This window comes from Dromiciops gliroides, chromosome 1 (genome assembly GCF_019393635.1).
Source record: "Dromiciops gliroides isolate mDroGli1 chromosome 1, mDroGli1.pri, whole genome shotgun sequence".
NCBI lineage: Eukaryota > Metazoa > Chordata > Mammalia > Microbiotheria > Microbiotheriidae > Dromiciops > Dromiciops gliroides.
This window is the reverse complement of record NC_057861.1, coordinates 109765584-109909762: the sequence shown is the minus strand read 5'-3', so window position 1 is coordinate 109909762 and position 144179 is coordinate 109765584. Positions and strand designations below refer to the sequence as shown.

Sequence of the window (144179 nt, the reverse complement as noted above, 5' to 3'; positions counted from 1 at the left end):
TGTTCACATCTAATTCTTCTCTAGGCTAAATACTCCTTCGAGAGAATAAGCATATATTCCACTATGGTGCCTCAGAGCCAGTGGGTGGTTCAGGAGACAGAGCTATAGGCCTAGAATCAGAAAGATGAGTTCAAACTTGACCAGACATTTAGCAGTTGTGTGACCCTGGACAAGGCTCAAACAAGATAACAATATTTGTAAAAGCATTTACCACACTGCCTGACACATTAGTAGGCACTATATAGATGCTTATTCCTCCTCCCCTCATCAGACAACAGTCATACCATATCTGGGCACTGGAAGCCTTTCCAATGTGTTAGGACCTCAGGGGAGGGAGGCATCAGGTGATAACGATAGTTTAAATTCATCAGTTTTATAAATGTAGCACCTGTGCCTTCCTGTCCTTCCACTGTGCACGTATGTGAACAATGACTGAGGACTGTGTCTCCAGAGATGCATTAGCCTGGATTGAGAGCTCGCCCATGTGGCTGCTGTTGGATTGGTGAAGGTGCAGAATTTGAAGGTGAAAGAGGAAGGAGGGACTTCATGGTGCCCAAAGAGATTACATTTCCCCAATTCTGGGGATGCCAGATTCATGACTGTCAGGTTGTGCCATTTGAGTACTAGTGTTTGCCCCCTTGTTTCATCAGGGGATGGGGTGCAGAGACAGATGGGAAGTTCACATCCTGAGGGAGAAGTTCCACCGGTGAGCCAGACCTAGGCGATGTACTGTTAGGTGTTGTGGGACCAAATGGAGGAGAAGCAGACCAATCTAATGAAATTTCATAGCAGTGTGAGGAGTTCAATTAGTGTAGTACTTAGGGATTCTATTGATAGATTTTTAATAACTGCTAGTAAAACTTGTCTCTAAGTAAGATGAATGGACTTATGGGCTGGCTTAATTCATGCTTTTGTTGTTGTTATTCGGTCATGTCTAACTCTTCATGACCCCATTTGGGGGTTTTCTTGGCAAAGATACTGAAATTATTTGCTATTTCCTTCTCCAACTCAGATGAGAAACTGAGGCAAACAGTGTTAAGTGACTTGCTTGGGGTCACATAGCTAGTAAATGTCTAAGGCTGGGTTTGAACTCATGAAGGATTCTTCCTGATTTCAGGTTGGGTACTCTATTCAATGCATCACCTAACTAATGCTTTAGATAAGGCTATTTTTCACTGAAAAAACGAAGATGAGATTTCTTTAACAAAATACCAACTAGTGGCCCATCTCTAATTTATGATGTGCAACAGGCAGGTAGGTGGTACAGTGGATTGAGACCCGTGCCTGGTGTCATGAAGACCTGAGTTCAAATTCAGCCTCAGATATTTAGTGTGACCTTGGACAAGTCATTTAACTTCTGTCTGCCCCAGTTTCCTCAAGTGTAAAATGGGGGTGATAATAATAGCATCTACCTCCCAGGGTTGTTTTGAGGATTATATTTAAAGCATTTTAACATAGGGCCTGGTACACAGTAAACACTATATAAACTCAAACTGTTTTTATCATTACCTCAACATTTCAGTCTTTCTGGCAGGTATGATGCCTACAATGCTTAGTATCATCTTCTCACACTCCCTAAACAATTATTTGATTTATAATTTTGTCAGTTATGACCAACAATGTGTTGATAAATATTTTACAGCTGGCTCTCCGGGGAGGTGGGGTGTATCTTCAGCACACTTTTAAGTTTAAACTTTTCACTACCACTTTCTTAAATCACTCTAGACTGTTAACAAAACAGTAAATCAAACCCTGATTTGTAGCATTTGTAGATTTCTAGGGTGTAAGTGCTCACACTGAAAAATTGAACAATATGCTCTACCAAGCTGGCTTCAGAACACTTGGAAAAGTCATATGCAAATGAGCCAATGGACCATAATTCCCTGAGGCCATTTCTCTGCCTTCCAACCAGTCCTCTCCATACATCTATCTGAGGGGCAGTTTTATTTAGGTGGTCAGTCTGTATCTCTCCTCAACCTTTTATCTGAGAGGTTGTATTTCTTTTCAAACTGATTTTTACCAGATTTCCTCATGCGAATATCCTTTTTCTGCCCCTTTCAACAATCAAAATGCCCATATTCAAGAGGGTGCAAAATAAAGAAGTATAAAATGCAGTGAGATTAAAAGAGAGGCTTTGGGGAGGCTGCTTCTAGCAAGAAGGGACTAGGATTAACTTCATGGGGGAGTTGGGATATCAGGCATCAGAGGGTAGCAGGAAGGCACATGGGGTGGGTAGGATCTGAGGGTCCTCAGGGGTCAGTCTTTATCATGCCTGTTTGTTAAGATAGCCCTAAGCAGGGCCTGAAGCCTGCCTTTGGATTTAAGCATTCAGGGTAAATTCTTTCCACTCCCTATTCTGTGGCTTATTAATAGAATCCGAAGATAATTTGGGAGCCAAACCTGGTGACATTATTATGACTCTTTGCTTTAAAGATAACCTTGGCCGTCATCCCAGAAGGAGATCTGAGAAGCTGGCTTCCCAGTGGAATCTGCTTTGGAACGGATGATCGGAGGCACTGCTTGCTGCAAAGGGGCTGGAGCTGAGGATTGAACTCAGTTGAGGAGAAGGTGTTGGTAGCAGCATCCAAGGGTTGGTTGTGAGTCTTCTCAGAGACTCCATGTGGCAGTTTGGTCCAGTGACCTTTATTGCTTAAGGTTAATGATGACCACAGTGTGGCATCCCTTTAAGTGATACTCTCCTCCCCTCCCCCCATTCCCCTACCTAGGGCATGCTTAGCTAGCATTCCAGGCAAGCACATGGAAGCTTGGAGGATGGTGCTTCCAGGCACGAATGACAGAGGGACACACTGCCTCCCAACTTAGAGAATCCATAGTTATCCTCTGACTGCTTCCTGTAGGTCTTATGATTCAGAGGCTTGTACTATGTGGTGACCAGAAGAAGCCTCATAATTGACTGCTGAGCAATAGAACTCCATGGAGAGTTCAAAGGAGTGATCCCCACCCCTAGACCTCCTTTTCTTAGCAGATTTGAAGTGCAAGAACTGCTCCCTGAGATATCAGGAGAGTTGGGTCATTACCCAGGGACAAACCAAGAGTTCATGACTTCCTAGGCTATCCTATGCCTGTGATAGAGCCCACCTTCCTCCTTGTATCTTCCTTTGTTTGGTACAGGGCCTTGTGAATTGCTTGAGTTCTTGTGGGTTGGGAGTGGGAATGGAGGGGGGAAGAGAAATTAGAACACAAAGTTTTAAAAAAATTAATGTTAAAATTTTGTTTTACATATATTTTGGAAAATAAAATCCTATTCAGAAAAAAATAATAAAAAAAAAGAAATTTCCGAGTAAATACAAGATTAAAATAAAAATGTTCATGTTGGCTAAGGTATCTTAGAATCTATACTTATACAGACATATACAGACTTATACAGACATAATTACAAATGCCCTGTAAAAAATAAAGTTTAACTTTAAAAACAAACAAAAAAGAGGCAGTCTTCTCTTGGAGTTCCCCTTTCTGAGAACCTTGAATGGTGAATAGTGGCCACCAGAAGAGTTGTGGTGGTGACAGTAACAGAAGCAGATAGAACAAAAAGGAAAGAGCGGCCAGTAGAGAGGGAAAAAATGGGAAGGATCCTATTTGGTGTTGGTCAAACTGTGCTCAATGGAGGTAAGATGCAAATGGTGAATCAGCAGCCCTCACAAAGAAAAAAAAGAGCCTTGGCTATTAGCCCTTCAATTAATTGTACTAGTAGTGATGAGTTCCTAGAGTCTGCTCTAATAATTCTATGATTCTTTATTGCTTAGCATTCCCTTTTTTGTGTGGGAACAAAACTATCCATTCCATATTTAATTATTGTTGCTAGTATTAATTTCTTTCCTTCCTTTCTTCCTATCTCCTTCCCTTCCCATCTCCCTCCCTTCCTATCTCCATTCCTTCCTTTCTTCCTTCCTATCTCCATTCCTTCCTTCCTTCCTTCCTTCCTTCCTTCCTTCCTTCCTTCCTTCCTTCCTTCCTTCCTTCCTTCCTTCCTTCCTTCCTTCCTTCTCCCTTCCTTCCTTCCTATCTCCCTCCCTTCCTTCCTTCTTATCTTCCTTCCTTCCTTCCTATCTCCCTTCCTTCTTTCCTACCTTTCTTCCTTCCTACCTTCCTTCCTTCCTATCTCCCTCCCTCCCTTCCTCCCTTCCTCCCTCCCTCCCTTCCTTCCTTCCTTCCTTCCTTCCTCCCTCCCTTCCTTCCTTCCTTCCTATCTCCTGTCCTTCCTATCCTTCCTTCCTTCCTTCCTTCCTTCCTTCCTTCCTTCCTTCCTTCCTTCCTTCCTTCCTTCCTTCCTTCCTTCCTTCCTCCCTCCCTCCCTCCCTCCCTCCCTCCCTTCCTTCCTTCCTTCCTTCCTTCCTTCCTTCCTTCCTTCCTTCCTTCCTTCCTTCCTTCCTTCCTATCTTCCTTCCTTCCTATCTCCTGTCCTTCCTATCCTCCCTCTCTTCCTTCCTTCCTCCCTCCCTCCCTTCCTTCCTTCCTCCCTTCCTTCCTATCTCCTGTCCTTCCTATCCTTCCTTCCTTCCTTCCTTCCTTCCTTCCTTCCTTCCTTCCTTCCTTCCTTCCTTCCTTCCTTCCTTCCTTCCTTCCTTCCTTCCTTCCTTCTTGCTTTCCTGCCTTCCTGCCTTCCTGCCTTCCTTCCTCCCTCCATACTTCCCTCCCTCCTTCTTTTCCTCTTTCTCTCTTTCTTTCCTCTTTCTCTCCCCCTCCCTCCTTTCTTTCCCCCCTTCCTTCCTTCCTTGTTATACTCATTTTAAAAATGGGGAAATTGGAGTTAAAGAAGGAAAGCAACTTGCTCAAGGTCATATGTAACTGGCAGAGCTGGGACTTGAACCAAAGTCATTTGAGTCAAAGTCCTGAATTATTTTCTATTATCAATGCTGATATCTTTCATTCTAATGAAACATAAATGCCCACTTTTCTATAGTTCTTTAAATTTTATAAAACATGGTACAGTTATCTTAAGTGGTTCTACTATGGTAATGCCATTGTATAGATAGAGAAACTGAGGCTCAGGGAGGTTAAGAGACTTGCCTATGATCATACGGTTAGTAAGTGAAGTGGAGACTTGAACACCAGATCTTCTAACTCAAGTCCAATGTTCTTTTTTTTTTTTTGAAGTCCAATGTTCTTTGTCTTTTTTTAGAGGCAATAAGGATCAAGTGACTTGCCCAGGGTCATGAAGCTAGTAAGTGTCTGAAGCTGGATTTAAACTCAGATCCTCTTGACTATGGGGCCAGTGCTCTACCCACTGTACCAACTAGCTGCTCCAGTGTTCTTTGTCTTATACCATCCTGATTGGATCAGAATCTTTTCTGGCAATGCACACTTCAGTAATTTCTTAGTCTCTGTCAAAGAGACTTAGAGTGAGAAGGTATTTTAAAGATGATCTAATGCCATTACTCTATAGATTAGAAAATTGAGGCCAGATAAAGGGAGGAAGTTGTTTAAGGTTACATATGGAGCCACAAAATTGGAAAGAACTTCAAAAATCATTTACTTTCAGAGGTTCAACTCCTTCATTTTATATGTAATAACCTCTGGCAAAGGGCTAGCTAGCCACAACTTCCCCCCTATGCTCAACCCTGGAATTTGTAGTTCTTCCCAGTTGGGGAAGAGAATAAGCTAATGCAAAATCAGCTCTAGGTAATGTTGAAGGTCTGAGATTTCCCCCCTCATGCATTGGGATGGCAGGAGTTTCTGAGGAGAAGGAGAGAAAAAGCAAGTGGTCATTCCAGAGCAGTGGCAGGAGACCCCAGCAGCAGCTGGTGCTTGTCCCATCTGCAGATCACCTCCATCTGAATGGACAAGCTAGGAGGGGTGTGTGTGTGTGTGTGAACATGTGTGTTTTAGCTCAGAAGAAGCATAGAGAGAAAAAGCCCATGGAGGAATGGTGATTGGGTCCTTCCCTGTTGCCCCTTCTGTTTGCATTTTCTTAAATGTATTCTGTTAAAGGATACATTTGCCAGATTTAATAGTATTTCTTATAAACACTCATGGTCAGCCCTGTTCTTATGTTCTTATGTGGCTCAGTGCCTTTTTGTTAGGGACATGAGGGCACAGTAGAATCACAAAGGGGAGAAAATTGTTTCCTGGTGGGAGATCCACCCTCAGCCCATTGTTAGGGAGGTCTGATCTCTCCTGGGGGGCATGAGCAGGAGCCATCTCATAACTACCCTTTTAAGTGCCCAATCACTATTCATTTGAGCCCTATCTTATAAATATACCTCATAACCGGGAGTCAAGGTTACATACCTATTAGGAAACGAATCTCAGAGAAGTTAAGGAAATGGTTCAAGGTCACTCAACTAGTCAGTATCAGAGCTGGGAGTAGAACCCAAGTCCACTGCTCTTGTAGGTCTGCGTGTTGTCTCTCCTATTAGATTGTGAGCTTCTTGAGGGCAGGGACTATCTTTTATCTTCTTTGTTTCCCCAGAGTTTAGCACAGTGACTGGCATACAGTAGGCTCTTAATATATGCTTGTTGTCTTGCTGATTCCCAGTCCCATGCTCTTTCTGGTGTATATGCTACCCACATATTTGAGGAGCTTAAGGTTCAAAAGAGCTAGAGTCTAAGAGGAGAGAATGAAGGTAGATTGACTATAAATGTATTGAACTTGGCCCTTGAGGGCACACAAAAGAAATCCCACTTCATTTAAGTCCAAGATGGACCTTCCAAAGCCCTGATTCTTGAGAACAAGAGGTTTAATGATGGAGAAAAGAAGAACCCCAACTACCTTACTTCAATTCAATTTAAAAAACTATCTCTTGGGGCAGCTAGGTGGCACAGTGGATAAAGCACCAGCCCTGGATTCAAGAGGACCTGAATTCAAATCTGATCTCAGACACTTGACACTTACTAGCTGTGTGACCCTGGGCAAGTCACTTAACCCTCATTGCCCTGCCAAAAAACCAAAACCAAAACAAAACAAATTATCTTTTAAGCAACTACTATGTGCCAAGCACTCTCCTTAGTGTACTCACGTGGTACAACTGGAAGAGCGTTAGAGTGAGAAGTCCTGAATTCAAGTCCTATTCCACCAGCTATGTGACCTCAGGATCATTTCTCTGAGCCTCAATTTCCCACCTGTAATTTGGGGGATAGTAATGATACTCATACAACCTACTTCAGAGGATATTAGGAAGACCAAATGAGGTATTATCCGTAAATGGCTCTGTGATTATGAATCCTCATATAAATGTCATGCTATCATTACGTACATTTCCATTTTCTGGCTTTAAAAACCATCCATCCACTCTCCATGGATGAGAGATGCTACATAAACAAACACAAAATCAATAAATAATCTACCACTGACAGTAAAACCATCTTTCATTACCTCAAATGGGAAGAGGAGCAAAGATGACATCTGTCTGAAAAAGCCATTCTTAGACAGGGAATCTATTTAAGTACTGTACATCTGTGTAGGGCTGTATATTTTTTTTCCTTTTTTGGGGGGTGGGGCTATATATTTTTCAACATACTTTCACACATGTAGCAGAAATAATACTGTACTTGGGATCAATAGAACTGAATGTAAATCCCATCTCTGTCCGTTATAAACTGCATCATCTTGTCTGCTCCCCTTCCCTGTGCCAGGAGAATATATATTCCTTGAAGTCAGGGACCATCTTGTGAGTGCCTTTGAACCTCCAGGGCTGAGGCCAGGGCTTTATGCAAAGAAAGTGCGTCATAGACGATCATTGAATTAATGGATGAGTAACATCAGACATGTTGTCTTAACTTCCTCTGAGCCCCGGTTGCCTTATCTATAGAATGCAGAGAGTAATACATAGCTTTCAGAGTTATTGTAATGAAAGTAGTATATAAATATGAGCTATTATTATTGATCTGTCACTAAAATTCTTCTCGTGAGTCTTCCTTAGACACAGGTCTGACCATATCAATCAATCCCCTCTTCAGGACTCTTAAGGGCTTCCTGACCACTGCCAGGATAAAATGAAAACTTCTCAGCCTGACATTAAACAGAACCACTGAATCTGAAAGTTAGAAGGGACCTCAAGCAGTCATATAGTCCAACTCATACACGAAAGGAGCCCCCATGATGATATTCAGGATGAATTGTTGTACAGCCTCTGCTTGAAGACTTCCATGGTAATTGGGAAAAATAAATATTATTTATAAAAAATTTTATGAATTAAAAATATTCATAGCAGTTCTTTTTGCAGTCACAAAGAATTGGAAATTGGGGTGCCCATCATTTGGGGAATGTATGGGCAAGTTATGATATGTGAATGTTATGGAATACTATTATGTTATACAAAATATTGAAGGGGACAGTTTAAGAGAAACCTGAGAAGACATGTATGAATTGATTCAGAGTGAAGTGGGTAGAACCAGGACAATAACAATATTGTAAAGACAAACAACTTTAAAAGACTTAAGAACATTGATCAGCACCATAAATAGCAGGATTCCAGAGAATTCATGATCAAACATGCTACCCAACTCCTGACAGAGAAGTAATACACTCAGAGTACAGATTGAGACATTTTTTTTGATCTGACTGCAGGAATTTGTTTTCCTTGCCTATACATATTTGATAAAAATGTTTTTCCTTTCTTTTTCAATTGTTGGAGGGAGGGAGGAATGGAGAGGGGGGTAAGAAGGAAAGGAAAGGAAAGGAAAGGAAAGGAAAGGAAAGGAAAGGAAAGGAAAGGAAAGGAAAGGAAAGGAAAGGAAAGGAAAGGAAAGGAAAGGAAAGGAAAGGAAAGGAAAGGAAAGGAAAGGAAAGGGGAGAGAGAGAGAGAGAGAAGGTAGTTTTGGTTAATTGAAATATATTAATTTAAAGAAGAAAGACTTTGAATACAGTCAGTCAATAAACATTTATTAAGTACCCAGAAACCATATGCACATCTGCCTTCTGAGGCTCAACCTAGTTAAATATGGAGGGATTGGCTTATTACCAGGAGATTAGATACCAGATGGTCAGCTCTATCAGTCATAGTGACTCATGACATTGTACTGAGGTGTTGAGGGTCTGTGGCTGGTGATGAAGAGTGGGCTCTTTCTTAAGAAGTTACAGATCCTTGAAGTAATAAAAACATTACTGTTCTTTGAGTTAGGAAGACACAGGCTCAAACCTGATCCTGACATTTAGCTGTGGGTTCATGGACAAGTCATTAAAAGTCTGTCTTCTTGTCAGATAAATGTTGATAATAATACCTGTAATGTTTACCTTATAGAGTTAATTGAGATAATGTATGCAAAGTGCTTTACAAGCTTTCACATACTATATAAATGCCACTTATTATTATCCTGACACTATTACATGTGGTAGATAAGACAAGGCAGCTGGGCTGATAGAGTGCTGGGCCTAGAAAAAGGAAAACAAATCTTCCATGGGATACTTATTTGCTGTGTGGCCCTCAGCGAGTCATTTAGCTGCTGTTTGCCTCATTTTCCTCATCACTAAAGTGGGGATCATAATAGCACATACCTTCCAGGGTTGCTGTGAGAATAAAATAAAATCATATTGGGGGCAGCTAGGTGGTACAATGGATAAAGCACCAGCCCTGGATTCAGGAGGACCTGAGTTCAAATTTGGCCTCAGATACTTGACACATACCAGCTGTGTGACCTTGGGCAAGTCACTTAACCCTCATTGACCCACAAAACAAACAAAACAATGAAACAAAAAAAGATCATATTTGTAAAGCACTTTGCAAGTTTTAATATACTATGTAAATAAAAAAGTTTTAGTTAAGTATGATAATCTTCAATTTTATTCCAGATTAAGAAATTGAGGCACAAGAAAGTTTGTTACTTACCAATCATTAACATTTTTGTAATAAATGAAGGCCATAGGATAAACCAGTGGAGGAGCAGGAATCATGGGAGCATATATTTGAAACCAGAATGACCTTGAAGGTCATCTAGCACAATCCATTCATTTAACAGATGAAGATGCTGGCTAAGTGACTTACCCAAGGTCATACAGGTGATTACCGGTAAAGCTGAGTCCTTTGACCACACACTTAGGACTCTTTCCACTGTACCACATTGTCTTGCTTGAATTCAGTTTCCTTATTCCCAATCCAGGGCTTTGAGGCTACATCTTTATGCAAAGATATCTGGGTAATGGGTAGATCTGAGATGTTTCTCCATGGTAGCTTAGTCTAAGAACCATTATTTCTTGAAGAAGATGATGGCAGCAATAAGACTACCTTCTATCTATAGAGTTGGCCTCTGATGCTTACTCGCCATATGACTCTGGGAATGTCCCTAATCCCTAAATTTCCTCATCTATAAAATGAACTGGAGAAGGAAATGGAAAACCACTCCAGTATCTTTGCCAAGAAAACCCTGAATGGGGTCATGAAGAGGTGGACATGACTGAAATGTCTCAATACCACCCCTCTTCTTCTCAGCAGCAGCACAACATACAGTTACAAAGCACTTGTGAATGGAATATTTCCTTTGATCTTCACAAGCACCTGGTGATGACCCCTGGAGCTCAGATTCCCACATCACACACAAGAGACATCAAGGGGACAGAAAGAAGAAACAAAATGGAAGTTTACCTTTGCATAGTGCTATATTTATACTGATAAAATGCTTTGCATACATTATTTCACTAGATCTTGGTAATCCTATGGGAGTAGGCATCAAATTACTGAAAAAGATCATTTTACTGATAAAGAATCTGAGACTCAGGTCACGTAGCTAAGGCGTGACAAATCAAGGATTCCACCCCAAGGTTCCTTTCTCCACATCTGGTAGTCTTTCCATTACCTCACATGATAGGTAAAAACCCAGAAAGTCCAGATGACTCTGGGAGAAAGAGACATTAATTCACTCAGCAAATGAGTTATAGACTTTGAGCACTGAGAGCAAGAATGAAAAAACAGGAAAGTGAGTAAGGATGAAATGGAAAAGAGGTGAAAAAAGACAGGAACAAAACAGGGATGTAAGGATTGTATAGAAGGAAAAGACCTAAGAATTTCTCTAATTCAACCCCCAAGATGACTCAAATATTAATTAGGAGACCCAAGGGTCAAACCTAAGAATTCAGCTTCTAAGTCTATGCTGCTTCCACTACTCCATATTGTTAAGATGTGTTTAAAGTCCACAGAGAACTGAGAGAAGTGAATGAGGTTTTCTTTACTCTCCAGGGTACCATATAAGGATATAGTCAGATTCTGAAAATGGATAGAAATTTTCCTCTGGAGAAAAGTAGAAAGACGAGAGAAAATTGCCTCAGAATTTTATAGGCAGCGTGACATCAAATATTCTAATGCTCTACCGGATGCGATGCTTTTGAGGAGTTAGAAGACTGAATAAGGAAAAAAGGGAATTTTGAGCAGATGAATTCTCATCATTTCTGGAACCTGGAGAAGCAGTAGATCAGTATGTCTTTACTTATCTAGTCTCCTGGCAAAACCACGTGATCTAGGGCAAGTCTCAACTTGTGGACTCAGTTTCCTCATGTGTAAAATGAGAAAACTAAATACTTGCATTGTTTAATCCTGTATTTTTTTTGGGGGGGAGGTATTTTGAAAACTGCAAAGCTCTATATGTTTGGCAGTTATTATATAGTAATTAATAATGTATTTTATTTCTGTGGGAGATTGAGAGTCTCTGAGGACTAATACAAGAGAAAGTGAGTCAACAAGATTTTGAAAGTGAGAATTGGCTAAGTGAGGATTCCAAGCAGGGATGAACATAGAGGTAGGTGAGCAATCTGACCCCTTCCCCATTTAGCTTATTGTGGATTTTGTCCTTGGAAAGGACTTCTGACCCATGATTCCCCCCTTTTGGGTCGTCAACACACTATTCCTTTACATACCTTCCATGTTGGCAGTTAGGAGACATGGAGGATAGAATGATGGACTTGGAATTAGGAAGACTTGAGTTCAAATCTCACTTCAAATACTAATTGGGTGTGTGACTCTGGGCACTCTTTCAGTCTCGTATAAAATAAGGATACGGATAGCACCTAACTCACAGGGTTATAGTGAGGATCAAATGAAAGAACATATCTAAAATGCTATGTTAAGTGTTGCTATCTATCATCATCATCACCATTATTATTATATGACAGAGAGCAGAAAAGCAGGAACTGGGAACTCTCATGCAGCCAGGTGTCTAGTGGACCACCAAGATGTTCCATAATGAAGGCAGAGCTGGGGAAGATCCTGAAGAGCTCTGGTGGCAAAGGCAGAAATGGGACCAAAGAATTGGTGGCTAGAGGTAACTAGATGGTGCAGGGGTTAGAATGGCAGTCCTGGAATCAGGAAATACCTGAATTCAAATCTAGCCACAGACACTTATGGGCTGTGTGATCCCAAGCAAGTCAATTCAATTCTGTCTGCCTCAGTTTCCTCTGCTATAAAATGAGGATAATAATAGTACCTACCTCCTAGGGTTGTTATGAGATTCAAATGAGAAGATAAATGTAAAGCTTTTAGCTCAATACCTGGCTCATAGTAGGCAGTATATAAATTTTAATTATAATAATAATGATGTATAAGGAATTAGTTGTGATTTGGGGTTTCTGTGACCCCATCTTTGGCTGGGATTGGAGGACCTGGCACACCCACGCGTGCTGGCTCAAGCTAGACACCCATGCACCTGCATGGGCCTGGCTGAATTATAATGACAGGAAGACCAGTGAGGGCAGCCTGGTGATCTTAAGCATGCAGGAGCTGGGGGGCTGGCATTTGTAGAGCGGCTTCTTATTTTTGTCAATCAGGGCTTCCAGCCAATTAGCTTGGGGCTGTGTGTGTGGTAGGCCCTTTTTCCTGTGAGAGAGAAGGGAGAAGAGAACACTCTGGTGTGAGTGGGAGAAGGAGTAAGACACTAAAATGGTGTACAACTGGTCCTCTTTGAAAACTGCTTAATCTGGGTGGTAGTGAGTTTGCGGTTTGTATTTTTTTCCTTCCCCTATTCACTTTTTTTTATTGTCCCTAGTCCTCTTAACCTTACTGGTGTTTTAAATTTGTTCCCATTAATAAATCCTGTTTTGTTTTTTGAAAGAGGCTTCTTTCTTACCTCAATATTAAGGCAAGCCGCCCAATTAATTCTCCCATACCAATTTTGGCCCTTACAGATGTTAATAATAATTATTATTACTGTTTCAGAGAAGTTGCTGGGATGATTATGCCAGTATATCACAGCCTTGACCCAATCCTTTGCGTGCTGAGGATTCCCCAAACAGTATATAGCTAGACCATGGATTCCCCAGTACTCCTCTGGCTCTTCTATTGAGAGTCATGAAAAGCTTGCTCTCCCATAGCTGATTTGATCAATTCAATCTAGTTAGAGTTCCAGGATGAGGCAAGTTGATGAGAAGAAAGAGCCCTTCACTTGGAAACAGAAGACTTTGGTTCAAGTTCCTGCCACCAACTTGCTGCATGCCATTAGACAAACCATTTCCTTCCTCTTGGGATTAGTTCCCTCATTGGTAGAATTAGGAGGTCGGACTTGATGGGATCAAGGGACTAAGGTCCTTGTGAACTCTAACATTCTGTAATTATGTGAAGTTAATGTATTGCCCCTCTTAGATAACACTTGCATTTTTAAAGGGGATTCCTGGGGATGAGATGCCTGCTCAGTTCAACCGTTGTTATAAAAATGCCTTTTACATATGAAAAGTGACTCTCTAATGGTGAAATTCTTGGCACTGTGGCAGGTTGGTTGGGGAATCATTTGGAAGTAGTAGCAGTGAGCTATTGGTGGGCCTTAAGTCATACCATGTAGGTCACCACCTATGATCCTGACTTATAGATGTTTTTTAAGATTGTTTTTCAATGTATTATTATTCATTTTGATAGTGCATATTTATATGGCATTTACAGTTATTAAGTATTTTATAAATATAATCTCATTAGGGATCCCTAGATTTTGTATGTAAAGCATTTTGCAAACCTTAATATGTTATATAAATTCATGCTATTGTTTTGTAGAAAAGGTATTTATTTTATTTATTTGGAAACTGAGGCTGCAGGGAAGTTACTTAACTTGTCCAATGTCATGTAGCTGATAAATGGCAAGAGTAGGGCTTGAACCAGGTCTTGTGACTCAAAGTACAGAGTTCTTTCCATGACTCCCCAATTTTAGACTCTGTCTAACTGTAAAATCTTTTTTGAATACTGGGCATGTTCTTTCACTTCCTAACCAGCCATGTGACCTTGGGTTAGGTCTCTGAACCACATTCCCCTTATCTATAAAACCAGGGGGTTAGAATAGATGATCTTTAAAATCTCTTCCAGTTAGAAATGTATCATCCTTTGAAGATGAGATGTGTAATTTCCATGCAGGGATGTAGAATGCAGCCTTCTGTAGACATCTGGGCTTGGGAGTATTGTTTAAACTAGTCATTGTCTGGTTGTCTGGACCCCTGGGATGACCTCTGAAGTTCTAGGACCAACTTGGGATATGAGAGAGATAAAGAGAAGGAGGGAGGGAGGGAGGGAGAAGAGAGGAAGGGAGGGAGGGAGAAGAGAGGAAGGGAGGCAGGGGAAGAGAGAGAGAGAGAGAGAGAGAGAGAGAGAGAGAGAGAGAGAGAGAGAGAGAGAGAGAGAGAGAGAGAGAGAGAAACAGAGATAGACACAGACACAGAGAGACAGACACAGACACAGAGAGACAGAGACACATACATGCAGAGAGTGTGTGTGTGTGAGAGAGATAAACAGAGACAGAGAGACTGAGACAGACAGAGAGAAAGAGATAGAAACAGAGACACAGAGACAGATACACACAGAGACACAGAGAGACAGAGACAAAGACACACACATACAGAGAAAATGTGTGCTGAGACAGAGAGACAGAGACAGAGAAACAAGAGAGAAACACACATACACACATATAGAGAGACAGAGACACACAGTGGGGAGGAGGGAGAGAGAGAAAGAGAGAGAGAGAGAGAGAGAGAGAGAGAGAGAGAGAGAGAGAGAGAGAGATCTTTGTTTTTGGAGCCAGAGTTTGTCATTGTTGTTCAGTTGTTTCAGTCATGTCTGACTCTTCATGACCCCTATTTAGGGTCAAAGATACTGGAGTAGTTTGTCATTTCTTTCTTCAGTCATTTTACAAATGAGGAATTGAAGTAGATAGGGTTAAAGACTTGCACAGGACCACAAAGCTAATAAGTCTCTGGGTCTGGATTTGAACTCATGAAGAGAGGTCTTTCTGATTCCAAGCCCAGTGCTCTATCCACTGCACCACCTAGCTGTTCCTTGGAGTCAGAGGACTTGAGTTCAAATCCTAGTTCTGCTACTTGCTCCCTATATGAGCGACCTTGGGAAAGTCTCTCCATAATTTTTGATGTCTTCATTTGTCAAATGAGAATATTGGACAGATGGCATTTGGGGTCCCTTCTGGATCTATGTCTGATCCTATAAAACCTCCATGGACAACATGAAATGCCCCCTCCTCCATTAACTCCTTGAAGCTGCATTGTTCTTTTCCCTTTCCAACCTTCCCTGGATGCTCAATTTATCTTGATTTCACCTGGATAAAAGCAGAGAGAAAAACCATGAGGATTTGCCTCATACCTTGCTCCTTACCTAAGAATGGCTCTGGCAGGGAGGGGTTCTTCCAAAAGGGACTGGAGAAAAAGAAATTATACTTAGATTCTGTTAGAAAGAAAATGAGATTCAAATACTCAACAAGTCTTTGAAATCTTTCATATTCCCTAAAGACATTTTCTAGTTGTGGAAAAAATAGATGGAATAGCTTGCTGCAATGAATTCAGCTCTTCATGGGGAAGGAAGTGCTCTGATATTGCAGAATGATGTTTATTTATCATTATTTTTGGAAATTTATCAGACACTGAAAACAGCAGGAACATGAATTCTCCATCTTTTTAGGGAAGGCTGCTCTCTTATCAGATTGGTTATTTTCAGTACTTAATGCAACCATGCAAATTATCCCAAGACTGGGATGGAGTGGGGTCGGAGGTTGGGGTGACAGAAAATCTAGACTGGGTTAAAACAAATATCCAAAATGAAATTAGAAACACTTAATTCTCTCTTGGAGATAATTACCTCATAAGAGAAAAGTCAATAGGGGTGTAGGGATGTCAAATGCAGCCTTTTCCAGAACCTTTGGCTGGGAAGTGTTGTTTAAATCTGTTTCCTTGGGATGGCCTTTGAAGTTCTAGGACCAGCTTGGGATGTGTGTGTGTGTGTGTGTGTGTGTGTGTGTGTGTGTGTGTGTGTTTGTGTGTGTGGGGAGAGACAGAGAGAGACATACAGAGAGACAGGGACACACACAGAGAGACAGAGAGGGTTTTAAACTGAAGATGACTTCCCACTTGTATCATTCATTATACAATGATAATATCAGCAAGCAATACAAAAGATACATAATTGCATGAGAGCACGGTGTTACCTCCACCACCATAAATCATAATTCATCTACAATTTTGGACAAGAGTCCTAGGGATTTAGTCTCCTGAGGGACACAGAGATGACGTGACTTGGTCAGAGGGCATGGATAGTAAGTATCAGAGACGGGATTTCATCCTAGTTCTTGTCTCTGAGCCCAACTCTCTTGTTTATTAGGCCAGACTGCTCCTCATAAGTGTCACACAGGTCATGTGGTCACCTATACTCTGTAGGCATCATACGTCTTACATGGATATGTGGACACCTAGTTATTCTTTGAATTGACTTACTCACTCTGCCTTCACACCATCAGGTCTAGGTTCCCAAAGAGAGAACACCAAGTTAAGTGAAGTAAACATTCAATGTCTACTATGTACGACCATCAAATGATTATACCCAAAGTCTCTCAGAGTCCATAGAGGGAAACCCTATTGAGGGAGAGTATAATCTTCCCACTCACCACTTTAACTCTTGAGCCCTGACCAATGCATTTCTATTTGTATAAACCAGTCACTCATAATAATGGCACTTTCAGATCTTAAACATAATTATTTACTTAATGATAAGCCAAAAGAAACAACATCACAGGTGAACTTTTATATTAAAACCAGTACATGAATAACAAGATAAATCAAATCTATACTTAATCCTGGGCCACACTTTGCCACTAATGCAGTTAATATCTGTAGAGGAGAGTATGCACACTTAAGTACCTATCAGCAAAGCACATGAAAAAGGACAACACTTGTGCTTGGTAACTAACAACTCTGAACTGTAGGTTTTGCTGTCATTGGTCTATTCGGGAAGATCTGCATTATACAAAACCAATGTCTTATTAACTGCTTTTCTGTTCTTTTACTAATGTTTTTCTATTGGTCCTTTTCAACCTCCAGCTTGGCATATCCTCTTATCTTCTATACTCAAAAGTAGCATTTATAATCTTTTTGAATTTACAATCTCTGATAAAAGGTAATTTGAAAGTATTACCTCTTAATTAAACCTCAAAAAATAAAAAAATAAAAACAAAAACAAAGGTAGAAACAGTATGGTTTAATTTGCATTCAGAATCCACAGTTTTTTTTTCTGGATGTAGAGAATATTTTCCAACATGAGTTCTTTGAAATTGTCTTGGACCATTGTACTGCTGAGAAGAGCTAAATCTATCACAGCTGATCATCACACAATGTTGCGGTTATGTGTACAATGTTCTCCTAGTTCTGCTCACTTCACTCAGCATCAGTCCACTTAAGTCTTTCTAGGTTTTTCTGAAATCTGCCTGCTCATAATTTCTTACAGCACAAAAGTATTTCATTACATTCATATATCACAACTTGTTTAGCCATTCCCCAGTTGATGGGCATCCCCTCAATTTCCAATTCTTTACCACCACAAAAAGAGCAGCTATAAATATTTTTGTACATGTGAGTCTTTTTCCCTTTTTTATGATCTCTTTGTGATAAAGACCTAATAGTGGTATTGCTGGGTCAAAGGGTATACACAGTTTTTTTTTAATTATAAAAGTATTTTATTATTTCCCAGTTACATGTAGAGATAGTTTCAACATTTGTTTTTATAAGATTTCTAGTTTCAAATTTTTTCCCTCCCCCCCCTCCCCAAGACAGCAAGTAATCTGATATAGGTTATGTATGTATAATAACATTAAACATATTTCTGCATTAGTCATGTTATAAGAGAAGAATCAGAGCAAAAAAGAAAAACCTCAAAAAAGAAAAAAAATAGCACTCAAGACAAAATAAATTGTATGGTTCAATCTGCATCCATATTCCATAGTTCTTTTTTTCCCCTGGATTTGGAGATCCTTTTCCATCATGAGTCCTTTGGAACTATCTTGGACCATTGTATTTCTGAGAAGAATCAAGTCTATCACAGTTGATCAACACATAATGTTGATGATACCGGGTATATACAGTTTTATAGCCCTTTGGGCATGGTTCCATATTGCTCTCCAGAATAGTTGGATCAGTTCACAGTTCCACCAACAAGGCATTCGTGTTCCAATTTTTCCACAGCTTCTCCAACATTTATTATTTTTCTTTTTTGTCTTATTAGCCAATCTGATAGGTGTGAGGTGGTACCTCAGAGCTGTTTTAATTTGAATTTCTCTAATCAATAGTGATTTAGAGCATTTTTTCATATGTCAATAGATCTCTTCTATAATTCTTACCACTGTTGTCATTAATTGTCACAGTTAATATGAATACATGCATGGCTAGTTTGCATTATAATTTGCATAGCATTTTACATATATTATCTTATTTAATTCTCCAGCAACTCTATAAGGTAGATAGGGCAAATATTATTATTTCCATTTTACCAAAGAAAAAAACCAAATTTATGTGACCTTCTCAAGGTCATATAGATAGCTTGAGATTCCAAAAAGTTCTTTACCAGCTATGACAGTGGGTACAATCTAACATGATAAAATTGAATAGGAATAAATGTAAAGTCCTGAAAGTAGGCTAAAAAATGAACAATTCAAATATAGGTTGGGGGAAACAATACTAGAAAACAAGTTATATGAAAAAGATCTGTAAATTCACTATGAGTGAGCAATGACATTTTTTTATGCAAAAGTACATTTTCTGTTCTTTTTTAGCAGTTAAAAAAGCTAATATAATTTTAGGTTACATTAATGAACATAAGGATGAGTAAAGTGTAGTATTACTGGGTCAGATCACACGTGGAGTGTTTACTTCTGGAAGACTTGCTTTTATTTTTTATTTATTTATTTGTTTGTTTCTTTGTTTTTGCAGGTCAATGAGGGTTAAATGATTTGCTCAGGGTCACACAGCTAGTTAAGTGTCAAGTGTCTGAGGCCAGATTTGAACTCAAGTTCTCCTGAATCCAGGGCCACTGCTTTATCCACTACATCACCTAGCTGCCCTCTTGTTTTTGTTTTTAAACAACTTTATTTCTAGTTCCAAATTCTCTTCCTCCCACTCGCCTTTCCTATACCCATTGAGAAGGCAAGAAAACAATATCCATTATACATATGAAGTCATGAAAAACACATTGGAAGTACTGATTTTAGGACATTGACAAGTTGGATTACTTAAAGAAGAGAGTAACTCCTTGGTAAGAGAAGTAGGGAAAATGCCATTCGAAGATACATGGAAAGAAATGGCAATGTTTAGCTTAGAGAGGAGAAATAATTGATTGGCTATCACATAGAATAGAAGAGTTTTATTTATTCTGCTTAACCCAAGAGATAGAAATTAGGATCATGGAATAAAGGTGACACAGATATCCTTTCCCTGAGTCAAAAGTCTAGTCCTTCAGGAAGACAAGGAACACACTTACAAGACGGGGAGAGGAACATCCAGATGTTCCAGGCACTGTGATTTCTTTACCAGTCCCAAAGGGAATACTGGCTTTTTGTCATGCTCTAAGCAGCTCCAAGCTCATTGTCTGCTGAGATAGAAAGATGATGGTTAGTTTGAGCCCCAGCAGCATTTTAGCCAAGCCCAGACAAAATACCTTGATAGCACTCCTTAGAGTGGGGATGTTTACCAATGTGTTCTAGGGGAGCAAGCTCAGAGTGCAGACACGCTCACCTGGAGTTAATGGTCCTGCTCTCAATGTTCTGGGCTATGAGGCTGCAGACACAAAGTCCCTTTCAGCTCAAGGATTCTATATGGGTCACTTGTGCCTCCTTCTATACCCTTCAGGGAGGTGCACAACCTCTGAATGAGTCTGTGGCTTTGTGAGTAACAGAAATTTGGGGTGACAGTTTTTTTAAAGAACTGTTTGAATGTGATGGAAGGAATTAGGAAAATGTTGCTTCAGCTTGCAATGGTCAGGTCACCTCCATCTTCCTGACAGAATTATGATATCCGGGCCACTTAGGTCCCATAGTGTGGAAACCTCTCAGGCTAGTCAAGAATTAAAGGGACAGAGCAAGGATTGGATTCGTGTGCCTGGTAGTAAGATAGCAGGAGATTGGGGAATAGAAATATCTGGAAACAAAGACAATGTCTGGATCTGCCCTGTTTGCTCTCTTCTGCTAATTTGCAGAATGGGGCACCAAAGGTGTTTCTATAATATGGAGGGGGAGCAGTCAGTAGATGGAAGCCACCCTCTGCTAAGGGGCAAAGAACTTCTGAGTGTTTGCCCTGTCGCTTGGGAGGGTGATTCAGGGAATAGAATGAAGATGTTGGGCATATTGCTATTAACCTCTGAGTTATTTCCACCATTCAGATTAAAGCCCTTATAAATGAATTTAAATGAGAATGGTCATTGGCATTGGGCCAAAAAAGCCTTGTCTCCATGGTACTATTACAGTTTTCCAAGGAATCATGTCTGTTGCTAACCACTGTCAGTCCATATTGCTATCTAAGAAAAAAAAGCATGTATTTTTTAATAAGCATTCATTTTACCACAGCAAACATTAAGTGCCATACGTGCCAGGCCTTGTGAGATGAAAAATTTGACACATATCCTATGTAAGGCTATGGGCTTACAATATAATGAGGGAACTATGATGAGCACACAAAGTAAGATTTAAGGCAGGATGTGATGTGGGTAAAGGAAAGATTCAGACAAGATGCTCAAAGAAGTTTGAGGAGGGAGAGAGCTTTTGCACATGATTGTCTCTTGAAAGTTTTTGCTGCTAAAAATAAATATTTCCAAAATAGTTATTGTCAAAGACTTTAGACAGATTACATTTTATTTTGGAATAAGCATGTCACACATCTCCACTGAGGAGTCCTTGCATTTTTAACCCAAGTGAGAAGCCAAATGAACCAATACCTTAATAACTAAAACTCTTCCCCAAATTAGGACACCTAGTTATTTATGGATTTTAAGGTAAGTTTGCACTACTTTGCATATACAATGCTGTCGAATTGCCTTGGGGTGGGGGTGTGTGGGGGGTGGTGGTGAAGAGACTATATTAGGGCTGAAATATTATGATTGACATTCAGATATTTGGGGAAATATTTTATTGATTTGTCACATCAGCCCATGGACAAATCTTTTTGCCATTTAATTGTGACAGCTTGTCTTTCTTTCTTTCTTTCTTTCTTTCTTTCTTTCTTTCTTTCTTTCTTTCTTTCTTTCTTTCTTTCTTTCTTTCTTTCTTTCTTTCTTTCTTTCTTTCTTTCTATCTATCTATCATCAATCTATCTAGTCTATATTTGTACAAAAACATACTCTTATATGGGGCAACAGATAGAGTGCTGGGCGTGGAGTTGAGACTCATCTTCCTGACTTCAAATCCAGACCCATCTAGCTGTGTGACCCTGGGGAGGTCACTTCGCCCTATTTGTCTCAGTTTCCTTATCTATAAAATGAGCTAGAGAAGGAAATGACAAACCACTCCAGTGTCTTTGCCAAGAAAACATGGGGCCACAAAGAGTCAGACATGGCTTAGACAACTGAACAACAACAAATACTCTTATATATGGGGGTGTTAGTGTCTGTGGTGGTCCCTTCCTTAGAATCTCAGAATCCCCAGCATGGAGGTAGGAGTTGCTGCCATACTCTTTACTCCTAAGATTTTTGGAAAAATGTTGATAAGCTGGAGGTTATCCACCAAAGGATGATGAAGAAGGGCCTCTAGATTATGTCATAAGATAATGAGTTGAAGGAATTGGGGTGTTTAGCCTGGATAAGAGGTAACTCAGGGGTTCATGATAGATGTATTCAACTATTTTGTAACAATGTCATGTGTCACGCTTAGACTTAACCCATTTATCTCTACCAGGCTAAACTAGGAGCATGGACAAGAAGGGACATATTTCTGGATAAGAGGAAACACAGGGACCGTGAGAAGAAACAGACTGTCTCTTCAGTCTGTCTCAGTGTCATCAGACTGTCTCTTACAAACAAACCACTCAGTGCCTACAGAAAACCTCACAGACTGAGGAGTTGGTGTCAGACAGAGATACTGAAATGTTTACTGACATGACAGAGATGCTGAAATGTCAGTTTCTGAGTTTGAATTCAAACTCTGTCACTTATGACCCTTGTGACCTTGAGAAAGTCACTTTTTCTGGCCTTGTTTTCCTCATCTGCTAAGTGTGGAAGCTGGACTACATGATCCTGAAGGTCTCTTCCACCTCTAAATGAATGATGCAATATGACAACTATGTGTTAAAGCTCATGTTCAAACCCAGGCCTAATGATTCTAGACTTAGCATCCAGTCTGCTCTATGGTCCCATGCTGCTAGCTAATACCCTTGAGTCTCTTGCTTCATTAACCAGTGGATCCAAATGATTCAGCAACTCAAATGTGAAGATATAAGCTCAAGACATAGACTCTGTGTTTCTGAGCTTTTCCAATTTCTGAATCCTAAAAAAATAACATCTATATTTGTTTTGCATGTATTTTTAAAAGATGTTTATGGATCAGTGAGTGGGAGCTGTTGCTTTGTCAACAAGTGAGTAAATTTCTCTTGAAGAGTCCTAGAAAATTAAACATTGCCAGCCACAAAGTCATAACAGCAAAAAAGAACATCAATGGCAACAATAATACAGTAATACTAAAGATAACTTGATCCTTTCAGTCAATGTTTCCACATCCTCAAAGCTTCTTAAGGCTAATTTCCTGATTATTGGTAATTGATTACTCAACATTCCTTGCTGTCATGGAGAGGGAGTTGGTGAAAGGTTGAGGGAAGAGAGATCTTAGTCTTCTGGCTTCCAGCTTCTAGGGAGAAGATGTTTGTTTACAAACTCTCTTCAGGTTCCTAAAAAGAGAGAAAGATTCCAGGAAGAAGCCAACATGTAGAGGAGCCAGCTGTCTTTGTCATGTCTCTATCTCCAACATACTACACTAAAGACTTAGGGGAATTATATGGTGAAATCTGAGACTCTCTGTCTCTATGTAGCTGTCTCTGTCGCTATGTCACTGTCTCTCTCTGGTTCTGTCTCTCTGTCTCTCAGTTATCTCCCTCCCAATGGGAAAGGTAATTTATTCTCCATATCACCTAGTATACATCCTCCTGTGTATACTTTCTCTGAAGTCTGTTTTGTTATTGACTTTGATAAAGGGATTTATTTGCTATTTGCTATGTGTGTTCATTATGGAAACTGGCATCTGGTGGGGAGGGAGTCAATCCATGGACATTTAGGATGAAGCTTCCTTTCCCATTAAGGGATAATAATAAGGAATGCAGCTTGAACCTAAAAATTACTTGCCCCAGACAAACAATACTTATGGAAGCAGATAGATACAATTCTAGTCCAATTTCTTCTCTTCAAGGAGAGTATCCCCAACCTCCTGATCCCCCTCCTGAGAGAAATCACAATCTCCCTTAAAAGGAATGGGGGATGAAGACTAACAATATCTTCCTGACTCCCTGTGAACCATATCTAGACAGATCCCGACCCATTTGGACACACATGGCCTACCTACAAGGGCAAAACAACACAGACCCTTCCCATACATTGGTTAGATTTGAAAATTGACTAAAATGTGCTTGGAGAAAACCTTTCCTTGAGATTTTTTCATTAAATCCTCTATTCTTCATTTATTTTAACTTGGTTGAGAAAACTTGGAAATATAGTCTTGGAAAAGACTTGGCAAAGTCATTTACTAAACCTTGTGTTGGCAACTCACAGCAGAGGTAAATAGCTACCTAACTACCATTCTGGCCCGGAAGAAGTACCCTCCTGAGGAAATCAATAACTCAACTAATCAATTGACAAATATTTATTAAGTGCTTACTATGTGCCAGGCACTATGCTAGGGAGATACTGTGCTCTGGAAATACCAAGACAAAAATGAAACAGTTATTGCCCTTAAGAAGCTTACATTGGGGGGGGGGCAGCTAGGTGGTGCAGTGGATAAAGCACTGGCCCTGGCCCTGGATTCAGGAGGACCTGAGTTCAAATCTGGCCTCAGACACTCGACATTTACTAGCTGTATGACCCTGAGCAAGTCACTTAATCCCCATTGCCCTGCAGAAAAAAAGACATTAAGAAAAAAAAGAAGCTTACATTCTATTAGGGAAATAACATAGTTATATAAATATAAAAATAATATTAAATATACCCAAATATATTTAATATATAAATATATTTACAACATATGAATATGTAAATAGATTAAATATATTTGTTGTATATGAATCTATACATATTTAAAATATAATATGTTAAATAATAAAATAATATATTAAAAATACAAGGTAATTTTGGGTGGAGTTCACTAGCAGCTGGGGGCCAGGAGGAAGGCTGGAGATCATGAGAAGCTACATATTGAAGGTTGTATTTGAGCCAAACAATGAAGGAGACTAGTGTTTCTGAGAGGCAGAATTGAAAAGGTACATTCCAGGCATGGTTCATAGTCTATTCAAAGTAATGGAAACAGGGGGTGATAAGTCCTATATGAAGAATAATAAGAAAGATTGTCTTTACTGTGATGTGCAAGGAGGGGATCCAGTGTTTAAGAAACTTGGAATGGTAGGTTGGAGTCAGGTTATAAAGGGCTTGAAATGCCAACAAAAATGATCTTAGAGGTAATAGGAAGTCATTGGATTTATTGAGAGGGTGAATGATAGTCAGAATAGAAATTATAGAGGACTTAGATTTGCATTGGTAGAAGGAAGCCAAATGGTACTTGAGTAAATTCTCATTGAACTGTTCATTTGGCTCTGTGACCTCATCAATTTGGATTTTCCCTAATAACACAGTTCACAATCCAGTATTCTTACTCATGCCCTCTTCTAAGTTCAACGCTCTGTGTCTATCCAATGTGCTGGAGGCCTTCAATGGGACAATGAGCACAAAATGTCTGCTGTCGTATGAGAGGGTTTTCATGAGGTCTAGGCTAGGGAATTTGAAGACCCTACTCTAAGACCTTTCTCTGCTCCTGGCTGTACCATTTACAATATCACAAAATGGCTGAGGTGAAATGGCTACTATTACTATACACATAAAGTGCTGGACACTGGCCTGATGACGTGTATATTTTCTAATCTTTCCAAGAGGGAGGTATCTACCTCTCTGTCTTCATCTCCTCCCGGTTCTTCTTCCTTATTGACTCACCCTACTTTATAAGTTACCTTGTTTTATCACCTGAATTATCTTTCTTTCCTGCCTCTAATGCATCCCTCTATTCTACTTCCCCAGTCAAACTCCCTTTGGCCCTGTTAATCCCTGCTGATGCTCTGAGTCCAAAAGTCTTATTCCTGCTTTCTTTCTACAGCAAAAGGGCTGATGCAGAGGCAGCCCTGACCTGGCAAAATGAACTTAAGGGTATGATAAGTTTTCTGATAGCCTAGAAACCCCAGGTAATCAATACCCACTACATAATCCTTTTCTAGGAGTCTCCCAATTCATCAAGACTTCTGAGTTTGCTTTATGCCTTTTTTAAACAAATCTTCTTATTCTACAAAATATTTGCCAAATGGTGTTTGTTTGTTGAATTGCATAACCACATATTTGGGAGTGACCGTTATCTCCAGGACCATGAGCTATGATCAGTCTGGATTCTCATGGAAGACAATTAATGCTAGGATTTTCCAAGAGCTATGTCTCAAGGACTCTGTTGAGACTCTTAAGTACAAAGTACCAGGGAGGGAACTCAAAAGAAAACTGACTGAGCCTTCCCAAATCACCAGAGACCTATCCACAATTGGGGATATGTACAAATTTGCCAAAGGCACCTCAGTTTATTTGTTAGTGTCAGCAAATATTTAACTTGATGAAGAGAGTGTAACTGTGGTGGAAAGGAAATCAAAGACATTTTAACCTTTATTAATTTAGGATGCACAATGAATTCCCTCAATCAAAAACGATGGACTCATGGGGTCCCTAGACATTGTCCGGCTGAAGGATCAGTCTTGGTCCTGCTGGTCTTTCAAAAAACAAGTCAGGCAATTTTGGCTTCAGTCAAGACAAGATCTGTCAGTCATGGAGTCATCTCTGAAAGCTTTTAAGAGGGAAAGGAAAAAAAAACTATGTGAGAGGAAATTGTGCCTTTTCCAGAATTTGACAGGAGGTGGGGGATTTTTCTTACCTACTTCTCCAATGACAATAGTATCTTAGAGCAGAATAACTTAGCCAGTTGTTGTTCGTCCTTCATTCCTGAAGAGGGCTATGACACTGGGGTGATGTCATGACTTACACTGAATTGGATTTAAGTGAGGGAGGGTTGTTACCAATCTCTCTCCTCCGTAGACATTAGATAATTAGACATGGCCTCAGATGTTTAAGGCATTTGGGGTTAAGTGACTTGCCCAGGATCACACAGCAGGTAAATGAGGTGAGATTTGAACTCAGGTTGTCCCAACTTCAGGGCCAATGCTCTATCCACTAGCTGCCCCACCCAGTAGGAAACACTGTGCTTAGAAGAAAACAGGCCCTGGGAGTCTAGCTATAGAGTTGAGTTAAACTGTGAAGGGGAGCAATTTCAGGAAGTCCATTGGAGTCACATGCCCAGCAGAAGCATGCCCTTGGGGAGCAGCATGAAGATTCTATTATAGGAGAAAGGACAACAGGACCCTACAGTGTCAGACTTGTGAATTGCCTTGGTCACATATATTCCCTATATGTGTGCCTATACTTCAGTGCACCCTATTTGTTTTTCTTCAATATTTCTTTTATAATTACAGATTAGAGTCAAAACTTTGTACATAAAAATATTTTTTCAAAACTAAAGTCAAAGAGAAAACAATATTTGAGTACACATTTTCATTTTATTCAAAGCATTTCAGGAGTGGATTTAACATATAAAAAAGAATTTGCAACACTTTGGTTTTTTTTAATTAAAAAAAATGTATTTTCAGTTCCCAATTCTCTCCCTTCCCTAGACCACTTCCCCTACCCCTGAGAAGGCAAGAAATATAAAACCCATTATAAATATGAAGTCATGCAAAATAAATATACTTCACTTTTCCCACTGATATTGTGTACATGTATAGGGGAGTGCACCACAGGATTATTTGGGGGGAGAGATATTTCGTTACTACTGTTCACACTATGAAAGGGCCAGGACTTGGAAGGGAAAGAAAACTTTTAATAGAAAAAGAAAGTTAGGTGTTGTAGAAGATAAGTATTGGACTTGGAGTTAGCAAGCTCTGAGTTCAAACTCTTCTCAAAACACTTATTAGATGAAGGACACATTTTTATAGATGGAAGACTAAAGTAGAAAGAGTTATTTGTCCTATTTCCTACTTCTTCTTTAAACTTATTCTTCAATCTAGGCAGTGTCACATTTGCCCAGTGTGACAGTGGACAAGTCACTTAACATGTCTTACTTTCTTTTTTTGTAAAATGAGGGTGTTAGACTCACTGGCCTCTAGTTTTCAAGGAGTAGGGAGCACCTAGGTGGGACATAGAAGGAAGAGAAGACTTTCAACAGGAAGAAACAGCTCTGTGCTGAAGAAGAATACAGGACTTGGGTCAAGAAGACCTGAATTCAAATCCAGTCTTAGATACTTCCTAACTGTGTAACCCTCTGCAAATCAGTTAACCTCTATCTTCCTCAGTTTCCTTAAATGTAAAATGTGAATAACAATAACATTTATATCCTAGGGTTGTTGTGAAGATCAAATAAGACAATATTTGTAAAGTGTTTAGCACATTTCCTGGCACATTTGTTGTTGTTGTTTAGTCATGGCATGCTCTTTGTGACCCAATTTGGGGTTTTCTTGGCAAAGATACTTGAGTGGTTTGCCATTCCTTCTCCAGCTCATTTTATAGATGAAGAAACAGAGGCAAGCAAGGTTAATTCACTTGCCTAGGGTCACACAGCTAGTAAGTGTCTGAGGCCAGATTGAACTCAGGAAGATGAATCTTCCTGAGTCCAGGGCTGGAGGTCTATCCACTACACCACCTACCTGCACTTGCCTGGCACATAATAGATACTTAATAAATGCTTATTCCTTTTTCTTCCCTTCTAATTCTAAATCTATGATCCTGTGAATCCTGTGAAGTGAGTGTGGACTGCATGGAAGTTATTTTCTGGGCATGGGAGGAAATGCGATATGTTAAGCCTTGGCATGGAAGTTTGTACCACAAGTAGTCTGAGAGTCTGTGGGCCAGTACTCTCAGGGCAGTTTGAGGGGGTGGACAGAGGATGCTCTGTGCTTTTTGCACTGTTAGTGTAGGTGCTTTTGCAGCCCTTGATGTGAGTCTATGATGGAAGACACCTGCCATAATAATGAGATTTGGAGCAGTCAGCAGTTTGGCGTGTTTGCTGCAGTGTCCTTCCCTTAGCTAAGTTTGTGAAGGTCAGGGGAGGCAGTAACATTCCTATGGTTGAGTTATTTCTGACAAATACCAGCCAGACTCCTACTAACCTGGAAGAGAAAGCTTAAGAATGAGAATTAATTCAAGACAAGTTAAAGTCCAGTTGTAATCACTTATCCCATATGAAGTGAGCATTGTCAAAGTTGGGTGTTAATAGGAGTTTATTCTGCTGATAAACCAAATTTTAATAGATCAAGTGCCTTCTGCTTGTTGAAATCCTTCTAAGTCTTTTCAACCTTGGGGCAGCTGGGCGGTATAATGGGTAGAACACAGGAGGAAGAGTCAGAAAGCCCAGAGTTAAAATCCGACCTTAGACACTAGCTGTGTGAACCTGTGCAAGTCACTTAATTCCTGCCTGCATAAAACTGGAGAAGGAAATAGCAAACCACTTCAGTATCTTTGCCAAGAAAACCCCATGGACAGTTGGTCCACAGGGACACAAAGAACTGAACGTGACTGAATGACTGAACAATAACTTCCCAACCTTCTCTCTCAGCCTCCACATAACACTTGTGTTATCCATGGCCCAGAGGCCATTCTCTCTCCCAGAAAAGGGACCTTGACTCTGGACTCACATGGACTTGGTTCAGTCCTAGAGGAGTCACATTTTCAGTGACTGCCTCCTCCACCATCCCTTCCCTAATACAACCTTTCCACATAATAAATAAATACAATTAAACAAAACAGCAACACATCGACTATGTCTGAATATGCACGCCTCATTTCACATTCATCGTCTACCATGTCTTTGATTAGGTAAATAATAGGACATTCTTTAAGTCTTTAAATAGTCAAAGTGCTTTGGAAGATGAGCCACTAATGATAGATCGTGGCTGTACCAGAAGGTATCATTAACGCAAAAGAATTAAGTGCCTTTGAGATTATGCAAATAATAGTTATTAGCAAAGGTAGGATTTGAACCCACATCTTCTAATTCAAATCTGGTGCTCTTTTTCCATATACTGTACCACATCCCCAGTGAATATGCCCAAAAGAGTAGGAGAGGAGGATTTTTATAGACAAAATTGCTCTTGAGAAACCAAGATATTATTTAAATGATTCCATGTTTGCTGAGGAATGCAACAGACCAAGGAGATACTTGACACATACTAGCTGTGTGATCCTGGGTAAGTCACTCAACCCCAATTGCCTTACAAAAAAAAAAAGGGAATGCAATAGACCAACTAGAAACTGATGTAAGATTATTAGGATAGAATTTACTATGAGAGTGGCCCACAAGAACTATCAGCCAGAATGAGTGCTGAATGAGATTATCTTGTTTCCAGCAAGGATGGAGGGCAAAGAAAAAAAATTTTTTTAGTGACCTACATAAAATATTTAATGATTTCTTTTGACCAAGTAACTAAAAGGCAGTATGGTGAAGTGGAAAGTAGGCTGGATTTATAGTTAGAAAACATAGCATCGATTCCCAACCCTATTAACTACCTGTGCTACTTTGGACAAGTCATATAATCTCTCTGCCCAAGACCCAGCATTTCCTCATATAAAATTACGGGGTTGAACTAGCTGATGTCTGAGGTCCCTTCTAGGTCTAAATCTACTATCCTATGATTCCAAGCAAGTACATAGTGAAACAAAAAGCCAGGGAGCAACCAAGAAATATTTATCCCCACAGTGATATTTTGAAGTTCTGAGCTTGACTCTCTCTACCCTGGTCCCTCTGGTCCATAAAGTCACTCATCTTGGCTAGGCTATGACCTAAACTTAATGCCATGTCATGAGTAAATTCATTATTCTTTCCTGGAAGATACACTAGTTGGGTGAGTCTGTTTATATAGATGGGAAAACTAAAGTAGGAAGGTTGATTTGCCCTATTTCCCATTGTTCTTTTAAACACATTTTTCAATCTCAGCCTCAGAGGACAGTGAAAAGGCTGTTATTTCTATTATTTCTACCTTTGAACCCTTTTCTTATCCTGCTACCTCACATTGGTTCCAAAGGTTTGTCATGCCGGGGTGGGAGTGGGGATAAGCTCCCACTCTCTATAAAATGCTCCAATAGCGTGCGTCTCCAATAGCCTCTGACAACCGAAGCCCAACTCCTTGGCCTTCTTGTGGTGGAACTGTTTCCACGAACTGGAGAAGGGACAAGGCGAGTCACTGGCGCCTTAAAAACCAGTCGCTTCAGGCAGGTGGGGCTTGTTAGCCTTGGTAGGCAACTCACCTAGGGGAAGGAAACCCTGATTTTAAACCTCTGCTGCCTTGCGGCTATGCCTGTATATGGGAAAGGTTTCTGGAGTTAACCCCGAGGAAAAACCAGGAGTCGGAGTCCCTTAGGCAGTTGGATGTTGGACATCACATCCCTCTGGCAACTCCTGCGGTGGCACTGGTACCAAACTGTATTGGCTCTGCCTCTCCTTTGGATCCACCAATGTCCTGGAGAAGGAAAACCTGCTGTATGGGCAACAGCTTGTACCCCTCATGGGGTAGATACAACACAGGATGCGGCAGTTACCGGTTATAAGTCACTCAGGAGCTGCGGATCCTGTATCGGACTGCACAGCCACACTGTGGCCTGTGGCTCTTCAAGGTGCTGATCCATGGTCTGAGACTGGTGGAGGCCTACTACCTCACATTCTTCAATGTCTTCCTCCTTCCCCTTTCTTTAACCAAATCTCATGTGCCATTCAACACTCTACCTGTCATGTATGATGTCTACTGCTATACAACCTTTCTTGGTGATAGAGGATTGAGCTTGATTACAGATGATCAGATATGCAACTCTTGGACTTTAACACTCAGAAATCCCTCTGTGATATATTCTATGGAACAAGATAGGATTAAACTCTTTGAGTCATCATCTATTCAAATCCATACCTTACAAGCCCCTATCTGATAGCCCATTTTATTAGACCAAATGAAATTATACATTGATTCAAATCATTTAAATAAACATAATATCCTAATTAAAAAAAAAATAAAATCTCTGAAATTTCAGGGCAACAATATCCCAATCTATCAGTGGGACAGGTCACTTCTTAGGGGTATGTTCCAGATGAATCATAATCTCTTTCTTGAATCTGTCCCTTGATGACTTTCCCAAAGAGCTTCTGCTGACATTTGCTTTTATGCTACTTTTGCCACTGAGTGGCTAGTTTTTTCTCCAGTGATCGACTGTCTTCCGCTACTTCTTCATACCTTCTGCTTCTAGACCGCTATTTTTTCCACCACAGGGAGTCCTTATAGTTATTTTGAAAGTCACCTTCTGGGGCTATTTTAGTTGTGTGTGTGTGTGTGTGTGTGTGTGTGTGTGTGTGTGTGTGTGTGTGTGTGAGTCAGGTCCATAGCTGTACCCAGCTAGCCTAGAAAAATCATATGATCATAGATTTAGAGCTAAAAAGGACATCAGAATGTATTTATCCAACCTTTATTTTACATTGTGAAGAGCTTAATCAACTTGTTCAAGGTCACACAGGTAGTATGAGTAAGAGCTAGGATTTAAACTGAGGTCCTTTGACTTGAGACCCAGTGCTCTTTCCATTATATTGGAATTCTTCAGGTCAAACTGATTTTGTTTGTTTGTTTGACAATCTCTGTGCTCCCTCTATATGAAATTGCCCAAGCCCATTTGATACAAATTGGAGAGAGCAAATCCCGAGTCCCATTATACCTCTGGAAGCTAGCACCAGATCCTAGAGCTACATTTAGCACCATTAGGAGCATGGGATTGAGCTACTGGCCTTTACCTTGAATTCTTGAAGGTACATTCAGGTAGCTGCCATCTTTACCTTTACTTTTCCTCAAATTTATAGAATCACAAAACTTCAGAGCTAAAACAGACTGTATAAATAATCACATTCAATACTTTCTCTTCCTACTCCCCCAGTTTACAGTTGAGAAAACTGAAGCCAACTGAGGTTTTGACACACTCAAGATTATACATCAAGGATTAGAACCCAGGCCAGGTCTCTTGATTTCCAGACCCATGGTCCTTTCCCTCTATGCATGCTTGTTGGGATTTACTTCATTCAGACTTAAACATTTACTAGGGAGAATATTTTCCACTTGTGTTGGAATTTGATTAGGGCTGTGACTAAGAGCTATTAAGATATTAATTATTATCACTTCAGGTTTCTGCTCTCAGAATAAAAGTAGAGCAATTGAGACAATTGCAATTTGGACAAGAACAAAAACTGTGGAACAAGAGCCTGAATTTTGCTAATTAACATTTAGATCAAAGTCATATCAAGCCCTCAGAATTGCCTGATATTTATTCCTTTTTTGTGCCAGGCACTGTCTTAGGATGTACTTTCTTTATATCATCTATCTTTTCTCTGGATAGAAATTGGATTATTTATTTGGAAGAAATAATATTGTGGTTCTGGACTGTAAAGTTTTTATTCTCTCTTTTGACACATACATATAAGCAAATAGAGGAGTTGATGCTACTGAAACAACAAAGCATAACTGGAAAATTTTAACTTTTAGATAGATATTTCTGCCAAGTTACACATTTCATAGTAGAGACAATCTTTTTTTTTTTAGAATAGAATTTTATTTTCCAAAATATATGTAAAAACAAATTTTAACATCAATTTAAAAAAAAATTGTTCCAACTTCTCTTCCTCCTCTATTCCCACCCCCACCCACTAGAACCCAAGCATTTCAAAATAAATTATACATGAGTAGTCATGGAAAACATTCCCACATTAGCTAGGTTGTGAGGAAAAAACAGTCAAAAAACTCCCAAAACTTCAGACTGAGGAATTGTCAAAGAGAAAAAACATTTTTTTAAAAAATGTGTTTCCAGGGGCAGCTAGGTGGTGCAGCGGACAGAGCACCGGCCCTGGAACCAGGAGCACCCGAGCCCAAATCCAGCCCCACACACCCAACACCCACCAGCCACATGACCCCAGGCAAGCCACCCAACCCCAATTGCCTCACCAAAAAAGAAAAAAAAGAGAGAAAAGAAAAAAAAATGTGTTTCCAACTATTTCAGATACTATCACTTCTTTCTCTGTAGATGGGTTGCCATTTTCATAGTCCTTCAGGGTTATATTGGACCATTGCCTTGCTGAAAATAACCACATGCTTCCCAGCAGATCATTTTACACTATTGCTGTTATTTTGTATACAGTGCATTTCACTCTGCTTCAGTTCATGTAGGTCTTTCCAGGTTTTTCTAATAGTATCCTGTTCATCATACCCTAAATAATGTACCTTAAACTTGACAAAGAATTTTCTTCATATTAGCCCAGCAAAGTCATCATAACTATTTCCCTCCATCCTATTCCCTTCCCATGATATTTACTCTATTTTCCATCTTCTTTTAAACTATTCCTCCTCAAAAGTATTTTACTTCTGACTGTCCCCTCCCCTACTCTACACTCCCTTTTTTCCCACCCTTCCTTCCTTATCCTCTTCCCCTCATACTTTCCTGTAAGGTTAAATAGATTACTTCTCCCAACTGGGTGTGAATGTTATTCCCTCCATGAGCCAACTCTGATGAGTTTAAGGTCTTTGAGCTAATTCTATGTTCCAAATTTTCTTCCTCCCTCTCTCCTCAACCCTCCCTATGAAATCAAGCAATTCAATATTTCATACTTGTGCCGTTATGCAGAACATCTTCACCTTCCTTGAAAGTATTTTGCTTTTTACTACTCTCTCCCAGAATCTGCCCTTCCCTCCTTCCCCTCCCCCCCCTTATCTCCCTCCCCTCCCTCAGGGAAAAATATATTACTATACCCACTTGAGTATGTATGTTAGTCCTTCTTTGAGTCAATTCTGATGATATTAAGGTTCAATCACTCCCCAATTCCTTCCCCCTCTTCCCCTCCCCTCCATAAGCTTTTTTCTTGTTTCCTTCATATGAATAACCTCTCCCCAGACCATCTCTCCCCTTCCCCCTCCCACAGTCTATTTCTCCTACACCTCAACCCTATTTTAAGGATGTCATTATGGGTTAGTTAGGTGGCACAGTGGACAATGCACCAGCCCTGGACCCAGGAGGCCCCAAGCCCAAATCCGGCCCCATACATACGACACCCCACAAATAACAAAACATAACTTCCCTTCGTATTCAGTTCAGACCTGTGTCCTCTGTATTATCTTCCCATATAGGAATGTTAACAGTTTGATCTTTTAATAACCCTCATGAAGTCTTTTTCCTGTTTATCTTTTTATGCTTCTCCGGGGTGTTGTATTTGAAAGTCAAATTTTCTATTCAGTTCAGGTCTTTTCATAACAAATGCCTGAAAGTCTTCTTTCTCCTTGAAGTTCCATGTTTGCCTCTGAAAGAGGATGCTTAGTTTTGCTGGGTACGTGATTTTTGGCTGTAGTCCCAGTTCCTTTGCCCTCTGGAATATCATATTCCATGCCCTCCGGTCCTTTAATGTAGAAGCTGCTAGATCTTGCTTTATCCTTATTGGAGCTCCACAGTATTTAAATTCCTTTTTTCTAGCTGCTTGCAATATTTTCTCCTTGACCTGGGAGTTCTGGAATTTGGCTATAATATTCCTGGATGTTTTCCTTTTAGGATCTCTTTCAGGAGGTGATCGGTGGATTTTTTCAATTTCTATTTTAGCTTCTGCTTCAAGAATATCAGGGCAATTTTCCCTCACAATCTCTTGGAGGATGGTGTCTAAACTCTTGTTTAGGTCATGGTTTTCAGGTAGTCCAATGATTTTCAAATTATCTCTCCTAGATTTATTTTCTAGGTCAGCTGTTTTTCCAAGGAGATATTTCACATTGCCTTCTATTTTTTCATTCAATTGGATTTGCTTTACTGTGTCTTGGTTTCTCATAAGCTCACTAGCTTCCATTTGTTCAATCCTAATTCTTAGGCAATTATTTTCAGCAGAAAGTTTTTTAATCTCCTTTTCCATTTGGCTTTTCAAACTGTTGACTTTTTTCTCATGACTCTCCTGCATTGCTCTCATTTCTCTTTCCATTCCTTCCTCTCTTTCTCTACATCTTCGTTCTATCTCTCCTACTTTCTCTTCAAAGTCCCTTTTGAGAGCTTCCATGGCCTGAGACCAGTTCATATTTTTCTTGGAAGCTTTGGATGTTGGAGCTTTGACCCTATTATTATCTTCTTCTTCTGAGGATGTATTGTGGTCTACCTTTCCCCCAAAGAAGTTTTCGATGGTCTTCTGCTTTCTCTGCCTACTCATCCTGGCTTACTGTTTCTTGGCTTTTTACTCCTTAAAGTGTAGCGCTGCTTCCCGGACACACTGTTGGTGCTACAGCGTGGCCCAGGGGGTGATTGGGCTTCTTCCCAGCCTGCCTGGCTTGTGAGTAATCACAGCCGCTTTCTCTTTGACCCGGAAACAGAAGTCTGATTGAACTCTGATTCTCTATGGTCAGAAGCTTGGCGTGCTTTTACCCCTCCCCCACTGGGCCACCACCACTCGATTCAGCCCACTGGTTCAGACCCAGGGCGCTTTGCCCCAACTCCAGCAGATACTGCCTCCACTTCACCCCGGCCTACCTCCGAACCCCCTCACCAGTCCGTGATCGGAGCCTCAGAAGCTGCTGGTGCTGAAGACTCTGACATGCACTGGAAGCAGTGTCCCTGGCTGGGTCCGGACTGCACGCTGAGCTGTTCAGCCTGATCACTAGGTGATCAGAATTGCCCTCTTTTGCGGAGAAACAGTCTCACTCTGTTCTTATGTGCATTAGGCTGTTCTGGGTTTTGATTTTTACCGCATTATTTGGGCGTGAATGGACGGGTTTATCTGGAGCTTGTGGGAGTCACAGCCTCTCCTCCGCCATCTTGGCTCTGCCCCCCTAGAGACAATCTTGAACTTGAACTCAGGAGTCTTGGGCCTAAGTTCCAGTTCTGCTTCTTACTAGTTTAGTGACTTTAGACAAGTTTAATCTTTCCTGTTCTCAGTTTCTCCATTTGTAAGATGAGGATAATACTTATACTATGTTCTCACAAGGCTGTTGTCAGCATCAAATGAGATAATCTCTGTGAAAGTATTTTTGTAAACATAAAATTTCATATAAATGTCATGTGCCTGTCAATAATTAATAACAATATCACCCAATGACAACAATAATAAATATTATTATATAAAACTTTTTGTTCCAATCCAACAAACCAATTCAAAAAAGCATTTATTAAGTACCTCATCTGCAAAATGAAAGGGTTGGAATAAAAATCTTCTAAAGTCCCTTCCAACTCTAAATGTATAATGTACCAATTTTATTTTATTTTTTGGAGTGGCAGAAGAGATTTAACTTTTATTTTAGTTAATGTTTGATACAGGAAAGACCTTTTTTTTCATTTTTGGGTTGGGCAATGAGAGTTAAGTGACTTGCCCAAGGTCACACAGCTAGTAAGTGTCAAGTGTATGAGACCAGATTTGAACTCAGGTCCTCCTGACTCCAGAGCTGGTGCTCTATCCACTGCACCACCTAGCTGCCCCCAGGAAATCCATTTTTAATACCACAATAGAATTAGCCATATCACCTTTGTCAATCTGTATGAAGATTGTTTCAAAGACTGCAAGTCAACATCTGTTCAAAGATACAATAAAATTCAGCATATAAAGACAAGAAAATTAAATACAATGAATAAGAACAGCAAATAAAACCATTAGTTTACTGGTTAAACTGTGCTAATGTTTCTCTAAAGACATGCCGTGGGGCAGCTAGATGGTGCAGTGGATAGAGCACTGGCCCTGGATTCAGGAGTACCTGAGTTCAAATCTGGCCTCAGACACTTAACACCTACTAGCTGTGTGACCCTGGGCAAGTCACTTAACCCCAATTGCCTCACTAAAAAAAAATCAAAAAACAAAAGACATGCCATAGTGCTGAGAGGTTAGCATAAATTTTGGCTATTGGATGCACCAATTTTAAGTTATCATATTATGATTCAAATCATAATTGAGGCAGGTCTTTTTGACTTCATTGCAGCAAGCTATTCCATCTATTTTTTCCACAACTAGAAAATGTCTTTAGGGAATATGAAAGATTTCAAAGACTTGTCGAGTATTTGAATCTCATTTTCTTTCTAACAGAATCTAAGGATAATTTCTTTTTGACTTCCAGATCCATGCTCTACACCTATGCTCATTGTGATTTCCACATATTGACCATTTATGGTGGAATTTGATTGGGATTGTGTCTAAGACTTATTCAGATATTAATAATTATCAGCCCAAGTGTCTGCTTTCAGTTCCCTCAGATTGTGGAAAGAAGGATTGCTCAGCCTGAAGAAACCATGGGCATTTCAAGGTTACAATCAATCAGTTTTTACTGGTTACTCATCACAGACAGGCAGATTTCCTAAAACAACGGGAAATAATGATCCATGTTGAAAAAGTTTCTTCTGACAGAAAAAACTCTCATGAAGAAGAAGAAGGACTTAATAGGTGTGTAACAATTCAGTATGGCACACAGATCTTGCCTGGCCAGGGGACACAAAAGAAGGAGCTCTCACTGCATGCAACTGTTCTGGTGCTGAAGCTACAAAGACAGAACAAAGTAGTCCTCACACTTAGAGAAATTAGATTCCCCTGGGAATGGGGTTGGGCTATAACTCATCAACAGATATGCTATGTGTGAGATATATATATATATATATATATATATATATATATATATATATATATATATATGCATATTTTTGGGGGGTGGGGCAATGAGGGTTAAATGACTTGCCCAGGGTCACTCAGCTAGTAAGTGTCAAACGTCTGAGACTGGATTTGAACTCAGGTCCTCCTGAATTCAGGGCCAGTGCTTATTCACTGAGCCACCTAGCTGCCCCTTATGTATTATAATTTAAGGAAATGGGTGAGAACACTAACTGAGGATTATCAGGAAAGGATTTTCATAGGAGATAATGGTCAACCTGTGCAGAGGCACACAGAGATGGGAGGTGAAATGTCAACTCTGGGGAACTGTAAGGGAGGTAGTTTGACTAGAATGCGGAACATCTGAAGGGGAATAATGTACAATAAGCCTGGGTTTTAAGTGCTAAGTAGAGGAGATTGTATTCTATCCTAAAGGCAATTTATTCAGTACCAATAACTCCTGGAGTTTATTGAGCAGAGTGACATGATCAGATCTAGTTTAGGAAAATAAATGGAGTAGCTACAAAGAGGATGGATTAGAGAAGGAAGAGACTGGAAGCAAAAAGACCAATTAGGAAGCTATTGCTGTGATTTGTATGAGAAGTGGTAAGGATCTGGACTAGGGTGGTTGCCATACAAATAAAGAAAGACATCTCCAGTCATGCTGATCTACATCTTGTTACTGGACCCAAATGGCTCTGGGGGAGACAGTGAGCCCAGTGACTTTGCACAGCCCTCCTTCCAATTTACTTGCAAGTCATGACAACTCCTTCCTGATGTCATGGTCCTCTTTGAGAATGAAGGACAAATTACAACAGAGAAAGGAATGGATGGAATGCCTTGAAACCTCTATCAAGATAATTTTTTAAAAAAATTAATGGGGGCAGCTAGGTGGTACAGGGGATAGAGCACTGGGCGTGGATTCAGGAGGACCTGAGTTCAAATTCAGCCTCAGACACTTGACATTTACTAGCTGTGTGACCCTGGGCAAGTCACTTAACCCTAATTGCCCTGCAAAAAAAAAATTAAAATTAATGGATCCTATCAAAATAGAATCTTGCCTACATGGTGGGCAGTAATTAACAGTGTAATGGGACATTTTCCTTTGCAACATATAAATCTAACGATGCTGTCCCTCTCTCATTAAGGTCTATATTAAGTTCTTCCAAAAGTAAAAGGGCTTACTCAGCCCTATCTCTAGCCCCATCCCCAGCCCTTCCAAGAATCATAGATATTTTAAATTGAAAGGTCCTTAGAAGTCATCTAATCCATTACCTTCAAGGAGGCAGGGGGCAGCCTGATACAGTAGAAGGAGCAATGGATTTGGAGTCCAGAGGTTTTGAATCCTGGCCCTGCAAGTTTGTGACCTTGAGCAATCACTTGACTTCTTTGGGCCTTTTTAAAGTTTTCTTATATTAAAATGAGAATGGTTGGATTAGGTTCTTTTTAGCTAGAAATCATCTCATTCAATTTCTCCCCATCCTGGCCCACATGTTTTACAAATGAAAAAACTGAGACCCAGTGAGGGTTTGAATTACCCAAGGGTACATGGCTAATGAGAGGCTAAGTGGTGCAGTGGATAGAGTGCCAGGCTTAGTCAGGAAGCCTCATCTACACGACTTCAAATCTGGCCTCAGACACTTCCTAACTGTGGGACCTTGGGCAAGTCACTTAACCTTATCTTTAAAATGACCTCGAGAAAGAAATGGCAAACCACTTCAGTGATTTCATGAAGAAAATCCCAAATGTGGTCATGAAGAGTTGGATACCCTTGAAATGACTGAATAACAACAACATGACTAATAGGCAAGGATTAGTATCTAGGGCAGGTCTCCTGACTTCCAAATCAATGCTCTTTCTTCTATACCTATGCTAATTTGGTGTAAGTAACAGGCTTGGCAGCCTCTTGGGATACAATTGGGAACTCATCTTGAAGACAAATGGGAAAATCCAAGGTGTTTTCAGAAAGTTTCATTTTGGAATTCAAGTACCTGAAATTAGGGAATATAGTAATCTTTTCTTATTTAATAAACTGCCTCTTCTCTCTCATCTTTCACCTACTCCCAACTTTCACATATATACAGAATTAAAATAATTGAATAATATAGTCTTCTTAATTGCAGGTAACAACCCCAGTCTATTAATAAATGATACAAAAGATTATGTGAACTGTTTGCTGAATTAAAATTGAATAATTACATTTTTATTTCCTTAAATTGTAAAATGCTAAATTGGCAGAGGTAAATGGTAGGACAATATACATCAGTATAAATGGGCAGAAGGGGGGGTATATGAACTTTGAGGTAGGCAAGTATGAGGTTATTAATGCATTTTGAATAATCTAAATTTGATATAATCTGTACATAGATTAAAAATGTACATATTTAGAGTAGAAGCTACCAATTTTGGTATAATGAAAGAAATTTCTGATAACTAGAGCTGTCTCTAAATGGAATGGGATGCCCCAGGGTGGTTCAATTACATGACATTGGAGGTTTTCAGTAGAATATGAATGCTTGTCAGGGATCTCAGCAGAATTCGAGATTTGAGTAGAGGTTGAATCAGATGACCTCTGAGGTCACTTTATGCTCTAAGAGCCTATGAATCTAGAAGTATAACTATTCCAAATGGAACTAAATGACCTGGGTAATGATATTTAATCTAACATTGCATTTTTCTTTTTTAAAAACTTATTTTTAATTTATGAAATAAAACAAGCATTTTCATAACAGTAAAATATTAAAGGTGTGCATGAAACTGTAAATTTACTATGTACAACTTGCTATTCTTTTAAAATATATAACAAAATTATCATGTAAAATTCTTTTTTCTCTTTTTTCTTCCCTCTCACTTCCCAGGGGTGGTTACTATTAGACACAAATAAGTATCTATATCTATATTTACATGCATATATATACTGCCATACACACACACACCGTGTGTGTGTGTGTGTGTGTGTGTGTGTGTGTGTGTGTGTGTGTGTGTGTAAAATTATTCTGTACATATTTCTACTTACCAGTTCTTTTTCTGGATGCAGATAGTGTCTTTCTTCATATGTTACTTATAATAAATTTAGGTATTTATAATAGACACAATAACTTTTTTGCTTAAAGTAATTCTTAAAACTGTATACAATGTTCTCTTAGTTCTGCTGATTTTGCTCTTCATTATTTCGTGCAGATCTTTCTATGATTTTTAAAATCACGGAGTTCATAATTTCTTATAGTACAGTAGCATTCTATCACAATCATATACCACAACCTGTCCAGCCATTTACCAATCGATGGGCATCCCTGAAGTTTCCAGTTCTTTGCCACCACAAAGAAAGCTGTTTTAGATATTTTAGAACATATAAGTTCTTTTCCTTTTTCTCTAATCATCTTTGGAAATGGACCAACTAATGGTTTTGCTGGGTCAAAGGGTATAGGTAGTTTAATAACCCTTTGGGTATATTTCCAAATTGCTCTCTAAAATAGTTGTATCATTTCACAATCCCACCAACAGTGAATTAGTGTCCCAATTTTTCCACATCCACTCCAACATTTGTCATTTCCCCCTTCTACCATTTTAGTCATATCTCAAGGTTGTTTTAATCTGAATTTCTCTAATGAATAGTGACTTAAAGCATTTTTATATGACTATAAATTGTTTTGATTTCTTCATTGGAAAACTCCCTGTTCTTATCCTTTGACCATTTGTCATTTGGGGAATGACTTGTATTCTTATAGATTTGACAAAGTTCTTTATATATTTTAGATATGAGATCTTTATCCAATAAACTATCTACAAATCCTCCACCCCCCCAATTTTCTGCTTTCTTTCTGATCTTGACTATATTTCTTTTATTTGTACAAAAACTCTTTAATTTAATGTCATCAAAATTATAAATTTTTCACCTAACTTTACTCTCTGTCTCTTGTTTATTCATAAATTTTTCACCTAGCCATAAATCTGATAAGCAATATATTCCATGTTCTTCTATTCTTCTTGTAAAATCTCTCTTTATATTTAGGCCATGTATCAATTTTGACCTTATCTTGGTAAATGGTGTGAGATATTGGGCCATGCCCAGTTTCTGCCATACTGCTTTCCAGTTTCTAATATTGCATTTTTTGTGGAAGAAATTAATGATATTAGGTGAGATATGCCTATATGGTATAAAACCCTTCTATCATGGGCAGAAAGTAATAGTCTCATTAGTATTAGTGTGTCTAAAAATATGGGAAATTGGGGAATCAGTAACATTCAGAGCTGGCAAAGAACTTTAGGAACTCCTTAGTTCAACCATTTTCTTTTATAATGGGGTAGTTTGTTAGGAAACTATCTTTTTTTTTTTTTTAGTGAGGCAATTGGGGTTAAGTGACTTGCCCAGGGTCACACAGCTAGTAAGTGTTAAGTGTCTGAGGCCAGATTTGAACTCAGGTACTCCTGACTCCAGGGCCGGTGCTCTATCCACTGCGCCACCTAGCTGCCCTGAAACTATCTTTTTTAAAAAGTTTCTATTCAGGGAACTTTATTTGATAAAATACTATAAAAGTCAGTGTGGATTTGTTGGTTCTTGCCATTTTTTTTTTAACAGCTCTGATTCTTCACTGGAGACATGGAGAAAATTTTGACCTGGGTATTCTATAATACACAGTTTCAAATAGAATAAAACTGTCCATTGTTGTGGCTTTGTCAAGGTCAGCAGTTACTTAGGAAAATGTCAAGTTATCCAAGGTTTAGTGCACAACACAAAATACTGTGTTTTATGTCCAACCAGAAGACTGAGGTGTCTCCAGAAAGAGCCCTAAAAGTAAAATATCTGGGGGGAAAACAGCTCAGTTATGATTAAGATACTTTGAGGAGATACATTTAGGTTTTCCCTCATCTTTTAGTTAGAACATATTTTGAGCCTACTATGTACAATAATTTAACATTCCAAACAAGCACCATAGCACTTACACATCTCCACAGGAACATTATCCTGGCTTAGTATGTCACCTGAAAATAAAATAACTATGCAGAATGGGCTGACACCAAAAATATTCACATTTTAGGACATCTAATCACAGCCGCTTCTACTAGTCATCAACTAAAGGAAAACAAATGAGCTAAGACACTGGGGAGCCATTGGAAGAAGAGCTGTGGTTTTTTGCCCCTCAGTCATTTGCAATCTCCAAGGTTGTGCTGCTACCATGGAATGAGCTCTAGAGGCAAGACACTGAAGCCAGCAGTTCCAGTAGCTACCTGAGAGCAGGGATCCAGCAACTTTATCGAAGAAAAATATATGATATCCCCAAGTTTTAAATTGGTAGTGCATTCCTTTTCAAGGCTTTGCCTGGTTGTCTGTTGAATAGAAAATTAAAGCAAAGTCTTTAGAAAAAGCCCTTACTAGTGGTAAATTGGGTGTGGCCAGAAGATGGTATGAGGCAACTAGGTGCTACAGTGGATAGAGTGCCAGGCTTGGAGTCAGGAAGACCTATGTTCAAATGCGGCCTCAGACACTTGTGAGCTGTGTGATGCATTGCAAGTCACTTCACCCTGTTTACTTCAGTTTCCTCATCTGTAAAATGAACTGGAGAAGGAAATGACAAACTACTTAAGTTTCTTTGCCAAGAAAACCCCAAATGGGGTTGTGAAGAGACAGACACAACTGAAACAACTGAACAACAAAGAGGGTAGTCCATTTAAAAATGAAGTGAGCTCTTCAAAGGAAAGTCTCAATTTTTATCCATGACTAATTCTAACATAAACTAATACCATAAGAAAATACAGGGGAGGATTTCTGGCTTATCACTTCAAAGATGCTTATGATTTCTAGTTTCCAGTACCAAATCAATGGCAAATTGACAAAAAAGAGAAAAAGGACTTTTTCTTTAACAAACATCACGATTAAAAAAAATCATTTTTAGATTCCTGACTCTAAAAAGTGGCTTGTTTTTTATAACTGTTATGTAATTGCATATTTCCATTGAAAGGAGTCTTCTTCAAAAACAAGTTGTATGTAAACAGGCTGTGAAGTATGGGAGCTAAGAATCCAGAGAGCTTGGACTGAATCAATGCCTTGCAATTATTATGATTAAAGTCATTAACTTCTGTTAACTCTTCAGTCTCTTTTAGGTCTGAATCTTCCAGAATGTGATTCTTATCTCTTGAAAAATCTTTTTTGAGTGGCATCTATTCCAAGAAGAAGTAAGAAATAATTTTTGGCAATGAGATTTACTCCAGGGGCATCTTGAAGTAGATGGGTTACATTCATCTTTGTGGCTCCTCCAGAACTTTTGGGACATGGAGAAAATTTGCTTCTTCACAGGTTTGCAGCTAGTCTTTTCTTTATTATGTCTTTCTAAAAGATGGTGTAAGATGCAAATGTCCTCAGTTATTTGTTTTATTTGTGCTTTTTGAAAGACAGGATTAAAAATATTCTTATAGCTGAGATTGGCCTTAGTAGATGAAACAGCAGAAATTTCCCTTATACTATATAAACTTGTTGTTAGTCTGTCATTTTCAAAGAGGACCAAGGGGCAGCTTGGTGGTGCAGTGGATAAAGCACTGGCCCTTGATTCAGGAGGACCTGAGTTCAAATCTGGCCTCAGACACTTGACACTTACTAGCTGTGTGACCCTGGGCAAGTCACTTAACCCCAATTAATTGCTTCACCAAAAAAAAAAAAAAGGACCATGACACAGGGGTGATGTCATGACTTACACTGACTTAGATTTAAACGAGGCAGGACTGAGCAAGGCCACCAATCTCACTCTTTCCTCCAGAGTCATCTGGGTCCAGTAGCAAGATATACATCAGGATGACTGCAGATGGCCCCTGGATGTTTAAAGCAATTGGGGATAAGTGACTTGCCCAGGGTCACACAGCTAGTAAGTGTCTGAGGTGAGATTTGAACTCAGATTCTCTTGATTCCAGGGCTAGTGCTCTATCCACTGTACCATCTAGCTGCCCATTTGCCTTAGTAGATGAAGCAACAGTAATTTCCCTCATACTGGGTAAACCATTGGATTGCAGACAGCCATGACAGGTTGGGACATATCCATTGAAATATGGATCACTTTCACATGTCCTCTGTGCTGCTGACCTGCTTCAGAATTCCCAGAGCTGAAAGTGTGGGTCTTGTCAGAAGTCTCTTTGCAGCCTTCAAAGTCATCCCCAAAACTGTTGTGTTTTCTGGGACTCAAGCAGCTACTGACAGAAATGCCAGGTTCCCATGCACCAATGGGGTCAGTGGCATTTCTTGCTTTACTTTCCAACCATAGCAGAGAAGAGTGGACTATTTTCACGGCCCCCTCATCACAGTCCCTACTCCCAGGTACATAATCAGTTCCCTTTGGAGGGAGTGGGGCTCACTGACAGAAGCCTTTTCCCACATTTCCACCAGGTCACTGAGGCCCCACAATCCCTTGTCTGCAGGGACTTCTTGCCATGAGGCATTAGTCCTGCATTTTAAGCAGGAAATCTTGGGGGGAAATTTAAACAAAACAACTAACCAATAACTCTGGTACCAAAGAGGAGTCAGAGGAGCCTGTCCTAAGGGGCCATTCACTTCTTCCTTTGCCTCGAAGGAAGACAAAGAGGACACCAGGGCTCAATGACCACCCACCTTGGTGTGTCCGACCTTTCCATTCAGTCACCTGCTCAGGGGCAGTTTTCTGGTCTAGCCACACAGCTGACAAATACTTCCAGAATTTGACCAGGGAGACCCGGCTACATTGGTGGGGCAGGAGTGGGGGGGAGATGGGATGCTGTGCTTGTGGGGTATGGAAGAAGGTAACTCTGGAATGAGGGAGAGGGAGAGGAGGAGGAGGAAGAAGAGGAGGAGGTGGAGGAGGAAGAGCAGAAAACTGTCTTCTTATTTATCCTTGGCAATATCATAATTTTTTTCTTGATGCTACCTTATTTTCTAGGTATTTATAATGCAGGGGGCACAAATTGGCAAAGATTTGTAAAAACTAATAATAACTCACTCTTCTCCCATTTAGCTCCAGACAGAACAAACAGGTCTTGGAAAAGGGGAGAGAGCGATGAATCAAGTGACAAGAAAGAGGAAGCAGCTTTCTGTTGTTAATGGGCTTCCACTTCCTTGATTTGAAACTAACATCTCAGGAACAAGGCTACCCAAATGGCCTTTGGATCTGTCAAAGAACTCAAAACTCAAAAGGTGCTATGTTGGCTCTGGTCTTCGAGAGATGCTGAGGAATAGAGTATAGAGGCTCCTGGGAAGAAGAGAAATAACTACCTGTCATAAATCCAGAGCTCAGAAGGGCCTCTGAGGCAATCTAGTCCAATCTCCTTAATTTTACATATAAGGAAACTGAGACCCAGAAAAAGTTAAGTGACTTGCCTAAGAGCAGAAAGGTAGTAGGTGTTAGAGGCAAGATTTGAACCCAGGCCTTTTGACTCTAGGGTGATTTCCATTATACCATGATGTGAACTGATTAGATTGTAAGTAGTGGGAGGAACTTAAAAGTGTATAGGCCTCTTATTCAGCCTTTCAGGCTTCTTTCCCATTCTGCTTTCCTTGTGGGTAGAGAGGCAGGGAGAATTTCTGTCCTTCCTCTCTTCTAATGAATAGAGAAGTAGACAGCAGAGCCATTCTGTCCTTCTCTCTCTCTCTGATAGGTAGAGAAGAGAATCAAGCCACTGCACAAGACCCTCCATTCCTGCCTCTCCCTTCCCCTTTGCTTTTTCTCCCCATTTCCTGGTTTGGAGTGAAAGAGCCTCCGTGGACTGATGTCAAGGCAGACCCCCAGAGAGCAGGAGAGAGAAGCAAATTTCATCCTATTACAAGTATAGCCTTTTAGCAGGCATATGCTGGAGCCAGCTCAGATTAGCTGAAGAGAATTTGTTAAATCTTTACCATGAGCATTTATACCTCAGAAATTGGCAAATGCTAGGGGCAGCTATGTGATGCGGTTGATAAAGCCCGGGTCTTGGATTCAGGAAGACTTGAGTTCAAATCTGGCCTCAGACACTTGACACTCACTAACTGTGTGACCTTGGTAAGCCACTTAAACCTCATTGCCCTGCAAAAAAAAAAATGGCAAATGCTACAAATGAGGGCTTTGGTTATTGTTTTATTGATTGTCTAGACTTGATAAAGTAAAGGGGAAAATAACACAGTTTAAATTTAAAAGTGTGTCATGCATACATTGCCCTTTCCCCCCAATCCCCCAGGGAGTTATTAAACATTTACTAGCATATCCCTGCTTTAGGGTTACTGTTAATGAATTCTACTCCTTCCCCCTTCAATGTCATGGTGAAGACAAATAATGCTGAGTTCGAAGTGATTAGACATGAGTTTTTATCCCAGGTCTGTCACTTATTACCTGTGAGATTTGGGGTGTCACGATAAAATGTCCACATATTTAAACGACCTTGGATTTCTCTCTCCCACTGAAGCTAAAGGATCTTCTTATTTACTGGGATAAAAACTTCCTAGCATCCTACTATATACTGCTTAAAGAACCTGAGATTTTCTGGTTGGAAAGGGGGCTGTGTCAGAAACACTCGACAGATCCCTTCCCAGAGCAGTGCCCTTAGCAAATCAGGTTGGGGATGTGAGCAAAGAATTGTCATTTTTCAATGGCACAAGATGACAAAATATGGTAATACTGTAGGAAGAATGGGAAGATAGACAAACTACTACACTTTTGATGAAGCTGTAAATTGGCTTAATCATTCTGGAAAGCAATTTAGAATGATACTTAAGAGAGTCACTAAAATGTCTACGCTTTTTGAGTCAGAGATCCAATTATTAGACATATACACCAAAGAGGCTGAGGAAAAGATGAAAGGCCTCATAAACACCAAAATATTCGTAGCAACATTTTTTTGCTAGCCTAGAGCTAGATACTCATTAATAGGGGAATGATTAAACATTGTCAAGATATTAGGAGACGGGGCAGCTAGGTGGCACAAGGGGCGGCTAGGTGGCACAGTGGATAGAGCACCGGCCCTGGAGTCAGGAGTACCTGAGTTCAAATCCGGCCTCAGACACTTAACACTTACTAGTTGTGTGACCCTGGGCAAGTCACTTAACCCCAATTGCCTCACTAAAAAAAAAAAAAAAAGCATTTATTAAGTGTCTATATGTGCCAGGCACTGTGCTAAGTGTAGGGTATACAATTACAAATACAAAAAAAAAGACAGCCCTTGCCCTCAAAGAGCTTACCATCAAATGGGGGAATATAACACACAAAGGATGTAGTTAGTGGGAAATGTGAAAATAAGGAAAACATATAAAATGATGACCATAATGTAAATGGAAAGAACAAAATAATTCAAAACAAAACTGTATAAATATCAATAAATAAAAAATCAAGCTTGGCCCTGGAGGGAGATGAGAAAATGAACCTCCTTCCCTTCTTTGCAGAGGAAGAGTACTGTCAGTGTGGAAAGCTTCCTTCAGTTGATGTTTGGCTTAGTTTTGCTGAACTGCTTCCTTCTCTCCCTCCCCTCCATTTATTTTCTTGTTTTTGTTTCAAGGGATGAATTGATGAGCAAGGGATGAAGTAAGTCTGTGTTTGTAGATGAAAGTTACATAAAAACCCCCAAAGATATCAATAAAAATGGGGGGAAAGATTGAAGTGTTTTTAACAAAAAGGAATCTCCAAAGAGGCTCAGTATCTCTCTAATGTCACAAAGAGTCAATAGCAAAGCTTATATTCAAACCCCAACCCCCTAATAAAAAATCCCCTGTGTCAACCCTTCTACTACAGCTACTTCTCTTGAAGGTGACTCTAGGATCAAAAATTTAGACTGCAGGGGTAGCTAGGTGGTATAGTAGATAAAGCACTGGCCCTGGATTCAGGAGGACCTGAGTTCAAATCTGACCTCAGACACTTGACACTTACTAGCTGTGTGACTCTGGGCAAGTCACTTAACCCTCATTGCCCAGCAAAAAAAAAAAAAAAAAAATTAGACTGAAAATAGGAACTTAGAGGTCTTCTAGTACAATCTCCTCATTTTACAGATGATTAACCCATGGAGGTTAAGCTCAAGATCACACCATGATGGGGGGCAGCTAGGTGGCACAGTGGATAAAGCACCGGCTCCGGATTCAGGAGGACTTGAGTTCAAATTCGGCCGCAGACACTTGATACTTACTAGCTGTGTGACCCAGGGCAAGTCACTTAACCCTCATTGCCAGCAAAGAAAAAAAAAAGATCACAACCTGATAAAGCTCAGGTTCTTTGGCTTCAGATTCAATACTCATTCCACTGTACCATATTGCCCCTCTTGAGAATGACTTTCCAAATGTGATTAGTTTGTTATTTTTTTAAAGGTCAGTTTCTTTTTCTGTAAAACAAATGTCTTAGAATAGGTGCTCAGATAGTTCAATGTTTCTATGATTCTATAATTCTGTTGAAAAAATCCTTATATCTTAAAAGGCAAGCTAAGATAGAATATAAATAAGTTTTATGAAATCACAAAGGGTATGAATTACTTGAGCTGGGAATTACCAAATTCCATAATACTTGTACTAGGGGACTGCCCTGAAATTTGTAAGAGATGGGAGGATACACAAAAGGAAGAACTGCTTTACACAATAGGACATGCTACACTTGAGAGAGCCCCTCAAAAGTCTAAGAAGGAGGGGCAGCTAGGTGGTGCAGTGGATAAAGCACCGGCCTTGGATTCAGGAGGACCTGAGTTCAAATCCAGCCTCAGACACTTGACACTAGTACTAGCTGTGTGACCCTGGGCAAGTCACTTAACCCTCATTGCCCCACAAAAAAAAGTCTAAGAAGGGGATAGGTAAATCTATGGGTTATTGAGCTGTAGATGACTTCAGTATTCCGACAGAGCCATAATTTTTTAGTGGTATGGAAACTTCTTTCACTAATGCACCCCTTCTTGTTCCATGAAATACTTGTCCTATATATTTTTCCTTAAATCTGTCACAGATGCTCTGATGAATAAACTAGGGGGCTTATTACCTCTGCCTTTGAAATAACCACATAGTGAGCACTGAGGCTGCCCATCTGTTGTCTGTCCTTTTCACTATGTCACTTACTTTCCTCCTTTTCACTTATGCAGGCCATTTTTCTGCAACAACACATGCTGATTAATTGACCCCAGCCATTTCTAGCTTTCCCCAATTTAGTAACTGATTAATTGGTTCAACATTGAACTCCAAGGAGTTTTAATTTTAAAAAGCAAGAGATGCTTGGGATTAATGAATATTTATTAAGTTCATGATATGTGCAAAGCATCATGTTACAAGACTGGAAGAAATAGAAATCAATAAGGTATAGCCTCTGTTTTCAAGAAGCTTACATTCTAGTTGAAAAGCACACACACACAGTCACACACACACACACACACACACACACACAAACACACACATTCCTTACATCTTGAGGTTGCTGCCATGGAAGATAGCTCTGTCTCCCCAAGCAAGCCAATCAAGTGTAGTAGAAAGATCATTGAGAAAGATCATCAAGGAATCTAGGTTTCAGTGTCAGCTGTGTCACTAACTAGCTATGTGACCTTGGGTAGATTAGATTGGAAGGTCCTTGAGGGCAGGGACTATCTTTTGCCTTTTTGTGTATATCCAGTGCTTAGACCCTGGGCAAGTCACTTAACCTTGTTTGTCTCAATTTCCTCATCTGTAAAATGAGCTGGAGAAGGAAATGGAAAACCACTCCAGTATCTGTGCCAAGAAAAACCCTAAATGGGATCAGGAAGAGTTGGACAGGACTGAAAATGACCGAATAACAAAACTGAAAGTGCTTAGCACACTACCTAGCTCATAGTAGGCTCTTAATAAATGTTTATTGAATTGAATAGGTCATTTCCTCTTCCTGGGCTGCTGTTACCTTGTGAAAAATTATGTGGTTGGACTAAATAATCTTTATAGTCCTTTTGTACACCAACATTCTGTGATTCTGTAATGTTCACTGTCAGAGTTGGATGTTGAATGAGGGCTGCCCTGGGGTGAAAAGTCCCATGTAAGATGGGATACTTTTCTCCAAAGAATTGTTTTTGTCTTTTTTACATTTCAATCATTTAGTACTTCCCCCACAACCCTATCCCACCACCTATCACTTTGGTAATTATGGTCAATAATGGAAGGGGAAGAGTTTCCTATTGAATTGCCCCTTGGTATGGGAAGATTTTTTTAATTAATAAAGTATTTTATTTTTTTCTGTTACATGTAAATATAGTTCTCAACTTTTGTTTATACAAGCTTTACAATTTCAGATTTTTCTCCCTCCCTCCCCCCTCCCCAGACAGCAGGTAATCTGATATAGGTATATACACACACACACACACACACACACACACACACACACACATATATATATATATACACACACATATATATACATATATATACACATAATAACATTAATCCTATTTCTGCATTAGTCATGTCATAAGAGAAAAAATCAGAGCAATGATGAAAAACCTCAAAATAGAAAAAAACAACAGCACCCAAAACAAAAGAAATAGTATGGTTCATTCAGCATCTATACTCCACAGTTCTTTTTTTTTTTTTCCCTTGGATTTGGAGATCCTCTTCTATCACGAGTTCCCTGGAACTCTTCTGTGCAATTGCATTGGTGAGAAGAATATAGTCCATCACAGTAGATCAACACTCAATGTTGATGATAACCGTGTACAATGTTCTTCTGGTTCTGCTCATCTCACTCATCATCAGCTCACGCACGACCCTCCAGGTTTCTCTGAACTCCTCCTGCTCATCATTTCTTACAGCACAATAGTATTCCATTGTATTCATATACCACAACTTGTCCAGCCATTCCCTAATTGATGGGCATCCCCTCAACTTCCAATTCCTTGACACCACATAAAGAGCAGCTATAAATATTTTTGTACATGTGGGTCCCTTTCCCCTTTCCATGATTTCTTTGGGAAAAAGAGGTGTGGGAAGATTTGTAAGGAATGTTTTCAGGCTTTTCTCACCTATTGTGATTGTCACTCTGCCTAACACAAGCACACCTGTGGTGTCATCTCTTCTTTATCTCCTCTGATGAAGTGTGCCACGTTATTAATTATTGCTTTCACAAATGAATGCCGGTCACAGATTTTAATCTAAAATTAAAGCCCATCACGGTTTGTTTATTGTTACTCGGGAAAAACTAACCTGTCACCAGGAACAAATGGCCCAGCCGGTTCTGTGCTGTGCCACACAATATTAGCTGTCAAATGAAAGTGCAAAGTACAAGAAACATTCTGCCTCTGATTTGTTGCTGCAGCATTTTCTGTCAGCCTGGCTGCCTTGACAGAAGAGAGAGAAGAAAAAAGCTATGTTCAATTTAAACTTTTGTCTAGAATGTCCTAACTAGTTTACAGTGAATGGACTGAATCTCCCTGAAATTCTCTTGCAGAGTTAATAAAATACCAATTGGAGTAATTTTCAGGGGACCCCTGCTTCTTATGCACTAGCCTTTTCTCCTTCCCTAATGCAACACCTCTTTCCAAAATGGCAGGATAAAATCAACAAGAAGAAATGTAGTAGACATGAATAAAGGACCTATGCTTAATTTTTAAAAAAATCGCATAAGCTCCTAAATCCATGGCCTTCCATACAAAAATACCCAAAAAGTTCTTGCATAGATTCCTTTCTGTGACCAGTTTCATTCTCCATAAAGTAAAGTGGTTGGAAAAGATGACCTTCAAGTTCTCGTCTGTCTTGAAATCTATGACACTAATCTGATGACCTGAGATTTTCATTGATTGCAAGTTTGATAGGAAATAAGGGGGGTAATGAGCCTGTTCAAAATGTTTGGAGTGCCTTAGTCTTGCTTCCCAGATAGAAACAAAATATTTAAACACAGGAAGCATTATAGATTGGGTAGACATCACCTGGAGCAGTCTGTTCAATTTTGGCTAGCCACATTTAATGAGAAACATCAAATAAACTGGAGGGGTCTGAAAGCCGTGTTTGAAAAATTGCTGACAGGACTAGGGATGCTTAGCTTGGAGAAGGGACAACTGAGGGAGACGGTAAGGGGCATGATAGTGGCCTTCTTCTAATAACCCTTTTATTCATATAACTCTTTAGACATATAAGTCAGGAGGGAGGGAACTGGCCAATGACGGCCCAGTCCTAGGAATATGTACAAGATGATGAGCCTGCTTCTGGAAGAATGTGTGGCTTGCAATGGAGAGGCATGCATGGGGAATCTGAGGATGTTGGGTGTCTATCTACTTCATAGTGGATGAGCCTTTTTAAGTGGCTGCTGAGGCAGAACTGAGAGGGTATACAAAAGGCAGTAACTGAAATTTCTTTTTCCCTTGGTGGTGATCAACTTAAAGATTCCTATGAGTCTTCCATTAGAAGGAAGGAAGGAGGCAGCTAGGTGGCACAGTGGATAGAGCACCAGCCCTGGATTCAGGAGGACCTGAGTTCAAATCCGGCCTCAGACACTTGACATTTACTAGCTGGGTGACCCTGGGCAGGTCACTTAACCCCAATTGCCTCACCAAAAAAAAAAGAAAAGAAGGAGGGAAGAAGAGAAGGAAGGGAGGGAAGGAGGGAGGAGAGAGGAGGGAGTAAGGAGGAGAGAGGAAGGAAGAGGGAGGGGAAGAGAAAGAGAGAGAGAGAGAGAGAGAGAGAGAGAGAGAGAGAGAGAGAGAGAGAGAGAGAGAGAGAGTCTTTGTCTTGGTCTTCCCACCTAGGCCAGCATGAAATCATGAGTGAATGGCAAGGCTGTTTTTCCATCTCTTGTTTCATTCTTTTCTGCTTTCAGGTGAATGAGTATTAGAGTCTGAGCAGATTAGGTGATAAATTTGTGGTCTTTGAGAGGTCAGATGAGACAGCAGAGTTTGGCAGCAGCCAGAGCCATGACAAGAGACCTGTTGGGCTAGATAGTCCAAGGTATCTCACTGGGTCTTAGCAGCAACCCTGTAAGGAAGGCAGAGCATCTATGATTAATCTCATGTTACACTGAATGAGCTGAAAGAAGTCCAAGGTCATTAACCTTTGGTGGAACTGGCCCTAGAACTTAGCTATTCCGGCTCCTAGCTCAATGCTCTTCCCACCCTAATTAATACCTTGACTCTTTTTTTTTTGTTTGTTTGTTTTGTTTTGTTTTTGCGGGGCAATGGGGGTTAAGTGACTTGCCCAGGGTCACACAGCTAGCAAGTGTCAAGTGTCTGAGGCCAGATTTGAACTCAGGTACTCCTGAATCCAGGGCCGGTGCTTTATCCACTGCGCCATCTAGCTGCCCCAATACCTTGACTCTTAAAAATATAATCATTTGGAAAATGGATTCCTTTTTGCCCCAAAAGGGACAGAACAAGGCAACATGGAGGAGTATAAAGAATGTGACTTTGTATGACAAAGGGTATTACTTTGGTTTCAGAGGACCTGCCCTTGAGTCCCAGCTTTGCAACTTGATGCCTGGTGACCTTGGGTAAGTCATTTCCCCTCTGGGCCTTGGCTGCCTCATCTGTAAAATAAGGGACTTGAGAAATTTTGAGGTGCTTTTCAACTCTAGTGCTGTAATTGATATATGTAGAAATGAGAGAGTGGTAGATTTCTGTCCCAGGAAAAGGAAGAATTGTCAAACAATTAGAATCCAAAAATTAAATGGACTGCTTTGTTAGGAAATAAGATTCCTATCACTGGAAGTATAGAATACTATGGAGAATATGTTGGGATTAAGGAATTTCAAAACTGAAAAAAGACTTGAGATAATTTAGCTTACTTGAATCATGAAGTCCTTCTATAAAATCCCCAAACAAATAAATGGGCATTTCTATTCTGCTTGGACACCTCCAGTGTTCTGAACCTTATAAAACAATAATTTATTAATTTGGTTGGTATGGGATACTATTGATTTTAATGAGAAAAAAGAAGAGGACTAATTACTAAAAACCATTTTGGAAAAAAGAAAAAGAAAAGTTTTTTATCAGTTCTTTTTTTCTTCAAATAACATTTGAGTAAAAAAAAAAAATCTCATCCCTATGTCCCATAAGAAGAAAACAGATTGAGAGTAAATCGGCAGAATCTTATTGCTTATTCTCTGATGTGGCTCAGAGAAAGGAGGAAAAAAGCTTAAAAAGAGTGAGAAAGAATGAAGGTTGCTAAATCCTCAAGTGATTGACACTAGATTATGAATTCTTCAGGAGGAGAGAAGGGACCACCAAGGAAAGACTCAGCCTCTCATGGAATTAGATGGGCTTCTGTCTTGTGCACCCCTCTCATTATAATAGATATTTTTGGTGAGAATTGGTGCTGGTTAAGAAATACAGACACTGATCAGTGGAACAAATGAGGTATATGATATACAGAAGTAAATGAGCACAGTAGCCTAGTGTTTGATAAAGCAAAATATCCCAGCTATTGGGACAAGAGCTCACTATTCTACAAAAACTATTGGGAACCCCAAAAAGCAGTCTGGAAGAAACTAAGTAAAGGTCAACATTTTACACCACATACCAAAATATTCTCTAAATGGGCATATGACCTAAACATAAAGGGTAACACCATAAACAAATTAGAGGAATGAGGAAGAAATAACTTTTCAGATAAATGTATTGGAAAAGATTGCATGACCAAAAAAGGACAGAGGGGAATCATAGCAGATGAAATGGACAATTTTACTTATATAAAATTAAAACATTTTTGCACAATCCAAACCAATGGAGTTAAAATGATAAGGGTCAAAAGTTACTGGGAAAAATTTTTGCAGCGAGTTTATCTGATAAAGGTCTCATCCAAAATACTTGGGAAACTGATTCAAATTTATAAGAAGAATAAAAGCCATTCTCAATTGAAAAAGGGTGAAAAGAAATGAATAGGAAATTTTCTGAGGAAGAAATCCAATCTCTCAATAGCCATATTGCAAATATGCTCCAAATCACTAATAATTAGAGAACTGCAAACTAAAACAACTCAGGTTCTACTTCATAGCCATCAGATTGGCCAAGATGACAAAAAGATGGAATATGGGAAATGTTGGAGGGGTTGTGGGTAAACATTTACATTAATGCACTGTCTGTGCAATTATGAATGGGTTCAGCCATTCTGGAAAGCAGTTTGGAACCATGCCCCCACCCCATTACTAAATAGTGCATATTCTTTGACCCAATGATACCACTACTAGGTCCAAAGAGATCAAGAAAAGAAGAATAAGACCCATGTGTACAAACATTTATAACAACTCATTTTGTCATAGTAAAGAAAGGACAACTAAAGGGATAGTGATCTCAATTGGCAAATTCTTCAACAGGTTATGGTATGTGTGTGATGGAATGCTTGTGTGATAAGTTATGATGAAGGAGGTGCTTTTAGAAAAATTTGTGAAGATGTGTATAAACTGATTCAGAATGAAGTATATACACAAAAACACACATATTGTATATGTATATGTATATAGATAGATAAACATACTTTAAATATATGTGTATATATACATACTATATATAAATACACATATATATGTATATATATATATATATGTATGAATATATACCCATATATACTCTTTTTTTTTTGCGGGGCAATGGGGGTTAAGTGACTTGCCCAGGGTCACATAGCCAGTAAGTGTCAAGTGTCTGAGGCCGAATTTAAACTCAGGAACTCCTGAATCCAGGGCCGGTGCTTTATCCACTGCGCCACCTAGCTGCCCCCCAATATATATACTTTAAAGCTGAAAAAAGACTAAAAAGAAGTAGATTCAGAACAATTTATGCTATAATATCAATATTGCAAAAACAAACTATTCTGAAGGACTTAGTGACTCCAAGCAACTAAATGACCAATCTCAGTCCTTTGTAGGACTGAGAAAGAAGAATGCTTCCCTGCTCTTGACATAGAGATAATGAATTAATATGCAGATTTCTCTCCCTCCCCCTTTCTCTACCCCCCTGCCCCTCCCAACAAGAGTGAGGGTGGGTGGGAAGTAAAATAAATGTCTGATAATTTTTTAAATGAAGAGACCGAAAAGAATAATTATAAAAATATATTTAGTTATACGCAAAATATCCAATAATATATTTGATATGGTAGCAGCTTAGACAAGTGGCTTGTAGTTAGATGAGATTCTACTTCAGCAAAGCTCCATCTCATTTCCCGTCATTTGTTCTGATCTTTTAATTTACCTGAATTGAACCCTTTTTTGCTATAATAAACCTTTATTCTAAAGTTTTAAACTAATTTCCATTCTCAGAAAATGTTTTTGAGGCCAGTGAATGAATATAAATTCTTTGTGAACTGCTCCCAAAATTTTCTTCACCATTACTTTCCAAAGAACACCCCCCTGTAGATTAGGTAGTATATTTTTATTGGGAACAATCTTCATTTTTCATTTTTCTTCTCCCCCCCCCCCCCCGCCCTCCATAAGGAGCCATCTGTCACATAATTGTAGAACATGGGGCAAAATTGTTCTCCCCTTAATCACTGGAACATGATTCTGGGCTGAGTGTTCAATCAGGCAGTGAAATAATTCACTCAAGGAAAATAGCAGCACATCAGTAAAGACATTTGAAGAAAAGAAACAACACAGAAGGAAGACAAATAACACAAACTGACAGAAAAAAATCCATAAATAATTTAAAAGCACACGGTTCAGACTGGGAAACCACAGGAACTGTGTGGGACCCACCAATTTCATGAATCACAAGAATTTGAATGATATGTGATGGCTGAAGCCCATCATGGCCCCTAGGTTACCTGGAAATGTTTCTTGTGGTGATTTAGGAGACAATGGTTGGCAGAAAATAGATTTTCTGCTGGAATTACGCAATGCAGGAAAACTCTTGCTGAAAGATGTATGTATATATATATATATATATATATATATATATATGTGTGTGTGTGTGTGTGTGTGTGTGTGTGTGTGTGTATATATATGTGTGTGTGTATATATATATATATATTATATATATATATATATCTCAACAATAGGGATTTCTTTTTCTTGCTCCCTGGGCCAAACCTTCATTATACTACATCCTTTACCTTAGCAGAGAGAAGATAGATCATCACTGATATTTAACATGTGCTTGCCCACAGTCAATAATGATAGAAATCACCAAGATTCAATTAATCAAAAGAAGAGTAGACTTCTAGTTAACAGTGATTCTCAGAGAATGTGGAGATTCTGCTAAACTGGAGGTTAAATGTTTATGTCTGTGATTGCAAATATGCAACAAAGTGAAAATAATCATTAGTGGCAATATCTTGGAAAATCCCCCAAAATGAGGATATACCTTATGAAACTAGACCTTTCAGATGTTAAAATGAGACTTAGCATCCCCTTTCAACAGCAAAAATTAGTGTTTTTTTCTTGGTTGAAGCTGAATGAAAGATTTTTGGTAATGTATAGACTTGCAACTTCCAGGTAGAGATATCAATCAATAAAGCGTTCAATTGAGATGCATTTGTTATACACTAATTTTGTGCTTGGCTCTCTATAAGTGCTGGGGATACAAAGAAAGGCAAAAATGATGCCTGCCCTCAAGTAGCTCACATTCTAATGAAGGAGATTTGTATTTGGTCATGTAGACAAGGTAGGCACATGGAAGACAGATACAGATATAGAACTATAGTTTCCTCCTCTGACTGAGGAAGTCGTTTCAAGGAACATGACTCTTTGCACCAGAGAAGAATTCATTCTATGGACTCAAGAAAGTACTTTCAGGCTATAAAGTAATAGGAATTGTGAGTTACTCTTGCTACACATGTATTTTACTCATATGCCTCAGAATATCAGAGGTAGGACCTGAACCCAAGTGCAGCGATTTGGTGGAGGGTGGGAGGGGGGTGGCGGGAGGGAAAAGAAGAACATTTATATAGCACCTACCATGTACTAGGCACATATTACTTGGTCTCAGCTTTAGTTTCTATCTCCTATAGTTGTTAGTACATCACTTATTAAGCTCTTGACCATCCTAGTGGCCTAAGGGAGTTTCTTTTGGCTCTTGCTGATATTATGTATTCGTTTATAAGGTAGGTAGTCTGTTCTCTAACCTTGGGCTGCAAAATGACTTTCCCCAGCTGCTTAGCCTTCTTCTAATACTAAGTCTCCCAGGTTTTACATTAGCATTTTCATGAGATCACTGGGATAACATCTGAGTGGAAAGCCAATTTCTCTATTGAAAAGTATTATGTAGATAAATCATTGTTCTGTGAACTAAACAGCTGTATCTGCATTCACAGCCTGAACTGATGTCTCTCCACTTTGTTTTCTCCTGTAGCCCCTAAACCTGGAGGTTATTATCTTCAAATGGCAATCACATTGGCAGCATTTTGTTTCCAGAAGGTAAACAAATTCCTCATCTGTAAAATGGAGAAAATAATAGCACCTACCTCCCAAGCTTGTTGTGAGGATCAAATGAGATAATATTTCCAAAATACTTTGCAAACCTTCAAGTAATTTTTTACATATAAGATAAATATATAGAATATAAAATAAACACACATACACATATCAGTGATTAGATATATTAATATTACATATACATACACGCACACACATACACATCTCTATACACATGCATATGTGTTAGCTATTATTATTATTATCTATTTTCTAACCTTTACAAAGAGAAATGATGCTTGGGAAATTCCACATAGCTCAAGTCATTCTGTGTTTTCTTATTGAAGTAGTTCTTCCTAAGGAGAGGGGTGTTGCATCTGTGGTGGTACAATGGAAAAAGGAATGACCCAGCCGTGCTCATCCTGAAATCATCAGCTCTGATTTCAATTCTTGGTTGTATCACTTATTACCTTGAGAAAGTTACTTAACATCTCTGGGTCTTGGTTCCTTCATCTGTAAAATGGGAGGACTGGACCTCAGATACTTACTAGCTATGTCACCCTGGACAAGTCACTTAACCCTTTTGTCTCAGTTTCCTTATTTGTAAAATGAGTCGGAGAAGGAAATGGCAAACCACTCCAGCATTTTTGCCAAGAAAACCATAAATGGGGGTCACAAAGAGTTGGACATGACTGAAACAACTGAACAACAACACCACCTCTCAGGTTTGTCATGAGATTGGAAGGAGATAATAACAAAGCATTTTGCAAACTTTAAGGTGACATATAAATGTCAGCTATCCCATAAGTGCTCACTGTTTTAAGTTTTTTATCTGCTAGGTAGAGTACAACTTTATGTCCTAAAATTCTTCCTTACAAGCTTCAAAGTAGCCAATGGCATTTGATAAGTTCTTATTCATCTCATCTATAAATTCACTATTTTATAGAACCTGACTATATTCAAACCCCGCTTTATTTTTTTGCATGAAGAGAACATTTCTCCCCATAAGATGAAAATTCACAGGATGTTAGAGCTCTAAGAATCTTTAGAAATAATCTAGTCCAATTCTCTCCTTTTATAGAGGAGGAAATGAGCCTCTACAAATGAACAGACTTGCTGACCTCTCAGGAGGGGCAGCTGTGGTGAAGCAACTCAAGTCCTGGATTTATTTGGAGGGTCTCGATTTGATTGCCAGCTCTACTTTTCATTACCTGTGTGGCCTTGGGAAAATGCTTAACCTCTCTGACTGGGCTTTGATTCTGTAAAGGACAAAACAATCTTTACCCATGTTCCCCGCTCTGGGAAAGGAGATATGAGGGATCCAATTGACATTCTCTTCACAGTCAGTAATGCACAGACTCTTCAAGCAGCATATGGTAAGCTGGTTGAGCCCTACTGACTGACTAATCCAGCACTTTTGCTAGTGGGGAATTTTCAGTTTATGGAATATCAAGAGAGAAGAAAAGAAGGGATGGGGAAAGGAATAAGCCCTTATATGGGTCTACTTTGTGCCAGGTGCTGTGCTAAGCACTTTTTACAAATATTATTTCATTTGCTCTTCACGACAACCCTGGTAGGTGGGTGCTATTATGATTCACATTTACAGTTAGAGAAACTGAGGCAACATGGATCAAGTGACTTGCCCAGGGTCACAGCTAGTTAATGTCTCAGTTTGGATTTGAACTCAAGTCTTCCTGACTCCATGCTCAGCTCTCTATCCACTAAGTCATTAGCCTTCTCTGTAAGAGGAAAGAGGACAGAATGAGAGGGGAGGGGAAGAAAGAAGAGGAGGAAGGAAGAAAGGGAGGGAGGAGAGAAGAAAAGAGGAAAAGAGATAATACATTAACCCTAATAAATATCTGGAGAAAACTCAATGGTGAAATGGTGTTTCAGAAAGTGAATACTGTTAAATTATATTTCATTAATCATAATACTTTTTAATTATAGGGAATTTAATACATAATATTAGGTGATACAATATGTAATATGAATAAATACTATTGGAAAAGGAGGTACCTGTTGTTTATTAAATAAATAATTTTAATGAGCTGAGGCAGGAGTTTGATCCAGTTGATTTATGAGGAAAAGGTTGGAAATTTTTTAATAGAAAGAAAATGTATAAATATAATCATTTATTACTCTGGAGACTATGATGTTAAGATTTTTTTGGGGGGTGAGGCAATTGGGGTTAAGTGAATTGCCCAGGGTCACACAGCTAGTAAGTGTCAAGTATCTGAGGTCGGATTTGAACTCAGGTCCTCCTGAATCCAGGGCCAGTGCTCTATCCATTGCACCACCTAGCTGCCCCAATGTTAAGATTTAATGTGGTGACAAGTTCAGCAGAAAGTTGAAGGGTTATAATGAGTGTCATTGACCAAGACCTTACTATATTATAATCTTCTAATTTATTCTTTTCATTTAATTTCAATATCACATTCAACAAATACAAATATTCCAAAATACAAAGAGAGGATCCCTTATGACTTCATGAACTTCTGTCTATGTTAATTTTTTTTTCAAAGTGAAGAGACCTGAGTTCAAATTCTGCCCCTGGACCCATAATAGCTGTGTAACCTTGGGCAGGTCACTTAACCTCCATGGGTCTCAGCCTCCTCATTTGAAAAATAAGGGGGTTGGATCAGATGACTTCTCAGTCGTCTCAGATCTATGACTGATTTTAATGACTTTTAGTCATTTCATTCATTCTAGATCTATGATTCTTTACACAACATCCAGTTTCAAAGGCACATCTATGTATCCAGAGATTCAGAGACTCTTAGAATTAAAGAGGACTTCTGAGATCAATTAGCCCTAGCCCTACCCAAATCATGAATTCAGTCTGATAAGTGGTTATCTAGTCTCTGCTTGAAGACCTCTAGTGTCAGTTAACTCACTTGCCCCAGGAGGCAGCCCATTTCATTTTCCCATACTCTAATCGTTGGAATGATCCAGTTGGTCTCTCTATAACTTCTGCTTTATGCATGTGCATATATGTATTTTTATCTTTATATTAATGACATATCATTTGGATTATTCTAAATGTTTTAATTACCTTATGCCTTGAAACTCATTTGTCACTTTCCTCCCACTCGCTCAGTCTCGTGAGATCTTTCTGCAATGTATTTCTGTCAATGCCACATTTTTTTTACTACTTAAAGAAATAGAAAAGGTAATTATTCAATTAATTTTAATGTAACACTAAGTTTAAATAATCTTTCAGATCATTTCCTCACTGGCAACTTTCTAGGTAATATTGCATAGGGTTGTTACTTGCAATTAACAAAGGCGTATTATTCAATCCTCTTAATTCTATGACTCCATGAAGATTGGAAGTGGGAGAAAGAGATTGGAAAGGAGAAAGGTCAGTTTTTTAGAGAAGGAAGGATTGTAACTTTTTTATTTCAGGTTCTTAAAACCTAGACTTGGGGGGCAGCTAGGTGGCATAGTGGATAAAGCACTGGCCCTAGATTCTTGAGGACCTGAGTTCAAATCCGGACTCAGACACTTGACACTTACTAGCTGTGTGACCCTGGGCAAGTCACTTAACCCCAAATTGCCTCACACACACACAAAAAGGATGCCTCTTCTGTCACAAGAAACATGTCAATGCCAATAAATTATTAAAAAAACAAACAAACCCTAGACTTGAATCGTCAGGAAATACTGTGGCTTTTTCTGTTTGTATTTAAGATGAACTCATGATAGAATCCAAGGAAGCTACCAAACCTTTTCTGTGCACCATTACTGACTTATGAGTCCAGCAGGATTTCATCAGTTCTGGAACTTGGGTTACAATTTAGTCACTACAGAAAGTAAAGAAATAAAAGATTCTTCTTCACAAATTGGACACTTTCCCCAGTAGCAAAAGTTTATTGTCAGTGAATTTATTCACCAAACCATCAGAAATGGCATTTTTAGTTTCTTCACGGACATGTATAGTCTTGCTAGTTCAAGTGACTTTAATAGCTGCTAACTCTCTGGGGCGATCTATGCCATTTCCCCTGTAGTGTTCCATTCCTAATGGGCAAGCTCAATTGGAAGATATCTATATTTTTTCTAGCTCTATCCTTTGTTTTCATTTTTGCTTTTTTTTCTAAACAGAAAACTCCTGTATAGCCACCAAACTAGATGCTAGTCAGTCAGTCAATAAGCAAGTACCTACTATGTGCCAGGCAGGTACTGTGGTGAGGACTGCCACAGAGCCACAGTCCAGAAGTCCTTGGAGGTCTTTTAAATGATCTGCAAGGTCAAAACTATTTTCACAATAATACTAAGGTGTTTCAATTTCAAATAGTAAATATTGTTAGTAATTCACATTAAAAAAGCCCTTTGGTTGGAGGGGTCCCCCATTTTTAAGAGTGTAGAGGAGTCTTGAGGAAAAAAAAAGTTTGAAAACTCCTGCCATAGAGGGTAGCTACAATGTAGGAACAATAATTGTGGGGTTTTTGGCATATTTCTTTTTTTCCGTATAAATATTTTATTATTTCCAGTTACATTTAGAGATAATTTCAACATTTTTTTTTTTTTGCAGGGCAATGGGGATTAAGTGACTTGCCCAGGGTCACACAGCTAGTAAGTGTCAAGTGTCTGAGGCCGGCTTTGAACTCAGGTACTCCTGAATCCAGGGCCAGTGCTTTAACCACTGCACCATCTAGCTGCCCCCAACATTTGTTTTTATAAGATTTCTAGTTTCACATTTTTCTCCATCCCTCCCCTTCCTCCTCCCTCCCCAAGACAGCAAGTAATCTGATATAGGTTATATATGTACAATCACATTAAACATATTTCTGCATTAGTCATGTTGTGAAAGAAGAATCAAAGCAAAAGGGAAAAACCTAAAAAAAGAAAAATAACAACAACAAAAACAGTAGAAATAGTATGGTTCGATATGCATCCAGATTCAACAGTTCTTTTTTTCTGGATTTGGAGAGCATTTTCCATCATGAGTCCTTTGGAACTATCTTGGACCATTGTATTGCTGAGATGAACCAAGTCTATCAAAGTTGATCAACACACAATGTTGTTGGTACTGTGTACAATGTTCTCCTGGTTCTGCTCATCTCACTCATCATTAGTTTATGCAAGTCCTTCCAGGTTTCTCTGAAACCTGCCTGCTCATCATTTCTTATAGCATAATGGTATTCCATTACATTCATATACCACAACTTGAGGAACAATAATTGTTGAGAAAACAAGGAGTACACAGGAAATGAAATCTAAGAAAGGGGGCAATATTAAAGCAAGGTATGGGCAACAAAGAAAGATGAACTAAAGATTCTAATATGGAAGGAGCAATTTTGAACATGAGACTCATGCCTGGAATTTAACTCTGAAAAGTTGTATTTTATTCAAAAGAAACCAAATAAATGAAAGGGGTGTGGATGGGGTGTGGAGAAGCATTACATAATAATGGGATATACTCATGTCAGAAAAACCAGGGACCAGATGGGGATACAAGGATGCTAGAGAGAATTTGGGTAATGATCAGTAGAGGTAGTAACAAAAGTTATATTTCATAAGAGTGTGTCACAAACCATCCAGACAGAAAGCAATTGATGAGAAGTTTGGGGAAAGGATAACAAGCCTGGCACAAAGGCTCAATATACACTAGTAATGATAGAAAACTTTAATTGCTCAGACTTTTGTTATATTTCTCTGTCTCTCTGTCTCTCTGTCTCTCTGTCTCTCTGTCTCTCTCTCTCTCTCTCTCTCTCTCTCTCTCTGCCAAAAAGCAGAGCAGCTAATCCTTTCTTGCCTTGCTTTAATGATGATTTCAATCTACAAAGTATGTGTGTGTGTTGGGGCAGGGGATGGCCATTTAAAAAATTCTGATCAGAATAGAAGAAAGAATTGATTGCTTGGGTGAAGCTGATAGAAAGCTTGGGCGGAGGCAAATGTTTTCTCTTAGAATTTGTGATAGAGAAGGAGAAGAAAGATGGACATATTCTGACAGTCATTCTACATTTGGGAAGATCAGATTTTAAAGGGTTCAGGGAAGGGATAGCTAGGATGCTGTAGAATACATTAAAGATACAGGAAACCCATGAAGGATGGGAAAACCTCTAGAATAAAATTCAGAAGACACAAAGAAAAACATTTTCAACTGAGAGGGAAAGAAGTAATTGTCTAAAGAGATGAAAGTGAATGCTAGTAATACGGATTTGAAAAAGACATTCACAGAAGATGAAAGTAATTGCGCTAATAGGAGATGAATACAAAAGTATGACAGCATTAGCAGTGCTAAATCTCACAATCTATTGAAATTGATTAGGAGAGATAACAGAAGAACCAAGAGGATTTTTAAACTGTTAGCAAAAAGGGGAGAAGGGTTAAGACAATGGGATAATGATAACAACAATGACAATGAACATTTATATCATGCCTTAAAAGTTTGTCAAGGGACTTGCTCTTTTTTTGAATCTCATAATTACTCTGTCAAATAGGTACTATGATAAGGATTATCTTAATTTTATAGATGAAGAATCTGATGCTGTAAAGACTGGTTCTCCAACACTTTTTTTTTTTTTGACGGAGCAATGGGGGTTAAGTGACTTGCCCAGGGTCACACAGCTAGTAAGTGTCAAGTGTCTGAGGCCTGATTTGAACTCAGGTACTCCTGACTCCAGGGCCAGTGCTCTATCCACTGCGCCACCTAGCCGCCACCTCTCCAACACTTTTAAGTTGAATCTACACTATTAACATTTTCCCCATCATTTTCTTAAATCTAGAAAATCAACTAAATATAGTAGCATTTTCTGATTTCCAAAGTGTAAATGCTCACATTGAAAATTTAACAATCAACTCTCACAATCTGATTAGGACTGGCTGCAGTGTACTCCTGAACCTGAATGATTGGACCCAAAAAGTAATATTAAATGTTCAATGTCAACTTGGAAGGTCTCTAGTAGAGTCCCCTCCGGGATCTGTCCTTGGTCTTGTGCTTTCTGATTAATTTTTTTTTGGTAGGGTAATGAGGGTTAAGTGACTTGCCCAGGGTCACACAGCTAGTTGTGTCAAGTGTCTGAGGCTGGATTTGAACTCAGGTACTCCTGAATCCAGGGTTGGTGCTTTATCCACTGCACCACCTAGCTGCCCCTCTGATTAATTTTTGTTAATAATATTGATGGGATGCTTATGGAAATTTGGCAAGTCACACAAATCTGGGAGGGATGAGAGAATCAGAATTAAAAATGATCTTGATGGGCCAGAACATTAGCCTGAATTTAATCATATAAAATATTATTGGGATAAATATACAGTCAAAATCACCTTTGTAAGTATAAGATGGGGAAAACACGGCTAAAGAGCAGTTTATCTGAACATGATCTCGAGATTTTGGGGGACCACAAGCTCAATTATGCACCAGCAGTATTATAGAAAGGCAAAAACTCTAATGTGTGCTTTAGTCTCTGAAGAATGCTAAGAAGTGTAATACATTGCCCCTACTCCCAGAGGGTTTGCTTTTAAAGATATTATGTGCTTAGGGAATTATGTGCTGGTGGTCTTCAACCATATCAACTGGTATATTGAATTCTCACTCTAAGTAAACAATTTTCCATCTGAAGATGATTGAGGAATCTGGCACTGCTGAATATTTTACTGAAAGTACTAGCTACAGTAAGAGAGTAGTATTATTTAACAAAGCACTTTCTTGTAGGTGATTTCTGACTTCCAGGGGGATTATAAGAACCATGACCTGAACATTTAAGCATATTATTAGCTGGAATGCAATACAGTGATAGACATAACTCCTGGGGTCAAGATTTGGCAACTGCAACAGCAGGAAGGAATATATAGTTTTGTGTGAACTATTCCTGGGAAATGCTATATTCTTTTTTTTCTTCTTAAGTTCTATGAGGATAAATGTCAGATCTGAATTTGACATTGACAGCTAGTCTAAAAGTCTTGTTCCTGTCTGGAATTTAAAAAAATCTCAGATATTAAAAAAACAACACCTAACCATAAATCGCCATAATATTTCCTAGTTTATTACCAAACATCATAAGTATATTATTGCAAAACAATCAAACCATTGTAGAATAAGACCCTTGAGGAAAAATGAAAGGAATTGTGATTGCTAAAGCAAAAAAAAAAGAGAAGCCTAGGGAACAACTGAATAATGGTCAATTATGGCCATTTGAAGGATTATGGCAGAGAGTGAAATAAGGTCCTCCCATGGTGCCTCATGTTGATGTGGAAATGTCCCTGGGTTCTCCAAGGTTTATGTCAGCAGAAAGCATGTTCCAGCTGGTCCTATCACAATAGAAAACCTTCACAAACAGAACTGGCAACATACTGTTTGTTATCTGAGGAACAATTGTTTACAAAGGCTCAGGGGGAGTGGGAGAGTTGTGGGGATTAAATCATGAAGGGTTTTGGTTTTTGGTTTTTTTTTTTTTGGCTCTAGCAGTCCATGAATCTGCCTACTAAGATGTAGAGAACTTGGAATCTGCTTTGGAGTGAATCTGTTCATAAAAATGAAAGCACAGATTCTCCAAGCTGAAATTGAACAGAAAATAGTGATCCCTCTATTTTCCATGTCTACTGACGGAAAAACTCAAAGCAAGAGCTTCAAATCATATAATCATGAGCATAGAGGTCACATAGTCCTGCCCCTGTCTCATGAGTGAGTCCCTTCTTTGCCATTCTAGACAGGTGGCCTTTCAGCTTCTCATTGAATATCTCTAGTGATAGAAAACTCATTACCTTCAAAAACCAAACTATTTAACTTTTGGATGGGTCTGATTGTTAGAAAGTTGATTTTTAAAAAAACATCTAGGGGTTCTTAGGACTGTAGAAAATATAGCTTTTATATTGACAATGAAGTGGTAATTTCTAGACAGGAGAAATGATAGATAAGGAAATGAGTTATCACAATGGAATATAGTTATTTTTTATGTTTTATTTTTCTATATATTTACTTATTTGTGGAGCTAAAATACCATTGATTATGTAACTCTTTACTCAGAAAAGTAAAATGGTTTCCCCATTACCTATTGCATAATGTATAAACTTTTGACTGGCATTGATTGCCCTCTAAATGGATGGATAGAGAGATGAATAGGTAAATAGATAAGTGATAGGTAGATATATGGACAGATGGCTAGGTAGATAGATGACTGGATAGATAGAGCATTTATTAAATTTGTGTAAATCTTGTCTCATTCATTGGATTGTAAGCACCTTCAAGGTAGGGTGTTTATCATATTTTTAAATCTGCCACAACATCTAGCACAGGACTAGGTTTTTCTTTATAAAGTATCATTGGAGTCAGAGCTTAAAAGGTCCTTGGAGATGATCTAGTTTAAGGTCATGTAGCAAGGACTGGAGAATCTGGGAAAAGTTATCCTAAGTAAATGGGGGCTAGAAGCCAGAATGCAATGTCGATTAGATCCTCCAACCCAAACCATACATAGCAGAGAACATCAACACCACTCACAAGAAAGGTGGTGATAGGAAGTAAAGGATATGGTCAATTGCTTTAAGAGCCAGAAAAAAGCCTTGGGAACTACCCCCAAGTGCCCTCTTCTGTTGGGTGGTGTGCTTGACAAATGGCTGAGCCCTTGATTGATTGTGCCTACTCTAAGGTTGACAGTTGAATAGAACCCATCTTCACAAGGATGTTGGAACTGGTGTTCCATGGGTCAAGACAATTCTTCCAAGATCATGGGTTCTATGATTTGCAATCAGATAGCATCACTAAAAGAATGTTGAGTTCAAATTCAGCTTCAGACACTTATAGCTATGTGATAATTCACTTAATCTCTGTTTGCCATATTTACCCAACTGTAAAATGGGGGTAATAATAGTATCTACCTCCCAGGAATGTTGTGAAAATCAAATGAGTTAATATTTGTAAAGTACATAGCATAGTTTCTGGCACATTGTAGGTCTGATATCAATGCTAGCTATTATAATTATATAATCATAAAATGTTATATATAACATAATTGATTTGAACTTAGGTCTTCCTGACACAAGATCCAGTGTTCTATCAACTGAAGTAAACAGTTTGAAATTATTGAAAGCATCACACAATTTACCAAAGCCTCTCCATAAATATAAAAAGAAATCAAATTATTTCATCATTCAAGTGCTCTCCTTGAGTTTTCACCACTGGCTGCACTTTATGGGCAAGACATATGTATGCTTCTCCACTTTTAATGCTTTTCCTTTTCCTTTGGAATTTAGACAAGTAATGAAATGTGAGTTGGTGTGATAGGTCACTGCTCAGAAAGATGAAATCTTAATAGCATTCTGTTGAGAGAGACAGCTTTTTATTTATATGAATATACTTATTACAGGGAAGATTTTCCTTTCCTCCTTCCTTCCCCAACTCCCTGCTGATCTGTTTCCTTTTTAGTCATGGAGTAAATTTGAAGAAAAAGTTTAAAAAATTAAAGAAAAAACCCAACTAATAGGATTTGAGGATACAGTGTGACTATAGAGCAGTCATTTCTAAGGTTACTTGCAAATTGTTAGTATCTGGAAGCTTTGCTTGATTGATGTACAAACTCATGGTCTTGCTGAAGTAGCGTGATGTCATAGAAAGAGTTCAAGGAATAAGCCTGGGAGGGGGCGTGTTTCTAGTACAGTAGATCATGAGCTCCCATCCAATGTGCTCCCCATTATCAAACAGAAACAGCTGAATTCTATTAGATCTTAGAAAAAATGATTTACTGAGAAAGTATTTCAAGAGGAACAATTTAAAACAGTCCTCTCAAACCAGGAGCACACTCTCCCCTTGCACACACAATGTCCAGGAAAGAGTGGGTTCAAACTCACATTACTATTGTAATGAGGCACATGTGTAGAGAACACATGTGGTCAAGGAGTACCTCCTGTTTCCCCCATGTATTAAGCCATTGCAAAGTTTTCTTTAGGTGAAGCTTTCTGCTGGGCTTCCATGATCAGTGCCTTCCCAGAGTCCATTATTAGCACTTCCCTCTGACACCAGGAGTCATAATCCCTAAAGCTGCTATCATTCTTAGGTGACTATCTTCCTGTATTTGTCTGTAAGCATTTTCTCTGTCACTGGCCATTGCTACCCTCTCTGATAGGTTGGGGGACAGGGTATGACCTCTGAAGAGTTTTCTGACCTTACAAAGGCCACAAATTCATAACCAGGTCAATTCCCTCTCCAGGTTCCTGTTCGTATAAGATCAGGGATGAACAAACACAAAAGAAATAGAGACACCACATGCTCATGAACACATGGTGACTGGGTGGGGGAAACGCAGATGGCTACTATTCCTTCATCCAGCAACTCACAACAGTTTTTGCCTCAACTGCCAGGAGGGAAAAGAGAGGCAGAAATTAGTGTCGTCTGTTTTGTCCATGTACTCCTGTTTTGGCTCAGTACTACTTGAGTTACTGATTCTTTTGGCTCCATAGCCTATTAGAGGACATTTTATCATCCCACTAAACTAACCCCTCAATCCCAGATGGCCAGCCGCCCAAAGTTCCATATCTTGGATTGGAACCAGGCAAGGAATATTGGTACAACCTCTGTATAGTCCACCAGAAAAAGAAAGTCTCAGCATGTTCCAAGAACTTGGTCCTCCTCATCTAGTTCTGCTAATATACTCTTCTCCTATTAAAATCTTTGCTATCCTTAGCAAATCACTGGACTGCATTTCTTTTCTTTTCTTTTCTTTCTTTTTTTTTTTGCAGGGTAATGAGGGTTAAGTGACTTGCCCAGGGCCACACAGCTAGTGTTAAGTGTCTGAGGCCAAATTTGAACTCAGGTCCTCCTGAATTCAGGGCTGGTGTTTTATTCATTGTGCCACCTAGCTGCCCCTGGACTGCATTTTGAACTCATCGTCCATCTCCGGAATCCATAGCAGTTCTGTGAGGTCCTGAGAAGGCTTATTCGTGGTCATTTTTGAATGCCTTCTCTAGTATGTTGTACTTAAAAATCGCAGAAAATCCCATGTGGCACAGATCTTATATTATGCCAAACTTATAGGAGGCAATCAAAACTGACCTTAAATACAGTTATGAAGATTTAATAAAGAACATTTATAAAGCTTATCAAAGATTAATGCTTGCCTAGTATTCTTATTCTAGTATTGCCATGGAATATACAAAAACCTTCCTTATCCCAGAGGCAATAAAGAAAGAAAAGAAAAAGAAAATCAAGCTTCTTATCTCAGAAGGAAAACTTGACACCTACAGGGCTCCCAAACATGTAACACTTTCTCCTCAGGGATTAAGGACCTGAAGTCAATGGAGAGTCATCCCCTTACTCTTTTTTTCTTTTTTGGCAGGGCAATGAGGCTTAAGTGACTTGCCCAGGGTCACACAACTAGTGTCAAGTGTCTGAGGCCAAATTTGAACTCAGGTCCTCCTGAATTCAATGCCGGTGCTTTATCCACTTTGCCACCTAGCTGCCCCCAGGATACCTTTAATTTTTTTTCTCTCTCAAATCTCTAGAAATGAATGAAAGGATCACTAAAAGGGGTTAATTATATTGTTAACCAAGAGGTCTTGGTAAAAAAAAGTTTCTGTTTTCATGAACAACATAAAAAAGGAGAGATGACTGTGACAGAAAAACAGCCTAAACAGAGCTGATTACAAAATCCCCAACAGGCAAACATGTCCGTGTCTTTTTCACATTGGTCTAATCTTCCTATGAGGCTTAGCACATTGATAATTCTCTTTAAGACCAATGGAGGAAGCTGGGAGCCTAGATAAAACCAGCTTTTGTTTGGATTAGAGGCTGATTTCTTTGCAGGCTGAAAGAGGGAGGTATTTGTTTACCAGTTTATGTAGTCAATTTATAGAACTGATTGATGGATGTTAAAAAAAGCCTCCAAACTCAAACTCCAAAAAAACAGCAAATGGCCTATTTCTTAGCCTTGGGTTATTCCCAATGACTTTTGGCAGAGGAGTGCTGCCCATCTTTTCCCTCAGTTTGGGCATTATGAGTCAGATTTGAGGATCTTTATATGGACTGAGCTCTTCCATAAGCAATCAATTATCCAATCAATAAACACTTATTAAGTACTTACTAATATGCCAGGCACTATGTTAAAGCAGCTGGGAATACAAATGTAGCACCCTCTCTGGGGATACTTCCCTACTTCTTATTTGCATTGGCAGCCTGGATTCTGAGAGCTTGGCTGACTTTTACTGCTCATGGTTCTACGAGTAAGTCTGAGGGGCTGAGTTACATTGTTGCTCACAACACCCTTTCTCCATGCTGATATCTTTCCCTTTGATAGTCAGCCAGATTCACCAGCTTCTTAGCAAAGAGTGTTTGCTAGGGTGGTGTTCTAAGAACAGCTCCCAAACCTGGAGGATCACTATTGGCCATTCATAGAGCAGGTGTGTATATGTGTGTGTGTGTGTGTGTGTGTGTGTGTGTGTGTGTTGTGTGTGTGTGAGAGAGAGAGAGAGAGAGAGAGAGAGAGAGAGAGGGAGGGATTTAACACTTACAGTACAAGGGTAATACACATATAGAGAAGATCTATTGCCATAGGGTCAATCCACAGCTCCTAGGTACTGGAAGTAATTTCCTCTGTAGAATTCCCCTTAGGTTATGTTTTAGTGAATTCTTAGCTAATGCCTCATTCTTCTTCTAGAGGCCTCATTGTCTCTAGCTATCACCAGGCACAGGTGACAATCTTTCCACATCTGTTTGCAGGTACTCTTTTTGTCCTCACCTTTTCAGTAGTTCCCTTGATATTCTTGACCTTTTGTTTTTCCAGATGAATTTTGTTATTATTTTTCTAGCTCTATAAAATAATTTTTAGGTAGTCAGATTGGTATGGCACTGAATAGGTAAATTAATTTAGGTAGAATTGTCATTTTTATTATGTTAGCTCGGCCTATCCATGAGCAATTGATATTTTCCCAATTATTTAGATCTGATGTGATTTGTGTGAAAAGTGTTTTATAATTATGTTCATAGAGTTCCTGGGTTTGTCTTGGCAAGTAGGTTCCCAAGTATTTTATATTGTCTACCGTTACTTTAAGTGTTTGTCCTCATCTTTACGGCCCCTCTAACTACTTCTGCTTGTAGTTGCCTCTGGGAGCTCTGATGGGATCTTCTGGATCTTCTAAACACACTACTCACCAAGGTGGCGGTGGTGGAGGTGGAGAGTGGGGGAAAGAGCAACTCTTAGGGAGAGAAACTGTCTCCTCTCTACTCTCCTACCCAAGCAATTCCTTCTCAGGGTCTTGGCTATAGCTTTTCCATTACTTGAGTGCTCTACCACTGGAGTGTACCATTTTAAATTGGTTTGTTGTACTATACATAGGTCAAGATGTGTATCTGATTCTTTTAGTCAATCACCAGATATTTCTTGTTTGGCATCATCTGACTTTATCCAATGATTAAAATATTTTGTTCTTCTCTAACTGATTTAAGGACTTGTTATAACCTTGTTTACCAGGACTTGTTTAGAATCTTGTGATCAATTGATTTGGTTGAAATTACATTGGTGTGTGTGTGTGTGTGTGGGGGTATCCTTTACACAAAGAAGGGCAAAAACAGTTTTTCTTTCTTTCTTCCTTCCTTCTTTTCCTTCCTTCTTTCCTTCCTTTATTCCTTTCTCTTTCTTTCTATCTTTCTTTATTTCTTTCTTGATATGTCTATATACACATATAGACATAAATATACAGAAACATGTGTCATTTATGTATATATTTTTTCATATATCTTATATGTGCCTATGTATATAGGCACATACAAGATCAAAGCAGATAGAAGGTAACTTTGGAGAGGCAGACTCAAACAACTGGTGAGACTGGGAAAGTCTCATGAAGAAGGTGGTATTTGAGCTGAGTATCAAAGGAATTTAAGTCATCAGGATCAGACAAATATCCTAAGATATTTAAAATTTTGTGACTCTACTGGCTGTGTGACTGTTATTAATCTTTGAAAAACTGTGGAGAAATTGGCAAAGATGACAGAAGATAAGACTGGTCAGTGTTGGAAGGGTGATGAAACCATGGGTATGTAAATGTACCATCCATGGAGCTGTGAATTGGTATAAATCATTCTGGAAAGCAATTTGGTGAAGAAAGTGACTTAATCTCTATCCTTTAATTCAGATTCCACTGCTAGGCATATAGCCCAAGGGGAGGGGAGTCAATGCTAAAAAGGAAGGTCCCATATACACCAAAAGATTTATAGCAGCATATTTTGTAATAACAAAGAATTGGAAACAAAGCAGTTGCCTATCAATTGGGGAGCAAGTAGGGCTACATGAATATAATGAAAAGAAAAAAGGAAATAAACATATTAAGTGCTTTATATTTTACAAATATCTCCTTTGATCTTCACAATTACTCTGGGAGTTAGGTAATATCAATATCCAAATTTTACATTTGAGCAAATGGAAATAGACAGAGGTGAAGTGACTGACCCAGGTTTACACAACTACATTTGAACTCAGTTCTTGATGCCAGGTCCAGTTCTCTATCTTCTGACTCACCTAATTGCCTCTAATGAAAAATTATTGTGCTATAAGAAATGATGAACATAACAAATAAAAAGAATCATGGGAAGACATATCAACTTGATGCAAAAGAGAACCAGGAAACCATACACAATGACTACAACAAAATAAATGGAAAGAACAACAAGTGAAACTAAACAATGTATAATTATACTGACCAAGTTCAGTCCCAAAGATGAGATAGGAGAAGGAACCTTTCTTCTTTGCAAAAGGTTGAGGATTATGGGTGTGGGATGTTACAGATAATGCCAGACTTTTTTTTATGTTGGTTAGTTTTTCTGAACTGTTTTTATTTCCCTCTTTTTTTTATTCTTTGTTTGCTGTCTGGGAAGGAATGAGAGGGAGAATACATTAGAAAATGCAAGTAATGGAAAACCCAAAGAAATCAATAAAGTGTATTTTAAAAAATAAAGCTACTCTCAAGAGACTTTCTCCTCCATGAGGCTCTCTCTCTGGTCACTTGGGGTTGACTATATCTCCTTGACACCTCCCTGCTTAAACATACAATTTCCATGACTCCCTCTGCACACATCACCCCACCCACTCTGGTTACTTATTTAACTTAGAGGATTCCAGGATGTCAGAGTTAGAAGAAATCTTATAGATCATTTAGTTCAACTCCCCCTCAGTCTACAGATGAGGAAAACGAGCCTTCGTAGAAGTGAGGTGACTTTCCCAAGATCATACAAGCAGTAAAATAGCAGAGCTAGGATTCAAATTCAAGTCCGTTGGCTTCAAATTCAGCTTCCTCCCCTCCCCTCCCTTTCTCTCTCCCCACTTTTCTCCTGTCTCCTTTTCTTCTCCAATGGTTACCTGAAGACAGGGGGTCTATGTGACCTTGGGCAAGCCAGTTAACCTTTCTTAGCCTCAGTCTCCACATCTGCAAAATAAGAGTTAATAAAACACATACTATATACTTCAGTTTTGTTAGGAAAAATACTTTGTAAACCTTACGGCACCTTAGAAGTGAGTTGGCATTATTTTATTATTTTGTGGTGACTGATATAGGTAAACACCCGATAAATTATCTAACCAGAAAAACACATGATATTTGCATTGAGAGTCAGCTTACTGTGTGAACCTGGGCAAGTCACTTAACCCCAATTGCCTCACACACAAAAAAAGAGTCAGCTTAAAGGGAAAGAGTGGGGAAGAGAGAACTACACTGGGCCTCAGGAAACAGTGATCTTTGTCTCAATTGTGCCATTAAATCATTTTGTGACCTTGAACTTTAGAACCAAGTTTTCAGAGATCGATGGGGTCCTGGTATTACTATTCCCAGGCTCTACTCTAGGCATTTCTTTCATGTTTATATATGTATATATACACACATATATACACATACACATACATATATATGCATACACACACACACACACACACACACACACACACACACACACACACACACACATATATATATATACTCCGGGACCACTTTCCAAGTCCTTTCCTTGCACTGACATGTTGGGAAGGTGGTTGACTACCCCTTCCCTTCTCCTTCCCTTCAGGATTCTAGAGGCAACTCTGAGAGGTTGGGTTTTTTAATGCTACAGCTCATGAGCCTTCATCTAGTTTGCTTCTTCTTATTGTTCAACCAGTTAATATCATTTAAATTTCATAAGGTCATATTTCCTGAGAAAGTTTAGAAAAGAAAGTTTTAAAAACATCCCTAAAAACCCAGAGGCATACTTTCCCCTTACATACATATATACATTTTTAGAGAGAGAGAGAGGAGGAGGAAAGAGGGGGAGAGGGGAGGAGAGGAGACAGAGAGAGAGGCAGATAAGGGGAAAAATCATAATTCTTGGCCTTGGGAGTCTCTTCTCTTAACATAGCTCCCTCTGGTTTCACTTCTGAGCACAGAATATGATATGAATGAGTCACTCCCTTGCTTATTTGTGCCAACTCTAACCCTGGACTCAGGTATTGCTATCAAACCCAGTGCTCTCTGATATCAGTTCTGGTTGTTGAGGAGACCTCTCAAATCTCATAAGGTCATATATAACCTGGTCAACTCCATCTCTGGATACTTGTTCACCTATGATCAAGAAAGAATAAACACCAAAGGAAAAAAATACATTCATGGAAACATGGCTGCCAGGTGGGGAGAAATCCTCTTTCCAGCAAAGCCCCGCACAGCACTTCCTCACTTGAAGACTGCCAGGGAAAAACATAAAAGGCCCATGGAAGGACAACTGATCCTTCTGCATGAAAACTCAATTCTGGCTCTGAGCCTCCAGAGTCTAACAGCTCTTCAGCCAATCAGAAAACTCTGTGCCACCACATAGGATTTGCTGCCTAGTCATTCATGGCCAGAGGTAGGCTCACTAAGCCAACATGTGTTGGATTACAACCAGACAGTGAACATTGCACAAGCTTTTTGTAATCCCCCATGAAGGACAAATATAGACATGCTTAAAAGACTGGGCCTTCACTAGACTATCCCCCCCCTCCCCGCCCCCTGCATTGAACATAAATGTATTCTTTTGAAAAATTATATATATTTACAATTGTAAACATTTCTATATTCCAAGAAAAGGACAAGAGGATTGTTTGTGAAAATGAATTGCTAACATTACAGCTTGGTTTTTTAAAAAAGTCTAAATTATTTTAAAATGATAGTAGGAACAAAGCTTCATTTGTCTGTGTCCCTTTATGAACTTCCTTCTCTCTTCTGTGTATTTTTAAGTGTTTCCAAATTATTTTCATCCCGTTTTTACCCTCCCCTCCACCAAAATGAAAGTCATCCCTTGTTTAAAAAAAAGCATTTTCACGCAAAACAAATTCATACATTGGCCATGTCTATAACTATATGTCTTATTCTTCACCATTACTCCTCTGCCAAGAGTTGGGAAGCATGATTCATTGTTTATCTTTTGGAATCATGGGTGGTCATTTTATTAATCAAAACTATTAAGTCTTTCATTGTTGGTTTCCTTTACATTGTTGTGTTAATTATATAATATATTCTCTTGATTATTATACTCACTTCACTCTGCATTAATTGACAAAAGTCTTCCCAAGTTTCTCTGAATCATACATTTCATTATTTTTTATAGCACAGTAATTTTATTTCTTCTTTGCCAATATGTATTCCTTCAATTTATTCCTATGGTAAACATTTCTACAGCTAAATCCAGTAGGAGTGGTGACAATAGATTTACTCCCAGTACCTGGGGGAGCACAGAGGGATCCCAAACATCAAGTATGATTATTAATTTGGGGGAAGTAGCCTCAAAGGGGTTATCATACCTTCTTTCCCTGTTTTTGCAAATAAATTATATAATACTAGATTTATTCAAATTCACTTGCAACCCAACTGGCTCTGGGTTTATCATATTTGGAAGTTCTTTTATGGTTTGCTCAATTATTTAAATTATCTTTCTTTTTATATTAATGTGAATGTTTTATATTTTTAAATACTCATCCATTTTATCTAAGGTGTCAGCTTTGTTGGAATATATTTAGGCAAAATAGTTTCTAATAATTTCCTCTATTTCTTCATCTGCTATGAATTTTCCTTTCTTGCTTTTTTTGATTCTGGCAATTTGATTTTCCTATTTCTTTAAGAAATCAAATTAGTTAACTGTTTATTTTATTATGTTTTCTTTTAAAAACAGCTCTTTTATTTATCAACTCAGCATCTTTGTTTTCAATTTTATCTTCACTCATTTAAAAATATCTATTTTTATGTTTAATTAGGTTTTTTATTTGTTCCTTTTCTAGTTGTTTTAATTATCTGCCTAATATGTTCATTATCCCTTTTTTTGATGAAAGTTTTTAGAGATATACATTTTCTCCTATGGACTCTTTTGACTGTATCCTAAAGGTAATCCATATATTATCTTATTTTTGCCATTTGGGGGATGAAATTATCTGTTGTTTCTGTCATTTGTATTTTGGCCCACATATTCTTAAGGATTATATTAGTCTCCATTTCAGTTTGAATCCTTTCTTCAAGAGTCTATAATTGACAATAATTTTTATTGTGTTGTGGTCAGTAAAAACAGTTTGTAATATTTCTGGGTTTTTTGTATTTGTTTCTGAGATTTTATGCCCTATCACATGGCCAATTTCTGTAAAAGTGCTATATACAGCTGAGATATATGCACTCTTTTTGATTCCTATTTAGTAATTGACAGAGAGCTATCCTGTTGGATATTTCTTCTTGCATTGGATCTTCCTCCTGCTTTCATAAACATTTTTTGTCTTATGACCTAGTAGCTTTCAGCTGTGTTTTCTGAAGCCAGCTAGTCTGATAAGACTGTTTAGGACAAAGTGATTTTTGGTTGATCAAATGGTTTGTGCAAAAGAAATATTTGAATTGGCAGGAGGGGAGGCAGGGGAATGGGAATGTTGAACTAGTCAAACCATGCACGTATCCTCATCTGCCTATGCATAAATTAGGTTGGATGGGGATGGAGAACCTATGGGATCCTAGCTTTCAGGCTAGATGCACCTTAGAGGCCATATAGTCCAAACTACTCATTTTACAGATGATGGAACTGAAGCCTGCGTTGGTCAAGTGATCCCACTGCCTTATGAGACTGTGTGCTGGCACTGTCCTCAATCTGAGCAGCTGGCTAGCCCAGCCTCTCTTCCTCTTGCTTACCTCAGAGGGGCTGAGTCTGTTATTTGTTTGTCTCTGGCCTGGCTGGGCCAGGGTGACTCATTCTTTTTTAGACTGATTCTCCTAAGATGCTACATTCTGTACAAAGGTATCATTTTGTGACAGTTGATGACATTTGGTCACTTCTAATTTTGCTTCCTTGCTCTCTAGAAGCAATAATAGCTGCCCTGACATCCTAGGCTGATCCCTTTTCAACACTTCCATCCCTGTTCCTGCTCCCATCAGCCAAGGAAGCTGTGTGATTTGGGTTGTAGGAGAGGAACTTATTCAAGCTATAAATCCTTAGATTTCTCTTCCTTTGCCAAGTGGTGGGTAACATGGAGGCTAGATAACACCAGTAAAACTCAGGCAGGATCTTAAAACAAAAAAAACATTGTGGGTTCCTTCTTCAGTTTCCTCAGCTATAAAATGGCTTATCTATTTCACAGGGTGGTTGTGAGGATCAAATGAGATAATATTTGTAAAGCACTTAGCACAGTGCCTGCACATAGTAGGCATTTGATAAATGCTTGTTTCCTTCCACTTTCCATTCCCCCATTTTAAGAGTGTAATCCAAGCCTCTGCTGTGGTATACTGAGTGTCATCAGTCCCACAGGTGTGTGTGTGTGTGTGTATGTGTGTGTGTGTGTGTGTGTGTGTGTGTTTCATTTTTTGCAGGGCAATGAGGGTTAAGCAACTTGCCCAGGGTCACACAGCTAGTAAGTGTCAAGTGTCTGAGGCTGAATTTGAACTCAGGTCCTCCTGAATCCAAGGATAGTGCTTTATCCACTGCAACACCTAGCTGCCCCCAGATGTGTTATTAAACTGGGGCTGAGCTTATATTTTCCAGAGGCCCTTAAACTCTATGAGTCACCTCATAACCATAGGCTGAAGTTAAACATGCGTAGAGGCACAGGTGCAGAGACTCAGGATGCTAGAGCTAAAGGGCTCCAAAAGATCATGAAGTGTACAACCTCATCAAGTGGCCAGGGCTCAGAGAGCTTAGCTGACTTTTCCAAGGCCCTACAACTAGGAAATATCAGGGGTGATATGTCAAACCTGTTCTTAAACATACTTCTGAGATGTAGCGCTGAATCACAGAGCTTAAAAGGGACCTTAGCACTTAACCCTTATTGCCCCACAAAAATAAATAGATAGATAGATAGATGAATGAATGAATAAATAAATAAATAGATGAATGAATGAATAAATGAATGAATAAAAGGGACCTTAGAAAATATCTGGTCTAACCCCCTTTCATTTTACTGATGATTAAATGATGCCCAGAGAGGTAGATGAGTCACCAAAGGTCACACAGCTGCATAGTGGAAAAGCTAGGACTAGAATGTGAATATCTAGGCTGCCAAATTCATTACATTTTTTGCCTTTCTTAAATAATTTTATACAAGGTATTTCTGGTTCTTGTAGTGCCTCAGGGTCACTTCTGACTCTACTACTTAGGAAATAAAAAAGGAAGGAAATAAGCATTTATTAAACAATTATCATGTGCCAGGAACTGTGCTAAACATTTTACAAATATTATTTCATTTGATCCTCACAACAACTCTTGGAGGTAGGTGCTATTATAATTCCCATTTTACAGGTGAGGAAACTGAGGCAAACAGAGAGTAAGTGACTTGTCCAAGGTCATACAGCTAATTAAGTGTCTGAGGCAGGATTCCAACTTGGGTATTCCTGACTCCAGGCCCACTGCTCTATCCACCATGTATGTCCCATAAAAAGTATCTTAACCTTTTAAGGAAACAATGTTTTTCTCATATGAAATATACTCATATAAACATATATGAGCTCAGGGGCAGCTAAGTGGTGCAGTGGATAGAGCACTGGCCCTGAAGTCAGAAGTACCTGAGTTCAAATCTGGCCTCAGACGCTTAACACTTATTAGCTGTGTGACCCTGGGCAAGTCACTTAACCCCAATTGCCTCACTAAAAAAATTAAATTAAATTAAAAAAAACCCATATATGAGCTCAGTGCCTTGCACGTAGTAGGTTCTTCATGAATGTTGTTGGAATTATTAAATTGAATTGAATAGATATAGAGGGCAATGTGAGGTACTGGGGTAAATACAAAGAATAGATGATCTCTACATTCCCTTCTAGCTCTCAATTATCTGATCTAGGGATAAGAAGAGATTTATTCTCAGGGCAGCTAGGTGGCGCAGTGGATAGAGCACCAGCCCTGGATTCAGGAGGAACTGAGTTCAAATCCGATCTCAGAACCTTGACACTTACTAGCTGTGTTACCCTGAGCAAGTCACTTAACCCCAATTGCCTCACCAAAAAAAAAAAAAAAGAAGAGATTTATTCTTTCCTGATGGAATTCACATGATTGTGTAAACTTGGGAAGGATGTTTAATGAAGTAATCAATTTGGAAAAAAAAAAGTCTTAAGCACTACTATGTGCCAAGCACTGGCATACAATTACAAAAGCAGGGGCAGGTAGGTGGCGCAGTGGATAGAGCACTGGCCTTGGAGTCAGGAGTACCTGAGTTCAAATTCGGCCTCAGACACTTGACACTTACTAGCTGTGTGACCCTGGGCAAGTCACTTAACCCCCATTGCCCTGCAAAAAAAAAAAAAAAAAAGACAGCAGAGGAGTAAGGGGAAAAGTGGTGAAAATGGAGCATTCCTGAGGCCTTGCTTAAATAATGGGCCAGGTGGGCCAGGTGAGGTCATCATCCACCAGGATCAGGGTAGGGGAGAGTTACAGAGATGAAAGCCTACTTGTTTGGTTATTCAAGTGTCTGCTGATGTCTCAGAGAGTCATTCATACTGGGTCTGTTCACATGTCCATGATGCATTTATTTAACGATCATTACATCTTTCAGGTGCATAGTAAGACAAATGAAATTATGTGATGGTGTTTGAGTGACTTTAGAGATCACTGAGTACAAATTCTCTTCTTCATAGATGATTAAACTGGGGCCTAGAGAATAGAGATGACTTGTCTAAATCTCATGTCGACTCAATAGTGCTTCAGGGACTAGAACCCAGGCCTGTGAAATGTCAGGCACTGTGATGTTCTTTATTTAATGACAATGTGTCACCAATCAACACTGCGATGAGAAACCCCAGGTTTAGTACCAATCCAAAGACACTAATCATGCCTGTGGTTACCAGAGGAGAGCAAAGCTAGAATGATAATGCCTTGATGCAAAGCTCTCCATGACTATACTTGGAATTGGGCAGTGTCTCCCAGAGCCCCTTTCTTCTCATACCACCTAAACACAGAAAATGAAATGTTATTGAAAGAATTAGTAAATTACATCCAGAAAAAAAAAACCGACTGCAAACTCCAAGACACATAGAGGTTAAATTTAATGATTAAATTCAGAAACAACAGGTTCTGTAAGCTACCAGGAGAAAAGCCTTCAAATAGAAATGAAAGAAAATTTAAATAACTCCAGTCTATTCTGTACTCACCAGAAAACTCAAGAGGGAATGACATAATGAGTTCTGAAGAGCAATGGAGTTTGGAATGCAGCCTACAGTGACCTACCTGCAAATCTGATCCTAATCATAAATGAAAAAAGATAGATGTTCAGTAATAAGAGAAGCATTTGAAAGATTCTATGTAAGAAATCCAGTCCTGAAGAGATTATTTGCTTCTTAATCCCCCAGACTACAGAAATGCAGGATGGGGTGGGGGGGATTAAAGGTAGTAGCCAGGGACAACAACAGCAATAAAGTGACGGGAGAGAGATGTCAGTGCTTCCAAGGTGGTGTGATCTAGACACAGGTGTGGTCACTGCTCTCCTGAGCTGCTCTCTGGTCCTTACCCAGGATGGGCCCCTGATCCCTTGAGATTGCAATCGATATCAGGGCCCCTTCTCCCTTTTGACTGAGAGTCATAGTTCCCTCTCCACTCTGTTACCCAGATACAGGTAATGGAATTGCCAAACAGGGTCTAATCCTAGTTTCAATGCTAGCACAGGGGTCCCCTATAATACCTTTCTGACCAGTTGCCAGGACCTCTTACAGTCTCTGCTACTGCTTCTGTGGCCACTACCTAATCCCATCACTACTGTTTCATCCATGTGATCTCTGGATCAGCCTTCATTCCAGGGTCACAGATCTCTCTTTCCTACCTCCTAATTTGTCTTAGGTGGGAAGAATATCTCATCCTGACCTTTTATTGGCTCTTCCCCTCCAGAATCTGATTTGAGATATTATTTTAAAGTTTTCTATTTTTATTTTTTTTATTTTAAAGATATTTAGAGGAGAATGTTGGGAAAGCTTGGCTGAATGCTTCCTCTATGCCGCCATCTTGGTTCTGTCTCTAGAAATCAACAATTACATTTTAATTTTGTTCTTGCTTGCTAGCGTCAGGGGCTTCTTAGGTTACTATTTAAGATCTCTGGTATGGAGAATTCACCAGGGAAGAAGTCTCTATCAACTGAGGTTGGCAATAGTTCTGCAACTTTAAATCTTGAAGAGTTGTCTGGGGCACTAAGAGATTAAGTGACTTAGCTGGGATCACACAACCAATATGTATCAGAGGCAGGACTTGAATTCAGATCTTCCTGACTGTGAGGCCAACTCTCCATTCACTACTCCAAAGTGCCTCTCATTGGGAGAATATAGGCATTAAAAATATGAGCTTTGGGGCAGCTGGGTGGCGCAGTGGATAGAGCACTGGCCCTGGAGTCAGGAGTACCTGAGTTCGAATCTGGCCACAGACACTTGACACTTACTAGCTGTGTGACCCTGGGCAAGTCACATAACCCCCATTGCCCTGCAAAAAAAAAAAAAAAGACAGCAGAGGAGTAAGGGGAAAAGTGGCGAAAATGGAGCATTCCTAAGGCCTTGCTTAAATAATGGGCCAGGTGAGGTCAGAGATGAAAGCCGACTTGTTTGGTTATTCAAGTGTCTGCTGATGTCTCAGAGAGTCATTCATACTGGGTCTGTTCACATGTCCATGATGCATTTATTTAACGATCATTACATCTTTCAGGTGCATAGTAAGACAAATGAAATTATGTGATGGTGTTTGAGTGACTTTAGAGATCACTGAGTACAAATTCTCTTCTTCATAGATGATTAAACTGGGGCCTAGAGAATAGAGATGACTTGTCTAAATCTCATGTCGACTCAGTAGTGCTTCAGGGACTAGAACCCAGGCCTGTGAAATGTCAGGCACTGTGATGTTCTTTATTTAATGACAATGTGTCACCAATCAACACTGCGATGAGAAACCCCAGGTTTAGTACCAATCCAGAGACACTAATCATGCCTGTGGTTACCAGAGGAGAGCAAAGCTAGAATGATAATGCCTTGATGCAAAGCTCTCCATGACCATACTTGGAATTGGACAGTGTCTCCCAGAGCCCCTTTCTTCTCATACCACCTAAACACAGAAAATGAAATGTTATTGAAAGAATTAGTAAATTACATCCAGAAAAAAAACCGACTACAAACTCCAAGACATATAGAGGTTAAATTTAAAGATTAAATTTAGAAACAACAGGCAATATAGGCATTAAAAATATGAGCTTTGGGGCAGCTGGGTGGTGCAGTGGATAGAGCACTGGCCCTGGAGTCAGGAGTACCTGAGTTCGAATCTGACCTCAGACATTTAACACTTCCTAGCTGTGTGACCCTGGGCAAGTCACTTAACCCCAACTGCCTCACTAAAAAAAAAAAAAAAAGAGCTTGGCGGGGGGGGGGGGGGGCAGCATGGAATTGGGAGGCATTAAAAGTGCAATCCAATCCCAATTTGATGCATTTCTTAGCCTAGTTCATTGTCTGTCTGCAGTTCCTGACTGTAGTAACTTGATGAGCTGTCCCCCTCAACAGTTCCCTTGCAATTATTTTGTATGCACATACATGTGTTCATGCTGTTTCCACTTATAGAATATAAACTCCTTGCTTAGCACACTGCCCAGCACATGGTAGCCACTCAATAAATACTTGTTGATTGATGTATTCCATTCAGCTGCATTTAATAATACTCAAAGTCTTTTCCCTCCACTTTCTCTAGTGTTTAGGCAAAGATTATTCACAGTGATGTAGCTCTCACTGACAAGGCTTTGTAGTATTCTGGGGCCCTGGAGTAATTACTACAAGGACATTTTCTGATAGGAACATTTGGATAGCTTTGTGATGATTAGTGTGAGATTAAAATTGGATATTAGATCATAAATCTCCCCTACTTAACCTTTCCCTTAATTTATCTCCCAGACTAGTAAATGGAAGAAGCTTCTGGTTTTCTAGTTAGAGCTTTTATTGTATGGTAGTCACAAGGTGATGTTGAGTAGAAGAAGAGGAAAGTAGAAATACAATACAAATCATCTTAAGTCTAGGCTTAGTCTATATTCTGTATAAAATTCACCAAAAGCGGAAGGCCACCTTTGGGGTGAGAGACCGAGTCAAGTGTGTGCTGTTAACTGAGAGCCGGGCCGAGTCAAACTCCAGTCCACGTCTGTCTGTGCAGCGCAGCCAGGAGACCAGTGGAGCAGGAAAAAAGGCCCCACTTCCGTTCTCTCCTTGCCTTTTAAGCTCGCACCCCGGAAGTCGAGTGCTCAGCAGGCAATCTGGCCTGCGTCGCAGGCGGACTGGTGTGCGTAGCTCATGCTGTTGATCTCCTCCCCAAAAGGGTGGTCCTAAGAAAAACTGGTGTCTCTCCATTATCTAACCGACTGTTAAAACTTTTTACCACATTCCCCCCTTTTGTTCCTCAAGAAACAAAATATTTCCTTGACGGAACAGTAAAAGGAATATAACTATTGCTAACTAATAATATGTGAACAACAATATAGAAAAGGAAGAGAGGAAAGTTTTGTCCAGAGGGGCGATTTTTTTTGTCCTCATGAACTGACGCTTTGACATTAGTCTTGCAAAGGGAGGGCCTCTGCAGAGATTACATGTTACAGATAGTGTATATTATAACAGAAAGGAGATAGTAAAAACTAACAAAACATATAAAGTCTCTGAGTTCTCTTGTCTTCTTGAAGTGGTAAGATGTCATCAGGAGGAAACTGGATTCTGGACTCTGGTCTGGAAAGCTGGATTCTCTTCTTTAACTGTTTGAATTGCTGTATTTTTACTAAACCTTAGAATAGTATTGTCAATGATCAAATTAATAAATTCCATTACATTCCCTCCTTTATATCCTTAGACTTCTAATAGAGGGTTGAGGTAGTTATGCAATCTGTAACACTTTTTACCACCATGTGTCTGGATCAAAGCCAAATTTAGTATGTGTTCATGACACCTGAAAATGTTATGGAAAGGTTATCATACCATATCTCATGGTTCCGAGACAGCCAGTGATTGTGCTAGGCCACAGGTGAGTTCAACTGAGTGAGATAAAAAGATAAATAAGTTCAGTTAAATTAGGTTAAATTAGGAGGGAGAGAGGATGAATATTGGACTGTGCCTAGTAATTGTGCTCTACATAGTCACCATCATAAGCAAACCATGGACTTACGTATACCTGTCTCTCCTTTTGTCGCACATATATTCTCTCCAGGGCCTGCATCAGAGTTCACAGCACATTAGTCTCTGAAATGATAAGTTTCCATACTTCCGAAATCTCATATTAATTTCACCAAAGACAGTATGATGGTAAAAATGCGTACTATGCTGCATAACTGAGAACATATTAGTGATATATACAATAATTCCAAACCATACCCAGAGTATAATGACATATAAATAATAAACGAATATAAATAGCTGATTATATTAGACATTGTTACATAATCTTCTTTTAGCAAGTAGACCACATCATCTTATACATGAATTCTCTAGTATAACAGTAGCAGATACTTAAAGTGGTGATTAATTCATCAAAAAGAAATAAGACTTAAATTAGCAAGATTCAATATTCAATGTTTTCAGTGAGGTATCAAAAAGATAAGAGTAAAAAAAAAGAATTCTGGTAGCTTCTGAGGCCCAATGGCCTCACCCACAGCATATACTTAAAATGTCTTTGAAAAGTCACTTAGTTTAGTTTTAAAGAAAAGCAAAAGAAACAAAAGTCAAAAAACAAAGCAAAACCAAAAACCAAAAATAAAAAGCAAAAGATTTGCTAAGCACTCTTTTGTTCTCTTAAAGAACTTAAAGGTGTGGTGAATTCCAGGTCTTTTCAGTGCCTTTCAAAAGTCAAAACAAAACAAAAACAAAAACAAAAAGGATTAGAAAAAAAAATAGGTATAGGGTAGGGAAAGGGTGGGAGAAATTGAGGTGGGCCAGAAAACTAGGCCATATGCTTCAGTGCTTTTGCCTGTAGAAGGAAATGCTTGTTAAATTTTAAGGTATTTGAGCTGCTAGAGTTTGGGGTATGCCACATTGTTTTAACTGGTTCCCCAATTCTCTGCATGCCAAAGTGGCAGGGGTTTCTGAATTGTCTTTGATCTTTCTAATGCTGTCATAATGTTCTTTATGGTAGAAAATGTGGAGTTCTCTAGCATCAGTTTTGTCTGTGCCACTGATTTTCAATAAAGGCTGATTTAACTGATGAACTACCACATTCAGCTGATGCTGCTTAGCAAACGCTACAATTGTATCATTTCCTCCCCACTTTCCAAATTTCTTTAATTCGTCCACATATTCCTCAAAAGGGGAGCCATTTACCCTAAAAGACTCAAACTCTTGTCTATGGTTAATCATATAAGAAGCAGCTTCTTGTCTATGTCTGAGATGATTTCTACAGTGACCTTCTAGCTGGTCTGCTAAAGCCCTAAAAAGGCAATTTCTGTCTCCTGATACTTTACGAAGACTGAGTCCCAAAGCATTTAACTGATCAGTGGGATTATCAAATGGGAACTGCCTATTTCCTCTGAACTCTCTTTGCTCTTTAACAGTTGCTATCATTAGGGTTTTTAGCTTTCTAGCATCTACCTCAGGTCTATCTGAAATCTCTTCACTTATGAATGGTGCAGGCTTTACATGAGAGCAATAAATCCATGAGTCTTTTCCACCAATTTTAATGGCAGTAGGAGTTGTCAATAATACCTGAAAAGGTCCTTCCCAGGCAGGTTTGGTTCCACTGGTTCTCTGAAAATTCTTTACATATATTTTATCTCCTGGGTTGAAGTTATGCAATGAAAAGTCTAATGGGCCTGCCTGGACCATAGCTCCTGCCTCATGGAGTTCACGTAGCCTGGTTTGTAATTCCTGTATATAGGAGGTATCACCTCCCACCAGTGATGTATAAACTGGGGAAAAAATTTTAGCTTGGATAGGAGGGTGACCAAAAAGCATTTCATAAGGAGATATATGAAGTTCTCCTCTTGGTCTACTGCATAGATAGAATAATGCCAATGGTAGAACATCAGGCCATTTCAAATGGGTTTCAGTACATAATTTGCCAATCATACTCTTAAGCTCTTTATTCATACGTTCAACTTGGCCTGAACTTTGTGATGGTAGGGCATGTGGAATTTTGGAGTCACTCCCAAGGAAGAGTAGATTTGGGATAAAATCGAATCAGTGAAATGTGTGCCTTTGTCAGGATCGATGCGGGCTGGTGGGCCAAAACGAGGTACTATCTCTTTAAGAAGAATTTTGGCAACAAAAGCAGCTGTGGCTCGGGGACTGGAAAAGGCCTCCACCCACCGAGTGAGCTGATCAACTATAACAAGGCAAAATTTATAATGTCCTGCTTTTGGCATAGTAATATAATATAATCAATTTGTAAGTGCTCAAAAGGTGTATATGCTAGGAGACGCCCTCCATAAGCTTTGGCTTTAAAAGCATACTGATTATAAGACTGGCATGTGGAGCAGCCCGAGCAGATTCGAGATGCTGTATTAGTCACACCTGGTGCTATCCAGGTTCTCTTAATAGAGTCTACAATGCCTTGTGTACCAAAATGGCCTTTTCTGTGAACAGAGAGGCATACCTGGTGGTAGAATTTCCGGGGAAGAAGTGGCTTACCTTCCGGAGACACCCAGATGCCATTGATCTGTTTCTCCTTAAATTTCTTTTTCCACTTTTCTACTTCAGAATCGTCATAGGTTAGGTTGGAAGGAATATCCTCAGAAGGTGAAAGGTTAAATACATGTTCAGGAGCTTCTAATGCAGCAAGCTTGGCTGCAGAATCGGCTCGTGCATTTCCCTTTGAAACAGGATCACTATTCCCTGTGTGGGCAGGGCAATGTACAACGGCTAGGGAAGAAGGCAGTTTCAGGGCATCTAAGAGGTCCTTGATAAGGTCCCCATTGGCAATAGCCTTGCCTGAGGATGTTAGGAAGCCTCGTTGACGCCAAATCATACCAATAAAGTGGCATATGCCAAAGCCATATTTCGAGTCAGTAAAAAAGGTGGCACTCTTATCTTTGGCTATATTACAGGCCTGTGTAAGAGCCACAAGTTCAGCAGCCTGTGCACTAAAATGGGAAGGCAGAGAAGCTGCCCAGAGGGTGTCATAATCAGAAACTACAGCAGCTCCAGTAAAACGGGTTCCCTCTCTCATAAATGAGGAACCATCTGTATAGAGGACAAGATCAGGGTTTTCTAAAGGTGTATCAAAAAGATCATCATGGGGTTTTTCAGCCATATCAACTAAAGAAGCACAGTCGTGCAATGGTTCCCCCGAGAATGGTAAGTTAGGGAGTAGCGTTGCTGGATTGAGAACTGTGCAGCGTTTTAAAGTGATATTCTCATTACCTAACAGGGTTATTTCATACTTAGCCAGTCTTTGATCTGAAAAAGCTTGTGTCCTGTGACGTAGTAAGAGAGCCCCTACTTCGTGAGGGCATTGCACCGTTAGAGGGTTACCTAGGACCAAATCAGAGGCTTTTTCTACCAAAAGGGCTGTGGCTGCCACTGCCCTAAGGCAAGGTGGTGCTCCAGCCACTACAGGGTCCAGCTGAGTTGAATAGTAGGCTATAGGGTGTTGGTTAGGCCCCAGTGATTGAGTCAGAACTCCAGAAGCCACCCCCCTTTGTTCATGCACAAAGAGAGTGAAAGGCTTACTATAATCTGGTAGTCCTAGGGCAGGTGCTGATAACAAGCCCTGTTTTAATTCTTTTATGGCTGAGAGATGCTGAGGATCCAATTGTAAAATGTCTGGGACAGAACTTTTTGTTAGAGCTATGAGAGGTTTAGTAATTTCCCCAAAAGAGGGTATCCATTGTCTACAGTACCCAGTTGCTTCCAGAATGGCTCTCAACTGCCTCTTAGTAGTGGGGGCAGAGAGTTGTTGAATGGCCTGAACTCGCTTAGAAGAGACAGAGTGAGTTCCAGCAGCCAAAATAAATCCTAAATATTCTACCTGGGGCAAACACCATTGTACCTTTGACTTGGAAACCTTGTGTCCTCTGTTGTGCAGCTCCAACAGTAAGTGACGGCTATCTTCCTGACAAATTTCAGCATTAGGAGAGGCCAAAAGTAAGTCATCAACATATTGTACTAGTGTGGAGCCTTTAAAGGTAATGGAGGCCAGATCCTGCTGTAAAATTTGGGAAAATAATGTGGGACTGTCTACAAATCCCTGTGGGAGTCTAGTTCAGGTCCACTGTCTATTTTTCCAGGTAAAAGCAAATAAATATTGGAAGTCCTCATGTACTGGTATGGAGAAAAAGGCAGAGCAGAGGTCTACCACTGTGAACCATGTAGATTCATAGGGAATGGATGAAATTATCGTAGCCGGGTTTGGAACTATAGAATGTCTAGGAATAACATAATTATTAATCGCTCTAAGATCTTGCACAAAACGATAAACAGGTTTACCATCTGGTCCAAGCTTGGGTTTTTTAACTGGCAAAATGGGAGTATTGCATGGAGAGTGATGACATGGAATAATAATACCCTGGCTTTTCAAAGCCTCAATTATAGGGGTGATCCCTTCTATTGCTTCCCTAGATGATGGATACTGTGGAATGGAGGGGGGTGATCCCCCCTTAACTTTAAAGGTAACAGGCATGGCAGACTTAAGGAGTCCCACCTCATTAGGGGATGAGGCCCATAAAGACTCAGGAATGTCAGAGGGAATTTTGGATACTTCCCCTACTGTTCCTTGAGCTTCTGTAAGTAAAATTGGTAATAAATGAACAGTATCCTCTGGCAATTGTAGGGAGACAGCCCCATCTGGAGCACAAGATATGGTTGCTCTAAGCTTGCAAAGGAGATCACGACCTAATAAATTTACAGGGGCATCAGGCATGAGTAAAAGTGAATGTTCTACTGTTAAGGGCCCCATAGATACCATGCGAGGATTCAATTTTGCCACTCTCTGGCTCTTTCCTGAGACTCCCACTACATTAAAAAATCCTACAGGTCTACACCCAGCATCTGGTTTGCTTACTAATACTGATTTAGAGGCTCCTGTGTCTAGCAGACAATCGTAATAAGTCTCCCCCACTTTTAGGGTGACATGTGGTTCATTACTCTGGGGAGGTGAATGGACTGGCACAAGTGTATTCAAAAAATCCGGATCTGGGAATATATGGCTTTCATTATCTATGTTCCATTCCTCCCCAAGACACCGTCATTCCTGTGTCCTCCTCTGAGGGGGACCTTGGTTACCATTATTCTGGTACTGCCTTACTGTATTCCTCCGAAAAGATCTATTTCTATTTTGATTTCGCCTGTAATTAGAATTAGAATTTCTTCTCCAAGTCCTACATTCTCTCAATTCATGCCCCTCTTTACGACAGTAACAACACACCTTAGTGTCCTTGTTCTGCTGTTCACATGGCTGACTAGGAATCGCCGGTGCCAGAATGTTCTGTTTAGGGTGATCTGGACCTTCCTCACATGAGTCAAAGACATAATTTGCAAGTTCCTTAATCCTATCTACTGTGAGAGTTCTCCAGTCTGGACATTGTTTCAGAAAGTATCTGCGTATTTCTGGCAGTGAATTATAAACAAATGTGTTGAGAACGATATAGGAATCTCTTAAATCTACTGGATCCAATCTGGTGTACTGTCTAGTGGCCTCACAAAGTCTATCATAAAATCTGTTTGGTCTTTCATTAGCCTCCTGAGGTAGGCTTAAAAATTTCTGCCAGTTTTCCGGTTTTCTAGAGCAAGATTCCATTCCCTTCAGAAGTGTTTCTCTAGCATCTTTTAATCTTTGGAAATCCCTATCATTATTATAATTCCACTCTGGATCCTTTAGAGGCCATTCCACATTTGCCTTACCCTTCGCAACAAGGGCATTTCCTGCTGAGATAATATCTGTAATCTCAGTTGGGGACAGTAAAGTTTCCATAAGGCAAGTAACATCAGCCCAAGTGGGTTGTTATATATTAAATATAGTCCTTAACTGTGAAATTACAGTGTTTGGATTTTTCTCAAAACTAGGGATGATTGATTTCCATGCGCTCAAGTCACTTGGTTTAAAGGGGCTATATTTTCTGTCTTGAATTGGTGCTCCTTTTTTGGTATGTTCTATAGTTTCCTGCAGGGGGAGCAGTTTCTGCTGATCTGATTCTAAACTTGGATTATCTCTAGTAGAAAGAGCCATCTTGACGACTCTCTCCATATGTGACAATTTCCCCCATATTATAACAATGATAATAGCAAAAATAAAATCCTTAGTCGTATGAACTATGGATGTGGTATTAAAAGGTATTTCAATTGCAGGCATAAAATTTCTACTTATATTAAACATATTTTCCCAAAGATTCACACTTAGACTATTATACAAAAAACTTTTTGCTGCCTGAATGAGGAAAAAACCAATAATGTTATGAAGGACCATTGAGTAAACTATTCCTCTAAGTCGGGACGTTATGCTGTCCCAATACATTCCAATGAGAAAAATCAAAGGGATAGTAGAATATTCGAGCATCTTGCCCTTTAAACTGGGTTGGCTTTTCTGTTTAAAGCAAGGCTTTTAGAGGCTTAAAGCAAGGGAGATTAGGCAAATGAGGCAAAGTCAGTGGGGGTATTTAAGAGAAAGTCCACTAAATTAGGTGGCTCATGGCCAAACTAGGGAGGGTGGGAGGGTCCTTAAGATCCCTTCAGGGGTCACCAAACTGTGAGATTAAAATTGGATATTAGATCATAAATCTCCCCTACTTAACCTTTCCCTTAATTTATCTCCCAGACTAGTAAATGGAAGAAGCTTCTGGTTTTCTAGATAGACCTTTTATTGTATGGTAGTCACAAGGTGATGTTGATTAGAAGGATAGGAAAGTAGAAATATAATACAAATCATCTTAAGTCTAGACTTAGTCTATATTCTATATAAAACTCACCAAAAGCAGAAGGCCACCTTTGGGGCGAGAGACCGAGTCAAGCGTGTGCTGTTAACCGAGAGCCAGGCCGAGTCAAACTCCAGTCCGCGTCTGTCTGTGCAGCGCAGCCAGGAGACCAGTGGAGCAGGAAAAAAGGCCCCACTTCCATTCTCTCCTTGCCTTTTAAGCTCGCACCCCGGAAGTCGAGTGCTCAGCAGGCAATCTGGCCTGCGTCGCAGGCGGACTGGTGTGCGTAGCTCATGCTGTTGATCTCCTCCCCAAAAGGGTGGTCCTAAGAAAAACTGGTGTCTCTCCATTATCTAACCGACTGTTAAAACTTTTTACCACATTAGGGAATTTTCTTTTTTTTTGGCTTCCATATAGGACATCTTTCATGACATGGGCAAAACATCATCATTGTTGTTGTTGTCATTGTTGTCATCATCATCTACCATTTATATAGCACCTACTATGTGCCAGGCACTTTACAAATATTATCTCATTTGATCCTCACAACAACCCTGGGAGGTAGGTGCTATTATTTTTCCCATTTTTCAGTCGAGGAAACTGAGGTTAAGTGACCTGCCCAGGTCACATAGGTAGTAAGGGTTGGATTTTAGATTTGAACTCAGGTCTTCCTGACTCCAAGCCCAGCACTCTGTCCATTGCACTATGTAGCTTCTTTGGCATAGGTGAATGTCTCCCTGTTTCACACGTAACACTAATACACAGTAAATCATTCAATAAAGGTACCTCTGCAGTTCCATCTTTATGAAATCTTGTATGATTTTAAAAGGATCAAGTATGATATATTAAGAGAAGTTGCAATCATTAAATATTGAGGTAGTAACTAGTAAAATGTGCTATCCCTTTGATCAAAAACTTTAATTGGCTCACTATTTCTTATTGAATTAAGTCCAGATTACTTAGCCTGTATTTCCCATGATATTCTCCAATTTATCTTTCTAGACTTAAAAGCAATAGACTCTAGGCCCAATTCCCTCAATTGATAGGATATCAGAGATAAAAGAATAAGGTTAGTGACTGGAACTGTGATTTCACTGATATGGGAAACATCCTGCTGAAGAAACTTCCTCTAGCAATGGAGGCTGGCACTTTCTTTGCCACTTATAGCCTTAGAATGAGAACTAGAATGCTGAGAGGCCAAAGGCCACACAGCCACATGTGTCACAGGACATGAACTCAGTCCTTCCTGGTTTCAGGGCTACCTCTCTTCACCACACCATCTTGCCTATTTAATGGTAAAGCTCTGCCTACTCTCTAAGTCTCCAACAGTTGGGCTGGCATTCTGTCTTATATAATGTAGTTGCTTTTCCCCTAGTTCCCTCTACAAATATCCTATGCTCCTGCCATGTTGTTCTTTTCCCCAAACAAGTTTCATGTTTTTCCACTTCTGTGTATGTTCATGCCATTCCTTGACCTAAAACACATTTTCCATCCTATCTCCACTTACTTAAATTATATTATAAATAATATCCAGATTTGGGTCAAATGTCATCTTCAATGGAGCTATCTGTGATCTCCATAGCTGGACATGATCTCCCAATTCATCTGGACTCCCAGATGAAATTGACTCAAAGCAAAGCTGCTAATGGGTTGGTTGATGTGAACTTGTGGGGAGATCTCTAGTGGATTACCTAGTGATCCGGCCTTGGTTCTTCACTGTTCAACATCATGACATCATAGACTTCGAACTGCAAGGGACTTCAGGGGCCATCTTGTCATATCCCCTCATTTTACAAATGAGAAAACTATGGCCCAGTGAGATCAAGTGATTTGTATGAAATCCTTCAGGCACTAAGTGTTAGAGGAGTAATTTGAATGGAGATACTCTGACCCCAGAGCCAGTACTTTTCCCACTGTATCATCCATTGTTATTAACAACTTGGATGAGGGGCAGCTAGGTGTCACAGTGGATAAAGCCCCAGCCCTGGATTTGGGAAGACCTGAGTTCAGATCCGGTCTCAGATGCTTGACACTTATTAGCTGTGTGACTCTGAAAAAGAGGTACAGAAGTTACTTAACCTTCATTGGCCCACAAAATAAATAAATAAATGAATGAATAAATGAATAAACAAATAAATAAGTAAATAGATAGGTAAAAAAAACAAATGAATGAATGGATAAATAAATAAATGAATAGATAGATAGATAACTTGCATGAAGGGCTAGATAGATGACATGCTTATAAAATTTTCTGATAAAAATAAATTTATATGGTGCTTTAAGGTTCACAAAGCACTTCAATACATTCTTTTAAAAAAATTTTTTTTAAAGTGAGGCATTTGGGGTTAAGTGACTTGCCCAGGGTCACACAGCTAGTAAGTGTTAAGTGTCTGAGGCCAGATTTGAACTCAGGTACTCCTGACTCCAGGGCAGGTGCTCTATCCACTGCACCACCTAGCTGCCCCCTTTCAATGCATTCTTATCTGAGGTTTTCAACAATCGTGAGGAGTAGATACTACAAATGGTCAGTTAAGGGGCTATATAGTGGATAGAGTGCCAGGCTTGGAATCACAAAGACTCACTTTCCTAAGTTCAAATCTGGACTTAGACACTTACTAGCTGTGTGATCCTGGATAAATCACTTAATCCTGTTGACCTAAGTTTCCTCATCTATAAAATGAGCTGGAGAAGGAATGGCTAAACCACTCCAATACCTTTGTTGAGAAAACCTCAGATGGGGTCACAAAGAGTCAAACATGGCTGAAAAAGGCCTGGACAAAAACAACAGGTATTATCAGTATTCTTATCCCTTTTTAAAGGTGAGTAAATTGAGGCTCAGAGTAGTCAAATACATTACCTGCTCATAAAGTTATTCTGTAACACTAGGACCTCAATAAATGTTCACTAAATTGAATGAAATTGTGAATACTGGACATATAATCAAGAGTGAGTTGGGTTTGAAAATATCTGATCCAACTTTGATGAGTTGTTCAATCTTTGGAAAGTCACTTAACCTCTAAGGGCCTCAGATTTTTTATTTATAAATAGAAAATAATGCTCATCTGGCCTCATGAAGGTATAAAAAAAGTCCTTGGTAAACCTTAGATAGGAATAGGGACTGGGCATGTCATTTCATTGGTATAGGGAATTTCTGGGTGAGGAAACCCCCTCCTCTAATATAAGTCAGAAACTTTTTGGCCATGTATGATCATAAGGAGTTTCCTGGAGTACTAAGAAACAAATTAACTTATCCAGGGCCACACAATGAGTATGTGTCAAAGACCAGATGCAAACCCAGGTCTTCCTGACTTCAAAGCCTACACTCTATCCTTTAGTCTAGGTTACCAGTCATAAACCTTTGTTTAGAGCACACTATAAAGGTGAGCTTTTAGAGCATGCCTATTAGGGAAATTTGCATCCAAAAGCAGTCAGTGAACAAGGGGGACTGAAATTGTGACCTGGGGAAGACAAGCCTGAAATGTTCTTGCTCCTCATCTCTCCCTTTTGGCTTCCTTCAAGTCTCAGCTAAAGGAGTTTCCCCTTTACTTGACTGGAAGAGGCCTCTATAAGAAAATCTACAAACTAAGGGGGACAGATCATGGGAGAACGGCATTGGCTCCTGCCCAAGATAAACTTGCTTACCCTCCTTTTCTTTGTGTATGATTTATTTAAGAACTTAACCTTTTAAATAAATACAACTTTGGAAAATAATTTATTTCCTTGTTAAACAGAGCATTTGATGGGAATCCCTTTGCCATCAGGACTAAAATTAGATCATCTCCAAACCTGTCAATGGTACTATCACAGATGCCTACTTGGACCATATGACTGGTATTTGGATCACACTAGGGAAAAGTCAGTACCAATGAAACCTAGTTATGTAAGAAATATTCTGGATCATGACTGAAAATAAATGAAATTATTTGCTTACTCAGATTTCAATTTGGGTGACCTGAGCTCTCACCCCAGGGGAGTCCTGTTCTGGTGCTGGAACCAGGATTGAAAGCTATTTGGCAACTCCATTGCCTATATTCACTTCTGGGTCACAGTTCAAGGGTGGAGAGTAGCACTGTTGGTCAAGAGGGAGCAGGAACCTTGAGTATTGCTTCCAGTACCACAGATCAGGGGCCCTTCCAGGGTAAGAATCAGAGTATAGATCAGGAAAGTAGTGACTATACCTTTCCCCGGCTCATACCATCTTGAAGCACTGAAAACATACAAACCCTCAGAACTAGCTCTGAAAATAGTAATGTAGAAAAAATCTGAAGCTTGGAACAGTGACCCTTACCATTTCCCATTCAGGGAAGAGAGACAACTTTAACATAAAATACAAAATCAAGAAATAGGATGGGAAAATGAGCAAACAACTAGAAAAGAATACTACCATAAAAATCTACTATGGTGATGAGGAAGATCAAGACAAACTCAGAAAAAGACAATGAAATCAAAACAGCTCAAAGCAAAGCAAAACCTCAAAGGAAAAAAAGGTGAATTGGACACAAGCTCAACAAGAATTCCTGGAAAGAAAATTAAAAGTTATTTTCAAAATCAAATAAAAGTGGTAGAGGAAAAATTAGGTAAAGAAATGAAAGCAAAGGGAAAAAATATGAAAAGACAATTAACAGCTTGGTAAGAGAGACATAAAAATACAGAATTGATCAAATGGAAAAAGAGGTACAGAAGTTCACTGAAGAAAAGAATTTTTAAAATTTAGAAGAGACATCAAAAACAGTAAAACAAAATCAAAAGAATAAAAAATTAAAAGAAAAATATGAAATACCTCATAGGAAAAACAACTGACCTGGATAATAGATTGAGAAGAGATTTTTTTTTGGGGGGGGCAAGGCAATGAGGGTTAAGTGACTTGCCCAGGGTTACACAGGCAGTAAGTGTCAAGTGACTAAGGCTGGATTTGAACTCAGGTCTTCCTGAATCCAGGGCCAGTGCTTTATCCACTGCACCACCTAGCTGCCCAGAGAAGAGGTAATTTAAGATTTACTGGACTACCTGAAAGAGATCAAAGAAAGATCCTAGCCATCATATTTCAAGAAATTATGAAGGAAAACTACCCTGCTATCTCAGAACCAGAGGGTAAAATAAAAATTGAGAGAATCTGCCAATCACCAATCACCACCTGAAAGAGAACACAAAGTAAAAACTTCCAGGAACATTTCAGTCAAATTCCAGAGATCCTAGATATAAGAGAAAACACTTCAAGTAGCCAGAAATAAATCATTCAAATATCATGGAGCCACAGTCAGGATAACACAAAATTTATCAGCTTTCATGTTAAAGGAGTGGAATGCTGTTATAGAAGAAAAAGAGGTGGAATTACAACTAAGAATAACCTATCCAGCAAAACTGAATTCTTCAAGGGAAAAATGACTAATGAAATAGAAGACTTTCAATAATTCCTGATGAAAAGACCAGACCTGGGATAGAAAATTTGACTTTCAAATACAAGACTCAGGAGAAACATAAAAAGGTAAACATGAAAGAGAAGTCATAAGGCACTCAATAAGGTAAAACTATTGACATTTCTATATGGGAAAATGATGCATGTAACTTCTAAGAACTTTATAATTATTGGGGGAGTTAGAAGGATTCTACATAGATAGAATGGGAGTACAGAGGAAATAGAATACTTAAATAGCATTATCTTAGAAAGAGAAATTGAATAAGTCATGAATGAACTCCCTAAGAAAAAATCTTGAGGACCTGATGGATTTACAAGTGAATTCTACCAAACATTTAAGGAATAATTAATCCCAATACTATATAAACTACTTGGAAAAATGCATAAATGAGTCATGGTTTTGATTCCTAAATCAAGGATAGCAAAAACAGAAAAAGAAAAGTATAGACAAATTTCCTTAATGAATATCGATGCAAAGTTTTCAAAGAAAATACTAGCAAGGCGATTACAGCAATATATCACAAAGATATACACTATGACCAGGTACGATTTATACAATTTATATGTGAGACTGGTTTGGTAATAGGAATACTATAAGCATAATTGTTCATATCAATAGCGAAAATTACAAAAATCATATATAATTATGTCAACAGACAGAAAAAGCTTTTGACAAAATACAACATTCATTCCTATTAAAAATGCTAGAAAGCATGGGAACCAATGTAGCCTTTCTTAAAATAATAAGTAGTATCTATCTAAAACCAAGAGCACACATTATTTGTAATGGGGATAAGCTTGAAGCCTAAAGCAATAAGAAAAGAAAAAGAAATTGGAGAAATAAAAATAGGAAATGAGGAAACAAAACTAACACACTCTCTGGAGATGTTATGATGATATACTTAGAAAACCCTAGGGAATAAACTAAAAAACTAGAAATAATGAACAACTTTACCAAGTTGCAGGATATAAAATAAACGACACAAACTGAAGCAAACAAGATTAAGTGACTTGTCCAGAGTCACACAGCTAGTAAGTGTCTGAGGTCAGAACTCAGGTCTTCCTGACTATAGGCCCAGCATTGTAGCCACTGTGTCACCTAGATGCCTTAGATTTCATGATTACTACTTTGTGACATATTTTGAAATCTGCTACTGCTAGGCTGCCTTCCTTCACATTTTTTTATTGATTCCCTTAATATTCTTGATCTTTTGTTCTTTCAGATCAATTTTGTTATTGTTTTTCTAGGTGTATAAAATAAGTCTTTGGTAGTTTGACTAGTATATCACTGGCTAAGTAAATTAACTTTTGTAGAATCATCATTTTTTTTACATTGGGTTGGTCTACTCACAAGCAATTAATATTTCTCCAGTTGTTTATAACTGTCTTTCTTTGTGTGAAAAGAGTTTTGCAATTGTGCTTTCCTGTATTTTTGTGTGTATTTTTTTCTTTTGAAATATTGCTGATATGGAACTATGTTTTGCATGACTTCTCATGTATAATTGATATTATGTTCCTTGACTTCTCAAAGGGGTGGGGGAAGGGAAGGCAGGCAGGAAAGAATTTGGAACTCAAAATTTGAAAAAAATGAATGTTAATTTTTTACAATTAATTGGAAAATATTTAATGAAATAAAAATATTTTAAGAAAAGTAAAGTATATATAATACAATCTTTTTGTAAATAATCTTTTAGCAAAATAGAGTCATTTTTCAAGTAGCTATGGTAGTGAGAATATTCAACTGCACCTATAATCTTATTCCCCTATGAAATGATAAATTCCACAAAATGCCCCACCTAGTGCTTAGCATAGGAATCTGTATGTAATATATACTTGGATTTAAGGGATTTAGAAATTATTTAGTCCAACTTCTTCATTTTACAAAGGAGGAAACTGAAATTTAGGGAGGTGAGGAAACTTCTACTAAGGAGCAGAAGGTGGGGAGTACAGGTGGGGAGTGTCCACCTAGCTCCTTTGTGGCCAAATTGGGTCATTATAATTTCATAGCTATAAATTTTGATGAGTTTTTTGCTGTTCTTTCCATTTGCATTGCTGTAGTTGGTCATCATCATTATGTATGTAGTTTCCCTGGTTTTGCTCTAATTTGCAGTGATTCACGTAAGTCTCTGTATTGATCATGTTTATGGTTTCTTGGAGCACAGTAATATTCTATTAAGTTCACATACCATGATTTGTTTTGCCATTCCCATTCAAGCTCATTAAACTTCACTTAAAACTACTTGTTGAGGTACTCTTTCCTGACATCAACTCTAAATCCCCCTTTGTTACTTCTACCTATTATTCCTTGTTCTGTCCTCTGGGGCCAAGTAGAATAGGCCCCCTTCTACATTACAGTCCTTCAAATACTTGAGGACATCTACCACATCCCTCCTTGAGGTCGTCTGGCTCCAAATCCATCTATTGTCTCAATTCCTTTATTACCCAGTTCTTTCCAGCCCAGTGAGAAACAGCTTTCTTGTCTCCTGATATCTCATGAGTAAGGACACAAACTGCTCAGAGCCTGTTGTTGACTTCATTCCAGAGTCTTCCCCTGTATATTTACTCTCTCTCTAGAAACAGCTGGCATATGCCATCTTGGTGGTATGTGACTCACACCCACAATTTACAATGCACCAGCCATTGCATTTTGTCAGCAGAATGAAATTAGCTTGATATGCTGAATGTAAACAAGGGAGTTATTTAAGATTCAGCTATAGATTCTTACTGAGAGCAACCTTTTAGACCTTGGCATCTGAATTTTATATACTTCCCTCAGTTAGGATTCTATGCTTTTTTCTATTAATTTAATGTCACATCTTCCAACCATACTTTCCAAAACCTAATAAAGTCAATTAAGCGAGGTCCTCTTCTTTGAATTCAACAAATATTTAAAATTACCTACTATGTGTAAGGCACTATGCCAGGACCTGCAGATACAAAGATAAAAAATTTTAGAAGTCCCTGTATTACTCCACTTGCTTTTGAAACTCGTGTCCTAGGAATAAACTGTCTTGATTGGTGAACGAATGAGCCCAACTCAACTAGCATGTTAGATCTAGTCATTCCTAGACCACCAGACAAGGTCATGCTTCACATATGATCCATGCTGTATAAACCCATCCATCCCCTTTCCATCTCTAGCTTTAGGCTCAGTGTTTGAGTGTTTCTGGAAAGGGTACATTGGGGCAGCTAGGTGGTGTAGTGGATAAAGCATCGGCCCTGGATTCAGGAGGACCTGAGTTCAAATCTGACCTCAGACACTTGACACTAGCTGTGTGACTCTAGGCATGTCAGTTAACACTCATTGCAAAAAAAAAAATATGTACCTTACAACAGGCAATAATGCTCAAATCAAAGCCACACCAGAAAAGAAGGAAAGAAAGAAAGAAAGGAAGGAAGGAAGGAAGGAAGAAAGAAAGAAAGAAAGAAAGAAAGAAAGAAAGAAAGAAAGAAAGAAAGAAAGAAAGAAAGAAAGAAAGAAAGAAAGAAAGGGCATGTCACTTGATTACCCTATGAATCCACTCACCAGTGCTGTGATTCCCCAGATATTCCCTTCTCTGGCTACCACTTCCATATATACATTGTCTCACCCTACTGGAAATCAAGATCCCAGAGGGCAGGGACTGTTACACTTTTATATTAATCTCCCTGGTACTTAGGACAGTACCTGGTACATACTAACTGCTCTGTAAATTCATTCATTTATTCCTTTTCTGAACTCAATGAATTTACCATTTCCTAGGGGGCATAGGTCATCTATACAGATTAATGTAGCTCTCAGGAGTCATCTGGTTCAACCTATACCTGAAAAAGAACCCCATCTTCCTCCCAACATATTCACAAATAGTGACCCAGCCTTTGCTTAAAGGTTTCCAGAGAGTGAGAGGTCCCTACCTCTAGTTAGCACATCCTACTTTGGAATATTTTTTTTTTTGAGGTAGTTGGGGTTAAGCGACTTGCCCAAGGTCACACAGCTATTGTCTGAAGCTAGATTTGTACTCAGGTCCTCCTGACTCCAGGGCCAGTGCTCAATCTGCTGTGTCATCTAGCTGCCCTGGTAATTGTTAGGAAAGTTTTCCTAACATGGAGCCAAAATCTGCCTCTCCATCTTTGGCACCATTTCTATCTTGGCCCTCTGAGATAAAGAAAAACAACTTTAAATGCTTTTCCACATTTCAACCTAGATTTTATGATCCCTTTAAGTCCTCTCTTCTCCAGGCTAAACAAGTCCCTAGTTCTCTATTTTGAAGAAAAACCCCAATACAGTTCCTACTTTGAAAGGATATACAATCAAATATGTATGATATGATATAATGATGATATAAAGCAGAGTGGAATAGGAGCAAAGGACCGTCAAATAAAGTTCTCTAAGAAAGTTGAGGAGGCAGAGATAATTTTTGTTGTTTAGTCATTCCAGTTGTCTGACTCTTTGTAATCCCATTTGGTGTTTTCTTAGAAAAGATGTTGATGGGGAAGCTAGGTGGCACAGTGGATAAAGCACTGGCCCTGGAGTTAGGAGGACCTGAGTTCAAATCCAGCCTCAGACACTTGACACTTACTAGCTGTGTGACCCTGGGAAAGTCACTTAACCCTCATTGCTCTGCAAACAAACAAACAAACAAAAAACAAAACAGAAAAGATGTTGGAATGGTTTGCCAGGTCTTTTTCTGGTATGTTCCCATTTTACAGATGAGGAATTGAGACTGACAGGGTTAAGTGAGTTGCCTAGGGTCACACAGCTTGTAAGTATCTGAAACTAGATTTGAATTGAGGAAGATGAATCTTCCTGACTCTAGGCCTAGCACTCTATCTACAATGCCACCTAGTTGTCCCCAAAATCAATTTTAACTGAGAGAATTTGTAGAAAATGATAGGAGGTAATACTTGAGCTGGAATTTGAAGGAAGAAAATGATTCTAACAGGCTTGGATGTGGAAGAAGCATGCTCTATGGTTGGGGAATAGGCTGAATTAACGCAGGGAGATAGAAGAGGGCAGAAGAAGATGGGAGATACTTACTATTACAATTTAGTTGAGATATAATATGAGTGAAGGGGAATAGAGTAATTTAAGACTGGAAAGATAGGTTGGAACAAAATTGTGGAGAACTTGAATGCTAGGATAAGTAATTTGTCCTAGTTATTTTTTCCTAATGACAATTGGGAGCTATTTGGTTTTTTTCAATCAGGGAAGTAAGAAGGACAGACTTAAGCATTAGGAGAATTACTCCTGCAATTGTGCTATGTGAATGAACTAGATAGGTAAGAAACTGGAGGTGGAGAAATCAACCAAGGAACATATCAATAGTATGGCTGTGAAATGATAAAAGCCTGAACTAGCAAGGAGGCAGTATAAGTGCAAAATGGGGATAGATGTAAGACAGATTGGTGGAGAATCAACATGGTTGCCCACAGATCATGTTAGGAGAGCTGGTGTGATTCTAGGGGTACTGGCAAGTGTCTAATTCCTCCTTTCCCAAATTCTCCCTAGCCCACTGGCTGATGCCTGGAAACCTACAGTTAGAACTTCATGCCCTTAGCTTGAGGTTTCAACCCAATTGCAGCTCTGCCTCACTTAAATCCAATTCACACAGAAGTCATCACCCTGTGTTGTCATTAGTTCTCTTTGAAAATGCAGGACCCACAACAGTTAGCTTGAAGTTCTGAGTCATTTTAAAATCCAAATCCCCTTGGGAGAGAGAGCAGTTGAAGATACCAGTCACAAGCTATGAAGTAGAGTCAATGCTTAGGGTGGGGGAAGAGGGTTAAGAAGTAGCTAAGGATGATTGGGATGGCCTCTTCTTATTTCACTTTTTTCCCCTAGGACTGGACCTGCCCACAAGGTAGAAAATATGGCATAATGGAAAGTACAACTGAAGCCAGACTCGGAGAAAGCTGAATTCGAAACCTGACTTAGAGAATTACTAGCAGGCCGACTGACATCAAGTTATTTATTTATTTGTTTGTTTATTCATTCATTCATTCATTCATTCATTCATTCATTCATTTATCTATCTATTCATTTATTCATCCATCTATTTACCTACTTATCTATTAATTTATTTGTTTGTTCATTTATTCATTCATTAATTCATTTGTTTGTTTATTTATTTATTCATTCATTTATTCATTTATGTATCTATCTATCTCTTTATTTATTCATTTATTTATTTTTGCTACGGTTTCCTTCTCTGCAAAATGGGGATAATAAGACCTACTCATAAGGTTATTGTGGGGAAAATATTTTCTAAACCTTAAAGACTGATGTGTTAGCTGTTATTAACAAGGGCTATCTGTTTCATTAGACATTCCAGCAGCAGGGGCTCTTCTTTGGCCAGTGGAGATAAGAAGGGTGAACAGATGAGAATGGATGCCATCTCAACAGACTGTCCATGCCTATGGTTTCATAGGTCTTGAGTAAGTCCTTCTCACTTACAAGCTCAGGGGAGCTGTTATGCATCTTAATCTCCTCAAAGGAAAGAAGACTGGAATTGGAGAACCTGGATTCATACCTTGATTCTACTACCTGAGTCTCAGCTTCCTCCTCCAGAAAAGCCAGATGTCCTCTCAGCTTTCAGAAGGTCTGATCCAGGATGCAGAGGCAATTTAAGAGGTGTGAATACAAACGAATGTTTAAACAGCCACTCCCCCAAATAGCTTCTCTTGGTTGATACTGAGAAATTGGGAAACCTGTGCCCACAGTCTAGATGGGAGGAAAGAGGTTGAAGCTCAGGATTGTGCTGGGGTAGATTCCTGTAATCTTGTGTTCTGCCAGACTCCTGATTCTCAATGGAGGGGAAAGAGAAGAAGGAGAAAGAGGAAAAGGAGGAGAAGGAGAAGGAGAAGGAGAAGGAGGAGAAGAAGGAGGTAAAGAAGGAGAAGGAGAAGGAGAAAGGGAAGGAGAAGGAGGAGATGGAGAAACCATCCAAAGCCAAGTAATAATGTCTTCTTGATTTTTGTTTTAATTAATAGGGTCTATGAAGGGAAGGGGTTAAAAGGAATTATTTATATATAACTTACAATGTGCCAGGCACTTGCTAAGAGCTTTCCAATTTTATCTCATTTTATCTTCTCAACAATCCATGGGTGCTGCTATTTTTCTAACTTTACAGTTGAGGAAGTTGAGGCAAACAGGTGAAATACTAACAGTTAACATTTATATCGTGCTTACCAAGTGCCAGGCACTGCACTAATGCTTTACAATTATTATCTCATTTAACCCTCATAACAGCCCTAAGAGGCAGAGCCTGTTATTGCCCCCATTTTCCAGATTAGGAGATTGAATCAAACAGAGGTGAAGTGACTTGCCCAGGGTCACACAACTAGTCAATGTCTGAGGCCAGATTTGTAATTGCCTTCCTCACTCTAGTCCCAGCTGTGGGGCAGGAGGGAAAGAAATGTCCTTTGGGAGTAGTTCCTTCCAATTGGGCTAGGACTATGGAATAGAGTGAAGTTCTGTTTGGAGTCAGAAGATCTGGATTCAAATCCTGGGTCTGCTACTTCTTTTCTTAGCCTGGGAAAATCATTTGGCCTTTCTGGTTCTGTAAATTGGATTGTATTGGATGACTTTTAAGGTTTCTTCTTCCAGCTTTGAATCTTTTGATTGCATTCTATTTGCTAAAGGTGCACCTTTTTCCCTGAGGAACAATTTCATGTGCTCTTCTTGAAACAAGGCTAATTCCGCTTAAATAGCAATCATGTAACTTCATCCTGTTGGTTGCATTCTTCTCTTAGGAGCATTTAATTTTCCTGTGAGATTTTCCTACAAGTTTATAATAGGAATATGATACATAGACAACTTAAGGTGGGGAGGAGGAGTTTCTTGGCAAGAGTCCATCAGATGCCTGTCATTTTTAATGCTGCTTCCAGCAAGGAGTACGTCCTTCAGTGAGGGACTGGACCATATGCCTCGTGTCATAGGAGATGCCCCAGTCCAAGACCAGTAAATCAGGGATTCCCCCCATAACATGTAAAGTTAAGATAATGCTATTTGCACTAGCTGTTTCACAAGGAGGATGTGAGCACCTAGGCAGATAGGTGGCACTGGAGAGAGTGTGTTGAATTTAGTGCTGAAGACTTGAGGGGTGGGATTTCAGATACCACCAAAGATGCTTTTTGTGACTCTGAACAAGTCACTTAACCTTTTTCAGCATCAGTTTCTTCATCTGATAAATGGGGATAATAATAGCACCTACCTTCCAGGCTGGTGGTTTGTAAATGTTACTAGCTGAGCAAAGAGCTTTCCAAATTCAAAAGTGTTACATAGATGCAAGCTATTTTGCCATTCCTCCCCATTTCAGGATGGCTGTTTAGGAGGGGAGTTTTATTAATTTCTTATAGGAATTCTTAGTGAAAGATTTCTTGGCTAATAATAGTCTAAAGGGTTTACTCTTGGGAGACCAGTGAAAAGCTGAGGTCATTACATAACTCTCTGGCCTCCAGTGTTCTTGGAATTAATTATGGTTTCTTTTCTTTCCCTATTGAACCAGGAAAGTCACACTCAGGTTCGGGCTAATTTTCAGAAGAGGAAAATGACATTTTGATGTAATTTATGCATGTAAATAAAGTTCATTAGGAGGAAAGTTTTAAGTGGCTTAAGAGGTTTTTATGGAAATGAGTTTCCCTTAAGCTTTGTAGTGAGTGGAGAGATGGATCTCAAAACTTTACTGCAATATAGGAACCTCAAGATGGAATGAGAGTTGTTAGCTGTATAATTGCTCTTTGGGGGTGGAAGAAGGGCTATCCCTCAGACTGACAAAATCAAGGTGGCAATCCTGGAGGACATGGGCATTGGGGTATATTTTTCATGAGAGAAGAGAGCTGGTTTGGTGAAGGTTTTCTCAGTCAATGGGAAATGATGATTGAGAAAAACAAGAATTGAATTTGAAAAATTCATCATCCCAACTAGGTTCAAGGCCTGTGCATGGTGATGGAAAATACAAAGATGAAACACTATGGAGTCCCTACTCTCAAGGAGCTTATAATCTAAAAGACATGATTTATGCACAAATAAAAATATCATACATGACACATTTTGATGGGGTCAAAGGAGTGATTCTTTTTTTAAAATTTATTTTATTATTTTCCACTTACATATTACATATAAGGATAGTTTTCAACATTTGTTTTCACTCGATTTTTAGTTCCAAATTTTTCTTTTCTCCCCCCATCCATTCCCTCCCTCCTCCCCAAGATAGAAAGCCATCTGATATAGGTTGTATATGTGCAATCGCATCAAACTTATTTCTACATTAGTCATCTTGTGAAAGAAGAATCAGAATACAAAGGAAAAACCTCAAACAAGAAGGAAAAAAAACAGTCCAAAAGTAGAAACAGTATGATTCAATCTGTGTTCTTAATTCACAGTTCTTTTTTCTGGATGTTGAGAACATTTTCTATCACAAGTTCTTTGAAACTGTTTTGGATTGTTGCACTGCTGAGAAGAGCCAAGTCTACCCCCACTGTTCCTCACAAAATGTTTCTGTTACTGTGTACAATGTTCTCTTGGTTCTGCTCCTCTCAGTCAGCATCAGTTCATGTAAGTCCAAAGGAGTGATTCAAAGTGCTTTAGGAATATGTGAAGAAGTAGAAAGAATGGTCTTTTTGGTGGTAAGATGACCTGGATCCAAATCCTGCCTTTGATGCTTATTGCCTTTTGGACCTTGGATAAATCACTTAAACTTCCTGGCCCTCAGTTTCCTCATCTGTAAATGGAGGAGTTTGAATTAGATAAAAATCCACACGTCTCTTGATCCCATCTGAAATCTCACCTTCTATAAGAAGCCAATCTTTCCTGATCCCCCTTAACGCAATACTTTCCATCTGCTGATTATCGACAATATGGTTTCTATATAGATCATCTGTATATGGGTGTTTACATGTTGTGGCTCTCGCTAGAATGTGAATTCCTTGAGATCAAGGACTATTTTGTTTTTATTTCTCTTTGTGTTGCCGGTCCTTAGAACAGTGCCTAGAATGTAGCAGGGGCTTACTAGTAATTACTTCATAGATTGACACTGAGCAGCTGATGATAAGCATGAAATCCCATTCATTTGGGAGCTGGAGTAGGAGACATTGGGAGAGGCTTCATGGCAAAGGTGGTAACTGAATTGAACTTAAAAGAAGGTCATGGTAGCAGGCAAAGGTATGGAGGGGAGGCATTCCCATCCTGGGGGATTGCTTGCATGGATGCCAGATGGGGGAGGAAGATGGACAAGACTGGCAAACAGCAAGTAGTCTATATTGACTGGAATATCAAGTGAGTGAAGTAAAGGGAATCAACTTAGAAAAGACTGGTGAGATAGATGGATGCATACCCAGTTTTGTGGCAGGTGTAAGTGTCAGGATAAAAAAAATCTGTGTTTTCCCTAGAGCAAAGGTTTTGAACCTTTTGTGTGGCATGAGCCCTTTTTGGAAGCCTGATGAAGATTGTGGATTCCTTCCCAGAATAATGTTTTGTGTGCATAAAATAAAATACATAGGATTACCAAGGAAGCCCCCAAATTAGCAAAAATAAAGGTACATTTTTTTCCTATCCAGGTTTATGAACCTTTTGGAAATTATCTATGGACTCCAGGTTAAGAAAGTCTGCCCTAGGGGCAGCTAGGTGGTGCAGTGGATAGAGCACTGGCCCTGGAGTCAGGAGTACCTGAGTTCAAATCCGGCCTCAGACACTTAACACTTACTAGCTGCGTGACACCGGGCAAGTCACTTAACCCCAATTGCCTCACTAAAAAAAAAAAAAGAAAAGAAAAGAAAAGAAAAGAAAAGAAAGTCTGCCCTATAGCACTAAGAAGCCAGTGAAAGCCAGAAAGATGAGTGGATTAGGAAGATTTTTTTTTTTGGCAAATCTATAAAGAGGGGAGGTCCTAAAGGCACAAAGACTAGAGGGAATCAAGAAAAGAGAAGATTGATCAGAATTATCCAGAGAACATTCAAGTTGCTTTTTCCAAGATAATACTATATCTCTGTGGCTGAGCCTTGACTCATGGATTATTCATTTGTTCTTTGTTTTTTTAGTGAGGGAACTGGGGTTAAGTGACTTGCCCAGGGTCACACAGCTATTAAATGTTAAGTGTCTGAGGCCAGATTTGAACTCAAGTACTCCTGACTCCAGGGCCGGTGCTCTATCCACTGCGCCACCTAGCTGCCCCATGGATTATTCATTTGACCCATGGTTGACAATATTGCTTGGATAAGTCCTAGAGAGGACATAACATCAACTCTTTAGAAGGCTGATGCACCTAGTGAATCTGGGAATGCGGGGATGGGGGTGGGAAGGAATAAGAAGTGATGATGGGAAAGGAGGAGGTCCTTAGCTTAAGCCAACTATTGTGTCCTGTTTGCCTCAGTTTTGTCATCTTTAAAATGGGGATAATAATAACATCTATCATCCAGAGTTATTGGGAAGACAAAATGAATTAATATTTGTAAAGTACTTTGTAAACCTTAAAGGACTATATAAATTCCAGTGATTATGATTCTAATGTCCCCTTTTGGTGCCCCAGATAATTCTCTAAGGCCATAAGTTATAGAGCAGGTGTTAATTAGCACTGGTACAGGGAGTTCTTCTCCAGTAACAAAATCACACACTCACAAAGAGTCACAGAATTTCAAAATTGGAAGGGATCTCAAAGGTTTTAGTTTTTTCCAATGGATCAGAATAGTTTTATTTATTTAGACATGATTATATCCAATGTATTTATAAAGACATTATTGGGGCAGCTAGATGGTGCAGTGGATAAAGCACCGGCCCTGGATTTGGGAGGACCTGAGTTCAAATCCAGCCTTAGACACTTGACACTAGCTGTGTGACCCTGGGCAAGTCACTTAACCCTCATTGCCCTGCAAAAACAAAGACATTATTATGTGTCAAGCGCTATGATAAATGTTGGGGATACATATAGGAAAATGAGGCAGTACCTTTTCTCAAGAAACTCTTATTCTAATTAGGAGAAATAGCATATCTAGGAGGGATTGGCAGAAGGGCAGGTAGAGGGCCTAGCAGACCTTAGGTAGGTAAGGTCTAAGGATCTACCATCTTGAGGATTGTAGTTGATGCCTCTTTCCTCATGCAAATGAGGTTAGAGACCAAGTTCCTAATAAATAAATGTTGGGAAGAGGGTGGTATTTGAAGTGCCAGAGTGGAGTGAGGTTCTGTGGTAGCTCCAATGTCCCTAGGAATAGGGGGTGGGTTTCCATTCAGTTGTGAGTGGGCATTCAGTTCTTGGTGAGATGTGAGCAACGACTGAGGAAAAGGTCACTGTAAGAGCTCCTTGCCCAAGCAAGGCCTACATGGATTACCGTTACATGTTGGCAACTGAGGCTATAAGTGACGTCCTCAACTTCTCATAATGGAAGACCATTGTAGCACAGGTTTAGATTTGGGTGTGAATCTAGGTAATTGAAAGTTAGGCTTCCAAAAAAAAAATCAGAACTTATACTTATACTTTGCTTCCAGCCTTATCCTTATTAGTGCAACAAGGAATTCATAGGAAAGAAACCCTATGTACATGGTTGATTCAGCATAGCCTTCAGAATAGGCTTTCACTATACTGTTCATCCCAGGGCTCATCCTTGAGAGAATCCTTATGAATGTAGACCATGTTTCTGGTTTTGTTTTTGCAGGGCAATGAGGGTTAAGTGACTTGACCAGGGTCATACAGCTAGTAAGTGTCAAGTGTCTGAGGCCAGATTTGAACTCAGGTCCTCCTGAATTCAGGGCCAGTGCTTTATCAACTGCACCGCCTAGCTGCCCCTCTTTTTGTTTCTGTTTCTGTTTCTGTTTTTTGTTTTTTGAATGTAGACCATGTGAAAATTTTTATCCATGCTATTAAAAGGTTTTAGTTTAACCTTGAGACATGCTACCTCTAAATGTCATATATGTGTGTACATATATACATATATAATACATATGTATATATACATGAGTATAAATATATACACACATATTACACATGGTAGTTAGGTGGTATGAATATCACCTTAGTTGTCTTTTTTTCCCCTGGCTTCCCTGAAACAAGGGCTTCCTGTCCCCTTTTCCTTCCCATTGCCTCCTCCTCCTCCTTCTTCTCCCCCTCCCCTGACAATTAGAGATCTGTGATGTTAATATCCTTTCTCTAAAAGGCATTATGTTTGTATAATGTAATGTGACTCTCAATACTTTGCCCTCAAATATGGGAACCATTGGAATCTTGGCTCTTGGACAAGGTTGCCAGTTGAAGTCTTCATCTTTTTGTTCCTTCTGGTATAGATTAATATCCATGGTAAGAGACATCTGGCTCGGTTTCTGCCTGAGTCACAGATGGGTGGGTCTGCCCTGACCCTGGGAGGCTTGGGCTGTCAAAAGGGGAAGTAAAAGACAGAAAATAGCAAACTGAAAACAAACAAACAAAAAACACCAACAACAACCCTAGATCCTTCCCATCTGTCTCCCATTGCTGCTTGGCGGGAATTACCAATGATGTAAAAGAGGCTGGAGCACTCTGGCATCCCTGGGCCCCCTACTTGGTTATAGTCACTATTGTGCTGGTGCTTGGCATTAATTCATGAAGACAAGAGTCACCTCCCACAGAGCTCTAGGGCACAAATACGAAATCCATCTGTAAATTCAACAAAGCACAGGGGGTGGGACTGTCCTCCCTTTTCCCAGAGTTCCCTACACTTCTTTTCTGCAATCTCTGCCGCTCCTCTCCCAAAGAATCACAGACTGAGTCTGAAAGGACCTTGGAGGTCATGTAGTCCATTCCTTTCTTTTTCCTCGTAAGAAAGCTGAGGCCTAGAGAGTGGAAGTGACTTTCCTCTTTGAGAATACTGCGTATCCTCCAATTTTAACCAGCTTTCACATGGAATATAAACATTAAGGGGCATAGAAAATGGTATGCTTTGCATAAAGTAGGTCCCAAAGGAATGTTTGTTTAATTGACTTGAATTGGAGTCCCCTCAAGATTAACCTTAGCTCCTGGTTCCAATATCTCAATGTTGCCTTATAGACAATGTTACCTAATGAGGCCTGCCTTTTAGTGTCTCTTGACCAGTGCAATCACTTAGGGGAGGGTGAAGAAGGCTTTGTTCCATAGTGTTGACATTTGGGGTTATCTTATCACCACTGTAATCTGGATTCCCAGTTCCTTGTTCTTCACAATCTTCTGCTGTCATATACCATGTGGCAGAGACCCACTCCTTCACCTAGGTCCACTCCAGGCTGCCATCTGCAAGTTACCATCATGGTGGTGCCTCCACCTAGGGTCTGCCTCTTTCCCTCCCTAACCACGTAGGGACAGGAGTCAGACTCTGAAGGACAGGTCTGCTCCTTTCATTGCACAGCCCCTTTTCCCCTAGGTATTTTTATACCAGATGAAGGAATTCCAATTTGTGACTCTGCCAATCAGTTCTTCTCTCCTTCCTCCCAATTCTTCCCACACCCCGCCTCATTCAAAACAACAACAAAACAACATTCTCTGCTCTGAGGAAAGTGGGAATATTCTTTAGGATGAGTAGACCTATATTATAATCATGTAGGGAGATGCCCTGAGCTAAATGTCCCAGTCAGTGCGAGAGCTAAGGAACGTTACACAAAAATTGTGGGCACTTTTATACATAAAATGTCTACCATTGTTTAGGGTGTTGACTGTAAGATCCCCAAAAACCTTCTGCATCATCAAAAGGATTACATTATGAGTCATGGAGTACCATATTTGGAAGACACTTTGGAGAGTCTCAAGACCAACCACCCTTGCCTGGAGCATTAAAATCAGAGTAATTTGAGCATTAATTGGATTCTGATGTTTGAAAATGTGTAACTCATGCATGGTGCATATAGGAATGTACTTAAACAGAATATTCAATTAATTATTCCTTATTCATTTGGGAATTTACTATACAAGTCCATATACCTTCTTTCTCTATTGATTTCTCTCACCTCCATCCAAAAATGACATGTCCCAAATAATAGAATATTTTAATTAAAATTTTAAAAAGAACAGGGGGTAAGGGGACAGAGGTGGGGCAGATAAAGAGAATAAAGTGACTGGTCTTTCCTCAAGTCTTAATGCAGTTCTCACATGGACTTGTCCCACTTTCCTTTGATTCATAGGTATTTAGTCTGAATGCTTTCTTTTATGTTATAATTTAAGTTGTAAAATTTTATACTTAGTACCCATCAAAAAGCCAGTTAAAATAAACAAACAAAATAAAAACTATAGTCCGTTTTTAAAAAAAAGAATACAAATATTTTCAGGTCTTTAAAATAAAAAAAGAAAAAAGAAAACTACATTACCCAAATTGACTCCTGAGCCCTTTCCAAACTAAGAATAACTGCTAAGGCTTTTGAATCTTACTTCCTCCCATTGTTTTGGGAAGAGGGGGTTAGGGAAGGAGAAGTGATTTAAAAAAAACAAAAACAAAAACAAAACTTATTTGACTCTGGGGAATGCATCATCTATTTAAGGAATACTTTAGGGGGCCTGCTAGGTGGTACAGTGGAAAGAAGCACCAGCTCTGGATTCAGGAGGACCTGAGTTCAAATCTGGCCTCAGACACCTGATACTTACTAGCTTTGTGACCCTGGGCAAGTCACTTAACCCTCATTGCCCTGCAATACCTAACTAACTAACTAAATGAATGAATGAATGAACAAATAAATAGACAGATGATAGATACATAAATAAACATAAATAATAAAGTTAAGGGATATTTTATGCACTCAAAACCTCTCTATTATTAATAAACCACTGCCCACAAGATCTGTGGTTCTAGATGTCTTGCTTTTTCACAAAGGAGCACCTCAGCTCTAGACCTAGGCATATGGTTGGACTGGATTCATTTATCATGATCATTTTTACCATTATCATCTGTTTTATAATAAAATATTATAACAAATATACTTCATTAAATCCTTAGCATTTTTCAAATGTGTATTTTATCACATCCTTTTAAAAGCTCAATTCATGTGTAATAGCATCCAGATTAAAAAGAAGTTGTTTTCTCTAACAGCATTTTTTTTTGCAGGGTAAGTGTCAAGTGTCTGAGGCCAGATTTGAACTCAGGTCCTCCTGAATCCAGGGCTGGTGCTTTATCCACTGCACCACCTAGCTGCCTCCAACAGCATTTCAGTTACAGTGGTCTCTCAAATTTTACAATATAAGAAATTTAGAAATACAATAATAACATAAACAATATCATTTAAACATGAAACAAAACTCCCATCTAGGGTTTCCCCAAAGTGGGAAAAGGTAACTAATATGAGTCACATATGAGACAGATTATTTTATTCCTACACACAAATAGAATGCCAAACACAGAATACACACACACACACACACACACACACACACACACATATGAAAAAAAGAAACTTAAAATGGGATCCAGTAACTTAATTTATGTCTTGTAACAATTTAGGAGACTGATACTTAAACCTCACCAGAACATAAAGAAGGTTGTAGCTTTGATGACTGGACATTCTACATTTAACCTTGGCTCTGAATTATCCATATAGATCATGATAGATATCTGCTAGTCAAAAGAACAAGCTTGGGATTAATCCTCTCGTTAGTGGCCATGGTCTTCAAAGCACAAGCTTCCCACACTGATAGCCAATTCCATTCACTGAGGCCCAGACATCCAGAATTTTTTTAATTCGTAAAGTTGCTTCTGATGCTAGACTTTTGCCTAAAATTAGAAAAGAAAGAATGGGAAAATCGAAAAGCCAGACATAGGTCCAGGTGCAAGCTTACTTAATTGAGCTCACCTGCACTCACTGGTAAATGATGAAGATAGCCATAAAGCCAGGTTAGGAAAGAGCCAGCCCAGCCCATTCCTCTCACTATTAAAAAATCTTGAGTTGCAGGCCAAATGAATTGAACTATATCTCCAGAGATGTATAACATATAAGGAAGAAATGGAGCAGAGGATGTCATCAGAGAAATGTATAATAGGAAAAAGGCAGGCTGATCCCATGGCTATAGTAAGGGATAACTGATAGATGGACCACATACTGTTAAGAGAAAGCAAGGAAGGCACTCAGCCTATTAGTTGGACTCCCTCTGACAAACTTGTGGGAGAACTTAGATGAGACTCATAAGGATGGAGGGGTGTGGATGGATCCAAGTCCAGTAGAACCACATTGTGAAGAGGTCATTGAGAATGATTACTCTTACCAGATTAACAAGAGAGTAAGATAGTTTGATAAGAACAAAGTTATTGCAACACAAAACATAATGCATTACTTCATTTGTATTTCAGTGAAAATCAATTAATGTATAATCAATCATTTAAAAAACATTCATTAAGTGTCTACGTTATGTTAGGAACTATGCTAGGTCCTATTGGTACAAATGTAAAAATGAAATAGCCCCTGCTCTCAATGTCTTTAATTTGCAAAATGCTATATTTAGTAATCAACAAAAGCCCAATGAAAATCAGCAAAATAAAAAAGAACACAAATATTTCCAGATCTTTGAAATTTAAAAAAAAATTATCCAAATTGACCTCAAAGCCCTTTCCAAAGAATAGCTACTAACCTCCAGTGCTCATCCATATTTTCAATTGGTCAACTCTAGCTATTTTTCCTTGTTTGTTCTCTTTTCTAGCTCTCCTAAAAGGACATCTGGGACTATGATGTTAAATTTGTTTGGTAACTTTACTGTCCTACATAGGAAAAAGAGTTTGCTATAAAAATCTTACAGATCTTTTCTATATTTCTTCTTTTTTTGGCCTCCTTCCAATTACTTTAAATCTGCTTTATTCCCCAGTGCTTTCCTCATTTTATGAAACAATACGGTGCCTAATTTTCCACTGTCCTTCTCTTGAGATATTACAAAGGATATTCTAAACTGGAATTGCCTTTGACTACCCTATCTCTTGGTTTGGCAAGTAAGTCATGTTTCTGAAGTAAGTGAGTTTGGGACCTTTGGGTCTCCTCATTATGGGCAATTGATGTTACATTGGTTAGACTTTTGAATGAAATGATTGTAATTGACCTTCCACCCATATTCCATGTTGAAGCATCAATATCTTGTTTAAATAGATCAAGTTGAAGTTGCTTGAATTTAATTTCATGCCATATCTTTTTCTTTTTTATTCTAGATATCAACTAATTTTTTTGTGTGTGGGGCAATGGGGGTTAAGTGACTTGCCCAGGGTCACACAGCTAGTAAGTGTCAAGTGTCTGAGGCCGGATTTGAACTCAGGTCCTCCTGAATCCAGGGCTGGTGCTTTATCCACTGTGCCACCTAGCTGCCCCCGATATCTACCAATTTTAATCTTTGCTCTAACAAGTTGACATTCTGATAAATAACCCTTAAAAGAAAAGATTTATAAAATGCTTTTAAATTTCCAAAGTGCATGCTTACATTAAATCATTTGAGCTCTCAGCAACCCTTTGAGGCTGATGCTTATAGGTATCATTGATCTTATTTTACAACCGGGGAAACTGAGGTTCAGAGTCACTTGCCCATGATCACACAGCCAGTAAGTACCAGAGACAGGATCTGAATCTGGGGTTTTCTGATGTCAAGATGAGCACTCTGTCCACTCAGACACTGAACATGAATTCAGGAGACTGGTTTTGATATGTTGGCTCCATTACTTACTAGTTGTATGACTATGGACAAATAATTTTACCCATTTTGTTTCAGTATCCTTCACAATAAAATGAAGATACAAATAATTGGATTACTTATTTTAAAGTAGTCTTTACAAGGGGTCTAAGGAAAACACTTTGTACATTTCAAAAATTTAAATAAATATTACTTATGATTGTTTATTTGGAGGTTCTTAAGAGCATTTTGCCTAGGATAAGAAGGTCCAGGCACTCGCTGCTGCTCCAGCTTATAAAGTCTTGACATGGGCATGGAAATACTCTGAGATGGGTGGGAAGGCCAAAGCACAATTATGTTGGAAAGAGACTAGATGAGGTGAGATGCTGCAAGGCCAGTGTATCCCAGTCTCAGCCAATGACAAGTGGTCTTTAATTTATGCTCTAGAAACAGGGAAGTTAGGTGGGTCAGTGGATAGAGTGCCAGGTCTGGAGTCAAGGAAGACCTGAGTTAAAATATGGCTTCAGACATTTACTATCTGTGTGACCCTGGGCAAATCACTTAACCCTGTTTGCCTCAGTTTCCTCATCTGTAAAATGAGCTGGAGGAGGAAATGGCAAAGCATTCCAGCATCTTTGCCAAGAAAACCCCAAATGAGGTCACAGAAAGACAGACATGACTAAAATAACTCAACAACAACAAGAAGGCATAAATAGTATATCTGCCTTAAAGTTGCTTCTGCTACTAGCTCAAATGCTGTTTTAAAGTAGAAAATAAATTGAGGGGGTTGGGAGAAGAGGACTGAGAAAAAGAGAGGAGAGAGAAAAGAACTGATGAAAATATTTTTTTTTTGCCAATTAAGTACTGCAAAGAAAAATTTGTAGGCTGATCTAGTACCTGAACCACAATGAATGGGTATATTAATAATTTTGAGATTTTTTTTTGGGGGGGGTTGTATGGACCTGTGAGTTCATCAATAAAAGGTGAGGGTGGGGAAACTTTTCCTACCAGAAAGGATCTAGCCAATCACTCTGTAAATTAGAGTTGTCCCCAGGGAACTAAAGGTTTAAATGATTTGCTCAGTATTATACTGTTAATATATGTTGAAGGAGAGATTTGAACCCAGGTCTTCCTGAGTCTGAGACCAGTTTTCTATCATAATTCCAAAATGATATTGATATTAGAAAATAAAGAATTGATAATCTACCTAAAATGCAACCTTATTCAATTCTCTGTGTTAAATAAAGAAGAAAAGTGAAATATAATGGAAATTGTGCTGTATTTGGAGTCAAAGGACTTGTGTTCAAATACTGGCTCTGTCATTTTGTATCTGTATGACCTGGGGAAAGTCACTGCACAGAATCCTCACCTGTAAAATGCCCAGGTAGGACTAAAGGTATCTTCCAACTTTAATCTGTGTCATTTCTGCACATCATAGATCAGGGCAGTTAGGTGGTACCATAGTGCACTGAGTGCTGAGTCTAGCCTCAGGAAGATCTGAATTCAAATAAAGCCTCAGGCATTTAATAGCTGTGTCACTTAACCTCTACTTGCCTGCCTCACCTTCCTCATAGGCAACATTGGGATAAGAGTAGCTCCCTACCTCCCAGGGTCATCATGAGTATAAAATGAATTGCAATTTGGAAAATGCTTTGCAAACCTTGTAAATGCCACCTATTATAATGTTAACTGGGTAACCACATGCTTGTGCTTATCTTGTTTTGCCCCTAGATGGTGATCATGCATACTCTGTTGAAGTGGCTTGCAAGAAAAACTTAAAAGATAAATTTAAAAGATAGACTACCATTTTCTTAAATTAAGTTCTTCGTTATTGATAATATCTTTAAAATCAGTTCTTAAACGTAGCATTTCAAATTCTTCAGAATAATTTAAATTGGATAATTAAGTGCTTGTGATTTCCCCCCACCCCCAGAACTTTTAACTTTCTCTACCTTCTTGAAAGCAGCTCTCTAGGGTTTGCTCAGTTATATGATGACTTAACACTGTTCAGGTTGAATTTTTGAAGACTCTCTCTTCAAGAAGGGCTCCTGCTTCTTTCTGCTGTCTGCTGAGTGCTGCATCTTAATCTGAAGCTAAGTTATTCAGGCTGTTGGATTTCTGGTCAAAATTTCCAGGAGTTCTTGATAGGAAGGCATCTTTTGAATGCTGAACATTTAAGATTGGTGGGGCTACCCACTGATTGAGAATATACACAATAAGTTATAAAATGTTAATTCAGTAATTCTTTTAAAGAAATTTATATTCTGTTCATTTCAACAGCTCCCTACACAGCTTCACAAAAAGTAATACATATTTACTCAGTATGTAGAAGATATATTGGCTTGTTTATCTTACCGAGTCACGCTGTATATTTTATTGGAAAGGGAAAAGCATTTATATAGTGTCAGTACTTAACAGATTGTTAACTTGGCGCTGTTATTTTACAATTGAGAAAAGTGAGGTTAAGTGACTTACGCAAGGTCACATAGCTAGTATGTGTCTGAAGCCAGATTCAAACCTGGCCTCTTTCTAAGTCCTGTCTCCTGTCTCTAAGTTCAGCCCTATTCCATTACTATTTCCCTTCACGAGGTCATATAGATAGAAAATGGTATCATGGTCTATACTTGTAATTGTCAGTGAAGGAAATTAAGATAATTTGGAAAGATGTATTCATTATGGTTGTTCCTCTCTGCCCAGGATGTTTCTCTTCTCTAATAATTTCACTTTCATGATTTCTCTGGGTATGGATGTTATAGGAACAGAAAAATATACCATATGATTTATGTAACTCTTGCAAATTATTATGTGAGCTACACAAAACATTCAGTCCCCTCCTGGAATTTGTATATGAATTATGGATGTCATAGTTTCCATTTTATTAGAATTTCATAGCTGTTATTATAGCTCTTTTCCAAATTTCATAAAAATTTAATAAAAACAACTTACCTATTATATTTTATATGAAATCATAATAAATGGTCTTCATTATGCTTTGTTGTTATTCAGTCGTTTCTGACTCTTCATGACCCCATTTGGGGTTTCCTTGGCAAAAATACTGGAGTGGTTTGCCACTTCCTTCTCCAGCTCATTTTACAGATGAAGAACTGACGGCAAACAGAATTAAGTGATTTGCCCAGGGTCACCCAGCTAACAAGTGTTTGAATTCAGCTAGATTTGAACTCACTAAGATGAGTCTTCCTGACTTCAGCCCTGGTGTTCTACTTACTGCACCACCTATCTGCCCTTCATTACCTTTTCAGCTTAAATGAAGAATGTTTGTGTTTGTGCCAAATATCTGTAATTTCATTAGTGTGGGACTCCTTTCACTCTCTTTCAAGAGACAGTCTGATTAATGGAATTAGTGTGTCCAAACAAGTCACCACCATGGCTCAAGTTTTTGATTAACTTATCTAGGCTTTTGAACAATAGATACACAACTTATTGACAGTTAGACTTTGAGCATCCTGTGGAGTTCAGAAAGTTAAGAAAAAGCCTATCTAGCCTAGAGTTCCAGCCTGGTCTGGTTCTTCCTCACATCATCCACCATGAGCTTGCTTCAACCACAGACTCCCTCAAACTGAGTGTGGAAGTTGGTTTTTTGTTTGTTTGTTTGTTTGTTTTTTGCTTTTTGCTGGGCAATGAGGATTAAGTGACTTGCCCAGGGTCACACAGCTAGTAAGTGTCAAGTGTCTGAGGCCAGATTTGAACTCAGGTCCTCCTGAATTCAGGGCCGGTGCTTTATCCACTATAACACCTAGCTGCTCTGGAAGCTTTTTATAGATCTGGGGCAGAGGCGGTCCTTACACACTGCTTCTAGCTGATTGGTAGGCATCATCCAAATCCATTGGTTCACTGGATCTGAAGGTGGTCTCCAGTTAAGTTCAAAGTCTTTAGCTTCTGAGAACAATGCCTCTTTAAGGGCCAGCCGGGTGTGGTTACAATCTAATTAACCTGAAGTAGGCTAATCTGCAGTCAATCCCTCTCACTTAATTCAATGAGTTTAGATTCATCTCCAGGTGGGCCTTTGAGTATCTTCCAAATCCTATTATTTTCTCACAGGACCTCAGGTGCCATCTAGTCCAACTCATAGCCTGCCTCCAAATACCTACTTCAGCATACCTGACAAGTGGCCATCCAGCCTCTGCCTAAGGACCTTGGTTGAGAGGGAAGTCCACTAACTTCAGAGACAGTCTAGTATACATTGGGAAAACTCCAAACATTAAGAAGCTTTTTTACCAACATGATGCTCAGTTTGTTACTGCACCCTCTACTCCTTGTTTTTCTTTTTGCCTTCTGTGATCTATTTCATTTAACCAATTCCTGTATGTCATGCACTCAGAGCCCTTTACCATTTAGGGCTAAGTTACTTATGTCTTTCCAAATCTATGATACTCAGGACTGTACACAATTGTCTGCATATTTTCTGATCAGGGAATTAAAAAAAAACCAACAGGAGTATAATCCCTGCATACTTGGAAGCTATGCTTCCTTTTTTTTTGTTGGTTTTTTTTTTTTGTTTTTAGGGCAATGAGGGTTAAGTGACTTGCCCAGGGTCACACAGCTAGTAAGTGTCTGAGGTCAGATTTGAACTTAGGTCCTCCTGAATCCCAGGGCTGGTGCTTTATTCACTGTGCCATCTAGCTGCCCCCTACACTTCTCTTAATTCTTTTTTTTTTTGTCTGCCAGATCATGCCACTGACTTATAGTGAGCTTGTGGTCCATTAAAACAGCCAGATCTTTTTCAGACAAGACAATCTGCTATCTAAACAGGTCCCTTTCATTTTGTACTTAAGAAAATTAATTTCTAAGTGTAAGATTATTTACATTTCTCCTTATTGAATTTTATCATATTCGATCCAGCCTGATGGTTATAACTGGTTAAGATCTTTTTGGATTTTGACCCTGTCATCCAGTGTATTAGTTATTAATCAAACTATCAATAAGAATTTACTAAGCACTATCTATATGGTGGGCATTGTGTTAGATGCAAGGGGTACAAATACAAAGAATTAAACTCTCCCTGTTCTCAAGGAGCTTTTATTTTAGCTTTACACCAGATGCACATTTAATAAGAATTCCACCAATGCCTTTATCTGCATCATTGATAATGAAGCCAAGCACAGATCTCTGGGGCCCTGCACCGGAAGGCTCCTTCCCAGCTGGGATTGTGACTTTAATGAATCCTCTTTGAGTGTAGCCATTCAACCAACTCTAAATTCAGCAGCTTGTACTTATTATCCCACATCTCTCCATCTTTTCCACAAGAATAATGAGATATTTTACCAAATGCTTTGCTAGACTGCATCTGAATTATATAGACAGAATTCTGTTGATATACTAATTTGTTAACATGTCAAAAAAAGGAAATAGAATTCATCTGCCATGATTGTTCTTGATGATACCTTGTTGATGCTTTGAGATCACTTCCTTTTAAGATATTCATTAACCATACCTTTAAAAATAGATTTGAGAATTTCCTCAGGAAACTAAATCAAACCCCAAAGGCCTAAGTTAGCAGATTCTAGTCTCTTCTATTTTTTGAAAATTGGGGCCCATTTAATGTTGTGTCTCCAAGATATACATGCACATACATGTGTATGTATATTTCTACTTACACATACATATGTACAATAGATACATACAAGTATTCATTACACACACACACACACACACACACACACACTTTTGCATCTAGGAGTTTCCTATACAGATCCAGTCACTATCCCATATTTCTCTCTCTGTGTCTCTCTCTGTCTCTGTCTCTCCCCACATGTATACATGCAGATGTACATATGTATACATGCAAAAGACATATTATATATGCTCATATAACTTAGCTCCCATAAATATATAGATGCACTTTTAGTCTAAGACTGTTATTTCAGGAGAGCAGACAACTCCTGTTGGGGAATCCACCTTTACAAATGCACATTGAAAATGCAGCAACTTAGGGGCAGCTAGGTGGCACAGTGGATGGAGCACTTACCCTGGAGTCAGGGGGACCTGAGTTCAGGTCTGGCCTCAGACACTTAACACTTACTGGCTGTGTGACCCTGGGCAAGTCACTTAACCCCAATTGCCTCAGTTAAAAAAAATGCAGCAACTTAGGGTCTTAGAGAGTTGCCTGGGGTACTTAGAGGTTAAATGACTTGCTCAAGGTCCCACAACCAACAGCATTTGGACCAGAGTCTTCCTGTCTGTTGCCTGCCAGACTCATTTCCTCTTTTCTTATACACACCATATACACGTCTATTTATATATGCATATAATGAGATAATAAACATTTAACTGTAAAAATTATAAAATAATATATAAACATATATTAATAGCAATATATAATAATTTAACAATATATAAATCTATCTACGTATATCTACACACACAGTTTGGTATAGATAGATGGCTTTCTTCCTCTCAGTCTTGGTTCCCCCTCCATTAAAGTCCAACTCTGTTGTTTCATGTAGGCTTCCAGGTGATCCTGTGTTCTAAGAAGTCTAAGAAGGTGCCTGTTTGTATAATATATACATGTACATTATACAGTACATGTATAAGTATAGTAGTATGTCCATATATGCACGTGTGTACATATATACATGCTCATAGGCTATTTTTGAAAACCCATGGAACCTAACATTAAATAATAGAATTGGATTATATATGTGTACATGTATATGTGTATGTACATGTGTATATGCATGTGCACCTACATATATGCATACATATACATAAATATTTGTATATATGTATATTTATGTCTATAAAATATGTGCACATACTATATATTTACATGTGTAATGTGTCTATACACATGTTTACATAAAATTCATATTTATATATACATATACACTCATATAGAACACCAAGGTTTAGACTGCTTCCTTCCTTCTTTAAGTAAATAAAACAAAACACTCCTGGTAGTTATCAAGATAATTCAGAGATGCTAAAATAATATATCTGGTTCTAACTCTGTGAGCAGACCTCAAGGAAGTATGACAGATTTATCCAGACCTCCCTTCTGTTCTTGATAAACACCAGGGGAGCAACCTGGGTGACTAAGCTTTGCTTACAGTCATCATTTACTTAGACTGATTCATGCTCCTGAGAACAGCAGCCTCACCCATGCAGGGCTGGGTGTTTCCCATTGAGGCCTGAGGTGATATAAGTACCGCAATACATGGGAGATTGACCTCGAGGTCTTATAGAAGTCATAATTCCAAGGGTTTCCTTAAAGGATTCTTTGGAGAAATGGATCTCTGGAGTTTAAAGGAGGGGCATGAAGACAATGCGCCAAAGGCTTGAGACTTGTTTTGAGGTGGTTGGAGATGGGTCATGGGAAGTATACTCAGCATCTTTCCAAATTATACTATCTAGAGATATCAATACCTATAACAAGGAACAGATTCAGAATCTGGAGAACTGGGATCTATGGCAGGCTATCACCAAAATGGGTGATTTGTTTGGCATTGTCCCTTGTTGGGGAGGCAGCATAGCACAGTGAATGGAGAATGGGACTTCTTGCCCAGTAGACCCTGGGTTTGACTCCTGCCTCTGACACTTGCCATCTGTGGAAACGTAGGCAAGTAACTTGATGTCTCTGGGTCTTCATTTTCTCATCTGTAAAATGAGAGGGTTAAATTCTGTGGCTTCTGAGGTCCATTTCTGCTCTAAACCTATGACTCTATGATCCTATCTTCTGAAATAAAATCTTAGAAAAATCTGCCTACTTCAACAGGGTAATTGTGACCATTGGCCCTCCTTATAATTGTGCTGAAGGACAATCTGTCTTCCTGTTTATTCCCATTTTGTCCATCCCATCCTCTCAGATCCCCTACATGCACCCCCCACATCTAGTGTCTACCTATTCTCTTCCCTGTCTCATATTCTCATCATCTTAGCAAAATCAGCTCCCAGATTCCTCACTGACACTGTGGTACAAATTACTGGTAATTGCTTAAAGGTTAACCTTCACTTCCAAACTAAAGTGTTCAGCTAAAAAAAATTTTCTTGATAAGATGTAAGACTTCAGCCAGCAGGATGGGAAGGAATAGCAAGGAGATAGGGTGACAAATTAGACTCCAATGGAGCTTTCCCCCTTATCTAGTACCACTCTCCTTGCATGCGATACTCAGGCAAATTGGGTTCCTCCCCATTTACCATGCTGTCCAGGGCTTGCTTTTCTCTTTACATTCATGCCTGGTAGCTGGATTGTTCTTGCTTTTAACAAATACCATCTCATTTGATCCTCACAACAACCTGGGGAGGTAGGTACTATTATTATCCCCATTTTACAAGAGTAAACTGAGGCAGACAAAGGTTAAATGACTTGGCCAGGATCACCAGGCCAGTAACTGCTTCAGGTCAGATTTGAAGTCAGATCTTCTTGACTCCAGGCCTAGTATCACCATTGTATCACCAGATCCCCTTCAGAACTCACTTGCTAGAGCTGAAAGGAAAACACAGATCAAAGTACCAGGTGGTTTTCTGGGACTTGATAGGCATTCATTCATCCATTCATTCTTTCAGAAAACATTACACACGCAAACCTGAATTTAAAATCAGGGAGAGTTTATCATGTCTTCTATATGCTATGCCAAAGGCCTAGGGGAGTTATAAAGCTTAGATAATAATGGCTAACATTTAAATAGCTGACATTTCTATGGTGCTTTAAGGTTTTCAAAAACCATTTCACATATGTTATCTCATTTCATCCTCACAATAACCCTGCAAGGTATTTAATGTTATTATTCTAGCTTTTTGGATGAAGAAACCAAGGTTGAGAGAATGCAAATGACTTATCCAGAGTCACACAGATAATAAGCATGGAAGGCAGGATTCAAATCCAGGTCTTCTTGATTCCATGTGCATTGCTCTAGCCACTACTCCAAGTTGTCTTTTTCATGCTTTGTGCCCTCATAGAATTTACAGTCTGGGAGGGGCAGGAGGTAGGTCCATAGCAAGGGATGGGATGCTGTGTTAGGTCTGAGAGACTTTACATTTTTTGACTTTCTCCTATAGTATTTGGCAAGGACTCTGATGGGAACGGGGATGAGATTGAGGGATGGTTTTTCAGAAAAAGGTAGCACTGGTGTTGTGCTTTGAAGGCTAGATAGGAATCCAGGAGGCAAACAGGGCCATGGAGAACATTCTTAGCACACAAGCGGTCTGAATAAAGCTAAGAACGTGGGAGTGAAAATCGATGCAGTGGGAAAGAGAGCAGATGTGGTTGGCTGGAATCTAGAGTTCATGGAAGGGTATAACATGCTATAAGGTAGGAACGGTAGGGTGGCTCCAGATTGTAGAGGGATTGAACCCCCAGGAAAAGGGCTCTGAACTTTGTTTGGAAGGGAACCACTGAAGATTTTGGAGTGGAGAAGTGACGTGACCAGAGGTAGACACAAAGAAGATTAGGTCTGACTAGGTTAGGGATTGGGGAGGGGGACACTTGCTAAGGGGTTAGTGCAATATTCCAGGTGGGTGATAAGAAGAGTCACTACTAGCCTTTCCATCCTCCAAGGTCAAGCTCAGGTGCCATCTCCCTGATACAACTTTGAATTCTTCAGCCAGACGTGTTCTCACTTCCTTGAGTTTCTCTTAGCCTTTTGTTTGTGTCTCTCCTATGCATTTATCCTATAGTATTTTGTATTTATATCAGCTCTCCTCCCACACTGCAAACTCTGTAATGTCAGGGACCATATATTATTCATCTATGTAGATTTTCTCTGTGTGTGTGTGAGTAAGGTATAGATAAATAGATAGATAGTTGTTGTTCAGTCTTTCAGCCACATCTGACTCTTTATGACCCACTGTGGAGCAGACACTGGAGTAGCTTACCATTTCTTTCTCTAGTGGATTAACAAAAGTTAAGTTACTTGCTCAGGGTCATACAGCTAAAAATGTCTGAGAGCAGATTCAGGTCTTCCCAACTCCAGGCCACCAGTGCTCTATCCACTGAGCCACCTAACTGCCTCCAATTACACACACACACACACACACACACACACACACACACACACATACATATGTATAATGTGTATATATATAGTATATATGTAGAGAAATATACATACATATGTGTGTATATATACACACATGTGCATATCTTATTATATAATTTGACTCTTGGTTTAATCACCTGATGCTTGTTAAATGAAGGAAGGAAGGAATGTCAGTATATAGAACCTAACATAAAGTTTGCTGATATTTTGATTAGTCGTTTCCCCTTCCCTTTATATACTGTTAGTCAGGGGTGTGTTGGATTCAGCTCAGACTGGGATTGTTAAATTTGATTGTATAGATTTGGGAAAGTGGTGAGAAAATGTTAATGATGCAGATTAGTCTTAAAAGTGTGTCATGTGTCCATTCCCCTCCCATCAGTTGATTGTTAAACATTTACCCACATATCCCTGCTTTATTCCATGGAATGGAATCATGGCTTACAGACCAAGCATGGGTACCAATTTCCTGGTGCTGAGCCAGGAGGTAATAACAGCAATGATGCTGTTAACTCACATTTGTATAGAATTGTACAGAGCAAAATGGGAAGGTTTCCGTGCAAGGTCTCTATCATCACGTCTTGGACACTTACAGTGACCTGCAGGGTGCCTTTATTATCCAAGATGGGGAAAAGTTGAAAGTTTTAAAAGCAAATTATGTTCCATAAGGGTGTTGTGGTGAAGTGGAAGGTGCCTTGAACTCGGGGCATCAGATGAAGGAATGGAGATTATAGGAGTTGGGTCCTGCCTGGCCTTTTGTGTGACCTTGGGCAACTGCCTCTATTTCTCTATCTGTAAAATGGGGAAAATTATCCTTGTGCTATCTGCTTCACAGGTTTATTGTGAAGAAATGTTATAAAGAACCAAAAAAACAAAACAAAAAACAACCAAAAAAAGTCTCCCTACCTTTGTGCTTTTAATGCCCATAGATAGGAAATATTTTATTTTGTTTTGTTTTTTGGCGGGACACTATTGATTCAGAAAGCACTTATAGCCCACTAAAAACCCCTAGATCTTTTTTCAGACAAACTGCCAACTAACCAAGTTGTACTTTGTTGTTGTTGTTTTTATGGGGCAATGAGGGTTAAGTGACTTGCCCAGGGTCACACAGCTAGTAAGTGTCACGTGTCTGAGGCCAGATTTGAACTCAGGTCCTCCTAAATCCAGGGCCAGTGCTTTATCCACTTGCACCACCTAGCTGCCCTCGAAATGAAATGTTATTATCATTATAGGAAATTCTGCTTAGTGAATTAGTTTCAAATTTTATATGTGTATATTTCCTGGGACCTAACTGGATTAGAATCTCCTTGAGGAGACTTAAAGGGCCCTGTAGAATGAGGATAACTGATCTTGTACCAAACTTAAAGGTTTGCCAAGTGCTTTCCAAATATTAGCACATATCTTGGTATCTTCTAATATCTCATATTATATTTATTTATTTATGCACGTGTCTTATCACCCCTATTAGATTCCAAGTGGTAAGTAGGGGAAGGAAATAAACACTTATATAGGGCCTACTACATATCAGCCACCATACTAAGCATTTTGGGGGAGGGCAGGGCAATGAGGGTTAAGTGACTTGCCCAGGGTCACGCAGCTAGTAAGTGTCAGGTGTCTAAGGCCACATTTGAACTCAGGTCCTCCTGAATCCAGGGCCGGTGCTTTATCCACTGTGCCACCTAGCTGCCCCCTTACTAAGCACTTTTAACAAACATCTCATTTGATCCTCAGTAATCAGTAGGGCACAGGATTTGTAGTCAGCAAAATGTAGGTTGGAATCCAACCACTGACACTTATCAGCTGTGTGACTCCAGCCAAATTAACTGCCTTCTCTTGCCTTCAATTTCCTCATCCATAAAAAGGGAATGATACTGCCTGTAGCACCTATATCACAGAGTTGCTATGAGATTCAAATGACATCATGCATATAAACTGTTTTGCAAATCCCAAAGCACAATAGAAATGTCGGTTATTATTACTGTAAACCCCTTAGGAGCAGGGGCAGTGTCTTATTTGTTTTTTTATCTCCCTTAGAGTCTAACAAAAAGGGGACACAGTAAATAATTATTATAGATTTGTCCAATTAATTGATTTCAAAATTTTAATTAATTTTAATAAACTGTGTTCATTAAATAATTTATTTTGAAATAATTTAATTAATTTTAATAAATTAATTTAAACTATTTATTAAATAAATTATTCAGATAAGTGATTAAAATTTTTTTATTAGATTGATTTTAAAATTAATTTTAATTAACTTGATTTAATTTATTATAAATTTTAATTAATTTGTCCAATTAATGAATATTTTTTTCTAATTAATATTTTAGTGGATTTTAAAATTAGCTTTTGATTTTACATTGACTGAATTTGCCCCTGTATCTTTTCCCTCCCAGAGAGCCATCTTTTATAACAAATGTTTAAAAAGAATAAAAGGAGGAAGATGAAAAAATTTGGTTAAACCAATCAAAACATAGAAAAAGTCTGATGTTATATGTAATATCTCACACCTGTGGACTTTCTAACCTCTTCAAAGGACTGTTGGTGTTGTTTAGTCATGTCTGATTCTTCATGACCCTGTTTGGGGTTTTCTTGGAAAATCACTGGAGTGATTTGACATTTCCTTTTCTAGCTCATTTTACAGAAAAGGAAACTGAGGCAAACAGGGTTAAGTGACATGCTCATGGTCACACAGCTAGTAAGTGTCTGAGGCCAGAAATGAACTCAGAAAGGTGAGTCTTCCTGATTGCAGGCCCTGCACTCTATCTCCTGTGCCACCTAGTTGCCCCTTCAACGAAATAGAGGGAAATATTTTCTCATTTGTCCTCTTTGATGCTACCTTTTTACTTTTGAATGAATGAATATTAACAGATGCTAGTAGACCCACTTGATGAATAATGGGAGTTTGATAAATATTTTCTTGCTAACTAATTTATTGACTACTATCTAGCTAATTAACTAAGCACAATTCTTTCTTTAGGCTCTCAGCATTACCTATAGAGAACAACTTTCCTACTGCTACCCATTTCACAGATGTCCCAGTCTCAGGGTAGGGGAGAATCTTAAATTGATGGCTGATCTTTTTGTGGTGGCTAAGAATTGGAAATCGAAGAGATGCCCATCAATTGGGGAATGTCTGAACAAGTTGTGATATATTTAAAAAAAATTTTTTTTGGTGAGGCAATTGGGGTTAAGTGACTTGCCCAGGCTCACACAGCTAGTAAGTGTTATGTGTCTGAGGCTGGATTTAAACTCAGGCCCTCCTGACTCCAGGGCGGGTGCTCTATCCACTACAACACCTAGCTGCCCCCACAAGTTGTGGTATATTATTATTATGGAATACTATTGTGATATAAGAAATGACAAGCAGAATGATTTCAGAAAAACCTGGAAAGACATGAACTGATTCATAGTGAAGTGAACAGAAGCATGAGAACATTGTACACAGTAACATCAATATTGTTCAATAAAGAACTATGAATGACTTGATAAAATGTATAATCTACTTTCAGAGAAAGAATTGATATTATTTGAATACAGACTGAAGCATGATATTTTCACTTTCTCATTCTTTTTCTTTTTTTAAGTCTTCTTGTACAAAAGGACTAATATGTAGGTATTTTACATTATTGCACATATATAACCTATATCTGATTGCTTACCCATCTCTGGAAAGGGAGGAGGGGAGGGGGGGTTGAATTTGGTACACAAAATTTAAAAAACAATAACACATAAATGTTAAAAATTGCTTTAACAGGTAATTGAGGGAAAATAAAAATTATACACATACATATATACACACAAAATAATACAAACACACATATAAATATATGTATAAGTATACCTATACATATGTATGTATAGGTATACATACATATATAGTAGAAATAGATTTACTTATTTATTCATTCATTCATTTGTTTATTCATTCATTCATTCATCTATCCATCTATCTATCTATCCATCCATTCCTCCATCCATCCATTTACTTACTCATTTATTTATTTGTTTGTTCGTTCATTTATTTGTTTGTTTATGATAAACTGGTGGCTGAGTCAAGCATAAAACTAAGGAGCAGGAATTACAATCCTCTTAACCTGGTGAAATTTTATAATTACTGCAGCTTTTCAGAGAACAGAACAGTAGCACTAGTCTTCAGAAAGATAGTATCAGGTAGAATATAAGCTGTTTGATAGCAGAGAGTAGTTTATTTTTAAGACCTGAGTTCAAATCCAGCCTTAGACAATTATTAGCTATGTGATCTTGGACAGGTACTTAACCTCATTTGTAAAATGGGTATAATAATAATAGCACCTACCCTCCAGGGTTCCTGTGAGGATAAAATGAGATAATATTTATAAACTGCTTAACATAGTACCTGGCACAGAGTAGCTGCTATATAAACACTAGCTGTTATTAGTGTTGTGGTTGATAATGATGATGCCTGGCTCACAGTAGGTACCTGATAAGTATTGCTTGCATTGATTTGAAGTTCCTTGGTTTTAGTTAAGCTGACCCTAAAAAGGGCCCTGGCAGCTATCTGAATGAACACATTTCAAATGTAATCACAACGTGGAAAGAAACACCTCTTTGGTAAATAGAAATGAATTTCTCATTAAGTCAGAAACAATTGAATCTCCAGAAGTTTTACTGAAATGCTGAAAAACAATTTGCTTGCCTGAAAATTTCTTTTTCCTTCAGACAATGGTGGGGGAGCATCATTGGGAGTATAGCTTTTGAATTTGTATATTAAGTGAGACCCCTTGAATTAAATGAATGGCTAGGCACTAGTGATTCAGTGTGTAATTGAAATATAGGGACACGTGATACTTTTCCCTGACAATAAGAGGTTTGTTCCAATTTATCTCATTATTGAAAATAATTTTCAACTTACAAAAATACTTTAAAAGTAAAGCTAAGAATAAAGGACCCTTTTAAAACTTTATTTTTGTTTTTTTCATTATCCAGGAGATAAACACACACATATATCCATCCTCTGGATAATTTTACATATCTATATCTATATCTATATCTATATCTATATCTATATCTATATCTATATCTATATCTATATCTATATCTATGTCTATGTCTATGTCTATGTCTATATCTATATCTAGAAAAACAAATATATGTATAAATATACAATATAAATATATACATTTTATATATAAAAACAAATAAATACACACATATATGTATATATATATATGATAGCTAGATCTCTCTCTCTCTCTCTCTCTTTCTCTCTCTCTTTTTCTCTCTCTCTCTAGCTTGACTTCTACTTTTGCTTCTCCCTCTTTCTCCCTGCTCATGAGAAACATAAACTCCTCTGTTTGGCACTGAATATTCTCCCTGGTCTAGCTTTAGCCTACCTTTCTAGACTTATACATCATTGCCCTTCACATGGTCCACAGTCAAGACAGACTACTGAAGGCTAGCAACACTTAACTTTTTTTGCTGTTGCACTTACAGGATAGTCTATCTCCAGTCCTGCTGTCTTTTCTTCCTTCTTAGAATACAACCCTTCAGCGCCTTAGAAGCCCTATGATTGTTCAGTCATCTCATCTGTGTCTGACTCTTCCTGACCCCATTTGGGATTTTCTTGGCAAAGATACTGGAGTGGTTTCCATTGCCTTCTCCAGCTCAATTTATAGATGAGGAAACAGTCAAACAGCATTAAGTGATTTGCTCAGGGTCACACAGCTAGTAAGTATCTGAGGCTGGATTTGAACTCAGGTCTTCCTGACTCCAGTCCTGGTGCTCTATCCACTGCACACCTAGCTACCTCTAGGGCTTAGAAGCCCTAGCTTCCTTCAAAGCTCAGCCCAAGTTCCAACTTCTTGAGGCCTTTCCTTGCTGTTCCCAGTTACTAGTCTCCCCACCCCTATTCCCAATTGCTTTGCATAGATTTCATATGTGTTTTGTATTTACTTTTCTATGTACTCGTGATTTCTTCCAATAGATTGTAACTTTCTGAGGAGAAAGGACTGTTTGATATTTCTTCATCTCTAGCACTTAGCCCAGTGCTTGGAATATGGTGGAGCTTAATAAATGCTTGTTGAGTGAATGAATTAAAGGAATAAATGAAAGTGAATGAAACTCTTTAAGCCTCAGTTTCCCCATCTGTAAAGCAGACATGATAGTATCCACAGTTCTGACTTCACACAGTCCTGAGGTTCAAATGAGATAATGTATCTGAAAAGTGCTTTGTAAACTGTAACATTATAACAATATCTGCCATGATGATTATGACAGTGGTAGTGGTGATGATGATGGTGCTGGTGGTGGTGATCTGGAAAGAGGGGGAAAGAAGCCTCCACATGGGGTGTTTGTGTGTCTGAAAGTTTCAGGATGGTCACAGCCTTGGCATAAGTAAGGAGGAAAAAATAAGAGGTGAGATCCAAAGTGGTCCATTTTGATGCTTCTTATTAACTTTAATGAAAGGCAGCATAATGTAGGAAAAAACAACAACATTAGACTGAAGGCTAGGAGAGCCATTTTCTAGTGACTGACATTTAAAATGCATTTTATTGCATTTCTTATGTTCACAACAGCCCTGGGATAGTTAGTATAATTTTTCTCCTATTATAGATGAGGAAACAGTGGCTTAGTGATAAAGCTAGGATTTGAACCCAGGTCTTGTGACTCCACATTTAATGCTGTTTCTAGGATTGTTAGTTCTGCTGTAAACAAGTTATGTGACTTTAGGCAAATTCCCTTCTCTTCTCTGGATTCGTTTCCTCTTTTGGATAGGGGAACTGTCCTAGACAACTCCAGATGAATTGCAAGGTCCTTTCTAGCTCTGACATTCTAAGACCATTATGATCAGTGAAAGGATCATAGATCTGGAATTAGAGGGGACCTCAGAGGCCATCTAGTCCAAGCTCCTCATTTTATAGATGAGAAAATGAAACATAAAGAAGGAAAATGATTAACCTAAGATTACATGAGTAGTTAGGGTCAGAGGAAGGATTTGAACTCAGGTCCTCTAGCTCCAGAGCCGGCATACTTTCCTCTGAAGGATGTTGTCTCCCAGTAGCAGAAAGGGATGAGGAGTTATATAGCACCAGTATGCTTCTCACTTACCATGTGACACCGATGGTGATGGTAAATTTGCTCTTCATTTTCTAAGGAACAGCACCTTCTCAATAGTATGTGGGGAGTGATAAGCAGTACTATTCACAAGGTCGTCAATTTAGAGCTGGATGGAACCTAAGAAGTCATTTAGGTCTATTCTATTATTTTAGAAAGGTGGAGGACACTGAGGTGAAGAGAAGTTGTAAATCAATCAATCAACATTTTTAAGCACCTACTATGTGCCAGGAAGTGCGGCAAGTGTTGGGAAAGTAAATGGGAGAGTCTTGATATAAATTCAAGTCATTTGGCACTAATTCCTCCTATCTTTTTACTGTGCCAAACTTCCTTTTGACTGATGTAAGGCTACATAGTAGGGATGCTGAAATGCTTTGGGTAGATGTTTGTTTCCTGCTGATCTGTTTCCTGTGTTACATTTCCCCATACCTGGAGCACTCTTCCTCTTCTTCCACTACTGACCTCCCTGGCTTCCTTTAATTCCCAACTAAAATCTAATTTTTAAAAATTGGAAGCCTTCCCTAACTCCTCCTAATTCTAGTGTCTTCCTTCTGTTAATTATTTCCTAATTATCCTGTTGATATATGTATAATATATCAATATATGTATACATATACATATGCACACATATATGTGTGTATATATTTATGTATGTATTGCCTTGTATATATTCGTTTGTATGTTGTGTCCTCATTAGATTACGAACTCCTTGAGGGTGGGGACTGTCTTTTGCTTCTTTTTTTTAATCCCCAGCACTTAGCACAGTGTCTGGCACATAGTAGGTGCTGGCTAAATGTTTATTGATTGATTATATCTAGGTTTGGCATAGGAACTTCAGGAAGAAAGACAAAAAGGCTGGATATGACTTGACCTGAGGCTGAAGGACAGCTTAATGACCTTTCTTGATAACATGCTGTTCACTTCTGATAATTCAACCAATGTTCAACTGCTATGCTCCACTTATTGTCTTTGGTAATGAGGGAAGTAATTGAATTACAAAGACAAACCCCATTTGAGATACATTACAGCTTCTCTCTAACCAAACCTTTTTAACCAGAGCAAACAAAAAAGCTGCAAAATTGGTTTGCATTTCAGTACCTTTAGTTTCTTCATAGATAGACAAGGAAGGGCTAATGAACACCATAGGTGGGATTAATAGTAGAAGGTGGGGCTGCTTATTGGTACAGTAGATAAAACACCAGCCCTGGATTCAGGAGTTCAAATCTGACTTCAGATACTTGATACTTACTAGCTGTGTGACCCTGGGCAAGTCACTCAACCCTCATTGCCCTGCAAAAAACAAAAAACAAAAACAAAAAACAACAGTAGAATGCTCAGTTAGCTCTAGGGGCACCCTCTTGCTTTTAGGAGAACATAGCAAGTCTTCTCTTGGGTTTTTAAAGCTTCTCATGATCTGCATTTTGCTTGATTTTCCAGATTTATTGCATCTTATTCTTCTTCATACTTCCCACATTCCATATGAATTGGGCTCTTTGCTATTTAGATGAACCATATGTGACCTTCTATCTCCTGGCATTGTTCCTGTGTATAGGCTGTCCACCATGTTAGAATATACTCTTTCTTCATCTTTCCCTCACAAAATCCCTGAATTCCTTCAAAGTTGAATTCAAGCATCATTTCTCTTTGGAAATTACATTGCATATATTATTAAGTGTATTTACAGGTTGTTTCATCCCAATATAATATAATCTCTTTGAGGAAATTGATGATTTTGTTTTTATATCCCCAGTGCTTAACACAGTGTTTGAGATGAAGCAGGTACTTAATAGATGCTTATAAGCCTTCTGCCTTTTCTTGATAACCTTCCCGCAATGAAAGAGAATATACTTCTGAAGAGCACTAATTGTTAGGAAGCTTTTCTTTACATTAAGTCTAAATCTTTCTTTTTGCACCTTCTATCTATTATTTCTGGTTCTGCTTTCTAAGGTCAAATGATAATAACAACAAACATTTGCATGTGCTGGACACTGTTCTAAGTACTTTATAATATCTCTTTTTATCCTCATAACAACCCTTGGAGGTAGGCACTATTATTATCCCCATTTTATAGATGAGAAAACTGAGGCAAACAGAGGTTAAGTAAATTGCTCTATGTCACACAGCTAGTAAATGTCTGAGGTTGGTCAGGTCTTCCTGATTCCAGGTCTGCTGTTCTATCCACCGTGTCAATTATCTGCCTCCAAACAAGAATTTAAACAGAATAAGACTAATTCCTCTTCTATGTGACAAATATTTGAACACAGTTATCATATTAATTTCTGCCTCCATTTTAGTTTTATTTCTTTAGGTTAAATATTTAGTTTTCCTTAACCAATCCTCTTAGGGAATAAAATTAAAGACTTTCACCGTAGGTATTTTTTATTCCTTTAGATCCTCTTACATTTATCAATGTCTTTTCTGAAATAAGGTACAAAAAATTATTTAACCATAAAATGGCATTGATAGACACTCTTCTAGTCCTGTTCAGCAAAAGAGATATTGGTGCTAGGAAATCCCATGCTCACCCTGCTGGTTTACACTTATTTTTAGGGCCTAAGTGGCCTTTTGTCTCTCATCTTATTAGAAGCCAGTAATCCAACCTGTTGTCAAGGGGTAACAAGGGAATTTATGGACTTACCTAATCATAAATGAGCTCTGAGCCCCCACCTCCTGATCACATCCTACTTACTTCTTTGAATTTGCCATGTTTCAGTTAATCTTGGTCATGAGATCATGGAACAATGAGTTTGCTCTCCATATAGCAACAACAACAATAACAATAATAATAATGGCTAACATTTACACAGTGTTTATTATGTACCAGGCATTGTGTAAAGCATTTTACAATGAATATCTCATTTGATCTTCACAGCAAACCTCGGAGGTAGGTACTATTATTATCCCCATTTGAAAGATGAGAAAATTGTAGCAAACAGAATTTCCTAATGTTACACAGCTGGTAAGTGTTTGAGGCCATCTTTAAACTCAGGTTTCCCCAACTCTAGGTCCAGGCCTCTATCCATTAAACCACCTAATTGCTCCCTTTCCCCTACCCCAAACCAGAAAATGTGTCTGGATGTTTCATAAAGATATCTCAGCACAGAATTCATAAACAAATAAGTAATGTATAGCTGTGTGACCCTGGGCAAGTCACTTAAACCTCATTGCCCCACAAAATAAATTTTAAAAAAACCAAATAAGTAGTGTATACTTGCAAGAAAACAATGCATAAAAATAAAATATCTATCAACTGACTGCTAGTCCACTTTTCTCCAAGACCTCAGAAGGCCCAGATGCAAGGGTTGCATCAAATGCAGGTTTTCTAGAAAATGCAGAAATGCAAGGTGCATTCCTCTTTTAAGTGGGCAAAGAAGTTTAAATAACACAAGACAGTTTAATATTTACTTCTGGACCTAGTCATGTAGCATTAGATCCTGAGAAAGACACTCTAAACAAACACTGTACCTGGTATTCATAACATAGAAAGATGGGATATGGGTAGACTCAAGAGAAGACAAAATCCTATCTCAATGTGGGATATTCTGTTCCTAACTATGTTCTTCAACGTCTTTTGACTGCATTTAACTAATTTCTCATGGAGCAAGTTAGGTGGATCTAATGATTAGTAAAGGTAACTAGAAACTGGCTATCATGTACCCTGATGTCCCTCTCTCTTGAGTATATACGCCACCTCTCTAGAAGCTATAGCATGCACAGCCACCCCCTGCTAAAACCTACTTTGTAGATGGTATAAACCAGGTAAACAGGTCTCAGATTGGTCAGTGAGTTAGTGGGTGTCTACACCAAGAATGGGAGGACTTCCTCTGGCAGAATGGGCAGATGAGAATAATTTGTTCCAATGGCCATGGAGGTGGCTGAACCAGCTGCTGTGGAGTGCTTAGACATTGAAGACACCAAGGCCATCCCCTGGATCCTGGGCTATCACCAGTCATTCTAACATTTTTCTTACCACTGGACTTTGATGACTCTGTGCAACTCCACCTCACTTACGTCCAATTTACACACAAGTCAAGACGTCACTTTGTGATGTCATTGGTCTTCTTTGAAAACAGAGGACTAACAACAACAATGACATCATTACTGTCATCATGAACAACAACCCCACCCCAACTCTCCTTATTTTCTATTTCCACTTCCCAGCCAAGTCCCTAATACTCTGAAATAGCAGAATGGGAAAGGGGAGGATAGAATCACAGGAATATGGAATCTCTCAGACCATTGGGATCTCTAAAAATGTATCACATCATTTCATCTAGTCTTTACACCTACCCTGGGAAGAAATCAAAGAAGTTGTTAATTAATTGACAATTGAGATAACTAATGCTAAGAAAAGTGAAGTGATTTGCATTATGTCACTCTTTGAATGCAGTTCTACTTACTGTCGACCTTATATGATGCCTCCCCCTTGGGAATTTTGAGTATTGAGTTGTAAGTCTTCTTTCTTTAAATTAAAGTTATATAATAATTAATAGGGGAAACAGAGAAAGGTTGATGGACTTGCTGTGCAGATAGGGTCTGTCTTGGGATGTCTTGTGTCTGAATTTTTATAGAACCATTATAATTCTTGGGTTCTCAGTTTCAGAAACTTGCCTTTATCAGTTTACTCAAGGGGTGATTAAGTTCTGGAAAAATGATTCATTCTAAGCAAGCTCCACAAAGCACTGATAAAAAACCTGCAAGCTGATCCATTAATTAGCAATGGCAGATATACCCAGTCTGGAAACCAGAGCCACTGATTGCTATGAGTTTTCTCCTGAAAAAAAAAATTAAAAAGACTTTCTTATGTACACTGGGGGAGATACAAAATTTAAATAAGGTGAGTTTTGGATCCTCATGAAGCTTATACCCTATTAATATTGTTATTTTTTTTTTTGCGGGGCAATGGGGGTTAAGTGACTTGCCCAGGGTTACACTGCTAGTAAATATCAAGTGTCTGAGGCCAGATTTGAACTCAGGTCCTCCTGAATCCAGGGCTGGTACTTTATCCACTGTACCACCTAGCTGCCCCCTATACCCTATTAATATTAAAGCTGAAAAGGACCTTACAGTTTATTTAATCCAACCATCTCACTTTACACATACAGAAACTGAGGTGTGACCTTGGTTAAGTCAGTTCATCTCTATGGCCTCAGTTTCTTCATCTTTAAAATGACAAGTTTGGGCAAGGTTACCTTTAGCACCAAATCCTACGGTGATAGGACATGAGAAATTGAGTGATTTGCTCATGCCAGCTAGAAGCAGATCAAGGATGAAAAAGCATGTCTTCTTACTCCTCTTTCCTTCATTGTACCCTTATGCACATAACTTTTAACATTTTCTTGAAAGAAAAAATGTTTTAAATGATTAATGAGTACTGGACTGGCCTAGAATAAAGGCACATTTCTATTCACTTTCCCATCTGGGGCATGTGATGTGGGGCTCTGTTCACTCCCATGAACAAGCAGCTGTGGAATCCAGAAGCCAGCTAGGTAGAGAGAGGTATATCTCAAATACTGATAGGGAGAAGGGAGAAAGAGTGTAGACAAAGGTCATTGCCTGGGAGGGAAACACCACAGTGTGGGAGACACTGCCAGGAACCTGCCTCCTTATACCATTACAGGCCAATTGAGTTTCTGCTTGGGACACTATCCTTGCAATTAACAGGAACACTGCTTCTGTCCCTGCCTATCTACTGTCTGCAGAGGTGGTAAGAAAAATTTTTAAATTGGTGAGGAGCTTGGGGTGCCTGGGAGCTGGGTGTTCTATACAGAGAGGTATGATTTACTACTGGAATCTTAATCAATGAAGTCTTATCCCCCCTCCCCCTTTGACTACACTAGACCTGGACTAACACTGATTGTTTTTGTTTGTTTTACCGGTCTTAGAGGTGCTTTGTCTAAATTTAGATTGGCTAAATCTTAAGTTGGGGAGGGACATATAATATCAAGCGTATTGGTTTTAGAGTCAAAATGCTGGCTTAAGATCTTGGCTCTATTACCTTGCACATGTGAGACCCTGGGTAACTCATTCAACTTTTCTGGGGTTCAGTTTCCTCAGATGTAGAACCAAGTGGGGGGCATAGCTAGAATTTTTGTTGTTTGGTTGTTTCACCTGTGTCTTATTTGGAATTTTCTTGGCAAAGATACTCGAATGGTTTGCCATTTCCTCCTCCAGATCATTTTACAGATGAGGAAATTAAGGCAAACAGGATTATTCAACTTGCCCAGGGTCACACAGCTAGTAAGTGTCTGAGGCCAGATTGCAACTCAGGAAGATGAGTCTTTCTGACTCCAGGCCTGGTGATCTATCCACTGTACCACTTAGCTTCCCTATTAGAATAAATGATCTCTAAGCAGTTATAACTATAGAGGGGGTGGTTAGGTCTTTTCCCCAGGCCACTGAAGTTTAGGGTATTCTGACAACCCTTACCCTATTTCAAACGAGTTTAATATTTAATTAGAAAAATTTAAGTAGGAAGTTTCCACTGCCTCCCCCCACCCCCAGCTGTTTACCCCTCCCACCCATCCCAGAGTACCAGAGGCTATTTCTCCAACTCCCCCTTCTCTATAATTTATCTAAAAATGTTGACTTTAGGATAGTTTCATTATGTGTCCACTAGGGTATATTTTGTGAAGATTTCTCCAGAGTTGTACCTCCTAGGTATGGAAGTGATTCTGATGTCCTTCCCAGTTCTGAATTTTATGATCCCCTTCTTCGATAATAGCTAGCATTTATATAGCACTTAAGGTTTGCAATGCATTTTACATACATTATCTCAATAGCCTTATTTACCTCAGTTTATAAGAGCCTCTGTCTGCCTCAGTTTCTTCAACTGCAAAAATGGGGATAATAATAGTACATACCTCACAGAGTTGATGTGAGGATAAAATGAGATAATATGCATAAAAATACTTAGCACATTGCCTGGCACATAGTAAGTGCTTTTATAGATGCTTATTTCTTTCCCCTTCCCCTTATATGGTGTGGTTATTGTTCAGTCATGTAAGACTCTTCTTGATGCCATGGACCATAGAGCATTAAATACTGTCCATGGAACTTTCTTGGCAAACATACTAGAGTTGTTTGCCATTTCCTTCTTTAAAAACAGGGTAAGTGGGTTTGGGTCTTTTTCCCAAAGAGATCATGGAAAGGGGAGAGGGACCCACATGTACAAAAATATTTATAGCTGCTCTGTACGTGGTGGCAAGGAATTGGAAGTTGAGGGGATGCCCATCAATTGGGGAATGGCTGGACAAGTTGTGGTATATGAATGCAGTGGAATACTATTGTGCTGTAAGAAACAATGAGCAGGAGGAGTTCAGAGAAACCTGGAAAGACTTTCATGAACTGATGATGAGTGAGATGAGCAGAACCAGAAGAACATTGTACATGGTATCATCAACATTGTGTGTTGATCTACTGTGATGGACTATATTCTTCTCACCAATGCAATGATACAGAAGGGTTCCAGGGAACTCATGATAGAAGAGGATCTCCAAATCCAGGAAAAAAAAAGAACTGTGGAGTATAGATGATAAATGAACCATACTATCTCTTTTGTTTTGGGTGCTGTTGTTTTTCTATTTTGAGGTTTTTTGTCATTGCTCTGATTTTTCTCTTATAACATGACTAATGCAGAACTATGTTTAATGTTATTATGTATATATACATATATATAATGTTATTTTATATATATACACACACACACACACACACACATATCAGATTACCTGCTGTCTAGGAGAGGGGGGAGGGAGGGGAGGGAGGGAGAAAAATCTGAAATTGGAAAGCTTGTATAAACAAAAGTTGAGAACTATCTTTACATGTCATGGGAAAAAAATAAAATACTTTATTTAAAAAAACAAAAACAAAAACAGGGTAAGTGGGGAAAACTAGGTGGTGCAGTGGATAAAAGCACCAGCCCTGGATTCAGGAGGACCTGAGTTCAAATCCAACGTCAGATATCTGACACTTACTAGCTGTGTGACCCGGGGCAAGTCACTTAACCCTCATTGCCCCACAAAATAAAATAAAATAAAAAAATAAAAACAGGGCAAGTGATTTGCTATCATAGCTAGTGTCTGAGGCTAGATTCGAGTTCAGGTGTTCCTGACTCCAGCCTCTCTATCCATTTAACCACCTAGCTGTCCCTTCCCCTTATAAGGTAGATGCTGTTGTTATCTATTTTACAGGTGAGAAAACTGAGGCTGAGAAAGGTTTAGTGATTTGCTTAGGTTCTTGCAGATAGCAATTGTCTAAGGAGGAGTCTGAACCCAGATCTGCCTGACTACAAGTCTGCTACTCTATTTACTACTCCTTATGGCTTTCTATGAAAGAACTCATGGCCAGGATTCAGGAGATGTGTCTTGCCTTCATCACTCATATGCATTGAGCAAAGCCATTCAGTCTTTCTGGGTCTTTTCCCTATCCTCATTGGTCAACTGGGAGTAACACCCTCCTCTCCAAACTGCTAGTACCTCCTCCTAAAAATGACCATGCATTTCTATTGTAAGCATTTGCTACATACTTACTCTCATATACCGTTCTGTGTATGTGTTGTCTCCCCTTCCTGAAAGTAAGCTCCTTGAAGGCAGGTACTGTTTCATTTAAATCTTTGCATCCCCAGGACTTAGCACAATGCCTGGTCCATAGTGGGTGCTGATTACCACCTCTCACAGGGTTTCTTAAAGGCTCCAAAGTATTGGAGACATCAGAAACACTCTACCATGGAAGGGATTCAAAGTTGCTTCTTTGGGGATAATTACACATGCTTTATTTTATGTAATGATCCTTGCCACTTTAGAGATTTGGAGTTTTAAAATAGGGATACAAAGTGATTTATTCACAAGGGGCATTATGCTTTTATAGGCATGATATCTACTCTTTCTCCACTTTATGTGATTGGGACATTAGAAAATTCTTGTTTCACTTGGGATAGCACAGAGGTGCACTGATCAATATTTAACAACTAGCTTTCAAAAAAATGGTGTGACACTTTTAAGATTAATCTGCATTATTAATATTTTCTCTGTCACTTTCTTAAGAATAGAAGATCAATAAAACCAACTCTGACTGGCAACATTTGCTGGTTTGTGAGCTTCATATACTCACACTGACAATTTAACATTTGCTCTATTGAGTCCGTAGGAGCTGGCTCCGGGAACACCATTGATGTCCATCACCATTGTTCACACTGATAGAATATTAAGAACGCAAGACTGGAAACCAGGAGACATTGATTCTTGTCTAAGGCTCTGTCACTAGCTTTGTGATGACATACATTCTATTTCTTCCCTTTGAACCTCAGTTTTTTCCTCTATAAAATGAGGGGATTATACTAGACATTCCCTAAGATCTCTTTCTATTTAGGGTTTTGTACTTTTGTCATAATCAGTGTGTAAGGATTGGAATGATGCCACCTGCTGGAGACATACTGTAGAAAAGCTCTGCCATGAGGAGAAGGCACCTGAGGGCAAGACATATAGCTTTTCTTTGGCATCAGGAAGTGACCTTTGCTGGTGGGAGGAAGAAGGGGTGAGGCTGGTGCTCTCACTCTCTTTCGTCAGGACTCTGGTTGAGAGTGGAACTAGAAATGTGCTTTC

General features: G+C 39.0%; 1 protein-coding gene across 1 annotated transcript; it reads right to left on the bottom strand.

The window, feature by feature from the left end:
• Positions 1-42816: 42816 nt before the first annotated feature.
• On the bottom strand, positions 42817-143762 carry LOC122746303 (uncharacterized protein CLBA1-like). The gene is given in 7 exon segments (XM_043991814.1): positions 42817-42895; positions 44135-44253; positions 44255-44293; positions 44295-44531; positions 45087-45425; positions 45588-45873; positions 143689-143762. Coding segments are annotated over 7 exon segments (1173 nt in total).
• Positions 143763-144179: the final 417 nt, after the last annotated feature.